This window comes from Borostomias antarcticus (assembly GCF_949987555.1).
Source record: "Borostomias antarcticus genome assembly, chromosome: 22".
In the NCBI taxonomy this organism is placed as follows: domain Eukaryota; kingdom Metazoa; phylum Chordata; class Actinopteri; order Stomiiformes; family Stomiidae; genus Borostomias; species Borostomias antarcticus.
This window is the reverse complement of record NC_140255.1, coordinates 2,301,641-2,445,819: the sequence shown is the minus strand read 5'-3', so window position 1 is coordinate 2,445,819 and position 144,179 is coordinate 2,301,641. Positions and strand designations below refer to the sequence as shown.

The window sequence follows — 144,179 nt, the reverse complement described above, 5'->3', positions numbered from 1 at the left end:
TCTTGAAAGATATGTACTGTCTCTGCTTATGGAAAAAGTTGAGCCACTTTTCTCACTTTTCAATATGCCTATAAGCAAAACCGTAGCCCAGAGGATGCAATTCTATGCATCACACACTTCATATCTAAGCATCTTGAGAACAATAAGGCCTATGCTAGAATTCTCTTTGTTGATTTTAGTTTAGCCTTCAATACAGTACAACCCCATTTGCTCCTAAAGAAGCTGAAAGAAGCGTCTATACTTTTTTAATCAAATTGATTTATTTCTTTATGTCTGAGAAGGCACAGCAAGTGTGAGTTAATGGGACGTTGTCAGAGACCAAATACTGCAGTACAGGAGTTCCGCAAGGTTGTGTTCTGTCCTCATTTCTTTTTGCACTGTACACCAGTGATTTTAAAAGTACTCATCCAACAATTATATTGTAAAATATGCTGACAAAACTACAATCCTGAGCCTCCTTGATAAAGACACAGACCCCTCTGTGTATCAAGATGAACATTCATTGAGTGGTGTGACAACCATCTCATTCTAAATGTCACCAAAACACAGGAGATGGACCCAAGACAAGTGACTGACCAGGAGGCTGTGGTCATTAAAAACAAGAAAATCACTCAGGTGACTACAAATACTACAGTAGGTGTTCAGATAGATAATTGTCTCTGCTGGAAAACACATATTGACAGATTATGTAACAAACTGCAGCAGAGGCGTTATCATCCAAGGTGACTGAGGCTACGGAGTGAGTAGACAGATCATGATGATACCGCTCAGTCCTAGAGAGCATCATCAGATATGCAATAACTGTGTGGTTTGGAAATTTAACAGTGCAACTAGAAAGTATACTAGTTAGCATGCACAACACGGCCATGACAGTTGTAGGCAGAAGAAACTGTGAGCCAATACAGAGTCTGTATGACAAAGCTGTCTTATAGATAAGGCAAATATGATCAGAGCGGACCTTCAACATCCCCTCTCTTCTAAGTACCAAACCCTTCCCTCGGGAAGATGACTGCGCATATTTATATATATATATATATATATATATATATATATATATATATATATATATATATATATATATATATATATATATATATATAATCACCTGAAGCTATCATTTGTCTCAGCCTTTATTAAACTGATAAACTCGAGTTAATAGAGTATGAGTGGACACATCAACACCTTAGCACTTGCACTTTACTGTTTAACTCTAGTGCAATTGAGCAATGTGCAACAGGGCAATGTGCAATCTAAGTGTTGACTGTTGTTTTTAGACGATGCTGCTGTCAATGACGATTGTTGTTCTCGATGGTCTGTTCCTGTTTTTGTTGTTCTGTCGTGTCCTGTGTAACGTGTTGTTTGTCAAATGCTTATAAAGCAATGCGGTGCTGTGCCAACATTACCTGCTCTGACTGTGTCATCAAGGTGAAATCCACACAACCACTCTGTTTTACAACCTTCAAACTTTTGAACCAAATAGCTGTAAACTAGTAGAAGTAATAAACTACCTATTTCACTCTTGAGTATTAGCAAAGCATGAGGGACTGGGATGCTTATTTGAGCTGGAGTATGTAATTGGGTCCTTGTCTAGAGGAGGGACAGAGTGGCTGGTAAAGTCTAATGTGCTGGCGGACGTACCTGAACTGGCTCTATTGTTTTGGGCCTGGTGAGTCATCAGTCATCATAGTCCACAATACAATCTCCAGTGCACACTGAGGGCTCCACTGTACTCCACTGAGGGCTCGGGAGATGGATGTCCCATTGTAGGGTGTATGTTACAGCACTTGTTGTGTGGTGTGACATCAGCAGCCGACATACACATACCATATGGTGGTGCAGAAATCAAATCATTCATGTGTCGTCAACAAAGCCAAGTTACATTCGCCAAGAGCCTGGTTATTATAATGTTATACGACACTGTTATTACTCAATATGATTAACTGACCATAAAAGTGAGATTCACTGATCATAAAATCCCTTTTGAGGTTTGAATGATTGGATACTGACATTTTTAGATAAGCTAGGACACCAAAAGAATACCCCTTCTTCTTGGGATTTTAGAGGTTTAAAAAAAAAAATTGTATCTAACCTTTATTTAACCAGGGAAAAGTCACACTGAGATTTACATCTCTTTTACAGGTGAGCCCTGGCCAAGAAAAGCAGCATAGTTTCATACAGATAAAACAACATTATACAAATACATCACAAGTAGAAAGTGAAAGGACATGGGTTAAAAATACAGTAAGTTAAAATATATATAAAGAGAGCAGAGAAAACCTAGACACCTTCAAATACAGTGAACCACCTAGAAACACGTACATGGAGACGAGAGCAGCTCAGAGATCTGGGTTTTAAAGGAGCTGATGTGTATTAACCATGAAGGTATAATATAAACAGTATTAACTGAGACAGCTTCAGGTCGTATTGCAAGCTGTTCCATAACGAAGGGGCAGAATAACTAAAAGCACTTTTACCGAGTTCAGTTTTTCTGTGTGGAATGTTCTATAGTACGTAGCTCAGTGAGCGTAGGCTGTAATGTCCGTGACTCTGGTGGGTGAGTAAGGTGCTTAGGTATGGTGGAAGCTGACCCAGGATCACTTTGTACAGGAAGATGTAGTGATGTCCAGCCTGCTAACTGGTACAGCGTACAGTGATGTTGTGTATTGATGTCGATTGCATAGCCAGATTCTCACAGGGTCACCACAAGTTTACGGTTAGATCCTGTGACAGTCCCTGATTTCCTGCGAGCGTCAGATGTATCAAAGCGATAGCTAAAAATTACACCTCGATGTCTGATAATTCATGCAGCTCATGTGCAGTGAAGAACCACCTTGTAAATGATGTGTTGCATCTCAAGGGCCTATTGTTTTGTTGATTTGTGTCTCTGTGTAAACTCGTCATCACTGTAAATGAGGGAAACCTCAGTGCTTCACAAATATAAATAAAGGTTTGAAATTTCAATGAAATCCTTCTAGTAAATTAAAATTCAAACTTAGGTTAGCTGGTCTGTCTGTGACGGATGTGCTGTCTTAAAACTGTCTGGTGCACCTAACTTGGTGAGGGATACAGACCTGGCCCCTCAATTAAGATGAGTATGCAAGATGGGATAGTGCTCTGGGGGGGTTGAGCTCTTTGAAAATCTGCTGATTCTATGAACTTGCCTTCACCACTCATGGGTGTCTCAAGACTACCATACATCTTCTGCAGTTTGCTGTGCGTCAGTGGAGTCCATGGGTAATAATGCCTTACATGTTTATGATCTGGAGACAAAAGTAATTTGATAACTTGTTTGGGATCAGTCCACTCACTCACCCACTGTGTACAGGTGCAGGGCCTGTGGTTTTCCTTCAGCCCAGAACCAATTACCTTCACACACACACACACACACACACACACACACACACACACACACACACACACACACACACACATAGACATACACACACACAGACACACCTCCCTAGAATTATACAGTAATTCAATGCATCACTCATGTAGACATAAAACATGGGGACTTCAGACTGTACCTTGCAACCTTGATTAAAGTGATAAATCTGGAACAGAACTTTTCCCTGCTGCTGCAGCCTCATCCAACTTTCATGAAAATGGTTAATATTTGATGAGAACTCATGTCATGTGGCTAACATGAAATCCTGGACAAAGCAACAGAGGGAATAGAACATTTTGGGTAAAATTCAGACCAACTGTCTATCTCTCTCACAGCAGATGAGTCAAACCATCTTTACTACAAGGCCATAACCATTTCCCAATGGCTAAGCACTTAGGCCAGTAACCAGAAGGTCACTGGTTTGAGTCCAGAGCCAGGTGCTAGAAAAATAGCAGGAATTCATCCAGCTATGGCAGGATCCTGAATACAGATCTCAGCTTCAGTCCTACTATTGTGCCTTTGAGCAAGGCACTTAACCCCTCAATTATCGCTCATCCATCCCGGGGTGCAGCACAGAGGCTGACCCAGCGCTTGTCTCAACTGTGTGTGTGAAGCTGTATGTTGATGAGAAGAAGATGAAGACACATTTCAGTTGTTTGTCCAACATTCTTCTTTTCCACCCATTGTTTCATTTGAACCTGCATCCCCTCCTCTTCCCCTCGTTGAGGAGAGACCAGGAGTTCTCACTAAAGGAAGCTAGTTTATTCAGGTGCAGGTGCTCAGATTCTAAAATGGAGCTTGTAAATTAGGTTTCCATCAGGCCAGCTCACTCAGGGGCAGCAGAAGAACATTACAAAATATCCCTTGATAGGTGTAAAATGTTAAATTGTTTGACTGATCGCATTTTCATCAAGCGCAGCAGGCGAAATGAGCTCAGTGGCATTCTGTATGCTGATTGAACCAATGAGCCAATACCTGAATGAGTATGCAAAGATTAGATATTTAACTTGGCAAGATCCATAATAATACACACCACATAACAGATTTTACTTGACGTTTGGGATTAGTTTATAATTTCAGCTCAACTGCAGATCATGCTTTGTGTCTGTTTCTGTTCCTTCCCAATTATACTATAATCTTAGCCGGTGCACAGTGTGCATGCATGACCACACAGACCTTCAGGGTAAGTTGAGGGTTTCCTGTGAACAGATTCAACCTTCGTGTTGGGACATGTTGTCACCTGGCCTTGTCACTGCCTCCTCTCTGAAGCTCAACTGTGAGCAAAATGTCAACAAGTCTTGGCTGGGGCTCCTCTGTCCGATTGAGCCCTGGGCCCCACTCTCTCTCATTAGAACAGATTACACCATCTTGCCCTTCTCCCCAAATTAAATAAGGAGTGTGTGATGGAGGCCTCAGTGACTGGACAGCCCTTGAAGAGGTTGGTAGTAGAGCCAGCAATGGCCTTTCAGGTGCCCGTGGCTGTTGTGAAACAATAGATTATTTGAAATTAGTCTGTCATAATGAATTAATGTATTGCTTTGAATTGCTTTGGATCATACTGCTAGTATTATGATATGCTGCCAAGCAGCAATGTACATTTCAGTAACCAATTCTTGGGTAGATGGTAATTACAGTAGTAGAAATTGTTTTTACTAAGTATCTAGCTAAGTATAAGTTATCTAGGTGTCAGGTTTTTCAACATCCCCTAACAGTTAGGGGATGTTGAAAAACCTGACACCCATATAACTTATACTTAGCTAGATACTTAGCTATAACTATTTAGTTTTAGAATAAGAAGGCATTTTTAAAGCAGTAGTGTCTGAGAGGATGTGATTTATGGGCTTATGTCAAACTGATGTCAAACTGACATAAGCCCATAAATCACATCCTCTCAGACACTACTGCTTTAAAAATGCCCTCTTATTCTAAAACTAAATAGTTACTAGGTACAGTAAATACTATATTACAATAATATAACATAATATATGTACAGTACTGTACCTAATAATTACCAGGCAAAAAAGGAAGTCAGTGTAATTCCTTACCAACATTTCATATCAAGTTTTTCTACTGTAGTTGCTGCAGACAATGTTTTGCCATTGGATTAAATAACATAGCAATCATCATAGCAGTTTTCAGATAACTCCATAGCTTGTCAGCAATCTTGTCGAACACTTTAGTTACTACTACTTGAATTTCACTTTCCATCGGCTACAAGACAAACCTCTCAATGTGCCTCCTGGAGACAAATACTGTACTTGTAACCAGGACTGTAAGGGCCTATCAAGATTCTCTAGGGTGGAACCAATTTGACTTGCAGTGAAGATCACTTTTTAGGGATAGGCTTTTGAGACATGGAATCCTCAGTGCTCAGCCATAATTTTGTTTAGTCATCCACACTCATGGATAGATATAAGGTCGTCTTGGCCCTCTGGTTTCAGCTGGCCCTTTCAGCTAATCTACTGTAATGAAGGCTGACTTCTCGAGAAAGAACAGATTCGTAGAAGCCACTCAAAAGCCTATTCAATTATATTAGAATGGGCATCTGTAACTCCTCAAGCCTCTAGCTTTGCCCATGGATATTGCAACTTAAAGCTCAATGAGATAACTTTTTTATGGTTCAATATTCACTTGCTATTAGTTTATGAATTGGCCTTAGCTCATTTTTATGAGACTGCATGAGACCCTGTGAATTTATTAATTTAGTATTTCGGTGTACTGGCTAGTACACTGGCGGGAAATCTTGTGGTGGAAACAGAAGTGACACGTTTTGCGTGTCACAATATCAGGAAAACAACAAACAATTCGCCCAGCGAAACGAAATCTACATGCACATAAAAGAAAGAAGACTGGTATTTACCTGCATTGAAACCATCCTTCCAGAAAGTAGCTACAATCTTCCAATCCAGTCTGCGCCAAGCGCGTTTGTTATAATTTTTTCCGATCATTACAGCGAGTGAGTGGGGGATTGTGGGAAGTGTGGTTCTTAAAACGCAGTGCCGATTTTATCACGACCAGAGGGGCTGCCAAAGTGCCGAGTTATCTCATGTAGCTTTAAGCTTGTGTATGCTGTTCAAGGGCGTAGGTTTGGTTTCAACATTGGTAGGGACCATATAACAGTGTAGCCTGCATACACAGTTTTTGCTGGGGACAAGAGATTAAACCCTTAAATATTTATATATTTATGAAATTGAATAAAACTAATACAATGTTCTTAATGTATCACATCCTGCCTGCTGCTGCTGCGTCCCTCCAGTCTCTCTTGACTTTTGCTGCTGCTGCGACCCTCTCTCTCTCTCTCTCCCTCTCTCTCTCTCTCTCTCTCTCTCTCTCTCTCTCTCTCTCTCCCTCTCTCTCTCTCTCTCTCTCTCTCTCTCTCTCTTGTGATGGATAATAACTGATCTAGTCAAAAAGGATTTACCAAGATTCGCTCAAACAGGTTAAGTCTGTTTTATTGAGAAAACATACGAGCGCAAGGACTTCCGGACAACGCACATGAGTGGTATCCCAAGAAGTGGCCGCAGCCTGATCTTGCGCAGCCTTATATTCAAGCAAACACAGGTACGGCGCTTTGAGGATGTGATTGGCTAACCCATTGTACGTCATATTAAATGGCAGGCGTGGTCGAGAATACAGACACGTGACATGAGAAAAGGCGGTAATTTCTTGAAGAGACAAAGGGACAAAGGATGGTTATTCTGGGTCTAGGTGTGTTGACCTCCTGGACGGCATCCTGTCATGAATTAGGTTAGCACAGCTATGTGAAAGGTCTCTCGACTGCTGCTGCGTCCCTCCACTCTCTCTCTCTCGACTGCTGCTGCGTCCCTCCACTCTCTCTCTCTCGACTGCTGCTGCGTCCCTCCACTCTCTCTCTCTCGGCTGCTGCTGCGTCCCTCCACTCTCTCTCTCTCGACTGCTGCTGCGTCCCTCCACTCTCTCTCTCTCGACTGCTGCTGCGTCCCTCCACTCTCTCTCTCTCTCGGCTGCTGCTGCGTCCCTCCACTCTCTCTCTCTCTCTCGACTGCTGCTGCGTCCCTCCACTCTCTCTCTCTCTCGACTGCTGCTGTGTCCCTCCACTCTCTCTCTCTCTCTCGACTGCTGCTGCGTCCCTCCACTCTCTCTCTCTCTCTCGACTGCTGCTGCGTCCCTCCACTCTCTCTCTCTCTCGACTGCTGCTGCGTCCCTCCACTCTCTCTCTCGGCTGCTGCTGCGTCCCTCCACTCTCTCTCTCTCTCTCGACTGCTGCTGCGTCCCTCCACTCTCTCTCTCTCGACTGCTGCTGCGTCCCTCCACTCTCTCTCTCTCGACTGCTGCTGCTGTGTCCCTCCACTCTCTCTCTCTCTGTCGGCTGCTGCTGTGTCCCTCCACTCTCTCTCTCTCTCTCGGCTGCTGCTGCGTCCCTCCACTCTCTCTCTCTCTCGGCTGCTGCTGCGTCCCTCCACTCTCTCTCTCTCTCGGCTGCTGCTGCGTCCCTCCACTCTCTCTCTCTCTCTCTCGACTGCTGCTGCGTCCCTCCACTCTCTCTCTCTCGACTGCTGCTGCTGTGTCCCTCCACTCTCTCTCTCTCTGTCGGCTGCTGCTGTGTCCCTCCACTCTCTCTCTCTCTCTCGGCTGCTGCTGTGTCCCTCCACTCTCTCTCTCTCTGTCGGCTGCTGCTGTGTCCCTCCACTCTCTCTCTCTCTGTCGGCTGCTGCTGTGTCCCTCCACTCTCTCTCTCTCTCTCGACTGCTGCTGCGTCCCTCCACTCTCTCTCTCTCTCGGCTGCTGCTGTGTCCCTCCACTCTCTCTCTCTCTCGGCTGCTGCTGTGTCCCTCCACTCTCTCTCTCTCTCTCGGCTGCTGCTGTGTCCCTCCATTCTCTCTCTCTCTCACTCGACTGCTGCTGTGTATCATACATAAAAATGATTTGATAAAAATTGAGATTTTTATTGGATTTTTACACTGACATTCAACTCATAAATTGATCTGTCCATGAGGAGAGTCACAAAATACCAGACATTTAGTAGGCAATACAAATTGTGAAAATCCACAATCCTGGATACCCAATTCGATACCATAGTTGGAAAAAATAAATCCCATGTACATCAACATACACTACTTTATTTAAAACACCCTCCGGCCAATATAGTGAGAGGAAAAGTATGAGATTCCAGTTAGTAAGTATACGTTAGCTAATAACTGTATTAGTTAGTAAAGAAAACAGGCTACACAGGGACGTGATTGGTGGAGGAAAGGGGTAGGCTAACGGTCTAATATGTTACTCCAAACATAATGCAAATTAACTCACTCAAAATGGTACGGTGAATCTGTCCTTCCAAACTATGGGAAGGCCATCTAAATTATCTAATATAACTGCACTCCAAACATAATGCAAACAAGGTTGCTTAAAAGTTGGTAGGGACAATTTGGGCCTCCCAAAATGTTGGTAAGGACATCTCCCGACTGTCCATATTTAAACCTACGCCCTTGATGTTGTTCAATGCAAAGCTAAAGATATCAAAATGTTTGAAAAGTTATGGTTATACTGAGCTGTTTGAACTGTATGAAATCATGTCAAATGTCAGAAAAGTAAATGTTGGGACAAAGTATGTGCTGGGACAAAGTCTATGAAACCCGAAGCAAGGAAGACTATTGTTATGGTAAATCAAGCACAATTGGGCCCAACAAATAGAGAATCTTGAACTTGGTGAAAATGTATTAAGGCCCTATGGTTGTTTGAAGCAAAACAATATTTGTGTGAAAGAAAGCCTCTTCCCCAGTCCTCTGTCCCAGGAGATGCTTGTCACGCTCGGATGAATATATATCGTATTACCTGAGACAAGGAGATGAGAACATCCATTAGAATGGGTCATGTCATGGGAAATGATGGAGCCAGGAAAGAGAACAGAGCGGAGGACACAAAATGGCTCATTCTCTGGCAATTATTTTCTCCACAGATTGCACTGCATGCATATCATATGAGATGAAAAGCTAGTGACCATGTTATGTTTGCATAGATGGGGATTTCAATTGCCTTGTCCCCCATTTTGTGCTAGCTGGATCCAGCCTCTCTATCCATTCTTTGCCTGAGTTAATCTGGGCCATACCTTTTTTGAAGCCAGCATCCAGCACTGCAGACATAGTGACCAGTGCCATACAGTACAGTATGTGGCATTCAGTTAAGGGTGTTGTATTGTATGCATTAAATGACAGTAGATAGGCTTAATTATAGGCTTACTGTTCTGCAGTGTGAAATGGGAGCTTTCTGTATTAAACATTGTTTCCTTTGATGTGTGCTCAAGTCAAGATTGTAGCATCTCTGGAGGGGGGCTTTGAAGGCTGTGAGAACTCAATTGTCATTGCATACAGGTATGTTTACACTCGGCACTCGCCTTCATTTCCCACACAGATCCTAAGCACTCACTATGGACTCCTAGAATAGAAAAAGTTCCTGTCTCAAGTGATAATAGTCCAAGAGAAACAAACATTTCCAGTTAATACACTCAGGATGGATTTATCTCACTCAAGTAATTTCAAACAATTCGACAAACTTTTTCCTTTTTTGTGGATACATTTCACCATTCTATCATAACTCTATAATGTGAGGTGAGTATTCATTACCTCTCCCATTCAGCTTTTCTGAAGCCCAGCCAAGATCATGTGCCACTCATTGTTTTCTTATCAGTCTCATCTCATGGACTGTAGAGGGCAATTCAAAATCCTCAATTCTTAGTACCTGTACGTTGAAAAACTGCATGGCAATAAACGGATTCTGATTCTCAATCTGATATTCACATGTGTATTTACAGAATGTAGATACAGTATGTATACTAATGAGTAATCCGTTATAAATAGTAATAATAATAATAATAGCAATAATAATAATAATAATATTATAATTATATCAGATATAAATAAGTCACAGATGAGTGAGTAATGAGATTTGGGAGAAGGGTCTGAGAGCAATGAGCAGACGGGCAATGTCCTCATTCAGGATCTGGATGGCCTGAGGGTAGAAGCTCCTCCTGAGCCTCTTAATTTAATATAGGCCATGAGTAATGAAACCTGTTACTCCCAGCATGTAAAGTGCGGGTTCACTGAAAGGGTGCGAGGGTGGGTGGGGAACAAGGTGTGAAAAATACAGCACAATATCAGTCTGGAATTTTTATTTCATTTGGCTTTCTTTTTGTTATACTGTAAGAACACCATTATTCCCAAACATGTTTATCTTCCACCTCATTTCCGCAGCTGGTCAGTTCAGCCACCCGAGTGTTGGCCCTGGCAAGTGCACTCCTTTCATCTGAGCTCCTTTATTTCCTGGTTCCTCTCTTCAAAGTGTTGCCAACTCCGGGTGGCCAAACATGCTAATGCCTCCCTCCCTAGAGTCTCTGTCCACAAGACACACGTCCTGGGAGTACTGTGGCTGAAAGCAGAAAACAATGCTCCCATTTAGCTCGGGGCCTTGCTTATTAATCATCATCCCAGACTTAGACCTCACCAAGGGTTCAATTATCTACCAGGGGGAGGATGGTGCTAGGATATGATCTGTTCATTTAGATGTTGGGATGAACAGACAGGCTTAAGAACCTAACTAATTACAACTCTACTGTTTCTTGGTTGTAGTCAATTCTGTGTTTTATTTTATTTTTCATGTACTGGCTCATGCAAATAGGTCTTGGGTCAATTAAGGGGCAATTTATACTTGTTTCCTGTGTGGGATATATTATGGTTGTCTTGACTACAGTATGATTAGGAAATGGGGGAAAAAAAATTGCATAAGACTGCTGAATTTGCAAAGAACATGTATTATGGGATTTAAATCTTGGTGTGGTTATGCTCCAGAAAGCTCACAAAGAATAGAGTATGCTTTAACATGATCAACATCTAGTATCAGATACATTAATAATATTCTGTGTGTGTGTGTGTGTGTGTGTGTGTGTGTGTGTGTGTGTGTGTGTGTGTGTGTGTGTATACAACAGTATACTGTACATGTATGTATGAATGAGCGAATGAATGAATGAATGAATGAATGAATGTATGAATGAAACTTTATTTCCCCCCCCAAAAAAAACGTCATAATGTACAAGTAAAAAACAAAGCAAAATTACCAATTAAATTAACAACAATACACACTAGTCTTTCCTTTTCCGAAAAAGAGTAGGAGCTTATCATGTCCTTCCCCTAAACTCAAAAATATATATTTACACTACCCTCTCCATAACCATCCTCATTGCAATTACATTCATAATCAGCAACATTACTCCATCAGAAATAGACAAAAAGAAAAAAAGAATCAATAAAGCCCCCCGCAGACCACATCTGCCACGACACGACACGAAATGACGTTCCAAATAAATAGCTCCCATTGTTTCCTATGGAAGCCCGTACACTGGCGGCGTGCCGACAGCTGGCAACAGCTGCCGACAAAGTCGCCCCGGGTTGATTTCGACTCGGCTCTATTTTTTGGAATGCGGCTGCCGACACATGTGGCAATCCAACGTGGATTAATGCATGTGATTTCCTGCAATGCCTGTCTATTAAATATATGTAAAAGTAAGCTAATCACTAAAAGTTAAACATTTTAGTTTTATTCCCATCTCTTCCCTTGTTGTGTCGTTTAGGCCTATTGTTTTGCTAAAATGTAGGCTAGCCTACATCTATTAGGCTAGCCTGCGACGAAAGATGGGCAGCGACTCTGCTGTCCTGACGTCAGTGGGCAGTTCATTCCACCACTGCGGGGCAAGAACAGAGAAGAGCCATGACCATGTCGATCGACCGCAGGGGCCTCGGAGTGACGGGGCAACCAGACGCCCCGAGGTAGCAGAGCGTAGCGGTCGGGAGGGGGTGTAGGGTTTGACCATGGCCTGGAGGTAGGAGGGGGCTGTTCCTTTCATTGCCCTGTAGGTTAGCGCCAGAGTTTTAAACTGGATGCATACTGCTACAGGGAGCCAGTGTAGGGAACGGAGGAGGGAAGTTGTGTGGGAGAACTTGGGGTGGTTGAAGACCAGGCGAGCAGCAGCTCCAGAGGTTTAATGGCTGACGCCGGGGCCCCAGCGAGGAGGGAGTTGCAGTAGTCCAGGCGGGAGATGAGTGTTATGAGATGAGATCAGTGAGGAAAGGGCGAATCCTCCTGATGTTGTAGAGTATGAATCTGCAGGAGCGTGTGATGGATGTGACATGTGCGGAAGACGACAGTTGGTTATCTAGGGTCACACCCAGATTCCTGGCAGTCCGAGTCGGGGTCACCACTGTGTCATCAATGGTGATGGCCAGGTACCGGTGCGGGCAGCCCTTCCCCGGGAGGAACAGCAGCTCAGTCTTGTCCAGATTGAGCTTTAGGTGATGTGTCGTCATCCACTCCGAGATGTCAGCCAAGCACCCAGCTATGCGTGTCTCCACTGCCTGGTGGTATAGGCTGGTGAGGAGGACTGCCAGGTGGTATAGGCTGGTGAGGAGGACTGCCAGGTGGTATAGGCTGGTGAGGAGGACTGCCAGGTGGTATAGGCTGGTGAGGAGAGCCAGATAGTATTAATGGGTTTCAAATGTAGTCCTAGACCTGCCATGTTCGGGACCCAACACAGGTGTTTCAAATGAATGAATTAGTTCTACTGCATAGGATTCTATGCAGTAGAGCCAATCGGATAAATTGAAACACCTGTGTTGGTCCCCAATATGGCAGGTCTAGGACTACATTTGAAACCCATGAACAGGCTGGTGAGGAGGACTGCCAGGTGGTATAGGCTTGTGAGGAGAGCCAGGTGGTATAGGCTGGTGAGGAGGACTGCCAGGTGGTATAGGCTGAAGGAGGACTGCCAGGTGGTATAGGCTGGTGAGGAGGACTGCCAGGTGGTATAGGCTGGTGAGGAGGACTGCCAGGTGGTGTAGGCTGAAGGAGGACTGCCAGGTGGTATAGGCTGAAGGAGGACTGCCAGGTGGTATAGGCTGGTGAGGAGGACTGCCAGGTGGTATAGGCTGGTGAGGAGGACTGCCAGGTGGTGTAGGCTGAAGGAGGACTGCCAGGTGGTATAGGCTGAAGGAGGACTGCCAGGTGGTATAGGCTGGTGAGGAGGACTGCCAGGTGGTATAGGCTGGTGAGGAGGACTGCCAGGTGGTATAGGCTGAAGGAGGACTGCCAGGTGGTATAGGCTGGTGAGGAGGACTGCCAGGTGGTATAGGCTGGTGAGGAGGACTGCCAGGTGGTATAGGCTGGTGAGGAGGACTGCCAGGTGGTATAGGCTGGTGAGGGGTACTGCCAGGTGGTATAGGCTGGTGAGAGGGACTGCCAGGTGGTATAGGCTGGTGAGGAGGACTGCCAGGTGGTATAGGCTGAAGGAGGACTGCTAGGTGGTATAGGCTAGTGAGGGGTACTGCCAGGTGGTATAGGCTGGTGAGGGGTACTGCCAGGTGGTATAGGCTGGTGAGGGGTACTGCCAGGTGTTATAGGCTAGTGAGGGGTACTGCCAGATGGTATAGGCTGGTGAGGGGTACTGCCAGATGGTATAGGCTGGTGAGGGGTACTGCCAGGTGGTATAGGCTGGTGAGGGGTACTGCCAGGTGGTATAGGCTGGTGAGGGGGATTGCCAGGTGGTATAGGCTGGTGAGGGGGATTGCCAGGTGGTATAGGCTGGTGAGGGGGATTCCCAGGTGGTATAGGCTGGTGAGGGGGATTGCCAGGTGGTATAGGCTGGTGAGGGGGATTGCCAGGTGGTATAGGCTGGTGAGGGGGATTCCCAGGTGGTATAGGCTGGTGAGGGGGATTGCCAGGTGGTATAGGCTGGTGAGGGGGACTGCCAGGTGGTATAGGCTGGTGAGGGGGATTGCCAGGTGGTATAGGCTGGTGAGGGGGACTGCCAGGTGGTGTAGGCTGGAGAGGAGGGCTTGGTTTGCCTACACCCATCCTGCCAGGCCAAACTGCCCTCTGGGGAGCTGAAGTATGCAGCCAGCTTGTCACAGAGAATGTAGGCATCCCTGGGTCCTCTGTTACACCCAAGTATCTGTTTTGCTCAAGGAAAAGGGACAAAACAATATCAATAGTAAATATTTAGCTTGTGTGGGAGAAAGGTTGTATGTCTTAATAAAATCAAGAATAATATGACCTGCATATAGGCTACACTGCTAAAATGTTGTAGGTATATGGCATTATGTGGCATGCTCATTGATACTTGGATATCTTATACATAGCCTAATTTGCCTACTAATTTTTTTTAAACTATGTTCTTACTGTTGCCAACTTGAAAACAAACACACCAACTGCGGTTGGTGCATATTACTAATGTCTGTTCACCAGATGTTCTTGTTAGCTACAATGTTTTTCCTATTTGAAAACAGACACTCAAACACTGCGGTTGATGCATAGCCAAACGTTAGGCTACATATTAGCCTACTAACGTCTGTTAACTATGTAGCACTAGCTACGTTATGAGTGCCAGATACAATGTTTTGCCATAAAATGTTGCCTGCTTGAAAACACACTCAAACACTGTGGTTGGTGCATAACACAACGTTACATAGCCTATACTAACGTCTGTTAACTACGTTATGTTACATAACATACATGCATAAGGTCCGTTAACTATGTTATCTAGACTAACGTTAGCACAATGTTGCGAGTGCCAGATAGGCTAGCTACAATGTTTTGCCACAATGTTGCCTAATGAAACAGACACAAAAACGGTTATGTGACTGATACAGCATCAAAGTAATTGTTTCTAAAAGATACAAAATAACTTGTAAGGCTATAGCTTAGCTACTATCACCATTATTTTATTGAAGAAATTATAAGATTAATTTACCCATTGCGAGGTTGTTGGCTATTTGTCATTGACTGATCAACTGGGATTTGTTTTGTTTTTTAAAGTGCACTCGAATGTCGCAGCCTGTGTGCGGGGCTAGCTGGACACAGCGCCGTGTGCCGTCGTACAACATCGTGGCGGATGCGGTCTACGGGGGGCTTACCAGTGTCACCTCTACAATTCCCTTCATTTCTGTATCTCACAAAAACGCTTTTGTGTGTGTCATATTTATACTCTTCTTCATCCAAACTATTCCACAAAGTCACCCCACAAATTGAAATGAACATACTTTTAAGCTTGGTGCCAGCATAACCTTGTTTAAAATGTAAATGTCCTCTAAAATTATATCTCCCTTCTCTATCTAAGAATATTCTTTGTATGTCGCCAGGAAGTAAATTATTTCTTGCTCTGTACATTACTTCAGATGTTTTAAATTTCCCCAGATCCATGAACTTTAAAGCATGTAACTTTAAAAACAATATATTAATTGTGTTCCTGATATCCAACTTAATTGATTATCTTTATTGCTCTTTTCTGCAGTATGCATAATGATTGTAAGGTGCTTTTGTAGGCGTTGCCCCATACAGTACCTCCACACAGTAATTCAGATACGGTAATAAGAGTGAACAATACAAAATGTATAATGCATTAGAATCCACAATGTGTCTTGTTCTGCCGAGAAAAGTAATACTCCTTGATAACTTTACTCGCACATATCTTATATAAGGTTTCCAGCAGATTTTGTGGTTTAATATCACACCCAGAAATGTATTTTCATATATTCTTACAATATTAACATTTCAATATTATCTATGCCAAAATACTGTTCATTTGACAGAATGTACAGGCCACTCCAAAATAGGCTCCCGGGTGTTGTGGGTATGGATCTAGTGTCTTGAACAACTACTCCATGATAAAAGTGAACTGAACACACTTACTGTACACAGTACTGACTTGCAGCATAGCAGATCTGAAGTAGCTACAGCATAGCAGATCTGAAGTAGCTACAGCATAGCAGATCTTAAGTAGCTACAGCATAGCAGATCTTAAGTATCTGCCTACAACACAGCAGATCTGTACCCCACCTGTTCACTCTGCTTCCAAGGTGTTTGGCTTCTCTCCTAGGAGACGTCGTGACTCATAAAACCCAGGGACAGCCGGTACTGCCCTGTCTCTCCCCAGGATATTACAGTATTTCATTGTCACTTACTCTAGGTGCCACACGTGCCACTCTCCTGTCCTCCTCTCTCCCACTCCGTGACATCGGGCACTTCCTTCCACACAGAGGGCTATTCCATGTGTGGCCACCCGGGCAAGGCTGATTGCCCCACCAGAGAAGAATATGAACCCATCAGTATCTTAATGGAGTGTGAGGGAGACAGATGTGCCACTCCCTCCAAACTGTTACCTACATGGTTTATTTGGGCCTCCAGTGCCACTGAACCTGGGTGAGTAATTAAGGAGTTGTGGTTGTGCAGTAAGGAGGCTGCCAATTGTCATAGAAACAGTGATCCGAGCTGTAGTTTGTGAGGGAGAGTGAGCATTGTATTACATTACTATACATTTTGACATAGTTGACATACAATCTCTAACAAAATGACATTATATTTCAATCACATTGACATGTTAATATACTGTACAGGTGCATCCCAAAACATTTGAATATTGTGAAAAAGTCCATTATTTTCCGCAATTTAATTCAAACAGTGAAACTTTCATGTATTCTAGATCCATTACACAAAGTAATATTTCAAGACATTTTTGTTTTAATCTTAATGATTGTACAGTATGTTCAGCATGTTCATTTATACACTCAATACTTGGTGGGGGGTCCTTTTGCACAAATTACTGCATCAACATGTAGTGTGGCATGGAGGCAATCAGCCTTGAAATATTTCACTGTGTGTAATGAATCTATAATATATGAAAGTTTCATATTTTGAATTAAATTAGGGAAAATAATGAACTTTCCACATTATTCAAATTTTCTGAGATGCACCTGTATATCAAAATATATATATTTATCAAAATGTCAATGTTCAAATGCTGGACTCTCAAGACATGACGCTGCCGCTAATGCAGATAATGGATCAATAGGTGCTTATAGAAAATCTCTCAAAAACACCATAAACTATCAGTTTTCAAAGACAAGAAACTCACAGAGTGGTCACTGGTGTTGATGTTCTGACATAAAAATCGCCACAAAGTATGTAGTATTTGTATTTGGTTTTATTTATAATTAAGCATAGAATTATTTTCACTTGCAGTACAAACGTTTGCAAACTTCCGCTTGAGAATCTGGGAGGTATTTGCTGAGTTTGGAGGCCATACCGTTCTTCTACCGTAAAAGAAGAAGAGCCACTTCTGGGTCACACATCTGCACAACAAGAAGTAGAGAAAGTTGAGGATTGATTTGCAGCTGGTATTTCATTGATAGTGTTAGGTAGAAGTGTTTGGTACGCAGAGGAATTTAAACATCACCAGCTTTGTTGTCAATACAAGTCAGTGGATTTAATATGATAAATAAAACCCAACATGAATCATACTTTGTGACATTTTTTATGTCAGAACATCAACGGACACCAGTGACCACTCTGAATTTCCTGTCTTTGAAAACGAGAGTTTATGGTGTTTTTGAGCGATTTTCTATACAGTATGCACCTGATGCATTGGCTGCATTAGGGCGACGTCATATCTCAAGAATGCAACATTTGTCGGAATGTTGATATGGGCCAATGTTTATGATGATATGTAATTGAAATGTAATTTAATGAAATGTATTGCTTTATAAATGTTCTTAGCCGGTAGACAAACATACTCCTGGAGCTTGCTCCATCACCTTGTTGAGAGGGGTAAGGGAAGAATTTTTACAGCTCACTTATCTGGCCCCCGGGTGATTACTGTTTTTTTGCTTCCCTCTGGAATATGTAGAGAGTGGGTCGTATGCCCACCTCCCTTGTTCTCTGTAAAGCGCATTGTGTTGCCTCTGGGTATGAAATGCGCTATACAAATAAAGCTTTGATTGATTGATTGATTGATTGATGATAAATAACCTTATAACATGGCGTATAATGCTAAATACCAAATCAGTCCTTTAAGGTCACACAGATTGTGGCAGATCATGGATTACATGGAACCCAGTGTGGTGGGTGTGGGAAAGAACTAACACTTTACCATCAAACGTGATTAGAACTGCATTGAATACAGAGTAGTCTCAAGCAATTGAAGTAGTATGGGGACATGAAGCAGTACACCAAACCAAGGGAATAATAAAAATGAAAGTCCTGCTCTGCTTCACTGATATTGGCAATTCAAATCCCCCAACTGTTGCTAAAGTTGGTGAGATTAAATGGAATCAGTGTGAGGCGTCTGCTCTCCCTGCTGTCTTTGCAATGCATAAGCTTGTGTGTGTGTGTGTGCGTGTGCGTGTGTGTGCTTGCGTGTGTGTGCATGCGCGTGTGTGTGTGTGTGTGTGTGTGTGTGTGTGTGTGTGTTTTGGATGTGATCGGCATTGTAATGCAGAAAACAAACGGAAAAGGGGGCTTTCAAAATGTATGTGTGGGTGGTAGACACTGGATGGTGGCTGTGTGGCAGGGTGAACTAAGCCGTCAGGTTTTCATGTCTCTCCTCTCCATGTGTTGGATCTCAATCTTTCCAAGCAGAAGAAAAACGGGGGACTAAAAACTGTCTCATAAATAGGCCAACAAACCGATGGGAAAATTCTTCCATGCTTGGGGGGGCTTTTACGTGACGGCAAGATTTATTCATGCTGGAGAACTTTATACGTTTGTTAGACATGTGGCAGAAATTGAAGCTAAAATTAAATAAAAATCTGTCTTTATTATAACACAGACTGGCAAACATACATCCTGTTTGGAATTCTCTGATCTAACAGAAATATTTGATAAAACAATGGCTCTATGCTTAACATTGAAGACTAAATCATGATTATTTGATATGGGATTAGGTAAAAAAACAAGGAGATACTCTAAAATGGATGTTCTCCGTTCTACGTCATGTCTTGTATTTTGTACTGCATATTTTTATACCTTTTATTCCTCAGCAGAATGTTGGAGAAACTCTACCCCATTACCAAGTGAACTAACGTGATCACAACTGCTAACAGCCATGATGCAGTATTGATTTGGGCTGGCTTGGGTAATGAAGATAGCTTAGGCCTTGATAAATGTGCAAATGATCCTGTGGATTTCTTATAGCTGCTACTCCAAAAGCCTCAGACTTACTCTATAAGCCTAACTGTGATGGTTAAGCTGTGATGGTTAACTCTTTCCAGCTGGAAATTATATAGCATTAACACTGTCTACCAAGGTGATACCATTGATACCAATCAATTTGATATGATCAGCCTCCCAGGTAGAGGGGGCTATAATCAGTGTTATTCACCCTTTTCTCTCATATTTTAAGGACTTGACGTGGCTTATCTCAGGTCTGTTCTAAAGCCCAGCCCAGAACATAATTTGTTCCTACTGATTAATATATGTGTGTGTGTGGGGGGGGGGGGGGATGTCCTTTTGCAATTGCAATGATTCTGGATTAAGGCAGACTGTGTACAGCAAGTGGTTAATTCTCTGAACTTTAGAGAAAATAAGCGAAACCTCCCCAGCTCGAAGGTTGAGAGCAGTGTGATTTCCTGTCCTCCTATAGTATGTATTTCTACATTAAGTGAAAAGCAGCTAAGGCACAGAGTAAACACAATCATTCAAATGCCTGGATGCACGGCGGCATGCGTGAGAACATGCTAATAAATCTCGTTACAAGGACAGATTGAGATTTCACATGCTCTGGAAGCAGAAGTAATGTGTTTACCCGTGATGTATGCATCAAAATTGTCACACAACGTACAGTATATATGTGTGTGTGTATGTGGTAATATTATAGTATGTACAATAAACTGTATGTGAAATTTAATCCCTTACAAGTCATTATGTGTCATTAGGCTATATGTACCGGTGAGCGAGCCAGATGTGCATGTATGGAGGACCGGGAAGACTGGAAGTGGCGATCGAGGGCCTGTCTGAGGACGACTATTTCTTTATTATCTGGGATGCCAAGGGCACCCCCATCCTAATATCATCACTATTTCTTTCTTTATTATTCTCCTCAGAACCTTGCTGGTTATATCTAGTTTGTCATTCTTTGTGCTAGAAACTTGACTATTTTTAGTGTTCATGGGTTTTATTTTATTTTTTATTTATGTTTTTATTACTAATTTTAGTCTATGGTGACTTGCAATACCTGCCATTCACCTGCAAGGCTGGAACAGCAGTGAATGCAGAAGAGCCAAAGATGCATGAGTGAGCAGAGTGCACTTCTCCACAGAGTCTGTAATGTCTCCATGGAGATATCTTAGTTTAATGTAGATGCAAAGGAATACATAATTGGATCCTTATAACATGCATTTCTGAAAAAACACTATAGCCTATACTGTACATCGATAAAGTAAGATGCCTTGCCTGTTCAAGCCCTACACCCCCTCCTGACCACTACGCTGCTACCTCGGGTTGACTTTTTGCACCGTCACTCCAAGACCCCTGCGGTTGATCAACGCGGCCACGGCTCTTCTCTGTCCTGGCCCCGCAGTGGTGGAATGAACTGCCCACTGACGTCAGGACAGCAGTCACTGCACATCTTTTGCTGCAGGCTCAAAACTCACCTCTTCAAGAAGTATTTCCAGAATCCTCCCTTTTAATCGCCTATTGTATTTTTAGTTTGCTAGTCTTGCACTTTGCCACTAGATTATCTCTTAGACACTTGTTTAGAAAGGAGATACACTTGTGAGTTCTGGTGAGTAGTAGTAGCCTACACTGACTTCATATGTTCAATGCAATTATTGTAAGTCGCTTTGGATCAAATCAAAATAAACTTTATTTGTATAGCGCATTTCATACACAGAGGCAACACAATGCGCTTTAAAGAGAGTAATGAGAGGGTGGGCCATGAGGAGGACATTTGGCTGAGGAAGGGTGGGGGGGGGGGTTCTCCAGGGCCTGCTACAGGATGGCCTGCAGGAGACAGGGGGTCCACAGGATCTGTTTAGAGTATAAGAGGGAGAGACACTAGGGAGGAGGACAGAGTTAGTGGCTGTACTGGACATCCACAGCAGACACGGGGGTATCTATCAGACTCAGGGTGGTCTGCGGGTGACAGTGGGGCATCCACTGAACCTGGTTAGAAGGTAGGAGGGAGAGAGAGAGGCACTAGGGAGAGGGGAGGCAGAAAAGGGTTAGTAGCACATAGAGCCATAAAAGCAACACAGATATTAAAGGAGTAGTAAAGGGAAAATGCATGTTTAGCCCTGTTTTATGGTTACTTATGATCATATACAATGGTTCAGATCAAAACGTTGACAAAGCTAGCATTTTCTAGAAAGTTGATAATTGCTCTACCACCGTTTTGGTCATATAATGGATGTGGATGGACATCTTGAAAAATCATTCAAAAACATGTTAAACTCTCGAAAAAATGCTAGCTTTGTCAACGTTTTGATCTGAACCATTGTATATGATCATAAGTAACCTTAAAACAGGGCTAAACATGCATTTTCCCTTACTACTCCTTTAAAACAGAACGTGCCAGTTGCAGGGCAACCTGCATCTGTATACACATCTAAATATACATACAGTGCATAACAGGATATACACCAATGTATACAGAGGATTCACAGGCAGGCTGGAGGCTGCCTTTCTGTGTCTCTAGGTCCTGGCTAGTCATTGTAGGCTAGGCTGAAAAGGTACGTCTTGAGATCTCGCTTAAAGATTTCCATTTCTTAGGTACTCTGGCAAGGTTTTCCAGAGGTTGGGGGCATAGAGACTGAAAGCTGCCTCTCCATGTCTCTTGGTCCTGGCTTTTGGAACTGTAAGGAGTTCAGTACCTGAGGACCTGAGTGGTCTGTTGGACATGTACCTGACAAGCATGTCTGAAATGTATTCAGGTGCGTGACTGTGGAGAGATTTATAGACTAAAGTCTTTTAAAGTCTATTCTAGAATTGACAGGTAACCAGTGTAGTGATTTTAAGGCTGGTGTGATGTGTGCCCTCCGTATAGTCTTAGTGAGGACTCGTGCTGCGGCATTCTGTATCATTTGTAGCTTAGAGATTGCTTTCTTTGGTAGGCCAGATAGTAGAGCATTACAGTAGTCCAGCTTGCTTGTGATGAAAGCATGCATTAGTCTTTCGGTGTCAGCCTGAGAGAGAAACGGTTGCACCTTGGCAATGTTTCTTAAGTGGTAAAAAGAAGTATTGGTAATATTCTTGATGTGGGTTTCAAAATTAAGATCTGAGTCAAGTATGACACCTAGGTTTTTAGCCTGGCATTTGGTGTCAATTGCCAGAGTTTTTAAATGTGCAGATAGTTTCTCTCTTTCAGCTTTTTCTCCAATGATCAGTACTTCTGTTTTGTCTTGGTTTAGCTGGAGGAAATTATGTGACATCCATACAGTACATTTATATCCGTAATACACTTAACAAGGCAGTCAATCGAGCTGTAGTTTCTGGGTGTTACAGAAATATAGAGTTGGGTATCATCTGCATAGCTATGGTAGCTAATGTTGTGCCTCCTGATGACACTGCCAAGGGGAAGCATGCACAGGCTGAAGAGTAGAGGTCCTAGGATGGATCCTTGGGGCACCCCACAGGTCATAGGAATCTTTCCTGAGCTAAGCCGTCAGGTTTTCATGTCTCTCCTCTCCATGTGTTGGATCTCAATCTTTCCAAGCAGAAGAAAAACGGGGGACTAAAAACTGTCTCATAAATAGGCCAACAAACCGATGGGAAAATTCTTCCATGCTTGGGGGGGCTTTTACGTGACGGCAAGATTTATTCATGCTGGAGAACTTTATACATTTGTTAGACATGTGGCAGAAATTGAAGCTAAAATTAAATAAAAATCTGTCTTTATTATAACACAGACTGGCAAACATACATCCTGTTGGAGGTGACTGAGGGCAACGAAGAAATCACGATCAGTTAGATAGGTCCTAAACCAATTTAGGACTGGACCGGAGAGGCCAACCCACTTCTCCAATCTTTTGATGAGGATTGCATGATCTACAGCAGTGGTACCGGTACCGGTCCGTGAGGCATTTGTTACCGGGCCGCACAGAAAGAATAAATAATTTATATAATTTCTGTTGTATTGATTATTAGAGTCTGAAAGGTGTTTTATTTTGAAAAACGACCTGATTTTCTCCTACGTAACATTCGCCTGTACCTCTTGACACGTCAAGACGCTTGTCTCGGACACGTGATACATTACTCATAAAGCCTGCAAACTAGCGAAAATGAGTAAAAAACAAACGTCTTTGGAGAGCTTCTTTGCAAAGGGGAAAAGGCCAATTGAGATGCCAGAAGAGGAGCCTACGACCTCTAAGAAAAAGAAAGTTTCTTTTAACAGACAATACCAGGAGTCATACTTAAAATACGGGTTTATCGCAACATATGACTCTCACGCACCAAGTCCGCTCTGCATAATATGTGGCGACAAGCTAGCAAACGAGGCAATGAAGCCTTCAAAACTGCTTCAGCACATGGAGACCAAGCACCCTGGATTAAAAAATAAGCCTTTGGAGTTTTTGGAAATACAAAAATGTGAGCAAGAAGGACAGAAGCAATTACTGAGGGCCACCACATCAACAAATGGGAGTGCACTGAGAGCATCATACTTAGTGGCTCACCGTATTGCTAAAGCTAAGAAACCATTCACTATTGGAGAAGAACTATCCTGCCTGCGGCCAAGGATATTTGGCGTGAACTTTTAGGAGAGGCTGCAGTTAAAAAGGTAGCAAAGGTGCTTCTTTCGGCAAGCACCGTCACCACGCGCATTGAGGACATAGCGGAGGACATTGAGACGCAATTGTTGGAGAGGATTAAAAAGTCACCGTGGTTCGCAATCCAGGTTGATGAGTCTATGGATATTGACAACAAGGCAATACTACTTGCTTATGTGCGATATCTTTATCAGGAGGATGTGCATGAGGATGTGTTATGTGCACTGTTGTTGCCAACGAACACCACAGCCGCAGAACTATTCAAGTCTCTGAATGATTATATGTCAGGAAAACTGAATTGGTTCTTTTGTGTCGGTGTGTGCACGGACAGAGCTGCTGCTATGACTGGACGGCTGTCTGGTTTAACTACTCGGATTAGGGAGGTTACACCTGAATGTGAGTCCACTCACTGTGTCATTCACAGGGAAATGCTGGCTAGCCGAAAAATGTCACCTGAACTTCACAGTATATTGAATGATGTTGTTAAAGTTATTAACCTCATCAAAGCACATGCGCTCAACTCCCGTCTGTTTGAGCTCAACTCCCGTCTGTTCGAGCAGCAGGAGATGGATGCAGAGCACAAACGCCTTCTCTTACACAGAAATAAGATGGCTATCCAGAGGAAGATCACTGGCCAGAGTGTTTGAGTTACGAGAGCCGCTGCAGAGATTTCTCTCGGAAAAAAACCCGCCACTGGCGGCTCATTTCAGTGACAAGGAATGGGTCGCCAAACTCGCTTACCTGTGTGACATATTCAATCTGCTCAACGAACTCAATCTTCAGGGGAACGTCACTTCAGGGGAAAAAAACAAACTGTGTTCAAGTTGGTAGATAAAGTAGCTGCATTCAAAGCCAAACTGGAATTGTGGGGGCGGCGAGTAGACAGAGGGATATTTGACATGTTTCAAACATTAGCAGGGATTTTGGAGGACACCGCACCTGGGCCAGCATTCTCCCAGCTGGTGCGTGATCACCTGTCTTTGCTTTTACAAGAGTTTGAGCGCTACTTTCCAACCACAGAAGACCCACGAACTGCGAAGGAATGGATCCGCGACCCGTTTGTGAACAAACCGGCATGTCTGTGCAACAAGAGGATCAGCTGCTGGAGATCGCAAATGACCGTGACCTTAAATGTACATTTGAGACAACAACTCTGCCGATGTTCTGGATGAAAATCAAGCCAGAATATCCTGACATCGCCACAAGAGCACTGAAAACCCTGCTATCATTTCCAACATCCTATCTTTGTGAAGCGGGCTTTTCTGCAGTGACAGCAACCAAGACAAAATTACGGAGCAGACTGGACATAAGGAACACACTGCCGGTGTCATGGTCCCATCTAGGGGTGATGGGAGACAATCTCGTTGCAGAGAAACAAGCCCAGGGCTCCCATTGATTCAGCGTTATGGTGAGTTGTATTTTTCATGCACTTAACATTCGTTTTTATGCCGGTCGTTATTTTATTTTTGCTGTATTTATCTGCCACACCTTGAAGGCCAGTCCGTGAAAATATACCTACATTAAACCGGTCCGTGGTGCAAAAAAGGTTGGGGACCCCTGATCTACAGTATCAAAGGCTGCACTCAGGTCCAGCAGGACGAGAACAGAGAGCTCTTTGGAGTCAGCATTAATTCTGAGGTAATTTACAACTTTGACTAAGTCGTCTCTGTGCTATGATGGGCGCGAAAGCCAGACTGAAAAAGGTTGAGGGTAGAACTTGTAGCTAGGAAATCATTAATATCTTTGAAAACAATCTTTTCCAGAATTTTACTCAAAAAGGGAAGGTTGGAGATTGGTCTAAAATTGCTAAGAACTGAAGTGTCCATGTTGTTTTTCTTCAGAACGGGTCTAACCAAAGCAGTTTTGAGTATTGGTGGGAAGATACCTACAGACAGGGAGTCATTAACAATGGCTAGAATGTCTTAAGACACAGAGTCAAAAATAGTTTTGAAAAAATCGGTGGGGATAGGATCCAGCAGGCATGTGGAGTATGAATGAAAATCTTACCTGGTTTAAGTTCGATTTCAAAGAACACGCGAGTGGTAGGTCAAGCTGGGTTCAAACAAGGACCAAAGTTTTTTTCTGATGTTACGATTTGCAAACCGGACTCTGAACAGGAAGTGTTTCCCTCACTCAGAGTGGTATGAATGAAACAGTGGGTGTGTCTTATAGCCGTGGAAGAGGAAGTGACGTCAATCGCTGAATCCCAAATCGCGCACTTTGGCGAAAGTGCAGAGCACTCGCGGCCTTGTGGCCTTACATGCGCGTTCCCGCTAAGTCCACAAGGGCTCAGGGTAGTCCCAAAACGGAATTGCTAGGTCCACAAGTGCGCACTTTAACCGCACTTACCAAAAGTCCGCAATGTCACGGACTTAGGAGCAGAAAATACCCACAGTGCTTGAGTGCATCCGAGTCATGATCCGAGTGCATCACACATAAATCATGACATTTGCAAATAACACAACATTTATCTTGAAATCCACATGCTGCAAACATATCCCACCCAACATAATTTTTAAATTATTATTAAATTAAAACAGAGCCGAGCGGAGAGCTGAGGGGAGCGTCAGAGCAGCCTCTGCGTCGGAGGGACGCGGCAGCCAATGAAAACGAAGTGGGAGGGGCATTGAGCTAAACTGGCTTGGGAATCGTTGGCACGCCGCTGGAAGTGCTGTCCCATTTAATTCACGGCCCTGCACCCTCTGGCCCTTCCAGCTGACGTCAATTAAGTGCTCAGGCCGCCAGTGTGAGGGACCGCAAGGGTGGTTTGCGCACTCAGATTGGGATTCAGCTAAACAGGACGAACAGGACAGGGAAGTGATGTCACACAAAAACAAATGGTAGTTTTAACAGACTGATTCTATGGGAATGGACTAAAAAGAAGTTTCACAGAAGTTGTAAACTAATAAATTGAAGAACAGTCAGGTAGGAAAACAGAAAAGAACAAATGGTGTGGGTAACACATTGGTGAGACTGAAATTTCATTAACAATCCCCCGTTTTGTGGATTAAACATCCACAACTATAATAAAAATGAAAGTCTCAACAATGTGGACAATCAAATTAAGTAATATAATAATAAAAGAATAATCCCAAATAAATTTGGTCAAACTTAATGCTACACATGTGGAAAGGAAGCAATCTATTTTTTCCACTAGGTGGAGCATAATAAAGATGCCTGAAAATTTAACAAACTCAAGATTATTTCCTCTCCACATGCAACCATGCACCAAAAATCCTTGCTTAAAAATTTGATGGAAGCAAGGTAAAAAAAATAACATGATTACTAATCTAATAAAACACATTTCACATAATCATGAGAGTGGGGAAAAAAAACCTCTGTTTCAGAGGAAAAACCCTTAAATTCAAATTAGAAAACACATGAGATTATGTCTCAAAATATTCCAAATTCAAAATGTCAATGGCACAGACTTCACTTAGGTCTCGAATTGAATGAATATCAAATTTAACTTCTTCCTTTAACAGTAATGCAGCAATGGGCATATCTGTAACAGCAGTTAAACACTTTCAAATACACTTAAGAACAACTCCAAAAAATAATAATGATCAAAATAATAACTATAAAATGATACATACATTTGAGAATATCCAAAAATTCCCCAAGCATTCCATCCATGAACAATATTTAAAATCGGAATGCCTTTGTTTGCTTCATGGAACTCTGTTAATGCAGCATGTGGCGCTTGAGTCTTTCAGACCTCCCACCCAGGGCTGGGCTAGACCCCGTTCCATCTGAAAGCTCAGCCCAGGCTACCCCAGAGTGAGAGCTCAGCCTTCTGCTTCCCGGTGTCTTCTTTTCAAAGCCCACCGATCACAGAAGCACTTCTCGCCTACTAACGCATTGGCTTTTGGCTTGTAGTGGCCTGACTGTACATTGAGCCGAGCGCGGCGGCCATCTCGTGGTCTTACTGCCATCTGCGACCCTACTGGCCGATGACCCAGTCGATAGCGATCCCGGACACCGTAGCGGTTACTGGCCGCCCAGTTCGGAACCGACGGTCTGATCTCAATTCCACATGGCTATGGATATTGGAACTTTGACCGTTTTCACCAGCCTTGCCTATTCACAGAGGTTGTCTGCCACGCCCCTCTGCTAGGTGTGGACTGTCGTCCACGTACCACACCGTACCAGCAACCCTTAACAGCAACACGGTGCTGACTAAGCGGTGCCAGGGCAGTATGTTGATTCATACTTCATCGGACATGGGGGCCTTCAGTCCTCTCCCCAGCACTATAGTTCATCTTTAACGTGTGTAGCAACTTTGCAATTCCGCCCCCGCCTGTTTCAGACTAGGTTCAGGGGTCCAACCCCCCTCCCTAATCTGAAATAAACAAACAGCATACTGAACCTACTATTGCACATATATTCCCTGTACTGGTTAGAATTATATCTAATGCAAATCTGTTTTGTAACACAACCTTTTTCATTTCCTTTATTCCTTTAGTTAAGGTTGAAATTATTTTATCTGATGCGTTCATGTGGCTTTGCAAGACAGTTGAGAGTCATGACTTCAAGCTGGATGTTATACAAGCCAGAGTTAGGAAAGAATATACCAGAAACAAATTGAAAGTTTGAGATAGCTCTACGTTGTCTAGAATTTGATTGTTGATGAATTACCTGCATTTCAGCGTGATCAATCTTCCTAATCATGGGAATTAAATGAACAAGATAACATCTACGTACACTGTTGCCATTTAAAGTTGAATAAGATGTATCCACACAGACCAAAAATACACCTCTAGGAAGGGCTCTCTGAACCTGGATATAACATCTCATAAAAAGGAGCAACACAGGAGCTAGTTCTTAGATCATTAATTTGTCCTACTCTGTGTTGTATCTGAAAATATCAATACATGCTGTAACATGTTGAAGAGGTACCACTTTGAATTGTCCAACTCATTTTTGAAGTTCAGATTCCTGAGGGTGCAATTTTGTTTGATCTTTAACGATGCAGTCGACAATTTTACATTTTAATCCAGAAATGATCATATAATCCCTCCAAGGAACTGTAGTAGATACACCTGTACAAGCTAACCTAGTACTCAGTGCATGATTGTCTACTTGGACTAATATAGCTTGAATATTGTTAACAAATTCTGGTCCGGCTATTTTAGAAAAATGCGTAACTTTGAATAGAACAAGGTGAGAGAAATTATTAGGCTTATGGTTCTCATTAACCTCTAGTGTCAACTTGTTTAGAATAGTCCGTTCTATACCTTTATAGGAGTTACTCAGTCTATCTAATCTTATATGAAAATATCAAGGATTGTGATTGAGGATTGTTTAGGAGTGGAGAAAATGTGAGTAGCTAAACCTTGCCAGTCATAATGTGACCATTCTGCTTGGGTTAAAGCAATTGGGTAAAATATGGGTGCGGAGGTACTAAGACAGGAGTAATCAAGTAAAGTTCTAAGTGATCCAGTTTGACAAAATGGCCTCAGCCAGGGTCCGGTGGTGATGCGTGCATTTTTTATGACCTCAATGCAGATTTGTTTCCTTGCATATTCCTATCAAATTGTTATATAGCAGCAGGTATGTTACTGTGAAATACGCATGGAAGTTAAAATAGTGTTCACTTCAGTTGTATGGTCCCCATTTTACTTTAAAATCAAATAAAGTAGGCTACATTTCTCAGAACATATGAGACAAACAGGTTTAGAGCTACCCGCGGTGAGAATGAATATATACTCAGTCCACTTGATGTAACGCCCTATTTTCAACATCTATTTTTCTTAATTTAGAAGAAAAAAACATGGAACATCCAGCCAGCACAAAAATCAAACACTTAAACGAAACATAGAGCACAGCCAGCACAAACATGGGTTTAACACTAAACAAAAACAGCAATCAGGATTTCGAATCCCAATGCAAGACCGACAAACCTAAGCAAACAGGACCAACAAACCCTAGGCAAACAAACAAAACTCAACAAACAAAACAAAACAAGGCCTCCTCGTGTTATTTAGCTCACAACACGGAAAAGAAAAGTACTTCATGCTACTCCATAACATGGAACCTAAACCTAAACCAAGGCTTCTTCGCGTTATCTAGCACAACACAGTAACAAGGCTTCTAGCACAGCATAGAGCATTTAACCGGCTAAGATTTGCAACATTCCAGTTTTTTAGCGAGCTCCGGAACCGCAGGGCTCCGAGAAAGCACACCACTGGCTACGATGGCCGCCCGGAGTTGAAATCCGCAAGATCGAAGTCGCCGTGGGCCCACGCTGCTCTTCCGGAGCACACTGAAAGCCGGCAGTCGTCCCAAAAAAAGAAACTTTTAGTTTTTTTCTCTGCGCCAAAATTATGAATAAAAAATCTTACTTGGTTTAAGTTAGATTTCAAAGAACACACAAGTGGTCGGTCAAGCTGGGTTTAAACAAAGACGATAGTTTTATTCTGATGTTACGATTTGCAAACCGGACTCTGAACAGGAAGTGTTTCCCTCACTCAGAATGGTATGAATGAAACAGTGGGTGTGTCTTATAGCCGTGGAAGAGGAAGTGACGTCAATCAAGACGAACAGGACGGGGAAGTGATGTCACACAACAACAAATGGTAGTTTTAACAGACTGATTCTATGGGAATGGACTAAAAAGAAGTTTCACAGAAGTTGTAAACTAATAAATTGAAGAACAGTCAGGAAGGAAAACAGAAAAGAACAAATGGTGTGGGTAACACATTGGTGCGACTGAAATTTCATTAACAGGAGAACTTGTCCACCATTGTAAACAAGCTCATATGTCCATTACATGGAGGAAGAGGTTCAGTGAGCAGGACGCATGGCCTTTCCTGGGTGATATTCCTCCTAATATTCGTAATCTTATCTCTGAAGTAAGCTGCAAATTCCTCACATGTAGGTAGAGAGCAGGTTATCTGGTGTTTTTACGGCAGGATTTATTAGGCTATCAATTGTTGAGAAGAGCGCTCTTCTCAGATATTAGACATAGAGATCACAATGGAACCAGCAGCAAGTCTGCTAGGCAAGTATGCAGATGGCCTGCATAATGCAGTTGCCCAGAAAATTATCTCTCTCGCATATGCATCCACAGTTCGGCTTATCTTGATGAACTGGAAGGTTAGGAAACACAACTGCTTTTGTTTAAATAACTGGCTGAGTGAATGTGTGAATGTTGTCAGTATGGAGGGAGCTAGCTCATATCTATCTTATGCTGACAGAGGGGAGCAGGGAATAAGGTCAGGTCATTTCTTAATACACTCCCCAAGGAAGTTCTTTATGATTGAAGCTTGTATTGTATGTATGTCCGTTTTGTATTAATGTATATGTGTACATATGTGTCTGTGCATATGTGTTGCATGTATACATGTATATAGGCCCTATATGTTGTGTACGCTTGTTTGTATACGTTGATTGTCATGTCTGAGCTACACTCCCCGTTCCCCTCCCTAATCCTGCCTTTGTTGTTGTGGTTGTTTTGTTTTGTCTTGTCTTTGTGTTGCGTGTAAAATGTTGTCTGACTGTAATACATGTTGTAATTGTATGTGGTTATATTATGTCTTCAAAAAATAAAATAAAATATAAATTAATAGAGAAGAGCACTCTTGAATTATTTTGGCTGATATCAATTTTGAGAAGTGGTCTTTCCTTGCATTTTTTATTGCCTTATTAAAGGCAGAAATATGTTCTTTGAGAATATCATGGTGGACCTGTAGCTTGGTCTTTCTCCATATACGCTCAGATCTTCTGCAGGTTCCCTTTAGTTGATTAGTTTCCTCATTCTGCCATGGAGCTTTATGGTTGGCTGTAACCCTTTTCAGTTTAATAGGTGCTACAGAATCCAAGGCTGCCCTTACTTTGCTGTTTAATGTGGTTGCTAAGTCTTCAATATTACGTGAGGGCCCCACTTCTGGAGTTGATAAATTGTTTGTGATCATTATTTCTCTTAAACTATCAGCTACTGCGGAGGTAAGATAACGTTTCTTGACAATGTGTTCAGAATTACTTTTAACTTTAGGAACCAATGCAGTGAAGAAGATACAGAAATGGTCGGAGAGAGCGAGGTCACTGATAGGAGGAGACAACCATAGTCAGGCCCTTAGTAATCACTAGATCAAGGGTGTGGCCGCGGTTGTGGGTTGGCTCAGTGTTATGTTGGGTGAAATCCATGGAGTTTAGGAGGTTGATAAAGTCCCTGGCTTTCGAGTCTGCCTCAGTATCCACGTGTATGTTGAAATCTCCACTGATAATAATCTTTTCTTTTTTTTTTTATTTAACCTTTATTTAACCAGATAAAAGCATTGAGATAAAATCTCTTTTACAATACTGACCTGGCCAAGAAGGCAGCAAAGTTTCACATAGAAAGACGCAAGGACATATAAAATACAGAGAACAACACAACTAAATATACAAAAGGCGTAGAGCACGTGGGAACAATAAGAAATGAAGGTATATTACTACATGAGCAGCTGGTGGTAAGGACTTCTGATAATTTCAGTTTAAAGCTGGCTAAAGGAATAAGTGCCATCAGTTTGAGGCTTGACTGAAGGTCATTCCAAGACCAAGGACCAGAATAAAAAAGGCTCCTTTCCCAGCCTCAGTCCGCACAGCAGGTACTTGGAACCGTATCCAGGCACTGGATCTGAGGTTGTGAGAGTCACAAACTGGTACAAAACTGGAACATATGTACCAAGGGAGCTTGCCTAAAATGGCCTTATACAATAATATAAACCAGTGTTGCATCCTTCGCATAGTAAGTGAGGGCCACCCAGTTAGACTATACAGTGTGCAATGATGAGTCCTATAAGGTGCGTTTGATATATATCTCAGTGCAGCATGGTAGTGGGGGTCAAGTTTGGCCAAAACAGTGGGACAGGCAAATCTATCGATGGTATCGCCGTAATCAAGCTGGGACAGGAATAAGCCAGAGACCAACCTTTTACGAGAAGATGTTGAAAAACAAGCTTTAAGTCTGTAAAGGAAGCCAAGAGTAAATTTCAGTTTCTTAGTTAGGGCTTCAATATGATGTTTAAAGTTTAGATTTCTGTCCAGCCAAAAGTCCAGATATTTGTATGTGCCGACAAACTCAACAGAGACACCGTCAAGGGTGTCAATAGAGAGGCAGGAGGACACAGACTTAGGAGCAAAGAGCATTGCTTTGGTTTTCATACCGTTTAAAAGCAGCTTGGAATCAAGAAGTGCATGCTGCAGTGTGATAAAATCCAATTTTAGATTGAAAAACGGCAATATCCAGAGAAGGAGCACATGAGTACACAATAGTGTCATCAGCATACATATGATAGGTTGAACATTGCATCTGATTACAAATATTGTTTACATATAATAAAAAGAGCAAGGGCCCCAAAATAGAACCCTGTGGAACTCCCTTCTCCAGGGTGACAGGGTCAGAAACAGTACTGCCCAACCTGACGTTGAGTACGGTCGGCTAAATAACTCTGAAACCAACTAATGGCATTGTGTCCGAAACAAGACACCGTCAAAACATTAGACAGAATGTGATGATCTACAGTGTCAAATGCTTTGGTTAAGTCAATAAACAGTGCAACACAAAAATATTTCCTATCCAAAGCAGCCTTAATATCATCTAGGACTTTCAGACTGGCAGTCACAGTACTGTGCTTTGATCTGAATCCAGATTGCAAAGGGTTAAGGATGTTGTGTGAATTTAGAAAAAGCTTTAGCTGAGCAGAAACTAAGGACTCAAGAATCTTTGATAACACAGAAAGATTTGAGATGGGTCGATAGTTATTCAAGTCAGTGGGATCACCAGCTTTCAAGAGGGGCAATACAAAAGCTTGCTCTCACACAACTGGTAGGGTATGAGTGGACAGGGACAGATTATAAATATCAGTAACTGGTTGTGCTATAATCTCTGCTGCAATTTTTTAAAAAGAAAGGGTCTAGGCCATCAGGCCCGGCAGACTTTTTAGGATCAATTGATTGCAAACCGTGTAAGACTTCAGAGACCGAGAAGGAAGCAAAATCAAAAACAGGGGAGGAGATCATCTCTTGACTATGACTCAGGGTACGACCATGCAGAAAATCATGACTTTGCTCATCAAAAATGTGACCAGCCTTTTTGAAATGAGCATTAAAAGCATTAGACATATCATTTTTGTCAGAAATAAAAGCATCACTGACCTTCAGTTTTTGTGGAAGACTATAAACCTTCTTGTTCTGAAGTGATTTAATTGTTTTCCAGAACTTGGAATGGTCGTTAAAACTATCAGTGGTTAAACTCGGATAGTAATCGGCTTTAGCTTTTTTAATAAGAGCTGAACATTTATTTCTGAGGACACGAAAAAGAAGCCAGTCATCAGCAGTGTTTGACTTTCTGGCTAAAGACCATTGCTTATTTCGATCATGAATAAGATTGGTTAATTCTCTAGTAAACCATGGATTGTCTCTATTCTTGACTCTAAATTTTCTAAGGGGGGCATGCTTATTAATAATCAGTAAAAAGTGATCTGTAAAGAAATGGACAGCATCATCGACAGATGGAATTAACGCTGTAAGGTGCCATTTAACTTCTGCCAGGTCATGTAGGAAAGCCTGCTCAGAAAAGTGTTTGAAGCAGCGCCTGAGCACAATAAGGCCCTTGGCTTTGGGCAACTTAGTGCTCCTAACGTAAGCAATGGTGCAGTGGTCGCTGATATCATTAGGAAAAACACCAACAGACACATATTTATGAACTGCATTTGTTAGAATGACATCTATAAGGGTATCGCTGTTGGGTTCGGCAGGGTTTATTCTAGTAGGGCTTTCAATAAGCTGAGTTAAATTCAAAGAATCACAAACCTGCTTAAATTGTGAAGATTTATCACTCAGCCAGTCCCAGTTTAAATCACCCATTAAGATGATTTCAGAAGAAAACTTAGACAGCAATTCAGTAAGGCTTGTGGTTGCATCTTTGATGGCCGAGGGAGGCCTATAACAGCCAATAACAGTGAGAGGAGCATTTGCTATAGTTATTTGGACAGCTAGAAACTCAAGTTGCCTTGGTATTGAAATCGAGTGAAGGACAGAACAGTGTAAATTCTCAGCAGTGTATATTGCAACACCACCAGCTCTGCCCTTACGGTCAGTTCTGAAAACATTATAACCATCAATGTGAATAACATTGTCAGTGACGGTCGGTTTTAACCAGGTTTCAGAAACTACTACAATATCAGGCTTAGCAACTAAAAACCAGGTCTTGAAAATATCTAATTTGGGCACTAGACTCCTAGCATTAACATGCAGAAAACCCAGCCCTTGCCTACAGCTAAACTCATACGGAGTTGGCAGAAGCTGCAAAGAAGCAGAAAAACGCTCTGGACCAGGGTTAATGTTAACATTGCCAGAGAGTAGAAGCAATAACAGTATTAACAGTCTGGAAGATGATTTTTTCACATGGGTTCTAGACGAATTGCTTTTCTGGGGGGCAGGGCCACTCCAGTCCTTCGAAATTAGCGAGTCAAGAGTCAAAAGGGCATATGGGAGAGCGCATTTTATGCCGTAGAACGTCAGCTTTTGGTAAACTCTATCCGATGGGGTCAGTGCTCCAGATGTTCCACCATCCGAATGCTCAGAGTGGACAAAGACATCACTGGTAGCCAGACCATCAGCTTTGCCCAGGTGCAGTCTGACAAATAATCCCAGAAGAAGAGCGAGCACGAGAGAAGCTTTAGGCAACATAGTGCTGCAACACACCTAGTTTAGCTCAGCTCAGCTTAACCTAGCCTAGCCAGACCAGGAAAGCCAGGGGCAGGTGGAAGCAGGCCTCAGCTACAGCAGCAGGGCAGGGCAGGTGGAGGCAGGCCTCAGCTACAGCAGCAGGGCAGGGCAGGTGGAGGCAGGCCTCAGCTACAGCAGCAGGGCAGGGCAGGGCAGGTAGAAGCAGGCCTCAGTCAGCACAGCAGAGCAGGACAGCTCCCTAGCAGTCAGGGGAAGAAATTCAGGCCATAGACCACAGAGCCAGTAGAACTCCAAAAGGTCCACAAAACGGTAAAATGAGAAAATGCCAGGATAAAATAAAGACTACTACTTACTAAAATGGATGTTAAAAGTGCTAAAAACCAACAAAAAAGACCAATCACTAACAAACATTCAGCACAGACAATGGGGATGCTGCCATCTTGGAAAAGGGGCGGGGTCAAGTTATAATTTGTATGGATGATGGACAGGAGTTCAGAAAATTCTGTAGAGAAGGCAGGGCATTGTTTGGGAGGCCTATACACGGTTACTGCCAGAACTGGGGGCTGGTATTTTAGGACAATAGCGTGGTATTCAAAAGAGGCGAAATCATCAAAGGAGATGGTCCTGCAGCTGAGGGCATCTGTAGCTATGGTGGCTGTTCCTTCACCTTTTTTCCCGCTTCTCTGATAGATTGAAAAAAGCTGTAGTTGGTAAGAGAGGCTTCGATGAGGGCTGCTGGTCCATTTACATTTAGCCAGGTTTCAGTTAGGAACATACAGTCTAATTTACGTTCACATACAGTATAAGATCATTAAGGAGAAAGGTTTTGCCTGGTAGGGACCTGACATTCAGGATCGCCATTGACATAGCTTCCGGAGAGAGGGGCTGGCTCGCCTGACTGGTAGGCCTGGATGGGATATTCACTGGAACCAATATCAGGGTTTTCATATTAGATCCAGCTGACTGTTTCCTTATGGTAATAGGGGTGCGGTGGGAGATGCGCTGAATGGCATATTCAGGTGGGCAAAGTTTGTTTATAGAAATAGAAATATAAAATCATAAAAGCGTCTGCTGAATCACTGCAATGTAATGTATGGGAAGTGACCTGGCTCAGATGGCCACAACAAGAGGGAGACACATCACGGTTTGAATATGACAAAAAATATCAATTAACCAAAAAATGGATTTAATCAAGTAAATTGGAACAACTGAAACAACTAAACTGAACCAAATAATAGAATATGATGTGGTGTGAACGTCAGTGATATCAGTGGTGCTGCATGCTGGATGTGTGAATGTACGGGTGGATGAATGTACGGGTGGATGAATGTACGGGTGGATGAATGTACGGGTGGATGAATGTCCGGGTGGATGAATGTCCGGGTGGATGGGTGTTGAAAAGTGTATCACAGGAAACTAAAGAACTACCCTAACAAAACTAGTGCCTGTAAAAGGGAACAAAAGAGGGTCAGAGTGGCAGCAAGAGCGCAGGCCCCTTCTGTGGTCCCAGGGCGTGGTCTTTGAGGAGGGCCCCCTTTGTGGTCCCGGGGCGTGGTCTTTGAGGAGGGCCCCCTTTGTGGTCCCGGGGCGTGGTCTTTGAGGAGGGCCCCCTTTGTGGTCCCAGGGCGTGGTCTTTGAGGAGGGCCCCCTTTGTAGTCCCAGGGCGTGGTCTTTGGGCCCCCTTTGTAGTCCCAGGGCGTGGTCTTTGGGCCCCCTTTGTAGTCCCAGGGCGTGGTCTTTGGGCCCCCTTTGTAGTCCCAGGGCGTGGTCTTTGGGCCCCCTTTGTAGTCCCAGGGCGTGGTCTTTGGGCCCCCTTTGTAGTCCCGGGGCGTGGTCTTTGGGGGCCCTTTGTAGTCCCAGGGCGTGGTCTTTGAGGGCCCTTTGTAGTCCCAGGGCGTGGTCTTTGAGGGCCCTTTGTAGTCCCAGGGCGTGGTCTTTGAGCCTCACCGGTGAACCGGGCCCAGGACCTGGTCTTTGAGCCTCACCGGGGAACCGGGCCCAGGACCTGGTCTCTGAGCCTCACCGGGGAACCGGGCCCAGGACCTGGTCTTTGAGCCTCACCGGGGAACCGGGCCCAGGACCTGGTTGGCTCATTACCTGCAGAGAATGAGAGGCAGACCCAGATTAGAATGGTCAATGGCAATTAAGATGATCAACACTCACCCCCAGCAACATGCCTCTAGATGGTTCCACAGGGGGTATCACAGAAGGTACTATAGTTAATCTTAGTTTGTTGTTTTGGGGCTGGGGAGAGAGGCTGGGGCAGCAGCCCACATTGCATTTTCTTCAGGAAATGTACATTCCAGTTCGCATTCATGTTGTACGGCTTCAATGTTGCAGCCTTAGATTTTCAATCTTTTACTGCTTTATCATCCTTTAGCATAATCTGAAGGTTCAGATTGATCAGGCCAGGTAACAGATTCTGTAGAGAACCATTTTCCCTGCCTCGAAAACAGCTATAGAAATACATACTCTCTTTATGTCATGTCTAAGAACTAGGCAAGGACAGTCAAGCCTAGATAACAGTTATCTCAAACTCACCCCACATCCGCCGTTGAATAATCCATGAATTCAAAAATTGGAGTGGCAATTCTAGTGCCTTTTCAGCAAGGCTCACTTACTCACACCCTTTTGCTTACAGGGGAATGAGCATAATGTAAATTGTGAAAGGGCTGGTTGTGTATTCAGTGATGTGAAATTGAAGAGCAGTGTGCAATACTACTGTAGTTCGACCTGTATCTTATTTAAAAAATAAAAAAAAAAGAAGAAAAAAAAAGAAATAGGAGCACGTGAGAAGGCAGGAAGGAAAGATGTTCACTTTTTAAATATCAAGAGGCGTCAACCCGGGGGAATCGCTGACCGACAATATTTGCAAAGTACTGTATTCAAAAGTGTTTCAGGAGAAAGACGTCTACTGTATCACTCCAGCATGTGTAGTTAATCACCATCGTGGAAGATAGTGTTGGAATGAAAGAGAATGTCACATATCAGCTTTCAGATAATCTGCAACGCATTCAAACATCATTAAAATATAACAATGTTTCATCCAGTCTCTACCTGTATGTGTGGCCAAAGGGGTTTCTATGTCTCAGGAGGTGGTCTCCTCAGACAGACCACTCAGTGATCTGCCCCTGTGAGTCGTTCAAATGTAGGCAGTACTTTGCTAAATAGATGGCAAAAAGTGATCTGTTTCAAAGGCACCAGTCTTAATATCTGGCTGCAAAACGTTAGTTTGACTTTGGTTTCTCCTCAAGAAGTACTACAATGATCCTTCCTCTTAAGCACCTATTGTATTTGAAATTGCTATTCTTGCACTTTGCCTTCAGCACTAGATTATGCTCTTAGTCACTTGTTTTAGAAAGGAGATGCACTTGTGAGTTCTGGCAAGTAGTAGTACATTGGCGTTTCCTACATTAAATGCAATTATTGTTAGTCGCTTTGGATAAAAGCGTCTGCTAAATGACTGTATTGTAATATAATGGTTTAACAGTCCAAACATAGCAGGTTGTGATGAACCAAAGTAGGCCAAGGGAGCTAAAGTTTGAGAGTGAGGAGGAGGTGAGTGCAGAATTGTTCCTGCTGTCTGCCTGCAGAGCTGCTGTACAGGGGCATGGAGAGATCTAGACAGATTGTCAGCCAGTAATTAAGAGACTCATTTGATACGATACACTCGCAGGCTGCTTTAAAGATGTCAGCACTGGCGAAAGCTGTCTCTTGTGTTTGTGGTGGGGTTGCTAATAAAATCCTGGGAAAAAGTTTACAGAGAAGAGACTTTATAGACAGTTGTTTTCTTTTTTACAGTCAGAACTTTATAATTTGGTTCTTTATCTGGCCATCCCTTAATAGATCTCATAAACTGTCAAGTTGTGTTACTCTATGTCTGGAGTTCATAGCCAGCCAATCAATAATGCAGTGCATCATGGGTAACATAACACTGTCTGACAGCTGCATGGTAGGGATTTGCACAACAGCTCAAGTAATGGAGATATGAAGTACAGAGAGAGAGGAGGAAGGGATTTATCTGGCTCCCTGCAACTCTGCGAGAGTCGATGGTGTTCTGTGGGAAAACGAGATTGAAGTTTCATAATTTTCTTCAAGTCATAAAGATGTATTCATTAACTGTTTTGAGAGTGTAAAAATCGACTAAAAACAATTATACCCTTTTTGGTGGATCCAAATTCAATACTGAATAATTGTACTGGCCTCGTATGGAACAACTAATTAAGTGTATCATTTCAAAGGTCAGCTAATGTGAATGAGTGCTGGTCATATGCTAGCGATTATCCAACACTGCAGGAAGCCTTGTTGAACAGAAAACACCCGTGGTAACATGTCAGAAAGATTGTTTCACGCTAATTGGCTGAAGTGATCTCATTGTTTTGTTGGTTTAACTTACTTAGGGGCCTTGTGTTCAGTCAGTCTAATTGGACCTTGATAGATCTTGATATAGAACCGGCTCTAGGATTCATGGGGCCCCAAGTGGGAATGGCTTTGGGGAGAAAATAATGTCCATGAAATGTTGAATTCTGGTGACGTCTTGAGAAGGTGAATCAAGGGCTTGTGTTTCTGTTATAAACAAAAAGTGCAATATATAACACTGCTGTTTTTTTTTACATAAAATCACATATGATGAACTCTTTAGTATAGAGTAATACATTTAACTAGTCACAGGGCTGGGAGGCGTTCAGAGGTTGTAAAGGGTAGTCACAGCTTTCAATTGAGGGGGGAAAAATCACCAAAATGGAGATACAAGGTCTTGACCCGACAGCAGCGATACGTAATAACCAAATAATACATTTTTAACCAGTCGGTAGCAGATGATTTGCATGTAGGCTGGTCCAGCACTGCTTCTTAAATCTGTACCAGTCCATCCAAAGAACCGAGTGAATACAGAAACACTCAATCTGCTATACAACAAATCTTCAGCACTGTTCAAAGATCCATAAAAGCAGTTAATCAGAAATCAAATAAGACACAGACACTGTGTATCCCACAGTTGATTGAATAAGGGCATTTCATACATTAAATCCAAGTGTTTACTTTCTGTCCTTTCAAATGTCATCCTGGCTAGAAAGGATTTTCCTCCCTAGAGCATGCTCCTTCACTTTCATCTTTGTTCCAGATAAAGGGAGTACCAGTATGTTCTTTGTTGAGGATGTTCATTTATTCACAAGGTTTCCCTGTGCTTTGAAATTCACAGACTATTAAAACACAATCTTCTTTTGCTTTTGATTATGTGTTACAATCAATATGTAGGTGTGTGTCCATATCCGTGTGTGTTGTGTGTGTGTTTGTTCATGGGACCTTGTGTGACAGCTGAATAGCGGTTCAAGGACAGTCTTACAGTTAGGCATGGTTCATTAAAAAAAATAAAAATAATTCTTGTCAGATATCCTTGAGTGAGTTTTGTGGAAGCAGCATCAGAACTTTGAACAGACATTCTGACAGCTGCCTCGCAACAACAAAATCATACCATTTTAATGTTAATGCACAATTATGTCATTTTGAGGAGTGAGGACTGAAGAAGACACTGGGCCTCATTCCCCAATATCTTCCTAAGTTCCGTACTTAAATTTATTTCTAAGGAAAGCTCCCGTCTGATTCATGTGACGTGTTTGTAAACTGCTGGATGAGTTCGCACCTACCTTCTCTTAATGGTGAATCCCATGGTTTCGCAAGTTGAAAGTGTGTGGCCGCTCACTCGAATTAGCATAGGTATCCCCGTATAAGGACATGCAATTACAGGGTCGTGTGCAGATGTCCCTTCTCTGAATGAATACTGGTCATCCGCGCCCTTGACTCGCCAACTTTTCGATAGCATAATGATTTAGGTGGGGTTGTGTCAGGTGCGTTGGAAAGACAGAGGACTGCAGGTCGAATCCAGCGTGGGCAATCAAAATCTGATTATAATTTAGCCAAGTATGCTTCCTATACGAGTAATTTGCCTTGGTGCATAAACATAGCAAGTCTGAACAGTGCAAAATGTCAAAGTGATAGAATACAATATACAATAGCCTATAGTCTACAGATGAAAATCTAAAGACCGGACTCCACTTGTTATATTTAGCAGCGTCAGTAAAATTCATGGGATGATATAAAAGGGCACACAGTTGGACCCGGCGCATCGGAGATATTATTGGACAGACAGCACTCTCGCTTTATAAAATAATGAAAACCATTATTATAAGATACATTATACAAATATTATAGTATTGCAATCCTATAATGTTATTCATGTAGATTTGAAGTAAATGCAATCGGAAATCATTTTAAATGAACGTCTTTTGCACAAATAGTCCGTAGCCTACTTAAAACTGCACTTCCGTGTTTGTAGATTCTGTTCTTAGTTCCCACATTGGTGAATGTCAGAATCTACTTGGAAACGGTGTAAGTAGAGTTTAAGAAGAAATGCTTTCTAAGAAATTCATAACTCCGTTGGTGAATGAGGCCCAATGCTGTCTGAGTAATGTTGAAATTGCTAAATTCTTCTGTGAATAGCGTATGTCGCTAATCATATTCCAGTAATTTCCCTTCAGGCATCTTAATTTCATTGCTCCTCTTCAACATATTGCTGAGTTAATTTCACTCAAGAATGGGTTTGTCTCTGGTTGAGTAGATACTCCTCTTAGCTCATCAGTACATGGCACTGTACCACTGTTAAGGCCTCTTGTGGATTCTGAAAGGTTAGTCACTCCGGGAATCCCTCCTACACACATACACACACACACACACACACACTGTCATAGAAATTGTAATTTCACTACCTCCCTCAACCTTTCACATAGCTGTGCTAACCTCATTTAAGACAGCTGACCTCTCCAGGAAGTCGAGACACCTAGACGTTGTCTGCCCTAGAATAACCACTTTGTTCCATTGTCCCTGCAAGATTTACCGCCTTTTCTCATATCACGTGTCTCAACTCTTGACCATTGATGATGATGTCTGCCATTTAATATGACGTGTACAGATGGGTTAGCCAATCACATCCCTGGAAGCGTCATACCTGTGTATTGCTTGAATATATGCAAGATCAGACTGCGGCACTTCTGCTGGATACCACTCACGTGCGTTATCCTGAAGTCCTTGCGCTCGTATGTTTTTCTCAATAAATCAGACTTAAAGGAGTAGTAAAGGGAAAATGCATGTTTAGCCCTGTTTTAAGGTTACTTATGATCATATACAATGGTTCAGATCAAAACGTTGACAAAACTAGCACTTTTGAGAAAGTCTGATAATTGCTCTACCATCATTTTGGTCATACAATGGATGTGGGTGGTCACCTTGAACAATCATTCAAAAAACATGTTAAACTCTCAATTTTCAAAGACCTTTTATGACCAGGAGAGAGGAGAAGAGAACAGGAGGAGAGAGCAGAGGAGATGCGGAGAGAGACATGAGAGCTACTGGAGAGGTGAAGAAGAGTTGAGTATCAGATAGATAAGACTCTGGGGCGAATTCACTAAAGGATTGCGCAGCTTTCCTGACGCAAAGCCTGTGCAAATAAGTCAAAAATTATGTTTGCTATTCACAAAGCCCTCGCAAAGGGTGAAATACGGTGTTAACTGCGTTGCGTTCGTCATTGCGTTTCTCTGCGCCGGTGTTATTAGCTCATATTTAAATTAGGTAATATGGGCGGAGAATGTTCCCCTTTCTATGCAAATGAACATTATTGCAAAACCCGCCCAATTCACAAAGATCGGCGCAAATTGCCTCACGCAGTTAAAGTGAAATTAATAGCGTTTTCAGAGACGTGGTGGTATTTAAGCGCAAGGGGTGTGTCATGGCCAGCCTTTCCGCTGATCATGGCAGCAGTGATTGTTGCGAGGCGAATTCGGCATCGCAATGCCAGGCATGTTGTTCGTGAGAGAATATTTAGAAGAAGGTCACTTTTAACCACCGCGGTAGCTGTTTGGACAACAGAGCGCGCAGCTCTTCAGCCAACTGGAGTCGCGTCTGGGGAGGCTCAGTTGACTATGCGTCTCTCCACCCGTCCCCAGCGAGTCCAAGCTCCCCCAATGAATAATACTTATTTATAATAGCCTACAAAGCATGAAACTGTGCGTATAATAGTCTATACGCGAAACTGCGGATTCCCTATAGCTGTTCATTGAACGGCTGGGGGCCGATATAGGTATAAATAAATAAAAACATAGCCTACACAATATTTTTTTTATTTGAATGGTCTTGAAAATATTTTGCTTTTGTATCATAGGTGACGGCAGGTATCATCTTCAGCCATGGATGATGACTCCCGTGCGTAATCCTTCCAACGTTGGAGAGGCGGCGTACAACCGGGCTCACATCAGGACGCGCGGTGTGATTGAGTGCACATTTGGAATCCTGAAAAGCCGTTTAGATGCCTAGATCGTACCGGTGGGGCAATGTTATACACTCCCCCAAAAGTATGCCAGATCATCGTGCTGCAACTTGCATAACATAAAATGACAATTTTTCCTTTGTTCGTCTTTTCAAATCATTCCACCTCCGTTTGCAGTCTTCCGCGTTTACACACACAAATGGCACTGACTGATTGGGAAATTAAACCCCAAATATGATTTTTTGCTGCAGTCGTGATACTTTTTGCGGAAAGCTGTGAGACATGTTTTTGAACCTCGTCCGTGAGGCCTTCAAGTTCGCTGTCTGAAAATCGTATCTTTCTTTTTCTGTCTGCCATCGTCCAATGATATGAATACGAGTTGTAGGCCTAATGCGCTGTATGCGCAGTATTTATAGTAATTTCCTATATCAGCAGCAAATTGCACTCAGCCGCAAACACCGAATGGGCGTGTTTGCGCTGGGATATTATTAGCGCAATGTCTTTAGTGAATAGGTTTTTAAAACGGAGCACATAGCTGGCGCAACTGACGCGCAATGTAATGGTGCAATTAGCGGGCGCAATTTGCTTTAGTGAATTCGCCCCACAGAGTTAACACAGTTTGTCACAGTTCAAATTTGTCACAATTTAAAAGGAGCCTGTGTCACACAAAATAAGCTCAGGGGTTAGTACATTTAAAGTAGTAAAGCTCAGATCAGGGTTAGTCAATTTTCAAAATTGAACAAAGATTACAACATACAGTGCAATCTAGCATGACTGTACCATCAATGTAAGGCCCTTATTTTTGTGTGTTGGCTGTAAGCCAGCGCACCATGAAAAGGGAATGCCAATTTCTGCCTCCGTCGGGTTGTTGACCTGCACACCATGAAAAGGGAATGCCGATTTGTGCCTCCGTCGGGTTGTTTTACCTGCAGTTCTACCACAAGAGGCAGTGGTCCCAGAACATCAAAACAAAAAGACTCCACAGATTTCCCAGGTCAGCGGTGGCCGAGTGGATAGTGCTCTGCCTAGCACCGCGAAGATTGTGAGAAAGACTAGTATTTTATATACCATTAAGATGTCTGGCTGTTGCGTCTACGGGTGTACAAATCAGTGCTCTAGTGGCAAACTATTCGTTTCAAGAGGAAACTGGCCTTTTCAGAACTGGAGTCGCCTGTGGCTACAAGCCATTAAGCGTACGGACTGGACTGAGGACATCATCAGAAATGCCCGCGTTTGCGGTGCCCATTTAATATCAGGTAAGTTATTTTGATTACCTGGTTTCACTGGAATGTCTGTTTGAAATGTAGAGTAATATCTGAAGTAAACAGTAACCCATAACCTGGCTGCACGTTAAGCTAAAGCTAAGTTCAGGAAATGAAGCCTAATGATAGCTAGCTAACTCAAGGCCCGGGGAGTCGGAGATGGCTAGCGGCTAGCAAAACCTAATGAAATGGTGAGTCCTGCTTTGCAGCTTTATGCATTTCAGATTGATCATTTTGGCAATGTGTGTGAATTTGCTGCTATGTGAGAGATAAGCTTCCCCTTATTATGGTGTCAGAACGATGGCTTATGAATGCAATACAGTAGCCCAGAGATGGTTAGCACTGGCAGGGCTATTTTCAGTTTGATGAAAGGCGTTGTGGTGTTTGAGCACGAGTTGTCGTACTCTTGTGATGGATTTCGTTTTGGTGTGGAATTATAGTTGTTTACGTTTTGATAGGAACAATTAAACAGTAAAACATTAAGGACTATACAATACAAACAAACAGACTGTACAGTACAATGAAGCGACAAAGGATCAGACAAGGACTATGAAAGACAGACAGACAGGTGTATACAGACAGGGCAGCAATAAGACTGCTAATGCTGACAGACCTGGTTGTTAATGAGCCAGGCATTAAGGTTGTGTGTGAAGGAGCTGTATGTGGTGCTCTGTCTTATGTGTAGTGGGAGAGTATTCAGATCTTATGTGTAGTGGGAGAGTATTCAGATCTTATGTGTAGTGGGAGAGTATTCAGATCTTATGTGTAGTGGGAGAGTATTCAGATCTTATGTGTAGTGGGAGAGTATTCCAAGTCTTAGGAGCTGTAACAGAGAAGGATAACTCACTAAACTTGCTTCTCCTGCCTGGGACCACTAGATCCCTGTGAACTGTTTCTCTGGTGAGTCGATCACGGGTAGTTTTCTGTGTTATGGAAATGCTCAATGGGGGAGTTGCAAGGCCATTAAGAATTGTATAGGTTAAGCAGCTGTTATGGTATTTGGTGAGACTATCCCAACTCAGAAGGTGGTATTTGGACAGTATGTTGCAGATGTGGTCGTGTCTGGGCTTGATATCCAGCACCTTGATAGCCTGCTTATAGACAGACTGTAAGGGCTTCAGGGATGTGTTGTGAGTTTGAGACCATGTGGTTAGACAGTAAGTGATGTGAGGGAGGATCATTGCATGGAAATACAATTTAGCAGCTTCGGTTGTGAGGTTATTGCGTATATATCTGAAATTGTGTAGACTGAACTTGACCTTTGACAATACGTACTTTACTTGTTTTTTGTCTGTGAATTCTGAATCTAGAAAGATCCCAAGATATTTGTAGTTGGGGAACACCTGAAGCTGTTCACCAGATACATAAGCAGGATGCTTAGTTGTAGTGCTCGCCCTCTTTGAGAAGAACATGCAGACAGTTTTTTTTACGTTAAGATGTAGACCAGAATCTGACAGCCACTTAGTGACATGGACCATCTCTTCAGTGAGTTTCTATGCAGCCTGTTTGCTGTTTTTGGAGTGTACATAACTGACTGTGTCGTCACCGTACATCTGTATGTCCGCCCCGATACATACTGACGGTAGATCATTGATGTACATACTGAAAAGAAGAGGACCCAGCACGGAGCCCTGTGGTACACCGACACTGTAATTGAGGGTGGGGGATGAAACACCATTGATCCGTACACATTGCGTTCTATTGTCAAGGTAGGATTTGAACCAGCATAAGGTGCTGGGAGAGAAATTAAATTTGGCCAATTTCATGATTAATATGGAATGATCTACTGTGTCGAAGGTTTTCTTTAGGTCTACGAATACTGCTCCCACTACTCTAATTTATCTCTTGTCTAATTTGGCTTTCACATGCTCTGTAAGGAAGCAGTTGGCAGTTGCAGTAGAGTGCTGGGCTCTAAAGCCAAACTGCATGGGATGGAGTCTGAAGGGGCTGCTGTTGAGGTGAGCAATAAGTTGTTAAGCTACACACCTCTCGGCTACCTTGGCGAAGATGGGGAGGATGCCGATTGGCCTGTAGTTATTTACATGCGTTCTATCACCTGCCTTAAAAATGGGTGTGATTATAGCAGGCTTCCAAACCCTTGGGAAAGTGAGGTTCATATGCATTTGCTCTTCTGAGTTGTCACCAGATTTCCCTGCCAGCAACTTAAAGGAGTAGTAAAGGGAAAATGCATGTTTAGCCCTGTTTTAAGGTTACTTATGATCATATACAATGGTTCAGATCAAAACGTTGACAAAGCTAGCATTTTCGAGAAAGTTGATAATTGCTCTACCACCGTTTTGGTCATACAATGGATGTGGGTGGGCACCTTGAAAAATCATTCAAAAACATGTTAAACTCTCGATTTCAAAGACAAGAAGCTCACCGAGGGGGTAATTGGTGTCCGTTGGTGTGGGATACCCTGACATGGTCCGCTTGGGGCCCTAATTCTTGTCATTTCTTCAGCGATGAACCCTGGCTATCATTTTATGAATTGTGTTTATTAATAAAGATTGTTGTTTTGTACTACCTCCTGTCCCGTGGTCATTCAAAGGTTCTGACATTAACCTTAAAGCAGTTCTTCCTGCTACCCTATACCCACATTTATTACACTACTCTGGATTGATTGACAGTCTGGAACGATTTCCATTTCCTATTCTTTATGATAGCCGGGTTAATCAGTTTACTTATGTGATTGGTCGCGAAGTCTAACGGTGAAATGTCACCTTTATTGACAGATGTAACTTGGTTAGTTTGTCCGTAGTCCCGCGGCGTCCTCCTGTAGTCTGCTTTCTGGCGTTGGTCACACCGGCCCGCGCTCTTTCGTCGTCCCCGGCCAGGGCACCTGTCAGCACCGCTGTTGAGTAGCCTGGACTGGAAAGGGCAGCAGGGGCATACCCGCCCGGATCCTCCTGAATGATAGTGGTGTTGCGTGTAACGTTGGCTGGGACCGCGCCGAGTGAAGATCTCCGCGGCCGTGGAACGCTGCCACCATCCCTGCCCGCAGAGCCCTTTGATACTGCTGTCAGCCCTCCTGGATTGGGCTCAGTAGCCGATCCTGCGCGGCGGTCGAGTAGCAGACAGGACCAGCTTCAAGGTTAGTTTGGTGTACATAATCGGGGCCTGGAACATCACTGAAAAAGGTATTTACCTGAAAGGTAATGGTGTTGCGCCTAGTTGGTATCGCGCTTGTTGTAGATCCATTTCCCACTTCTGTGTCATGCGGGCCGCGATTTAGATTGATGTCTCCACTCAATAAGTGTAATAAAAGTGTGATAACTAGAATGTCACTTCGCTGGAGCTTGGAAGTAGTTCTGTTGTGTTTCTTAATCCGGTTATACAAACATGGATAGATGAACGTGAGAGGCACGGCATGACTCCCGTAGCCCAATTGTTTGTTTGTTTGTTTGGAACGTAGGCGGAAAAGATCAGTCGCGTAACTCTGTCGTTTATCACTAAAGTCATTGTATAAAAGATCATCGTCATTGTTTAAAATTAGCTCCATGTCAATCGGTTTAAAAACACTTAAAAGCAGAGTATAAATCAAGAAAGCTTCGACTTCGCCTGTCCCACCTGCCGCCATACTGATTGATACTCTGGTTTATATTGTAGCCTATTATTTAGCGAGCACAACTTGCCACTATAATGGTACGGTCCCACATGGGTAACACTTAATAATACAGCCCGTGTCTTACCAGTGTCTTACCAGTGTCTTACCAGCATCTTACTGTGTAAAGCTCTTTAGTTACATGTTCTTACAAGTAGGTATGGGGTACAGCCCATGTCTTACCAGTGTCTTACCAGCAGCTTACCAGCATCTTACCAGCGGAGCGGGACATGTTATGTAGTGCACCGGAGCGTAGCTATTTGTACTGTACTGGTAAGACACTGGTAAGACGCTAGTAAGACACTGGTAACACACTAGTAAGACACTAGTAAGACATTGGTAAGACACTAGTAAGACACTGGTAAGGCACTGGTAAGACGCTGGTAACACACTAGTAAGACACTAGTAAGACACTGGTAAGATGCTGGTAAGGCACTAGTAAGACACTAGTAAGACACTGGTAAGACACTGGTAAGACACTAGTAAGACACTAGTAAGACACTCGTAAGACACTAGTAAGACACTGGTAAGACGCTGGTAACACACTAGTAAGACACTAGTAAGACATTGGTAAGACACTGGTTAGACACTGGTAACACACTAGTAAGACACTAGTAAGACACTGGTAACACACTAGTAAGACACTAGTAAGACGCTGGTAAGACCAGCTCTGTGGCCTAGTGGTAGAGTGTCCGCCCAGAGACTGTGAGGTTGTGGGTTCGATCCCCGGCCGAATCATACCAAAGACTATAAAAATGGGACCCATTGCCTCCCTGCTTGGCACTCAGCATCAAGGGTTGGAATTGGGGGGCTACATCACCAAATGATTCCCGAGCGCGGCACCGCTGCTGCTCACCGCTCCCCCAGGGGATGGGTCAAATGCGGAGAACAAATTTCACACTCAGGTGTGTGACAATCAGTGGATTTTACTGACGCTGGTAAGACGCTGGTAAGACACTGGTAACACACAGGCTGTTTTATAAAGCGTTACCGTGAAATTAATATTTGCCAGGCTAATGACCATCGCTTGCCGAGGCGAAATTTGCATCAAAGTTCACCAAACCTGAACTCCACATGAAGAAACGATGCCAATTTATTTCACCACCAGAAGTAAATGTTTTCTTCACCTCTTCCGTCGCATAGAATGGAAGTAAATGGGAGGTGAATATTAATTTTGCCCATGTGTGACCGTACCATTATGCTGTCAACTGGTCATGTGCTGATTTATCGCGACACTACAGATTGGCTAATCATCACAACCAAGCGAAGCATCTTGTAGTGTGTACAACCAAGCGAAGAATCTTGTAGTGTGTGAGCCCCCGCAGTTGACGCATTGTGTAGTGTGCACTTTGCTGTGAGACCAAAAAACTCCAGGCAGAACGGTCGTTTAATGTGAAAGGTTCAGCAATACTACAGTACAACTTTGAAAGTGGTGTAGTGTATAGCCGGCTTAAGTGACCCCTGGTATGTCTGTCTGTGTGTGTGTATGTTTGTGTGTGCGTGTGTGCATGTGTGTGTGTAGGCCTCTTTGTGTTTGTGTGTGTGTTTGTGCAGCCAGATTAATGACATCGAGAGACACGGTAGCCCGCTTTCCAGCATATGCTAAAGACTGATGTTGACTCGTTGATTTGCCTTGCATGCTGAGTGACTTCAAACCCTAATCCGTGCGCTGCAGTCCCAGCTGAGCAGGCAGATATTGACTGGGAAACGTCCACAGTGAGCAGTCATTCAGCTCTCTCCATCCTCGCTTGTCTCTGCACACACAATGATTTTGTGTTGCTTTACTGCACAGAGAAGTGTGGCTTATCTTAATAGGGCTGCACAGGAATGCTAGAGCTTTTTAATGTGTGGTTATACCCAATATAATACTGTAGCACATTGTTGGGATTTTTCACAAAGTGGTTACTTCCTGACTTCATTGGGAGATGAATGTATTTTAATTGAACAACCTTGCAGCTTTATTCACACCGCAAATTTCGATTAGGACTTCGATGGAAACCAGCTCTGGTGTTGCTGGGAAAGGTGTTGTTATAGGAAAGGTGTTGTTATAGGAAAGGTGTTGTTATAGGAAAGGTGTTGTTATAGGAAAGAAGCCACGTTCAAAGAATTAACAAAGCTCTTTATTTCGGTTGAAATTATGACAAATATCTCAAACTGTTACCACATGTATCAAAAGGGCAGAAAACAGGACCTTGATCATAACACTACTGTTGAATGGATCTTCCATATTCCTCATGAATACCTTTAGATTAAAATGCTTCAAAATCTATTCCAAAAATAATGATCAGGTAACCAGATCAGATGAATGCAACATTTAGTAAGAAGTAACTCTGGTTTCACTTTTTGGCAAAGGGGGACTTGTGTGAGCAACTAATAGGCGACATGTCATGTGACATTAGTCACCCCATGTTGATGAATTGGCGTGCACGCTCTTTCCGGCTCCTCTCATGTAAACAGTTGATTGCCTTTTTCACATCTTGCCAAGTTGCCTAATTAAAGTTGAAAGCCCTGACAGCTAGAGAGGCAAGGCAGACACGTTTTCTACAGTACAAAAGCCGTTTCCTCAGCTGGCCACAGTAACAAATTAGGTGCCATTAGGGCCATTAGGTGAAATATGGGTACATGGTGAGAAAACTATAGTGAGGTTCTGAAAATAGACAAGGAAGGCAAGATATATATATAGACATTGTGGTAAATTATTCAGGCCGCTACTTCAGTGATGACGTTTTCACTAATGGCCGCCGAGACTGATGTGGACTTGTTGAGGTAGTCATGCCTTAACATGTCTGAAACAGTGGCGCTCATTACCCCTTCTACAGAGAAGCCTGATCCCTAGGAATGATCACACACACTCTCTCTCTCTCTCTCTCTCTCTCTCTCTCTCTCTCTCTCTCACACACACACACACACATTATCCCCTTCCAACATAAATGCTCTATCAGAGGCTCTGATCTGAGAGCCCTAGTGAGGCATACAGGAGAAATTATTATGTGATGCAAGAATGGGATTTTCAGGTGCATGCCAAGTATTCTGTCCTTTTTTTTCATTTTTCATTTTTCAAAATTTTCATCAAAGTAGGGGATGTGGAGACGAGCTTTGGAACTAGCTTTGGATGTACATGCTGATCAACTGCACTGTCACATATGGCTCCCTGCATGGCATCTGTCTCTGTGACACATCTCATAATGCATGACAATTGCTTGAAATGTGTGGCATTGTGTGCTCTACTGTTGGCCAATACACAGGGACACTGCACATTTCACTTACAGTGTAGTGAGAGCCAATTTGACACGAGACCCAAGCTCTGTTGAGGGTATTATTGTTGGCTGATGGGCAGAGCCTATAATTGGCTGATGGGCGGAGCCAGCTCTTTCGCAAATGTACTGTTCTCCCATTCTCTGGACATTGTTAACCACGCATGCGCTGACTGCTGACTCCTAGTCTTTATCACGAGCCGGAACCTCCATATTGGTCTGATGTAATGTGGTGGGGAAATACTATTGACTCCAATTTTTAAAAGTTTAAAACATAATTTCTTCCACCTTCTTTCTTCATAGAATCAGGAGCTTGCTCAATTTCTACTATCATAGGCTGGGGGAGCATTGTTCCTCTCCGTCTTTTATACTTTTTATCTCATCTCTCTCTCTCCTCCCATCACGTCGTACTTTACAATTTCAACCAATCAAAGTAAACACTCCTCCCTCTTTCACCCCCATCAGTCAATCACATGCTCATTGTTACAAAGTCATCCTCACATCTCACAAAATCTCTCTAGTATTCGTGTGCATTCTTGTGCTTTCCACAAACTGTGAAGAGGAAGTGGCAAACGGGCAGTGTCCGTATATTTTGATTCAGTTATCCCCGGATTATTTAGGGCGGTTATTTAGGGCGGCTGTAGCTCAGTTGGTAGAGCGGGTCGTTCAATGATCGAAGGGTTAGTGGTTCGAATCCCAGCTCTGACTGTCCACATGTTGAAGTGTCCTTGAGCAAGACACCTAACCCCAAATTGCTCCCAATGAGCAGGTTAGCACCTTGCATGGCAGCTACCGCCATTGGTGTGTGAGTGTGTGTGTGAATGGGTGAATTAGAGGCCATTGTAAAGCGCTTTGAGTGCCGCTAAGGTGGAAAAGCGCTATATAAGTGCAGTCCATTTATCATTTATATCTATATAGCATGTATATAATTCATCCACCTTCTCTTTCTATTCTGTAGATTGTGTAATTTTTTTATTAAGTAATTTGTAAATTGTGTCTTTGAAACTTACTGTATCTGTAATTGAGCACATCACGGAGCAGGCAAAAACATTTCACTATGATAGTACACTGAACGTTTACATGTGACAAATACAGATCTGTCTATGTGTATGTCTATAGGTATGTAACTGTTATTATTTCTATGCAGATTTACATGTGCTTAATTCCAAGGATGGTTACAACCACTGGCCAGTCCTGAGAGCACCTGCAAAATTACGACATATTTCTACTTTTCTACTCTACTTTTATCGAGCTTGATCGATCGTCTCGTTGAGAGAGGTCAGGTAAGAATTTTTACAGCTCACTTTTCTGGCCCCCGGGTGAAACTGTTTTTTTGCTTCCCTCTGGAATATGTAGGGGTGGGACCTATGCCCACCCTCCCATTGCTCTCTGTAAACTGCATTGTGTTGCCTCTGTGTATGAAATGCGCTATACAAATAAAGTTTGATTTGATTTGATACTTTTACTGTGTGTTTGTGAGTTTAATAAAGCATTTAGAAGAAGTTTGAGTTTTGAGTTGTGTATTACCCAATACGGTTTTGTGCTACGTTTGCAGTCACTTGGATATGACTCTACCTGCAGGTGGATCACCGACTTCCTGTCCGTCAGGAAACAGCGTGTGAAACCGTGCAAGCACGTCTCTGACTCCAGGACCATCAGCACATGCTCCCCCCAAGGCATGTTCTTTCACCCTCATGAACACGAACAGCTGCACCTTCAGCCACCAGTCTGTCAAGCTCCTGAAGTTTGAGGATCATTAGATGAGTCTGCCTACTGGTGGGAGATAGACCAGCTGCTGTCCTGGTGCAGCCAAAGCAATCAGGAGCTCAACTCTCTCAAGACAGTGGAGAAATAAACCAACCCCCCCCCCCCTCCTCCTCAATCACTGTGAATGACACCCCAGTGGCCACTGTTGACTCCTTCCGCTTCCTGGGCACCACCATCTCCCGGGAGCTCAAGTGGGAGCTGAACATCTCCATTGGGACAGGGTCCACATGCCACAAAAACAGCTTCGTTCCCACGTCTATCAGACTGACTAACAAGGGTCATGCCCCCGCCCCCCACGATGTCTCCCCCCCCCCCCCACCTCGAATCTATACCCTTTGCACCACTTGCGCTCGACCTCTGATTGTTCCACATACCTCAACGGCACACACAGTGGCGTCATTTCAGCAAAAGACAAGGTATGGCAGAATGGGGATGGTGGTGAAAGGGGGGTGTCCCCCCTTGAAAAAAAAAAGTAGAATCAATTGTGCAATAGTCAGTTTTGGTGCCTATTGCACTGATGTCTCGCTTGCTCTTGCTGTGCTCTCTCAGTTGGCTCTGCATATTCTTCCAGCAGGAAAACCCCTTCTCCATAATTATTATCACCTGTCTCTGGTGCCCTTTGACTAAAAAATGTCCTAATGTCCACTTTCCTTTTCTTCCCTGCTGGCAGCATGTTTGAGTTAAGTCCCCTAGTAGCCTAAAGGTGAGACGACTGACAATATCAAAACATGCTTGCGCAAACACACATATCTTAGGCTACTCACACAAGTTAGTGGGGGGGGGGGTCATTGATTGAAGTGATTGAGAATAGAGGCGACATGGTTGACATAGACACATTAGATGTAAATTAGTGATTGATTACCCATTAACGTTAGTTAGCTAGCTCGATTCGCGCTTGACGTTTAGTCTGGTTTTTCACTAAAATAAAACGTGTCCTTACACACTGAAATAACACAACATGACATGGAATTGTTCATGTTACATTTGAATTTGAATCAACTCACCTGATTTAATGAGAATGACAGACAAACACTAACGTGGATTTGTAGTTATGTTGTGAGGTCGGACTGACTAACTATTCTATTCACGCACGACTCACCCACTATGCTAATGAGTCAGTTGGAGGTCACAAGCTGCGGTGCAAACAAAGTGCTTCTTTATACATTCATTCATGCCCGTATGTGTAGAGTGGAGAAAATCCCCTAAAATTACAAAACATATTTCAGATTAAAAATTACTATTTTTCTAGAAGTCAAGGTATGGCGAATGCCATAGCTTGCCATACCTAAACGACGCCCCTGGACACACACATTGCACACATATAAAACATTGCTCATCTATCACACCACACTCTGCACATACACTCACCACACACTATTCTGAGTCATTTGCATTGTGCCTTTCTTTTTCTTTTTATTGGTTATATTGTATTGTGTATTTGCACTCCATTTTGTATATGCACTGTTTTTTGTATTGCATTTGCACTGTCATGTCTTTGCACTGTTCTGTCCTGTCCTGCACCCTGTCCTCTGTCATTTTCATCAGCGTATTCCATTACCCTAGTCAAATTCCTAGTATGTGTAAACCATGTACACAGTGAAATAAACATATCTTGAATCTTGAAATCCTGAGAGTGCTGCAAATCTAAAGGTACAGGCAGCCCTGCATGCTGTGTGTGTCCTGTTGTCTGGCAGTTAGTTGTGGTCATTCATTTGAGCCAGTGTAGCGCTGTGGCCCTCCTGGGAATGGAAAGACGAAGATCCATGAAAAGACTCGAAGATCTGTGGTGCTCAAATAGAAGCAAATGTGTAGAGAGAACTTATAGAATCCTGCTAGGATTGGAAATGTTCTCAACAAAGATGGAACATTGACGAACTGGAGAGAATTCAACAACAGAAATGAGCAAAGACAGTTGCCAGGTCACAGGTGTGATCATTTTCTGGGCTTGGATGTGTGTTACTGCGCTAGGTGGATGGAATGAGGACTGGGGCGTTGGTCGTGCTGTTTGAGTGGATCTGGGCTGACAGATAGGGGGGTTATCCCATCCCAGAGTCATGGTGACATTCTGACGGCCTGTCCACAGAGACACTGGAGGGTCTGCGTGTGATGGCCCTACTCAGCCCAGGCAACGAACTACATACCATGGTTAGACAGAACCACCAGAATGACAGTTCCTGTCAGCCCTCTGATCTGGGAGACCAAATACTCAATTCCTTACTCAAATCAGAGCTCACTGTTGACCTCTCACCTCACCTCTCTCTGGGAAAAGCATGTCCAACATTACTTTGAATATGGACTGAACAAAAGCTCTGGCACTGGGTTCGATATTATCATTAATGAAAGCCAGCTGCATCCCCCATTCCTGATGAATGTAGATCGCACCAATCGGTGCAGTTGATCATTCCATCCTCAAGACGTTGCCTGTGTCATTCCAGCACTGTGGCAGGAAGTTAGTTTGAGTATTCCAATTGTATTGTAATAATAACCAACCTAAGCAATGAGGTTACAGCTCTGCTGTCTCAAAGACCAAAATCTAATGATTCCAGTGGCTTCAGGCATTTGACTCCATTGAGGAAACAATCAGAAGCTTGATGCTCAGTAACTTTAATTTATCTAATGGGAATTTATCTCCATCCATTTGTAGAACCTAATTATTGGGTGCTGAATCTTTTTAAGCTTTGAAAACTGTTTTGTATGAAATGTTCCAACCAACATATACCATCATAACTGACGCATTTCATATTCCGTCTAAATAAATAAAACATACTCTTGTCAGCCATTAGCTATTGACCGTTTTCCATGTTTTAAAAAATATTTGCATATACAATGCAATTCAAAAGTTTTTGAGTGAAAAGGTCTATTCACTTATGAGAAATTAGTTGATCAAACTTGAGTTTAAATGCATGTGAGATATGCATCATTATGTTGAGAGGCAGTTCATTATTTATTTCAGAACCAAGAGAGAGCAGTCATCCATGGTAAGCCCTGAGGCGACTTGTGATTACAATATTAAGGAGGATGCATTCAACTGCCAATATTTCATTGTCATGGGAACACAGTGACACAGTAAGCAGATGCTAGTGCTGGGATGGCTTAATTACCACTGGGAGATCAAATGGCTGAAAATACATCAGGCCACTTTTGACACTAACAAGGCAGACTTCTGTGCTCCTAAAAGCTTGCAAGAGGGAGATGGGTGTTTATGCTCAGTCACATACACTGACTAAGAGCCCTTTCTCATCGGTGGATCTATGATGACCCCAGGAGAATCTGGAGGGGGTGTCTGATGAAGTCAGCGCACCTGGGATAGCGTTTGTCCGGTTATCACTCCCTCCCTCCCTCCGTTGAATGTTCACCTGCATTTCTCTGTTGGCACCACAAGAGGCAGTAGTCCTAGCACACCAAAATAAAGAAGGACAGCAAAATCAACCCACTGATCTCCACTGCACAAGTAGAGTAGCGGTGAAAGCATAGGACTCCCACACGGGAGATCGGGGTTCAAGCCTCCAGGGGGGATGACTTTATGTGACTATACCCCAAACCTCCACATGTTCATCCTTTCACTCCGACCTTTACCCCTTGCCTTATAGGTCAGATCCTGTCCCAACCCCAACCCTTATTCTAACCCCAACCCACACTCCTTCCCTTATAGGTCAGATCCTATCCCAACCCCAACCCTTATTCTAACCCCAACCCACACTAGGGACTGGAAGAAGGACACTTAAACCAACCTGCCAATCTCCTCTGCACAAGTAGAGTAGTGGTGAAAGCATTGGACTCCCACCCGGGAGACCGGGGTTCAAGACCCGGTGGAGATGACTTTATGTTATCATCAGTGTAACGGCTTTAGCCTCTGACCGCTACCATTAATGTTATGGAAGCTGCTGCTAGTTGTTGTGAGCTCATGAGCTAACTGGCTATCTCATTCTTATTGTGCTGGATTATTATTGGAAGCATTGGAACTGATGTGTCCAGGCGACAAGACCTATTTTAATCTATCAGATATTATTTAATGTAATTTCAATTCACAGCTATTTCAGTGGCATGACTAGCTTCCGTCCTACCAGTCCTGAACAGAAACAAGCCAGCCACGCACATAAGCCAGGCTGGACCTGGCCTGGTTCATCACAGGTGTGTTGTGTTGATAATGATATCCCACTGCGTTGTTATGGAAATTATTTCACAGTATTTGGCTCTATTTTACTGATATACAGTCACATAAAAAGAGACAGACAGCACAGATCAAATCAAAATGTATTTGTATAGCGCATTTCATACACAAAGGCAACACACTGTGCTTACAGAGAGCAATGGGAGGGTGGACATAGGTCCCACCCCTACATATTCCAGGGGGAAGCAAAAAAACAGTTTCACCCAGGGACCAGAAAAGTGAGCTGTAAAAATTCTTCCCTGACCCCTCTCAACGAGACGATCAATCAAGCTGCTGGAAAATGTTAGTCTATTGGCTAAGAACATTTACAGAGCAGTAAACATGGGCTAAAGACTTCATAGGAGTCATGACTATCAGTAGAGTATACAAATAGTTACAGAGATTTTGCCTACAAAAATGTTGACAGCTGTGTACTTATTGTATTGAGAATTGCATCCTGAGTGGATACCAGTGATTCTATAGTAGGTTTGCAATGATGGGCCTGTTTCTGAAGCTCTGTTAGACTTAGTGTAAAGGGTGAAATTATTTAATATATTGTCTGGGCACCACTTTGGGGTATGTATTCAAATGATTTGACTACATACCCCAAAGTTAAATATATTGCTTCATCATCATGCATGCATGCAAGGAGTCGACTAACAGACTAAGTGTTAATAAGTGTAATATGTGAAGTGAAGATGATGCCACGTGATTTTACTGGTGTCAGAGTAAGGATCCATGGCAGCATGTACTAACCCTGACAGCCTGTAAGCTAATTATGCCTCCTATTGTGGGAACTGAGAGGGAGCTCAACACAATCATTAATTTATGAATCCCAGCATTCTCAGCAAATTAAATGCATCAAAACAAAATATTTTTATGAGGGGTGAAGGGGATATTGATTAAAACATTGTTTTGTTGCTTTCTCATCGCTCATCTCTGTGGAGAAAACTCCCATCTTAGGAAGACTTTATTAGAGAGAGAGAGGGGGAGAGAGAGAAAGAGAATAGGAGAATGATTTCACTGTTAGGGTTAGGAGATGGTGGAGGTTGGACCCAGAATGCAGACAGCGTTGGATTGAGCGTTGAGTTTTATTCTCAAAAAAGGGCTAAAGAATAAACAGGATCAAAATGGGGCAGCACACACTAACATAGACAACGAACCGACAGAGAACAAAGGAAACAGGAGGGCATATATACTCTGGGATAACAATCAAGGAACAACATACAGGTGTGCAACAAGACATAATGAGACAGGTGCAGACAATCACCCAGACAAGGGCCGTGTCCGAATTGCATACTACCTGCTACATAGTAGGCACTATATAGTATGCATACTGCATACTATATAGTACCTACTGTTCCACAAAACGCGTGTAGTATGCGAGAAAATACAGCATGCTACTCGAGTCATCCAGCGGAAGTGACGGGATACGATACTGTTTACTCCCGCGAAGCTGTGGTACAATTATCCGTGTTTTCTGTGATCATGTTGTGTATTATCCACAAAAATTTAGCCTTTTCCTGGCATGGGATGTGCGGCTGCTGCTGCCGCCAGGAGAAGACGTGTTAACGCTGCAAGGAGAAGAGCCGTCATGAGATCTTCTCCACATGCTTGTAGTTGAGGTAAATATTGAACGTTAGCTTGCTAGCTACGCTAGTTAGCTAGGTTAGTTGATCGCCCCGCATGTGCTGGCTTGGGGCTAGCTATACTGTTACATTTGTTCCAGGGATGTTATATTAAATAGATTCTGAGAGGCAGGTAAGCAAAACAATAAAACTCAACTCATTTTAAAGAGGTGGGTAAACTGAGTTTACCTGGGTTTACTCATCACTACACGCCTGCTTTGTAATGTTACATTTTAGCTCTACAGATAATGACATCTATCTATTATCATATTGTAAAGACAAGTATATGCCATACGCACAAATGAGTTAAAGTTTGCCCTAATAATATCCCCCCTGTAGGCTCACATGGAAGACAGAGGTCCTCACCAAGTCAACCTCCACGTCCCTGCTGAGGACCTATTTTGACGGCTGGACACAAGGAGGGACTTCAGATTGTCAAAATCGACACAGAGGAACCTTGGTGATGGTCAGGAGGATGGGGCAAGACCATGGAGGTGCTAATAATAGCAATAACAATAATAATATTAATTGCATTTAGAGCTTTTCTCAGTACTCACCCTTTACAATGGTCTTGTCATTCACACACAGGTGCTAGTCTTTGGAGGTAACATTACATCAGTCATTTAGCAGACACTTTTGTCCAGCATTACCTTAGTCATTTATTTAGCAGACACTTTTGTGTGTCTGCTAAGCGACTTACAGTAGGCCTAATTGCATTTAACCATTTAAAGGTTGAAGACCTTGATGGTGGCCATGGTCCTGCTGCTGCAGATCATCCCAACCCTGGAGATGGCCTCAGAAAGTGTCTCGCAGCGGCAGCATCAGCACCAGCACAAGCTGCCTGGATCCCAGCTCTTGGTGAGCACAACTACCCCCATCCTGCCATAAGTAGTCAGTCTATCAGTTCATGAGTGTGCTTTGCCTTGTTCCTTATAGACAGCCTTGAGGCTTTAAACACCGATCAGTTGGTTATAGGCAGCCTTGAGGCATTTGTTTAAATGTATTTGTATTTAAATTTATGTGTAACACTGTACATAGTAATCAGTTTAAGTATTTTAGGGGGAGACAACAGATCAGCGTTCTCCTGTCAGTACCTTTTGCAAGGAAAGCTAATGATCTGACCAAATATAAACAAGTCAAAAGTATATTTGAAGACCATTGTGTAATAAAAATATCCAAGAAATGTTTATGGTTGTGTTTCTTCCATTATACATGTAAAGGTTACTTCTTGATGTATTAACATTTCAACAAAGTGTAATATCTACACATCAGACACATTGTCTTGATATGTGTACAGGTCATGTACAGTAACTTGGAAGGTCTTAACACAACACGCAGAGCGCTTTGGACATGTAACTCCCTTATCAAGTAGTCGTTAGTCAGACACATTAAACAGTGATGCTTTCATAACCGTCTCTGAATAATTCCAATGAAGCATTGTGAACCAACATGTGTGTTCCGTCTTTTATGCCTAATTGCAAACTACAATGTCCATTAGGAATGTTCTTTTACTCTAATGCCTGGTTTTAGGTATAGTGACATTTGTTCTTTGACTGGGAATACATTACAAGGAATGACACACAAACACCAATTTAATTCAAGAAAATACATTTAATAAAAAATAACAAAAACAATAATGGAACAAGATAAAACTTTTTTTTTTGACTGAGGCTTCTAGAAGCAACATCAGCCGGTCCTCCCTCTCCTTAAACAACCCCCTTTCCTCCCTCCACTCAGCCTTCATCTCTGCCTTCTCTCTCCCCCATTCAACATCAGCCGGTCCTCCCTCTGGAGGACGGCCAACTCTTCTCTGTTTACGGGGAAGAGAAACCACGCTGAAAGGCTTGAAGTTAACTAACGTATGCATTGTTGTTCAGAAGCAATCCAGCGGTCTGTTTACTTTGAATATTGATTTATGTAGGACCTACATCTTAGAAGCTGGGCTGCAGGGGACGACGGAGACAGCCTGGATAAAGCACACAGAGAACCTTGTAGCCATGTACAAGGTGATTTTGATCTACAGGCTACATGATAGCAAATATATTGATAGGGACTCACAGTTTGTATGACACTAGAAAACTGTTATCTAACCTCATAGGACCTAAAGAGCCCCAGAACTGGGGTCAGCACAGAGGGAGGGGAGGCCACAGCCGCTTCGTGGAAGTGGTACGGGGTCTTGGAAGAGGCGATGGGGGCCACCCATGCAGCCGTCCTCCAGAGGATCATCGTCCCTGGTGTGGTCGTTGGTCCCTGTAATACATCCAGAAGTATTATGGGACAATGAATACTAATATATTGATATATGAACAGTTGAACTCGTTTAAATCACGGAATGAACAGACAATTGTTTAAACAACTTCAAGTAACGTTAGGCTCGGTGGCTTAGGTAAGCCATTTAACAACTCATCACAATTTCGACATTTCTTATACATTTCTTAAGCAATCATGGTCATATTACATGGAAATGTTACTCTGTTTGTCTTGATTCTAGCTATAATAACATTTAAGCTATGACATTAATACGTTTTGAGCAAGAGCCGTCTGAACACCTGTAACGTTAGTAGCCTATTAACGTTAGCTGGGCTAGCTAGCTAACGTAACGTCCACCAGAGATCAATGCAAGCAGCTAGCTATCATGACGTTCTTTTTCGAAATGTCATTTCTACCCCACCTATATACACAAAACTGCATTTGTAGCTCTGTGTCGTTATAACTAAGATATCTGTCCGGAAAAATAATTTTTCCATCGACAAATTAAGTCAATACTTACATTTGAAAACTCCCGCTGCGGTCCCGGAGATCTCTTCGTTCGCCATCTTTTTTTATTTTTCTCACAGCCCAGTGACGTATCACCTCTCGACTTCCGGAACAGTATGCTCTGGACTATGCTACATTTACGCCCATTTTTTCGCCGATTTCGCCTACTATATAGTACCTACTATATAGTAGGCGAAATACAGTATGCACAGTTTTGATGCAGCATGCTGCATCTCGCCTACTATATAGCAAGTAGTATGCAATTCGGACACGGCCAAGGACAAGGAGGGATCCCAACAAGACACCAACACAAGGACAGAGGAACTAGGACACAAGTAAAAAAGAAAAAGTAAAAAAAATGATTTATGCATGTTTTCTTATCTGATGTCCACACAAAAGGTTCAACACTGTCCCCAATCAACCAGAAACTATATAGGATGCATCACAGTGCATATACAGAAATATATTTTTAATGCTATTGGCATTTGGTGAAGAGAAAAGGGGTGAATCTCATACATATTGCAACAGAAAATCTGACGTGTATTAATCGAATAGCTCAAACTCAAACTGCTTGGAACCCTGGAGAACAGTCTACAGCCCTGTAGAGAACAGTAGAACCCTGGAGAGGACAGTCTACAACCCTGGAGAACAGTCTACAGCCCTGTAGAGAACAGTAGAACCCTGGAGAACAGTCTACAGCCCTGTAGAGAACAGTAGAACCCTGGAGAACAGTCTACAGCCCTGTAGAGAACAGTAGAACCCTGGAGAACAGTCTACAGCCCTGTAGAGAACAGTAGAACCCTGGAGAACAGTCTACAGCCCTGTAGAGAACAGTAGAACCCTGGAGAGGACAGTCTGAGACGTAGAACCGTCCATAGCAGAGCAGCCAGGTGCTAGAGGGTCCACTTCAGATACCTGTGGGAGAAAATCACACAGGCGTGTGCGCGCGCACACACACACACACACACGATTAGAGGGTCCACTTCAGGAGAGAAGAGTACATGAGCAGGATGATAATAATAATAATAATAATAATAATAATAATAATAACAATAATAATAACTTGCATTCATCATCATCTTCATCATCACATGCCACCTGATGTGAATTTGCACACCCTGATCCGTTACAGCTGCTACATGCAACAGAACACATTTGACTCACCGTCAGCTTCTAGAGCAGAGATTGTGTCAGCAGGAGAGAATGATTGGCTGTACTTGTACAATGGGAAGCCTGGGGGAGGGACTTGACAGTCCCTCCCCAGATACAAGCGCTTTTGTGAGAAGGTGGCTACCAGCACTTCTCATGTACAGCCACAGAGTCTACCACCAACGTCAGCAGCAGCAAAGTACCAGAGTCTCCGTGTTTACTACCAGGTGCAACAGTGGAAGGGACCTGTAGATGAACTCCTGCCACAAGAATGGGGGTGGAAAGAGAATGATGGGAGGCTTGTCCCTGTCCAGACGGACTTACCACCAGCTCCACAAGAACTTCTTAAGATCATCAGATGCACCTGCAAGACAGACTGCAGCAGCCTGAGTGCACATGCAAGAAACATGGCCTTGAGTGTTCTGTTGCATGTAGCAGCTGTAAAGGATCAGGGTGTGCAAATTCACATCAGGCGGCATGTGATGAAGATGATGATGAATGCAAGTTATTATTATTGTTATTATTATTATTATTATTATTATCATCCTGCTCATGTACTCTTCTCTCCTGAAGTGGACCCTCTAATCGTGTGTGTGTGTGTGTGTGTGTGTGTGTGTGTGTGTGTGTGTGTTGTCATAGAAATTGTAGTTTCACCACCTCACCACCTCCCTCAACCTTTCACATAGCTGTGCTAATCTAAATTATGACAGGATGACCTCCAGGAGGTCAACACACCTAGACGTTGTCTGCTCCAGAATAACCATCCTTTGTCCAATTGTCCCTGCAAGAATTACCGCCTTTTCTCATGTCACGTGTCTGTATTCTCGACCACTGTTGATGATGCCTGCCATTTAATATGACGTGTACAATGGGTTAGCCAATCACATCCCTGGAAGCGTCATACCTGTGTTGCTTTGAATATAAGGCCGCGCAAGACCAGACTGCGGCACTTCTGTTGGATGAACCACTCATGTGCGTTGTCCTGAAGTCCTTGCGCTCGTATGTTTTCTCAATAAACCAGACTTAACCTCTTTGAGCGAATCTTGGCAAATCCTTTTTGACTAGATCAGTTAAAAATCTTCTAAAGTGTGTGTGTGTGTGTTTGTGTGTGTGTGTGTGTGTGTGTGTGTGTGTGTGTGTGCGGGCGCGCGCGCGCGCATTTGATTTGATTTTCTCCCACAGGTATCTGAAGTGGACCCTCTAGCACCTGGCTGCTCTGCTATGGACGGTTCTACGTCTTAGACTGTCCTCTCCAGGGTTCTACTGTTTTCTACAGGGCTGTAGACTGTTCTCCAGGGTTCTACTGTTCTCTACAGGGCTGTAGACTGTTCTCCAGGGTTCTACTGTTCTCTACAGGGCTGTAGACTGTTCTCCAGGGTTCTACTGTTCTCTACAGGGCTGTAGACTGTTCTCCGGGGTTGTAGACTGTCCTCTCCAGGGTTCTACTGTTCTCTACAGGGCTGTAGACTGTTCTCCAGGGTTCTAAGCAGTTTGAGTTTGAGCTATTTGATTAATACACGTCGGATTTTCTGTTGCAATATGTATGAGATTCACCCCTTTTCTCTTCACCAAATGCCAATAGCATTAAAAATATATTTCTGTATATGCACTGTGATGCATCCTATATAGTTTCTGGTTGATTGAGGACAATGTTGAACCTTTTGTGTGGACATCAGATAAGAAAACATGCATAAATAATTTTTTTACATAGGCGAAAATTGGAAATTGTGATATTTGTCACATACCTTTATCAGCATTTTTCATTACTTTCCACCACTGGGATTTTGGGGGACTACTACTACTACTACTGTTATAAAGAACATGTATACGAGACTAAAACAGTTGAAATAATTTCTGTAGCAATTTTTTCCATATTGACCCCTTTTGTCTCATAAAATGCCTGGACTATAGTGTGGGACTAGTGAGGGACAGGTGTCTAGAGCTGGGGCTGGGAGGACACAAACCAACATAGAAGACAAGACAACGAACACAAGACCAAACACACAAGGAGGCCGAACAAAACCTAGTGACCATGTGACCAACGTGTACAAAAGTCTCTGGGGGTAGTGCAGGGGCAGTCACTGGGAGGGGAGGTGCTCAGGGTCCAGGAGGGTCCAGGGGGTCCAGGAGCTCAGGGTCAGGAATCCAGGCCTAGAACAGGGGGTGTGCAGGGCGAACCAGGGGTCCGGACTGGGAGCGAGTAGAGTGGACCAGGAGTCCGGGGCAGGGGTGAGCAGGGCGAACCAGGGGTCTGGGGCAGGGGCGAAGGTCCAGACCGGGAGCAGGGGGCGAGCCGGGGCGGACCCGGCCCGAACAATAACATTGACCTTTAATATTGTGTCCTGAAATTCACCTTTAACTCTGTTTGTGAGCTTTCTGTAGCCTGTAGGAGATAGGCAGAGTCCTTGAGAAAGATCATCGAGTTTGATACAAGCAGTTGATATAAGAGGTGAGTGGATAATATTTGGACTGATCAGATTTAGCTATAGGTTTAGCTATAGGTGTTCTTTGCTTTTGTGGTAGGTAGAGTTTATAAAGATTGAATTATCTGACCTAGAATAAGACTAGATTTTTAAGTTATAAACAATGATTCATTACTGCCCTGCCATACAAATACTTAGAGGGACATAACACTTTATATAAATATTCTACGAACATCACAAATGCACATGATTTTTCTTTCACGTACACTGTCATTTTCACTTCCTCTTAAACAGTGTGCTGTGAAGAATAGTTTTTCAGTGTTGAATGAGAACATATTCATTGTTACAACCATAACAATCCGGTTGCGTAGCAACCCCACTACAAAGAGTGGCCAAGGTGTGCAAGCCAGTCTGGCTAACGAAACATGATTACACCTGAAATGTCCCCACACACACACCCACACACACACACACACATACACACCTCCACCTCCACTCCCCTGTGGCATGGGGTCAGAAAGGTGGGGGCCCCGAGACCTGTGGCTCGTTACATCCATCCTACTCCAGCCCACTAACATATCTCATCTCCGCTAATGAATTATTGATAGGGCTAGTCATCTCTCAGAGGTAAAAGAGCAGCTGAGCGGACCCCTCAAAGTCAAATGTCCTTCTCAAAATGAACCGATTTTCAAAAACCTCTTGACTCAATGTTCCATAAATAAAGGGAAGCGGTAATGATGTGAAAATGAGAACAGGTTTGTCATGCTTGTTAAAATTCACCCTGTTCCACACAATCCAGTGTGTTCCACCTGTGCTGCTTTCCACATCAAACAGAATCTATTCTTTGGAATATAGATGATTGGAACACAGTTATGGACCCAGGCCTTGAGTCTCTGCGATTTTACATGCATAGCAACAAATTATCAACAGGCTGTGATTACCTGAATGTGCCAATTACTGTGTTTCTGGGCTGAAAAAAATCTGTCCTGTTGAAGGTCTAACCGAAACGTTGGCAGATTAAAAGCAGAGAAAAAGTGTGTGCGGGAGTATTTCATTCTTCACCTGGGCTGAGGTCAGCTACAGCGCAGCACATCAAGGCCAAACTTGAGAGAGCGAAGCTTTTGAAGAACAAACCAAACATTTCTCACTGTGTGTAAGTACATTGACAGAGACCATGAGTTATTCACGTCTTTCACAATAGGTCTTCGAAGCACCATGATGAAAATCACAATGTAGTGTTGTAATGTTAATCACTACATAATATTCTAACATAATCCCCCCCATGCACATGATTAAGGTGGACCTCTGTCTGTGTGTACGACTTGTCCAGTGGTGGTGTGGACGACACAGCCCATGTTAGAGGAGGTCCGTGGCTAAACGATGTGTCCCGTTGATTAACATCAAGTTCCCATGAGGAGAGAGGAAATCATGGTGGCGTGTTGGTTGAGTAGCACAGCTAAGCTTTCTGTTTCTGTCTCTCTTCCTCGCTGTGTCTCTCTCTCTCTCTCTCTCTCGCGCATTCAAGTTTCTCTCTCCTCCCTCAGTCTCCCATATGGGCCTACACTGACAGCACATGACATTTCCTTCATACTACCCACACCATACAGCACATGCTGTTGAGCTTGTCCAATATTTAGATACAATAAAAGTCTGTATGAACCAAAAGCCATCACTATATACAGTATAAAGATACTTGGATACCTGGATGGCATGAGATCATGCAGATCAGATAACTGAAGCCTGCCTTGATGTGGAATGGCCGAGGGGGGTCACATGGCTGTGTGTTGTGTCTTGGATGCAGCCGCTGGTGTTTTCAAGAATCTGCTCACGTTGTGCTGATTAAGCAAGCATATATAAATTGTCCAATAAATGTCACAAGGAGTCGGACATATGGCTGATTCTAAAGAGAACCCATGCAGGGTGATCTTTGAGATGTAGCCAGTGAACAGCTCCTTCTGGGCCTGTGCGGACTACACAAATTCAGGCCGATTTTGGGCCGATTTTTGTCGCAGACAAAGTGTCCAGCGTCGGGCCCGATTTTGAACGTCGGGAAGCACGAGAAGCCGTGTAGGGTCACATGATGGAAGATTTGCGATTTTTTCCTGCCTAATTTTACGCCATGAAAACACTTTTAAGGCAACCCCGACAGAAGGGCATTACAATAATCCAATTGGGACGTCACATTGAATGAATAAGAATCTCAGCATCTTCAAATGACAAGAGTGATCTAATCTTGGCGATTCTCCTGAGATGAAAGAAGGCTATTTTTGTCACCTCCTTGATATGGGAATCAAATACAAGAGTTTTAACTCTGTACCTGTGTAGCCGGAATGAACCGGCAGCGCTGTGTTCTGGTGCGCTAAACAGGACACTGGTCACTGCTTGACTTTTCTCTTTTTATTCAGGTCTCTGCATCTGTAATGTGGCAGCATACAAGACAGCTGGGCGTCACTCACAACGCTGTCACACTCAAACAGACCTACGTGCAGTAGGAAAAGAGCGCCAGATTTAGCTAGCTAGCAACGACTTTCAACATGCGAACTCAGTCAAACTCGGCCAAAACAACAAAAACATTGCATCCAATACGTCTCACCAGCAAAATAAAACCCCAATGGCCCCTCACATCCTCTCCATACAGATACATCATTCAACAATCATTCGAACTTCACTCATCTCTAACCGCAGCACACAACGTGACTCACCTCCTCCATGATCAGAACAGCACTGACCAAAACTACGCGAGGCCGGGATTACATTGCGGCGAGATGGCAAAAGAAGCGTTCATTTCAAAATAAAAGTAGGAATGTAGAATAACAAAATAAAACGCAGGATTTTGGATAAATAACTCACTCTATCAAGAAATCAACCATTATGGTTAAAAATAATACTTAGTAATAGTGAACTGGAGAAAGTGATTTTTGTCCTTGCTACACCTGCACTGAATGACAGGTGGATCATTCAGATGGTTCAGTCTTGCTGGACCGATTACCATCAACTCAGTCTTGGCTGAGTTTAACAGCAGGAAGTTAGCTGACAGCCAGATCTTCACAGCAGCCAGGCAGGCCTTAAGCCTAGCTACATCTGAATCATTTCCTGATGTAATAGCCGCTTACAATTGTAGGTCATCGGCATAACAATGAAAAGCAAGCCCAAAAGAACCCATGATCTGGCCCAATAGTGTCAGGTGCCGTGAAAACAGCAGAGGGCCCAGAACGGACCCCCATACCTGACTTCCTTGGAATGACGAAACGATTTACTGCAGTAGCCTACGGCGCGGACAAGACAGAGAATAATTTAAATATGACCGTTATATATTGTCAAAAGTAACGTTATTAGTAAGACCTATGTAATTACCTCGTTGGTGGCGATCGTTCCGTCTTCAAAACACCCGGCTCAGGTAGCTAAGGTTTACGACAGTGCACGGGGAGGCTCATGGGAAATGTGGTCTTTTTGGGCGGAAAACACTTCCGCTTCCCGAAACTCCTCGTATGGCCTTTAAGTTCTGTTCTTAAATTTCTTCCTAAGAACGTTTCTAAGAAAAGCTCCTGTCTGATTCACGACGTGTTCGTAAACCGCTGGGAGAGTTCTCACCTGCCTTCTCTTAATGGAGAATCTCATGGTTTCTCAAGTTCAAAGCTCGTGGCCGCTCACATGAATTAGCATAGGTAAACCCCTCGCCAGACCCATATAAGGATATGCAACTAGGGTCGTGTGCAGATGTCACTTCTCTACTGGTCATCCGTGCCCTTGACTCGGCAGCTTTTTGATAGCATAATGGTTTAGGTGAGGTTGTGTCAGGTGTGTTAGCAAGTCAGAGAACAGCATGTCGAAACCAGCGTGGGCAATCAAAATCTGATTTTAATTCAGCCAAGTAGGCCTCCTACTATGAGGAATTTGCATTGGTGCATAAACATAGCGAGGCAGAACAGTGCAAAAGTCAACGTGATAGAATACAACATACAATAGGCTACAGTCTACAAAAACGTAGGCTATTAAATAGCCTACACAGCTAGCAGTTGACAAAAGAGGTACCCTACAGTACTTGTCTAGATATAGAAATGGTCCTTATTGTGTCATTTGTAAATTGAGCATTGGAGTTTGTCTGTAATGACCATAACCTTGGAGCCGGCAGCAACATTTCACTGTGACTGGACATTAGGCTGCATGTGACAAATAAAGGAATCGTGAATGTTTATCTTGAGGAGAGATATGCAGGCTACTGGAGGTGGGCCTGGTGCCTTATGGCACCAACGCGCTGGTCGAACTCGGACAACGGTGGGCACGCTGCTCGCTCGAAATACAATACACAGCGTATTGCTATTGCTTTTTTGACATGAGGTTTTGCACACCTCTCGAAATACAATACGGTTGTATTGTTTTTATTTTGGCACAAATATTCTGGCCGGAATTGAATTGTATTTATTATGACATGTGTATTGTATTTCAATATCGTGTATTGTATTTCAATGTGCGTATTGTATTTAATTTTGGCACATATATATGGGGGTGATTTGTGCCAAAATGAAATACAAATGGACTACACTTATATAGCGCTTTTCCACCTTAGCGGCACTCAAAGCATTTTCAATGGCCTCTCATTCACCCATTCACACACCAATGGCGGTAGCTGCCATGCAAGTTGCTAACCTGCTCATTGGGAGCAATTTTTTGGGGTTAGGTGTCTTGCTCAAGGACACTTCGACATGTGGACAGTCAGAGCTGGGATTCAAACCACTAACCCTTCAATCATTGAACGACCCGCTCTACCAACTGAGCTACAGCCGTACAGTGTTCGTATATTCTGTTCTTAGCTGAGAACAAATCCCAGATGAGAAACCATTGGTGAATGCCACAATTTTCTTAGAAACGGCATAAGTACAGTTTAAGAAGAAATGCTTCTTAAGAACTTCTTTACTTCGTTGGTGAATGAGGCCCATTGTTATGTTGGACATGTTGAGATTGTTGTTCGGACAAGATTTCAACCACTGAAACACCTGACCTGAGATACTATACATGTTCCTAAGCCTATCCAGCAGTAAACAGTGGTCCACTGTATTGAAAGCAGTGCTTAGGTCCAGCAATAAAATAACAGAAGTGAGTCAACAGCCAGTAACAAGCCATTCACCACCTTTGTGAGTGGTGTGATAATTATGACAAATTATTGTAGGATAATAAATGGGACTTATGGGTTCTTGTTTGTAGAGGGCAGACTAGACAGTTGGTTCAAAACAAGCCATGCAATTAGTGAATAACATTTTAGTCTGGCGCATGACAATAATAAATACTCTTTTAAGGCAATTCCCAATTAGAATGGTGCCTAAAAAGTGTATATAGACATTGAAAGATGACGTTTTTCTCATTATCAGAGTTTGACCTTTTACAACTGGCTTTCACTGTACTCTCCGTCAATCCTGACAGCCCAGGCACATTCACATGGCGTCAAATGTCACTCTATTTTAAAAAATGTGCTATTATACAGGGTGGCACCATAGGGAAGCACTGTACGAGGCAGTGACATTTCAGTTTGGGTTCTCTTTCAGCAGTCACACCAGACCTCCTGGAAAAGGACTCACTCCTGGCTCTTTAGACGGCCAAGCATCAGTCCTCGCCTGTTATTTCAGCTGAAGCACAGTGGAATATACATGTACTGGGGCAAAATAATGAGATACTGGGGCAAGAATGAGATTCCATAGACAGCAACACAGCCTGCCTGAGAAATTAGGAGGATGTATTGTGTCAATGTGATTGGGAACATTTCTATTTTTCTATATTTGGATATATAGCTGACAGTTGTGGTCGAAAGAAATTTGAAGTCTGTCCATATTATTTACTTTCTTCATTTTTTGGGACTGGGTAAAATCTAGTACTAGAGGGAAAGGAATAGATTATACCATAACACTAACTCTTTTCTAAGATAGGTACTTATTCATAGGTACTATTTAATAGACAGTACATTGAATAGTAAAGACATGGTGTGCTCCAGCAGCCCAATGTTGTCAACATCTTCCAAGGGAGAAGATGGATTTAGTTATTGATTCTCTTGATTCTGAATTCCAGTGATTAAAACACATGGAATTAATCATACAGGAAAATGTCAAACAAACACAAATGTCTGTCAAAGTGGTTTACAAATGATACGCTAACCAATAGATAGTCAGAGATGTCTCTACCAGCTTTCTTTTGAACCTTTTGCTGCACCAGTTACTCTGCAATTACCTCAATTATTACCATAAGAAGTTAAATAATTTTGTCTTTTATCTTAAGCATAATAACTTCATTCAAACCTGTTCTCTATTCTAACTACTTGTACACCTTCACATGCAAACTTATATGTAAATGACTTAAGTAATATAATAACTAGTTTTCATTCAGTTAACACACATTTGTTGTGCCTCCTGTTCTGAGGGGCATTGCTATAGCCAATAGCAAAAGGAGTAGGTTCACCAATGTCATTAAGGCTTAAGCCATAGTTTTATTATTGCATGCACACTGTACTGGATCAGATAAAAAGGTAACATACACATATATCTACAACATGTTCCTGTTGATTGACAATAGCTATGACAAATGGGATATTTAATCATGTAGGCTATGATCTTGTACAGTTTAGCAGTAAATAAAATTATTTCATTCAACTTCAATTTAAAGGTAACCTATTACAAGTTAATATAGTATTGGCCAATATTCGCCTTGTTGACTGACCATGTAGAGCAAGCATAGGAGCTCCTGTGCAGAGTGGAGACAGAGTGGGCCAAGGTTGGCCTTCTTTTGTAATGCCAAGAAAACCGAGGTAATTACCTACAATATCCTCCCTCTATCCATCCACCGCTAACAACAACCGGAGGCATTGTTCAGAGGGAAGTCAATGACTTCAAATACCTGGGCTCATGGTTCCACTTGTCCGAGCAAGACCTTAAAGTGAGGAAGGCCCTTGCGTGAAAGGCCCTGAACAGCTTGGCCAGTGTGTGGAATTCCAACCTCTCCCGACGAATCAAACTTAGCTTCTTCTATGCGACGGTAGAGTCCATTCTCCTATGACTGTGAATGCTAAACCCTGAAGCCCATCCTGCAGAAGTCCCTAGATGGTTGCTACACCAGAACTGCATTTAGTACTTAACATCAACAGGAGCGAGCATGCTACCAACAAGCATCTGTATGGGGGGTCACCAAGGGTGAATGAGAAAATAACAGCCAGGAGAATGAGGATGGCAGGTCACTGCCAGAGACACCAGGAGCTGCCAGCCCTCAAACTGCTGCTGTGGGAGCCAACATACAGGCATCAATCACGAGGGGATCCCACACTAACATACGTGGACGTACTCAAGAAAGATGCGGAAAGTACAGGTGAGCGAGCCAGATGTATGGAAGATGGTGAGGATCCTGGAAGCGCCGATGGAAGGCTTGTTCAAGGATGACCTAGAGAGAGACTGCCATCATGTCACCAGGCTCACTTCACCAGGCTTTCCAACCATGCCTTAGACCAACCTTAGACCAGATTTAAAATGCAAAGCAAATGGCTACAGACTAGTTCAAACAAATGCAAATGCAGCAGGATATTTCTGAATGCTTAGTTAAATTTTTTTTGTCAGATGGGGGTTGGTATAATTGTAAAGAGTGCTGCTATGACATCAGAACAGGAAGCAAATCTCAATGGCTTTTTGAATCACATGTCTTCTAAATTTGGCTGCCCACAAAAAAACTGTCTTCTTATTTGCCAGTTTGTGTGTTAGTAGGCCCATCAGAGACCCAAATGTATGTGCACAAGTACTGAAAACGTTTTCATAATAGTGGAGCTTTAAGACAGTGATGCAGACATTTGATACTATGACTTTGTTTCTAGGCCACATAATAGTCTCACATTGCAGCCTATGCCAATGATGCCAATTATATTTACAGTGACAGCAAAACATCCTATTAGAGGCTTCAAAGCACCATGAACCCAAAACATCCTACCCAAAAATCAACCCACATTTTGAATTGACAGTCATACCCACTGTTAGAGATATATTGTGCATTCGCAGCCAATTTCCTAAAAAGCAGGAAAAATACCAAACTTTGTACAGCAGATGTCATATCTAGTTAAATGCGAGTGGTGGCCTGAGCCAAGGAGACAGTACAATGAATAGATAGCATTAACACTATTCAAAACATCTATTGGTGTCAGCACTTTTGGGTTTTGGGTTCATATAGATACAATGTGAGACAGCCCTAGGAGCTTTTCCACTGAAGAGCGGTGATTATAGCCTCCAGTTAGAGCATGAAGAGGGACGCCCCTCTGTTGGGCTGCCAGACCAGACCAGACCGGACCGGACCGGACCAGACCAGACCAGACCAGACCAGACCAGACCAGACTAGACCACACCAGACCAGACCAGACCAGACCAGACCAGACCAGACCACCCAGACCAGACCAGACCAGACCAGACCAGACTAGACTAGACTAGACTAGACTAGACTAGACTAGACCAGACCAGACCAGACCAGACCAGACCAGACCAGACCAGACTAGACCAGACCAGACCAGACCAGACCAGACTAGACTAGACTAGACCAGACCAGACCAGACCAGACCAGGACCAGACCAGACCAGACCAGACACAGACCAGACCAGACCAGGCCGGACCGGTCCGGACCGGACCGGACCGGACCGGACCAGACCAGACCAGACCAGACCAGACCAGACCTGACCTGACCAGACCAGACCAGACCAGACCAGACCACCCAGACCAGACCAGACCAGACAAGGCCAGACCAGACCAGACCAGACCAGACCAGACCAGACCAGACCAGACCAGACCAGACCAGACCAGGACCAGACCAGACCAGAACAGACCAGACCACCCAGACCAGACCAGACCCAGACCAGGACCAGACCAGACCAGACCAGAACAGACCAGACCACCCAGACCAGACCAGACCAGACAAGACCAGACCAGACCAGACCAGACCAGACCAGACCAGACCACCCAGACCAGACCAGACCCAGACCCAGACCAGACCAGACCAGACCAGACCAGACCAGACCAGACCAGACCCAGACCAGACCAGACCAGACCAGACCAGACCAGGCCAGACCAGACCAGACCAGACCGGACCGGACCGGACCGGACCGGACCAGACCAGACCAGACCAGACCAGACCAGACCAGACCAGGCCAGACCAGACCAGACCAGACCAGACCAGACCAGACTAGACAAGGCCAGACCAGACCAGACCAGACCAGACCAGACCACCCAGACCAGACCAGACCAGACAAGGCCAGACCAGACCAGACCAGACCAGACCAGACCAGACCAGACCAGACCAGACCAGACCAGACCAGACCAGACCAGACCAGACAGGGAAACACATCCTGTTCATCTGTCCCTATGTTGATGCATTGCCTCACTGCAGGCACAATCCTCTCTCTTTTCACCCAAGCGTTTTTATCACCTTGATGTTTCATTATTCACTGTGCCCCAATGCCAGTTGTTACGTAAAGACCAAATTGTGAGTCTTTGTTTGCTTTTGTACTGTATATAGGCGCTCCAGAATTTTGAATAGTTTCCTGGTGTAGAATTCTGTTTTCGTGTCTCTGACTGACAAATCCATAAGGGCTTATCAATGAATCCCCTGGCCTTTCAATTCTGGTTGAAAATGATTCAGCTGTCAATAGGAATGGCCTAAGATCCAAGTAGAGTCGCCTAGGGGCAGATCCATCAAGGTCTATTGGCACGGTGATTCCATTCCCACCCACCCCTGCTCCAGGCTCGAGGGCTGACTGCACACACAGCAGCCATTAGCTGGGAGAGAAATGAATGAATGGCCTTTTGTGTTTCTGCATAGCATCTGGGTACACTAGAGCAAGCCCTGAGAATGGCACGAAACCATTTACATTTACAACACACAGGGTGGGGTTTGAAGGCATTATCATTGTCCATTTTGTGAGTAGGAAAGCTTCAGATGTTATGCCAAATATCACATGGAAAACTGTGATATTGTGTTGGTCAGATGGTGAATGGCTGTAGCCTACACCCACAACTCACAAGGGCAAGAAAATGATTCTCATTTGTTGATTAACATGTCAGTTCACAAATTCACATTTTTAAGATGTTCACAAATTCACATTTTTATGAAAATTAATTCAAATGAGTGAGGAAAATTGTTCCTTTTCATAGTTCATGTTTATCAGTTTATTATTGTTACTATTATTATTGTAGCCTATTGCACACAACAAGAACACCAAAAACATGTTCTCATCTGCAGGCAAAATCAAGCAAGAACTACAGTTTGCCTAATTCATTAGAATTGTGGATGTTGTTTAGAAGGGTATTATGTCGCTAGGGTCCCATTAATGGAACTGGAGCTCCCTAGACAGGACACACACATTTACTTTTTACCAACACTTGCACACCCTAGACATGTTTGCACAATGTAGGCATGCATGCTAAGGAACATACAGCTATACTCTTGTACATTTGTATTTCTGTAGTGTATAATATTATTGTACATTTGTTTTCTAGTCTGTGTTACTTTGTTGTCTTTTGACACTGTAACAGTGCAATTTCCCCCTGGGGATCAATAAAGCATGACTACTACTACTAGCCTACTGCTACTGGTGTTGCACTGAGCACCATAACCTTGAAAGACCTTCATTAGTAACACTGTGTGAAAACTGAGTGAAAACTGTCCACCTCCACAAAGCCGTGCAGCTATCGCCCCCTGTTGATCATATTATGTAAAAGCAATCATAGTTCTGTAACTTTCCAATTAGTAAAGTAGGCTATTATTGCATAGCATTATCGCATGTTTTCATATCCTTATTTCTCAACTTTGAGTATAAAACAGCCACAGACATAGCCTATGTGTTTTGAAGAGGCCAGTGTAATTTTGTATAGAGAATTAATAGGCTATTTTGGACTGGATTGTGTTCTGTAGAAAACGTACAATATTAACTTAATGCATAGGCTATTTGTTTGAGTGGTTACCGGGTGATTTATTGTTCTAAAATAATTAATTAACCTTTGACTCCAGAATGGGCGTAGAATAGGGGGACGCTGGGGACATGTCCCCATCAATATTATTCAGAGACTGCTGAATTGTCCCCAGCAATAATTTGGTACGGTACATAAACGCTTAACAGATCTCAGATCAGAACTAGCCCAATATCGCTAATAGGATTGGTTTGTTTCTCACCTGCGTGAGAGGCTGGCTGAATGCCTATCTAGTTGAATTTGGTTCAGAGCCTCCGTCAACAGTTCTGTGCACATAAATAGGAAAATAGGGAAAATCCCCGCGTCTTGTATTGATTCAGTATTGAAAGTGCATTTTATTATTATTATTATATATTATTTATATTATTATTTATTATTTTTCAATAGCCCACGGGACAATCACGTATTAACGGCAACGACTTGCATTGCAAACGTGGCAAGATTTGAGCCATAAACGAGGCTCACTCACCCACTGAATTGCATAAAGTTAGTAAACAAAACAGACATGTAATGTTTAGGTCAATTAGTTTTTATTTACCCCATCAATTAGTATGCAGTTGAGCATCCATTCCTAAAAGTCGCGACTTTTATTTCGAAATGTGTTGTGACTCCGCCCCCTTGAGCCTTGTTCGCTTGTGCGCTTCCGTCACTTTACTCCTCGTTCACTCTTTTCTTTTTTAAACATGTCTCTGGAGGTGGAATCGGCAGAGTAAGTACCATAGGCGATTGCATTTTTTCCCATATATGTGAATTGTAGTGTAATGTATGTGATTATTATGGTTCATATCCATGTTTATTCCATCTTTGCTCTGACTGAGGCCTACCTCATCCTGGAGCGTGAGCCATGCTAGCTTGCTAGCTAACGTTAGCTTACTGACTAGCTAGAGAGCTAACTGGGTTGGGATCTGATACAAAGCTAGCTAGCACTAGTAAGTTAACCTGTAAGCTAGCTTGGCCGGGTAACGTTAGCTGGAGCTAACAACATATCCACTATGTTTGCATAGCAGTAGCTTTAACTTTAGTTAGCATCAGCTGGCTAACGTTAGTAGTCTCACATGTTTGCAGAACTAATCACATTAGCTAAGGAATAATCGAATAAAACAAAGCTGTTAGCTGAAAGCTGTTAGTTAATGTTATAGCTTACTAAGAAGATAACGTTTAAAACCCCTTAATCGATATTAGGTTGTAACTAGCTAGTGCTAACAATGCTAACGTACGTTAATATGTTGTACAATACGTATGTACAATATTATATGTATGGGGGCTGTACCTAGGGTTTGAGAAAGGGTCTGGGGAGGTTGGGATGAGGGTATAGGAATGAGGGTATAGAGGGATGAGGGTATAGGGATGAGGGTATAGGAATGAGGGTATAGAGGGATGAGGGTATAGGAATGAGGGTATAGAGGGATGAGGGTATAGGGATGAGGGTATAGGAATGAGGGTATAGAGGGATGAGGGTATAGGAATGAGGGTATAGGGATGTGGGTATAGGGATGTGGGTATAGGGATGTGGGTATAGGGATGAGGGTATTGGGATGAGGGTATAGGAATGAGGGTATAGGGATGAGGGTATAGGGATGTGGGTATAGGGATGAGGGTATAGGGATGAGGGTATAGGGATGAGGGTATAGGGATGAGGGTATAGGGATGTGGGTATAGGGATGAGGGTATAGGGATGAGGGTATAGGGATGAGGGTATAGGGATGTGGGTATAGGGATGTGGGTATAGGGATGAGGGTATAGGGATGAGGGTATAGGGATGAGGGTATAGAGGGATGTGGGTATAGGGATGTGGGTATAGGGATGTGGGTATAGGGATGAGGGTATTGGGATGAGGGTATAGGAATGAGGGTATAGGGATGAGGGTATAGGGATGAGGGTATAGGGATGAGGGTATAGGGATGTGGGTATAGGGATGAGGGTATAGGGATGAGGGTATAGGGATGAGGGTATAGGGATGTGGGTATAGGGATGAGGGTATAGGGATGAGGGTATAGAGGGATGTGGGTATAGGGATGTGGGTATAGGGATGAGGGTATAGGGATGAGGGTATAGGGATGAGGGTATAGGAATGAGGGTATAGGAATGAGGGTATAGGGATGTGGGTATAGGGATGTGGGTATAGGGATGTGGGTATAGGGATGAGGGTATAGAGGGATGAGGGTAGAGGGATGTGGGTATAGGGATGTGGGTATAGAGGGATGAGGGTAGAGGGATGTGGGTATAGGGATGTGGGTATAGAGGGATGAGGGTATAGGAATGAGGGTATAGGGATGAGGGTATAGGGATGAGGGTATAGGGATGAGGGTATAGGGATGTGGGTATAGGAATGAGGGAAATCTTTGCTACATAACTTTTTTGTATTCCTTCTACAGCATGTATGTAACTTTCCCACTGTGTACTATTTGCCCCACTATTTTAAGACTATATTTATTTGCCCAGGGACTGCGGGTGGAAATTAGCTGTCTAGCTATAACCTTGTACAGTGCATCTCTCCCTATACTATAGGGCAAATGTCTACTGTACCTTGTCCCTGTCTTAAAAATAAATAAAATCAATCAATCAAACAAAATATTCAACATACCCATTTCTCTCCCAGTGTCATTCGTCTGATAATGCAGTACCTGAAAGAGAACAATCTACACCGGACTTTAGCCACTCTTCAGGAGGAAACCACGGTTTCTTTGAACACCGTGGACAGTATTGAGAGTTTTGTGGCGGACATCAACAGTGGCCATTGGGACACCGTGCTCCAGGCCATCCAGTCACTCAAGCTCCCAGACAAGACCTTGATAGATCTCTATGAACAGGTTTGTTGTGTGTATCCGTCTGGCCTTTTTCATTCATACCATCTTTGTCTGTTTTGTGGTTATTTTTAATCTTGGGATTGAATCTGCACTTTGATTGCAATGTCAATTTGTCCCGTATACACATGTAGTCTTCATGGCCCAGTTCCTAACAGCTGTCTGTGTTTCTCTAGGTGGTGTTGGAGCTTATTGAACTGAGAGAGCTGGGTGCTGCCAGGTCATTGCTCAGGCAAACAGACCCCATGATCATGCTGAAGCAGACCCAGCCAGAGAGGTACATTCACCTGGAGAACCTGCTGGCACGCTCCTACTTTGACCCCAGAGAGGTGAGTCATCTCCAGGGAGCGGGGGATGGAGTTGTCTTTTCGTCTGTATTATGCTCAGTAAATTATGTAGAATATCGCAATATGTATTTTAACGTATCGCAGTGTATCTTGATGCATATCGTGGCCCGTTTATCGTGATCTGTACCGTATCGTGAGGTCCTTGCCGATACCCAGCCCCACCCTACTATACATACAAACACATAACATGCATCACACGGTTACAGCACAAATGTAGTTTCTGTTCTCGTTTTGTTTAACTATGCGTACGCTTCCACCACGCGTCTCCTGCGTTCCTTTGGAGCGTCGGCTGCGGCTTGCAGGTCCTCAGAAATTAACTCGCAAAATACGAAACGGCGAGTGTAGCGCAGGCTTTAGTGTGACTGCTCAGTGCACCTCGTGTTCTCAGTGTCCCTTCTGTTCTCCGTCTGTGTCCAGGCCTATCCAGATGGCAGCAGTAAAGAGAAGCGTCGCGTGGCCATCGCCCAGGCGCTGGCGGGGGAGGTCAGCGTGGTGCCGCCCTCTCGTCTCATGGCTCTGCTGGGACAGGTGGGCATCATGACAGCTGGGCATAACTATGCTATCCTGCAGAAACGAATTTCAATATCATCGGAACCAGATGTCCTGAGATGCTGATCGCCTCTGACAAGCTACTCACTTTTTCGCTAGTCTGGGGTCCTGTCCTAGTCTGGGGTCCTGTCCTAGTCTGGGGTCCTGTCCTAGTCTGGGGTCCTGTCCTAGTCTGGGGTCCTGTCCTAGTCTGGGGTCCTGTCCTAGTCTGGGGTCCTGTCCTAGTCTGGGGTCCTGTCCTAGTCTGGGGTCCTGTCCTAGTCTGGGGTCCTGTCCCGAATGTTATCAGTTGACTCCATAATTCAGTCCGTGGAATGGTGGATAATAATGATATTGGGTGGAACGGTTTGAAGGATGGCTTGCCATTGCCTGGCTATCGTTGATGAACCTGTAGTGAAACAGTGCTCGGTCTCCTACCGTTTGATTTCTCCTCGTCTCTCCCAGTCCCTGAAGTGGCAGCAGCACCAGGGACTCCTCCCTCCTGGGATGACCATCGACTTGTTCAGGGGCAAGGCTGCTGTGAAGGACGTGGAGGAGGAGCGCTTCCCCACACAGCTCACCAGACATATTAAGGTAAGCCACGTTGGCTCACTGCAGTAGTTTGTGTATGCGGGTGTCTTTGATGGTGGCTCGTGGTTGAGTTAATTCAACGGGATAAGCTTGGGGATATGAAGTGTGGATGGCATTGAACTTTATGATACCGCACCCCCTCCCCCTCAGTTTGGACAGAAGTCCCACGTGGAGTGTTCCCGCTTCTCGCCTGACGGTCAGTACCTGGTCACGGGATCAGTGGATGGTTTCATCGAGGTCTGGAACTTCACCACTGGCAAAATCAGAAAGGTTTGGATTTCAATAAGAAAGACTGGAGTTCAATTCGTAGAAATAAAGCACAGTGGAGGATTGGCCAAATCTTTACTTTTGACCGGATTCCATTGTGTTAGAAAAAGCATTATTACAATATCACTGCACTGCTGCGGTTATATTTATTTAATAAGTGTACATTTGTTTCTATCACCATGCTTCCATGTCTGTGACAGGATCTCAAGTATCAGGCGCAGGATAACTTCATGATGATGGATGACGCAGTACTCTGCATGTGCTTCAGCAGGGACACGGAAATGCTCGCTACAGGCGCCCAAGATGGCAAGATCAAGGCATGTACCTTATAAACCGGTAGTAATGGCCATTTCTCCCATGTTGTGTCAGCATGGCGTGAGATCTGATGTCCCTCCTTGTGTCTGCTGACAGGTTTGGAAGATCCAGAGTGGCCAGTGCCTCAGGCGGTTTGAGCGCGCCCACAGCAAAGGTGTCACCTGCCTCAGCTTCTGTAAGGACAGCAGTCAGCTGCTCAGTGCCTCTTTCGACCAGACCATCAGGTGACCTGGCCAATCAATCTCTCTCTCTCTCTCTCATTTCTCACACACGCCCCATGTCACGTTTCTCTGCAGAAATAAGCAAGGAAGTGTTGTCTTTTCTGCAGGGTCCACGGACTGAAGTCTGGGAAGTCGCTGAAGGAGTTCCGCGGCCACTCTTCTTTCGTCAACGAAGCCACGTTCACGCCCGACGGACACCACATCGTCAGCGCCTCCTCTGACGGCACAGTGAAGGTAGAGGATCACCAAAACGCCTTCTACTATTTAAAAAGGGTGGACGTTTGTAATTATATCACTCACCACCTATTCTCATTAGTGTTTTGGGTTTTTTTTGGCAGGGGGGGGGGGGGTTGGTCAGTGTGTAACCTGTGCTTAAATCTTCTCTATTAGGTTTGGAACATGAAGACCACAGAGTGTACCAGCACGTTCAAGTCCCTGGGGACCTCCGCCGGTACCGACATCACCGTCAACAACGTCATCCTGCTCCCCAAGAACCCCGAGCACTTTGTGGTTTGCAACCGCTCCAACACCGTGGTCATCATGAACATGCAGGGCCAGGTCAGGACCCTCAGGCCTCACATCCCCTTGCAACCGTGCTGATCAGTATACCAATGTTTTGTCATTTACAAAAGAAATGTAACCGTAAACATGAGTGTATATGTTACATTATTGCCCACTCGTCATTATCAGCGAGTCCCTTGGGTCCTCAGCATGTGCTGCGTCTGTGTGGGTGTACAGATGTGTGACCTTGCTTCTCCTGTCTGTTCAGATTGTGAGGAGCTTCAGCTCTGGTAAGAGGGAGGGAGGTGACTTTGTGTGCTGTACCCTGTCCCCCCGCGGAGAGTGGATCTACTGTGTGGGGGAGGACTTTGTGCTCTACTGCTTCAGCACGGTCACCGGCAAGCTGGAGAGAACCCTGACGGTATGTCCGGCCCCCTCACACACAAAACACAACCCACACTGTTGTCAACCAGTAGGAAACCCTTGTGTGTTTGTCGGATCGTATTTTTTATAGTATCGGTGTCTGATTACTGCGTCCGTTTCCGTCCCCAGGTCCATGAGAAGGACGTGATCGGGATCGCCCACCACCCTCATCAGAATCTGATAGCCACGTACAGTGAAGACGGCCTACTCAAACTCTGGAAGCCCTGAGCGGCGCCTCGGCTGTTCATACTGTTCCTTCCATGCCGTACTGCTCTGCATCCCCAACACAACATTCTGTCTGTCATGGCCGAAGCCACCACATGTTGGGGAGGATGCATAAGCATATGACATTTGTTTTTTTTATCCAAACCTTTTTGTAAATATATTTTTATGAGCATTTTTCCCCCATAAACATCTGGTTGAATACTTTGTTACCTTGTGTGTCAGTTTTGTTTATTTTGTGGCAAGAAATATAAGGGCTGTGTCTTAAAGATCCCTCATGTTGATTTTTTCTTTTCTTCCTGTATCTCCTAATATGATATTCCTGCTCGTGTGTGTGTTCCTATGCCTATGAAAAGCATGGCTTACTGTAACCTCAGTTAACCTGGACTGGATCTACACATTTCACATGTAATATTTCTCATCTGGGCCATTAAAAGAATATTTGACCAGGTGCATATTGTACAGTACTTTTAATCTCATGCTAGACAATCATTATGCTAAACACTTAAAAAAAAATTATATGGATACAAAAGGGTTTTAAATTACACTACTTTAAACATGACAATGTTTATGATAAAGGCAGTTAGCCTATTTTATGTAATCTGAATTACAGAATTTAAAAAATGTTATTCTACAAACTCCATTGGTTTACAATCTCAGAAATACCCATGCTATGCGATACGATTTTTGTGCTGAACCACTAACCGGTCACCTTCTAAGGGGTACTGGGAGGAAATGAGTGGATGATGGTTGATTGCTTGCAGAGCAGTTGAGTGGGAGCCTTCATTGGTCTCGAATAGTTCCTTGTTTACTGGGGATGTCTAAAGGAACAGTTATGGCACGAGCCCTGCATTTCATCCTAATGTTACATTTCCATAATGAAGTATTTGGTCGCGTGTCTTCTAAAGATGGCAAAACAACAACAGTGATATCGACTACCGAATTGGTTACATTTTTGACTGAAGCTCAAAACCGCAATTCCACAACTTCAGCAACTCTGATCAACTCAACCTTCAGTAAAGCTGTTGATGCACCAACTGCGAAGTTGACGACAACCGCAAAACCCGCAGTGACCAAACCACCCAAAACCACTGTTCGGTTTGATACTGAAGATTTAAATGAAGGTATCGACAGAAAAGTTGAAAGAAGAGTTTGGTACAAAGGGGAAGAGGGACCACTGGAATTAGGTGAGCTTCACTGCACTGTTTGATCCCTCGTGTTTTGAAGAACTATACAAATACTATAACTTTTAGAAATAGGCCTATAAAATGATTGATTCTGCTTCGAAATAAATGTCTACACGTGTTCACAAACAGCTGGAAAAGCTCCCGATTTTTTATTTGGTGCATCTTCCTATTGTGGATAGACTATGGCTGTACAAAAATGCATTTGAGTGACAGCGACATCTGGACAAACGTAATATTAGACCATGCATAATTGATTGGGAATGGCCTCTGATAGTTGCGTCGGAACTGGGTCCAGGGGGTGTGTTGGGCCGTGGGTGGGTTACGGGAGACCGGGGGCTATTGTAATAATTTTTGGTTTTGATGTCATTACTCAAAAACCTCTTGAACTATTTGGATATAATTTGTATGCAGGTAAGTTGTATCTGTGTTCTACCTGTTAACAGTCAACAAATGTTTTTTACAAGCAATGCTAGAGTCACAATATTGATTGAAAATACTAGCCCTAACCAAGTCAAATGTTACATTTGCCCCCACGTCCAGGGGCGATTGTAACAGCATATGGGGGCTATTACAACTCTTTCCTACACTGCCTACACTGTAAAATGTGTCAAAAAGAATTTGGGTAACACTTTACATTAAGTGTGCATTAACTATTATGTAGGCTAACTACGATGTAACTACTATGTATACCATGTAAATACTATAGTTTAATTACACTACAAGTCTTACTTTCTGACTTACAGTAGCCTATAGTGTAGTTACACTATAGTATTTTCATAATTACTAGTAAATACTATGTAATAAATGCATTTACTACTATGTAGTTACATAGTAGTTAATGCACACTTAATGTGAAGTGTTTCCAGAATTTGTATATAAACATTTAAACTGAACACAACACTTTTCTGACTATTTAGAAAAAAAATCTATTTTGATGCCACACATGACATAAGCTAGCTAACAGCGTTACAATTGCCCCCAACTGTACCACCCATGACACAAGCTACCCTGGTAGCTACAGTAGAAACGACGGAGCTAACAAAAATATCAAATGTCAACAGACAACAGAATAGTCATCAAAACTAGACAGATTTAAATTCATAGCTATTAAAGGTTAAGACACTGAGGAAAATACTGTAGTTGAAAATATTTACTTTCATACCTCAAAAATGAATCTTGGCAGAAAAACATTGCTTAGTATGAGATATCAATTTGTCCTTTGGCAGGCAGAGAGGGATCATCACAGAGCATGTGCAGAATGAGTTTCATGGTTCTATCTCATTCATGATTGGTGTAATTTGAGATGTTACAATTGCCCCTTGTTACAATTGCCCCCGGTCTCCCCTACTCTCAAGTGGAGATGGAAACCAGCTCTGTCCCAAATATGTAGTTACATTATAAAGGACAGTCTGAATAAGACTTAAAGCTTAAGAAATATTGTGTTCATCTCAATTAATAAAATGGTTTGCCTTTTATATAGCCCAGAGGTCCACCAGGATGGCTACGGTAGTAAAGACGCCCAAAAAGGTATGGAAGAAATCGAAAGTCCCTAAGAAAGCCAAAGTCGTCCCTAAGAAACCGAAAGTCACCGTTAAGAAAGACAAAGTCGTCCCTAAGAAAGCCAAGGTTGTTATAAAGAGCAAATCCAAAGTCCGGGCGAAGCCTTCGTTGCCTGTGAAGCCAGTTGCACGTATGTATGGGGAGAGGTCCCCTGGTTATACAGCATGAGCACGGAGATCACCCATTGGTGAGAGTTCCTAATGGGTGAGGCATACTGTATAGCACTGTCATAGAAGTGTCACACCTTGTTTTTCTGATCCTGATGAGATTTTGCAGCATTTCCTTACTGTGCAGTTAACTGCACTTTCAAGTAAGAGCTCTGCAAAGCAGCTTTCAGATTGTATGGTTTTGCAGTTAATGACATTGTCACTGCTGGGGAGCATTCTAGATGTTCTGATAGCAGAGGCATTCTCCCAGGGAACATTCTAGATGTTCTGATAGCAGAGGCATTCTCCCGGGGAACATTCTAGATGCTCTGATAGCAGAGGCATTCTCCCGGGGAACATTCTAGATGTTCTGATAGCAGAGGCATTCTCCCGGGGAACATTCTAGATGTTCTGATAGCAGAGGCATTCTCCCGGGGAACATTCTAGATGTTCTGATAGCAGAGGCATTCTCCCGGGGAACATTCTAGATGTTCTGATAGCAGAGGCATTCTCCCGGGGAACATTCTAGATGTTCTGATAGCAGAGGCATTCTCCCGGGGAACATTCTAGATGTTCTGATAGCAGAGGCATTCTCCCGGGGAACACAGTTCAAATGGTTGCTACGGTGCTTCATGTGCTAAATCAGCACTCTGCACTCTGTCCTGCCACCCATCCTCCTTGGAGCCTCTCTCTCACTCTCTCTCTCACTCTCTCTCTCTCTCTCTCTCTCTCTCTCTCTCTCTCCCTCACTCTCTCTCACTCTCACTCTCCCTCTCTCTCTATCTCTCTCTCTCCCCCTCTCCCTCTCTCCATATACACTCATGTGGTTATCCATGCTTGTCTTTCCTGCTCAGTTTTGGGTTGGCTCCAATTTGGGTGCTTGTTGCTGCTTCATGGTGGAAGCCTCTGTCTCTTCAGGGAACATCTCCAGCCTCCACCTTCCGACCGACCCCGACCCGTCTCCAGGTCTGGGGGCCCCTGTTCTGAAATGAGATGAGAGAGGGAAGAGAACTGAACATGAGGGGAACAGATGGGAGGGCGCTCGTGGAGTTGGAGCTTTGCCAAGAAGGCAGTGTGTATATAAGACCCTGTATGGAGGTGACTGGAGGCGTCCCTCAGGTCCACAGGAATGAGCTAGTTTCCTTACTTTCACCAGCAGAAAATGTCTAATCAGTTTTTGTCTGCCAATAAGGTTTTCAGCAGCATTCAGGTGAAATGATAAGTAATCTAAAAGACAAGTGAGTAAAGAATCATCCAAGCATTGCCTTTATCTCTCTTTGACACCACTTCTGCAATGAGATCAGGGAGATAATTTGGCAGGATCACCAGCAGTTATATGAACAAAACACAAACAACCGCCTGAGTCACAGCGAAGTTGGTGGAGATCCCGCAGACCTCAAAGGCAAAAGGGTATTGAGGTTTTAAAGACAGGGCATTCCTAAGAACCAGAGGCTTGGCCAGAGGAGCTAGTGAACCAGGCTGAACTATTCACACAATGAGAGTCTGTCTGCTCCTTGAAGCATAGTAAAAAGCAGAGAAAGTTTGGGGACGCCCCCTACCCCTCTCTCTTGCTTCTTTTTGGAGGCTCTCGTCACCATATCTCACATGCTTTATAAAGAATTGCACTGGTGCTCAACCCTTCTAGTTAACAGGAGCTGGAATTCTAGTGGGACTCGGGGAGATTGAGTTTTATGTCTGTGTCCTTTTTGTGTTTGTGACCTTGTTAACCTTCTTCGTCTCCCAGAATGCCCTCCTCTGGGCCTGGAGTCTCTGAGGGTGAAGGACAGTCAGCTACGAGCCTCCTCCTACCAGCGCAGAGGGCTGGGCCCACACCGCGGCCGACTCAACATCCAGGTCAGCCGCTGCTCTGAGGAAAGCATGTGGAGAAAAGCGGACGCTACTCTGTAAAACAGACAAAAAAAGTATGTTTGTATGCATTTGTGTGTGTGTGTGTGTGTGTGTGTGTGTGTGTGTGTGTGTGTGTGTGTGTGTGTGTGTGTGTGTGTGTGTGTGTGTAGTCTGGCATTACCGACGGGGACATTTACGACGGAGCATGGTGTGCCCAGTATGAGGATAAGAAGCAGTGGCTGGAGATCGATGCTAAAAGAGCAACGCGGTTCACCGGGGTCATCCTCCAGGGACGCAACTCTATCTGGAGGTCAGCCACGGTCACATCCGGGGTCAATATGGAATCCCATCCTGACTTGACAGTTGTTTGAACGTTGTTCCTCTTGTTTCCGTCAGCTGGGACTGGGTTCACACCTACAAGGTGCAGTTCAGCAACGACACGCTGGTCTGGAAGCCCTGTATGAATGGAACACAAGAGGCTGTAAGTTTGCTAGGATGCTATTACAGCCGTACTTCTATATGTTTTTCCTCCATCGCGATCCACACTTTGTAATGACCAATGAGATATTAACTACTGTACTCTGACATAATTCTACCAATGATATTCCACTGCCCTTAGTTTATGAAGTCATGGGTTGAGTCATGTTGCTGGCTGCTGTTGTTGGGCTGTGTCAGTGGCCAATGATGACTCCTCTATGCCAGCAGTGCCAGCACACAGGCCAGCTTTCCCATTGAAATATAATGGTAGCTCGCACCACATAGTTACTAGTTTGTGCCATTAGGTGGATAAGTTTAACCCTGGATATTCATATAAGTGTGTGTGTGGGTAGTCAGCGTGACACTTCACAGAATTTATAGTGATGATTTGACATCATTTTTATACTAAAACTAACTAACTTACTATGCACACAAAAAGCTATTAAACATGTGCAGTTTTGTCTGATCCCATGCTGTGTGTATGTATCCTCTAGATGTTTGAGGGGAATCAGGATCCAGACACCTCAGTTCTGGCCCTCTTTAACGAGTCGTCTACAGTAGCACGCTACATCCGTATCAATCCCCAGACCTGGTATGAGAATGGTACGGTCTGTCTGAGAGCAGAGGTGCTGGGCTGCGCCCTCCCAGGTAAGGTTATCTATCCACATATTCGATTATTACTGTGCTATACTGTACATGGCAGTTCGTAGTCCATTTGGTTCTGTCTTTCTGCATCTCTGAAGCAATAACGTCACAGTTTTTTACTATAAATGTAATGTAATGTAATAAAACCAGACAACGTTTGGTGATAACAATGTAGCTTACTTTGTAGCTCAAAATGTCGTCTAAACAATTCTGGTTGTCAAATCTTACAGCGTTGTGTCGGTTTTAGAATTTGCTTATTGAATCTCCCAAATGGGCTGTATTAATGCCATCATATGTACAGTAACGGTTACAGTCATATATACATATATATACAGTAACGGTTACAGTCATGGACATTATGACTGGAATTCTCACACAATGACGCTGCATCGCCAAGCAACATTTTCAGCGAGACACTTCACAGAATTCATAGTGATGATTTGATGTCATTTTTTACAAGTAAATATGCACATAAAAAGCTGAAAATATGAAGGTAGACTCTCTATGATATGCAATTGTAGGAGAGTCAGTTACTTTTCCATTGCAGCTTAAAATATCGCTAGTACAAGGCAGAAATCAGTCTTGTTGCAGCATAGCTTGGTGTTAATACAGCCCATCTCAAGGGTTGGCGTTAATAGATGCCCCTACGCTAGTAATCTCACCAAAATGTTCAAGCGTCTACTTAAAATCTGTTTTACACCAAAAGTTTTTAGTCTGTCTAAAATCTTAACCAACACCTTTCCCAATAGTTTCACTCTTTTCCAATAGTTTCACTCTTTTCCAATAGTTTCACTCTTTTTCAATAGTTTCTCTTTTCACTCTCTGTGTTCATTCTCCGTTTCCCATCCTGTCTTGTAGATCCCAACGTCTACTCATGGCAGACGGAACAAGGCACCCAGGACAAGCTGGACTTCAGACACCGCAATTACAAGGAGATGAGGAAGGTAAAGGAATGCAAAGACTTTTTTTTTGCTATTTCAAGTCTCTCCTTCTCTACTCTGGTATGTGACTGTGAACCTGGAAGGCGCAGGGCTTTGTGGCCAGAGATCAGACTGACCTCAAGGACAAATATTATGTGATATTTTCTCTCTCGCTCTTCCTCTCCTCACCATGCTGCCACTACTACTCTGTGGGAAGCCAGTGAACACACACACACACCCACACACACACACACACACACACACACACACACACGCCACACTGTGTAAACTTCTCCAGGAGTATCATTCCATAGGGTTACAGTTCAATGTAGTACAGTATGTCCCAGTTTGTACGATAGTAATACCAGTCGCAAATCACAGTAGAAATGTAAAATGTTAGCAGTAAGATCCACTGCATGTTGCTTTATTTGATCATATTACCGTCTTGGACCTAAACAGTACAGGGCTAGAGTACGCGTCCTAACACCTGGTAATGCAACGTACACAAGAGTCCCCTTCCCCAAAGGTGTGAGATACTAACCTCACCGTTCCTCTTTCCCCAGCTGATGAAGTCAGTGACCGAGGCGTGTCCAGACATCACCCGTATCTACAGCATAGGGAAGAGCCACATGGGCCTCAAGCTCTACGTCATGGAGATCTCTGACAACCCTGGCAAGCATGAGCTAGGTGAGTGAGTACCCAGCTATATCGTACTTCCCTCCAACTGATGATGGCGGATGGCTAGACGTTGAAGCAGGTGGTCCGCTCATGAGTAATCACACCATATTCATCAGGTGAGTCATTTTATTCAATTCAATTCAATTCAATAACCTTTATTTAAACTGGAAGGACACTGAGGTTGCCCTCATTTACAGTGACGACGGGTAATGAGGCTGTAACAGTTGTACTCCGCGTCAGTGGTATGCCTGCTACTGTACAGTACTGAGTATTCTCTGTGTACACAAGGCTACTCTCAGAAGCAGTCCCTGCTCATTTGCACTGAAATGTTGTCGTTTGACCCCCTTGACCACACTCAACCCCCCCAGTCAACTCTGGCAGCCTCTAACCGCTCCCTAAAGCCAAAACACACAACAGAGGTGCAGCCAGGAATGCCATAGAGGGAGAAGTGTTCTTAGGCTGTGCACTGGAATGCAGGGAGAACTCCGATCACATGGATGGCAACACTAGGGAGTTTTGGACTGTTTAATAAGGCAATAATGTTGATGAGAATATTTTATTGAGATGTGACAAATGGTTGCCAAGGATTTGTCTGACAGCTTTGATCTTCTTTTCTCTGTCAACTTGACCCAATTTTCTTTAGTAAAACTTCAAAGTTCTCCCACAGAGAGGGTAAGGTAGTCAATGAATTATGTAGAATTCCACTGAGTCAATACTCAAATGATTTCATATTCCACTGAGTCAATACTCAAATCATTTCATATTCCACTGAGTCAATACTCAAATCATTTCATATTCCACTGAGTCAATACTCAAATCATTTCATATTCCACTGAGTCAATACTCAAATCATTTCATATTCCACTGAGTCAATACTCAAATCATTTCATATTGCCGCCACTGTTTACAGTAGGGACATATGCTGAGGGGATTGAAAGTTATTCCCTAATTTATTCCTTTCTTTCTTTCTTTCTTTCTTTCTTTCTTTCTTTCTTTCTTTCTTTCTTTCTTTCTTTCTTTCTTTCTTTCTTACTATCAAACAAGGACAAGATGGAGACAATGGATAGAGCCAAATCCATCCAAACCAAATTGGAATGGTTCAATAATGTTGTATCTGATGCTCTTTCCTTTTGGAGCTATCTAAGATTACTGGTTTAAAACACGTGTGTGCCAAACTGGAGAGGAGAGATTGGGGGGGGGGGGGCGGGGGGGGTCAGGTTAATTAGTTAAATTATAGGTCAGTTAAATGTTGATCTCTGAACTCACAGGAGCCCTTTGAGCATGGCTACAAGAACTGCTTGTGCTCCCTTTGGCTTCCAAAACATAGGCTAGCCTTCAAGTAACAAAAAAGAGCCATATAAACATGTAGAATGAATTGCTTGACTATGCGCAGGGTTGATGAGTTAACCTAGTGGAATGATCCCAGCAGTAGAGCTCAGACACATGTACACTGCATCTGCCTTTTTGTGTCGCACTTTCGTGTCATCTCTTTAAAATGTTCCCCCTGAGGATGAAGTGCTAGGGAGGAAGTGCTAGATTTCAGAACTATCTGCCACTTTAGATGAGGGCAAACCAAGCACCATGCAAGAGTACTTTGTGGCAGTGGGAGACTCAAACATGGAACCTTTGTCTTTTTAATCAAGTTTTGTGGTTATTGTTCATCCCCGGAACCTTGTTTTTCTTTGCTTTTGTGCCTGTATTTTGTATTAATGCCCACAGCAGTGTCCTTGGCCGACCTGCAATATATGTGTTTGTCGCCCTCTGCAGGCGAGCCAGAGTTCCGCTACGTGGCTGGAATGCATGGCAACGAGGTCCTGGGGAGAGAGCTGCTGCTCAACCTGATGGACTACATGTGCCAGCAGTACAAACAAGGCAACCAGCGCATCGTCCGTCTGGTGAAGGAGACTCGTATCCACCTGCTGCCCTCCATGAACCCCGACGGGTACGAAAGGGCCTTCAAAAAGGTGAGGAGCCGTCGTGTTATATTCAATGCAGCTTGGCCTGGTGTCAAATCAACTGTTGTCTGAATCAGAAAAGACACATTCAACTTGATAAATAAATAAAATAAAAAGTACAGTTTTTGATTTTTGTTCACTTGAAATTTAATTGACAACAGCCGTGAATATAACCATGTTATAACTCAGACTCAGAATCATGATTCATCATTTTAACCAAGGGGAGTAGCCTGTTTACCTGTCACCTTCTCCTCCCCCTTTCCTGTTCTTTAGGGTTCAGAGTTGGCAGGGTGGGAGCTTGGTCGCTATAGCTACCAGGGGATCGACATGAACCACAACTTTGCCGACCTGAACACAGTCATGTGGGACGCCATGGAGCTGGAGGTGGATAAATCCAAGCTAATCAACCACTACTTCCCCATTCCAGAGTTCTACACCTCAGATCAGGCGTTTGTGAGTACACGATGTTTGTATTCATACAGTATATTTTGCTTAAAGGTACCCAATGTAGTTTTTGACCACTAGTATGCGCTCTAGAGCAAATTTGAGAAGGTGGTCCCCGAAAATCGCGTACTACGTCATAGCGTCAATACGCGGAGCACATAATAGTGACGTTTCAGACATCTTTGTTGTTTTCAAAACATTAGCTAAATATCATTTTGCAAAGAAATTACAAGGTAGGAAAGACATTCAAGTGATTCAACATGTTTATTAGACTACAAGGAACCATATAATCGAGGAATTTCGAAAATAAACAAAGAATGGATTGTTTTGATTCACGTTTCGTTGGGTACCTTTAAACAGAGTCTATGTCCCTTTATCCAACATTGACTTATCTCCTTCCGTCTTGTGTCAGGTGGCCTCTGAGACTCGCGCTGTGATCAACTGGATGCAGAACATTCCGTTCGTACTGAGTGCAAACCTCCATGGGGGGGAACTGGTGGTCACCTACCCATTTGACATGACCCGCGACTGGGCTCCTCGCGAGCAAACCCCTACTCCTGACGACAGTTTCTTCCGCTGGCTAGCCACGGCCTACGCCAGCACCAACCACGTGATGTCGAACCCGGACCGCCGGCCCTGTCACAATGTAGACTTCCTTCGCCACAACAACATCATCAACGGGGCCAACTGGCACACCGTACCAGGAAGTAAGAAGGCACCTTTACGGTTTGAGAATGTGGTGTTGCCGTTTCCAGTTGCCAGGGAGATATACGGGCCGAGCACACATCTTTTAAAGAGGGTTACCATGGAGCTAACACTTAAATTCTACATTGTAGAATTGATACATCATACCGATGATGGACATTTCTGTGTAATTTATCACCTATTATCTGTGGTGTCCCTCACCTGTATTCCTCAGGTATGAATGACTTCAGCTACCTGCACACCAACTGTTTCGACGTGACAGTGGAGCTGTCTTGTGATAAGTTCCCTCACGCCAGCGAACTGCCCATGGAGTGGGAGAACAACAAGGAATCCCTGCTGGTCTATATGGAACAGGTCTGTCTGTGGGCCGGTTCTATATGGAACAGGTCTGTCTGTGGGCCGGTTCTATATGGAACAGGTCTGTCTGTGGGCCGGTTCTATCAGAAACATAGAGAAAATCACCATAACCATGTGAAAGTGCTAGTGGATGAGATTGACTTTTGTATGGCAGGTCCACAGAGGACTGAAGGGTGTGATACGAGACAAGGACACAGAGGCTGGCATAGCGGATGCCATCATCAAAGTGGATGACATTGACCATCACATTCGATCAGGTAGACCGTTACCCGTCAGATCGTATACATCTCATTTTCTATTAGTGTGTTGTAACTGTATGAGGGAAAGGACATCGGAAAATAACTACTACTTTTTACTTAGCCTTACATCATTTTCCTATCATTAATGCATCATTGTGTGTGTGACAATTTTGTTCTTCTGCATTAGTGCTTTAACATGTGATTCAGTGTAGATATATAGGCAAAAAATATGTGCAAGGTTTTCCTCACAGCATTGTTTAGTTCACACTTTCCTACTTGTCTTTGGCTCCGCCCCGCCATAGTTGCTGACGGCGATTACTGGCGCCTGCTGAACCCAGGTGACTATGAGGTGACAGTGAACGCTGAGGGCTACTACCCCTCCACACGTACCTGCCGCGTGGAGTACGAACACTACCCCACCATCTGTGACTTCCGCCTCACCAAGACCCCCAAACAGAGGCTGCGAGAGATCCTGGCTAAGAGGGACAAGATCCCCAAAGACCTGCAACTGAGACTTCGCCAACTCCGACTGCGTAAACTTAGGGCCAGCACCAAGGCCATCAACCGCACACGTGCAGACGCCTCCAGGAAGTCCAGGAGCTCATGATGCAGAGTCTGACGTTCCGTGAACCAATCACAGTGCTCTCTTTAATTGAGGGGCTGTTGTATTTCATAGCCTCTTGAGAGGCTACTTCCAGGCTCTCCTAGTCTGGAACGGTTCTGTTCATATACTGTCATCATATACTGTCATCAGTTCTGTTCATATACTGTCATTAGCCTATATAAGTTATATGACTTCTTATATTTGTGTTTGTTTGTTTGGTATACTTTTGTACATGTCAAAATGCTGGCATTTCGATGTTCTTGCAAGTCAAGATACATGTGTTAAAATCGATGCTAAATAAAAGCAGAGCCTATAAAACCATAATGCAGGTCTTGTTGAGTTTTTCAATTTTCCAGGAGAGGCTCAATAGTACATAGTGGTATGCAGCTGCATTATTCAACAGCTGGAATGTATTGCAGTTGTGATTGCCCATTGACTCGTGATGTCTTAAACCATTCCACTAGATTATATTGTCCCAATCTCTAACCTTACCAGTAGAGTTGGCAGTCAGATTCAATTCAGCTAGTTTATAACATTTCAACACACCTGACTCTTAACTAAATAGTAAAAGACACATTATAATAGAACATGGTGCAATATTTTCACGTGTTTATTGGTGCTTTGTCCATAGCATAGCATACAGTTGCATGCCTATAAAAACATACTGTACAGTTGCATGCCTTTCACAGGCCTTACGGTGTTGTGCAATATATGCTCCCTGATATTCTTATTCTCCACAGTATATGTGGAGTGAGTATCCTAGTGGTGAAATATAAAATGATTTTGTAGTGAGAGCATTATTTGATAGAGGAAATAGGCTACCCCTGAAATCTTACATAAAGATGTTATAATAGAGTATCAATTATTCTCCCAATATTCTTATATGTGGTGGTGTAGGCTAATAAATATAAAATGATTCTGTTATTTGATGGATACTGGTCTATCGTATCCTGGAATCTTACGTAAAGATGTTATCAAATTACGATCCCCATATCCACAGAAGCCTACTTACCCTTGTTTTTAATTGAAAGAAAGAAAGAAAGAAAGAAAGAAAGAAAGAAAGAAAGAAAGAAAGAAAGAAAGAAAGAAAGAAAGAAAGAAAGAAAGAAAGAAAGAAAGAAGTCATACTGTTAGAGTTGATATACACGCACGCATCTCGATGGGGAGCACAAATCAACACAACACCGGAATCAAAACACTGACGTCATATTTCCGCGACACGTTCGTTGACCAGATGGAGGTGAACATATAACAGTACAAACTAGGTACCTAAATTAGTACAATTTCAAATAATTTCCATGATTTTGAAGTGCAACCAAACGGATCGCTTCATTTTAGATTATTTAATTGGGGTGAAGATAATTCATTGCGTTTTACCCGAAGTACACAGCACTAAAGTGACATGCTGGGGAGCCAAGTTACCAAGCACACTAGCACTAGCCTAGCATGCTACTTGATCTAGCTTGCTAGCCATTCTTGCTTCCCCATGAGATTGGTAGCTAGCTTACTAGTGACAAACTATCTGCTGGGTTCTAGAAAGCCTTGTTGTCTTAGTTGGTTGCAGATGTAATTAATCCCATGTGCAGAGGTGATGTTGCCCTTTACTTTTCATTCATAACCCAAATGTCTTCTCTTGCAGATGAGATACTATGTTGTGGCAGAAGACAGCCGCTGTCGTGAGACCTGGCTCACTGTGTACCCTTCACCCAATCTGCCACCTGTCACTGGATCCTCCTGTCCGCAGGATCTGCTATGCGCCATTCGCCTACAACCAGAATACACACCACGACCCTGTCGGTCTTCCAGCTCCCACATTGACCAACATCTGTTCTAGTTCATCTAGTTCATCTGTTCATCTGTTCTCAAGGTTGGGCTCGCAGCCTCACAGACCAGCATCGACGACCGGCGGTGCTGGTTGGTATGAGAGCATCGCAGACTCCACCCCTGTGCATTTGACAGAGCAGTTCTTGATAACTGTCCATCAGACCACAGGTTTACCATGGTGGGCCAGTATCCTAGGTACCACGCTGGCCCTCCGCACCGTTATCACACTACCTCTGGGAGCCTACCAAATGGTCATCATCTCAAAGGTCTGTGTTGCATCAAGGTTTGAGCATCTTTTTGTTGTTGTCCATGGTAGCGTCACTGTGCTCTGCTGTGCTTCACGACAGGTGTAGCAATCTGATTAACTAGGAACTGTGGTAGCCTATATTATTTGAGTGTCATGCACACGTTAATATGATTAGATATGTACCGTACTTATATGGAGAACATCTTGCCCATGTCACAGGCTGTGTAACTTTATCATTTAACCATGGATAGACCTAGACATATCCTCTCTGCTTATGTGTCCACCAGAGGGTGTGTGTGAGACAGTTGAAATGGCACTTCTCTGGTCCATGTCTGTTAGACATCCCAGAGAGAGCAAGCTGTTTACACACTTTAATCTGTGGAACTAGGAGAGCCAGCAGATGCCTTGCTGTAGAAACATCTAGAGCGTATTACCATATTAAGCATTCTTTTCCACTCCCACGGCCTTGGCAGTTGGATGTTTTTCTTCCCTCTGTTTATTCCCCCAGCTACCTCCTCTTTCTCCTCCTCTTCTTCCCTTCCCCAGCGAAGCGCTCTCCCCCGCTGGTAGAGCAAGGTTCAGATCACTCCCACTTTCCCACACGCTTGATGTAATAAAGCTGAAGTCATTAAAAAGACATACACACGCACAGGTCAAATTGAATTAGACATATCCAACTGCACACACAAACGCGACCAGAAACGACAAGTTTCGAATGCACAGATTGTAACACAAATTACACTCGTAGCCGATAGCCTTCGATGGAAACATCCGGCATCCCTGGATAATAACATTAGGATAACATCTGGAATGCTAGAAGACTCCCAACTTAATCAGCATGAGAAAACTGTGTCCTGCTTTGCTATGTGGATGAAACTCAACATGACCGCTCTCCCCCAGGGACAATCTTTTGAGAACTCTATTTGGCAAACGAGCCATCCGACCAAATGTTGTTTAATAACTCAGCGAGCGTACTCCCTCATGACTGGCTGCCCCCCACAGCGTATCTACTTCCCTGACCTTTTACGGCCATGTCTAGTTTTGGGTTACTAAATGTTTAAGAACTGTTGGCTGCACTTCAAAAGGAGCCGGTGCTAAAACAACGTCATCCATTACTTTGCTCCCCCCCCCCCCCCCGCTTGCCTCTAGCTAGGTCGAAGCCATCCAAGTGGAGGTAGCAGAGCTGGCTAAGAGGTTACACTACGAGGTCTCGGTGCGGGCCAAGGAGCGGGGCTGGTCGGAGAGAGACTGCCGGTAGGAAGTTGACCTTTAACCCTGCCGTTTCTCCTGGAGTGCAGGCGATGGGAGCTTGGCGCCAAACAGCATTGAAACTGTATTTACGGACATATTTACTCTGAATGCCACTCAACGTATAGACTCGACGCTGTGGTTTCCCCCTGTGTGTCCCTCAGGTATCAGTTCAAGAAGAACCTCAGGAGGATTGTGTCCGAGCTGCACGTGAGGGACAACTGCCATCCTTTCAAGGCCAGCGTGCTGGTGTGGGTGCAGCTGCCCATGTGGGTGTGCCTGTCTCTGGCCCTCCGCACCCTGAGCCTGGGGACCTCTGAGGCTTCCTTAGGTAGAACACCACATCTTTCTCTACTGAACTATGTTGGTTTATTTGGATCCACATTCATTGCTACAAAAAGTACTCTGGGGTCCACGTAGAACACAATATCGTAGATGCTTCATAAACCCAGAATACTTATTATTTATAACATCTTAATGGCGGGCCTATTTGTCTTTCAGCATTGCAGTCGGAGCTGGCAGTAGGGGGCGCTCTGTGGTTTCCGGACCTTACGTTGCCAGACTCCACATGGATCATGCCCGTCTCCCTGGGCCTCATCAACCTGTTCATAGTGGAGGTGAGAGCCTGGCCCCGTCCTAACACCGCCACAATGCAAGGCCCCTATCAGCCAGACAATAGGGCACTAGTTCACCTGAGAACTTTGATCCACCCACTACACAGACCGTTAAATAGGGTTGCCAAGTTCGCACCCGAACCGTGCTAGGTTTTCTTTTGTCTGTCTCTAGAAAGCTGTAATGCTATTTAGTTTCCTTAAAGACACAGCGACCCATGAAAGTGTTCTGGATCTGTTCCCTGGAGAAAGGCTTGTGCTCATGTTGCTTTCTCCTCTTGTCAGATCTTTGCTCTGCGGAGAATAGGAGCAACCACGTTTCAGAAGTATGTGACCAACTTCATCAGAGGGATCTCTCTGGTGATGATACCCATAGCTGCCACGGTACCCTCAGTAAGTGCCTCCACTGTGTGTGTGCGTGTGTGTGTGTGTGCGTGTGTGTGTGCGTGTGTGTGTGCGTGTGTGTGTGTGTGTGCGTGCGTGTGTGTGTGTGTGTGTGTGTGCGTGCGTTTGTGTGTGCGTGCGTGCGTGCGTTTGTGTGCGCGTTCGTGTGTGTCTGTGTGTGTGCGTGTGTGTGTGCGTGCGTGTGTGTGCGTGCGTTTGTGTGCGCCCGTGCGTGTGCGCGTACGTGTGTGCATGAGTGGGACACTGTGGCTCTGTCTCTAGCACACCACATGCCACTACACCAAAGGGTTATTAGACAGCTATTAAACACACCACTATACACCATAGGGTTATTAGACAGCTATTAAACACACCTCTATACACCATAGGGTTATTAGACAGCTATTAAACACACTACTATACACCATAGGGTTATTAGACAGCTATTAAACACACCACTATACACCATAGGGTTATTAGACAGCTATTAAACACCTCTATACACCATAGGGTTATTAGACGGCTATTAAACACACCTCTATACACCATAGGGTTATTAGACAGCTATTAAACACACTACTATACACCATAGGGTTATTAGACAGCTATTAAACACACCACTATACACCATAGGGTTATTAGACAGCTATTAAACACACTACTATACACCATAGGGTTATTAGACAGCTATTAAACACCTCTATACACCATAGGGTTATTAGACAGCTATTAAACACACCACTATACACCATAGCCTTAAATGACATGTTATTACACAGATATTTAACACACCACTGTATAGACAGGCCTTAAATGACATGCTATTATACAACTATTAAACACACCACTTTACACCATAACCTTAGATTACATTTTATTACAGTCGCTGCGGTTCTGCGGGCCGCTCATCACATGCTGTTTACACTCGGCCTGAAACAAAGGACTTGTCTGTTTCCCACCCGTTTCCTCTGTGCCCAGGCAGACACCCTCTCTCCTGCGTGTCCACCCCCCCATCACGTCACATAAGGGAGAGGGGCGAGGTGTAACTCTATTGGAAGCCCACTTAAACGGTGATTGTTGAAATCCACTGAGGATGTTTTTTCTCCAGGTCCAGTCATACAGTAGTTTCTGTCGTGCACGGAGCACTTCATCCTTATCTGGACCAGAGATACACACATACAAACATGCACACACATATCTTCAGACATAAACACACAAGCATGTGCATGTCACTAACACGCGGACACACAACAGACATGCATGCCCTTCAATCCAGTACACTCTTTTGCCCAGACCCCGTTTGCTCTCTTGTCTAGCCCTTTTTCTCTTCATCTCCTTTCACAGATGCAGTGATGCGAGCGTGCGCGCACACACACACGCACACACACACACACACACACACACACACACACACACACACACACACACACACACACACACGCACACACACACACACACACACACACACACACACACACACACACGCGCACACACACGCACACACACACACACACACACACACACACACACACACACACACACACACACACACACACCTCATCTACCTTTGAAAGTCCTCTCTCCCCCATCTCTTCACTCCTCAATCTAGACTTGTCAACCTGCTTTGATTTGATATCTTGAGCGTAATGTTGCGTCTTCCTCAGGGTAGTGCTGGTGTAAACAGACTGGTCATGTGATACTAGCCACGTGAAACACTCAAGAAACAGAGACCAGGGTATTCATGCCCATTCACATACATGGACATGTCCTAGGAAACGGATCTATTTTTAGACTGGATTCAGAAATCCCACTCTGGGCCTATAACACACTCTCTACGAGCTGTATCTCACCATGTTGATGTTATGTGTATGAATGGGAAGGTCGAACCTTTCTGACTAGCCTGGGACAGATTTCCAGAGCTCGCGCTTGCGAGCAGCGTGGGTCAAAAAAAAACACGCACCAACTCCAAGATCAGTTTATTGTCATGTAAACAATTTACACGACTAGACGGAGACGATGGAGACGACGTTAGACAGGGGTGCAGGACAGCACGGTACAAAGACAGGACAGTGCAAATACAAAATACTGTATAACCCAGGGTTCAATTGGGCCGGGGCTATCGGGGGCGTAGGTGCCAAAACATAATCATCCAGAGCTCAACGCCGGCACATCTAGCATCAACATTTCCTTTATTTAAAAAAAAAATTCTCTGTCTTTATTGTTAAAAGAATGCAGCCATTTCATGTTCACCATTAAAATGAATCACAATTTATTTTAGTTACTGTTTTTTCAAGTTTAAAATGGATCCTCATTTTCACTGGCCTACTCTTCACTTTCGCTCCGCTAGTCAGTCAGTCAGTAGTCAGTAGAAGTGCTGTACGCTCATGGCCTAGGATAGGGAGCCCTCAGATCACGTCATGAGTGAGTAGGCTAGACCTTGGACTTCATCTCATATTCCCATTCAACAATGTCGTCTCTAACAACACAGAGATTTTAGTTTGCCAGGAATCACTGGCAAACTATCCAGTTAGCTAACATTACTAGCCAGCTAGATATAGGGCCTACATTAGCTAAATCAAGCCGCCTAACATGGCAAGCTATCACATCAGCCACGCTAGCTAGGTACATTAACTAGGTAGTTTACCGTTAGTAAAATGGCTCAATTATTCTGTTTTGCTCCTACTCAGGAAATGCAGAAATGAATGATTTCCTTTAATTTCTTAAGTTACATTATTTTAAAAGTTAAAACAGAAATGAGACATGGTGGAGTTAAAATGAGAAAACTTTAAGATACATAAGGAATGTAGCCTAGAAGTTATTATTTTATCTAGTTAAATTAGCTTTAGTTAATCTGATCATAGCTTAATCTATCATAGGCTGAGTTTGATAAACTGTTTGAGTCACCGAACCCAGCAGAGCAATGCAGCGCAGGGTGGAACAGCACAGCATAGGGTTGACAAGCAAAGTGTTCCAAGTGTATTTCATCAAGAATACTTTCATTTCAAAGATAAGAGATTATTAAAGGCTTGATATTTGCTATTAATGAAGAAGTATAGCCTAGGCGTCACCATCACTGCTGCCAATGCCTGCACCCTTGCTACCACAGGGCCCCCCACATAACAAATCCCAATTTAACCCCTGAGTAGAACCAAAAAAGAAATAGTACAAATGCAAAGTACACAATACAGGAGTGTGGTGAGCGTATACAGTGTGTGTGCAGATATGTAGTACAGTCAGCGGTCGTGTTCAAGTGGTGCAAAGGAAATACAGTCAGTCCTTGTTTTAGTGGCGCGAGTTCTTGGCCCTGATGGACCGCAGCCTCCTGCCGGAGGGGAGTGATTGAAAGGTGTTGTGACCAGGGTGGGAGCGGTCACCCGCTATTTTTCTCTCCTTTTTCCGGGCCCTGGAGGGGATGGCAGTTTACAACCGATCACCCTTTCAGCAAAGCGGACCATGCCTTCCACCTGCGGGGCGTTTGCCTGGCGTTTGACGGCTCTCTGACTTTGTCCTTTCTCTCCTGTGTCCCCCCTCTCCTCCTCACGGCTCCTCCTCAGTCCATGGCTCTGTACTGGCTGGGCTCCAGCTGCGTGGGACTGGCCCACAACCTCCTGCTGCGCTCTCCTCGTTTCCGGGGCCTGTGTCGAATCCCTTCGTCGCGCTCCGACTCCGCCACGCCATACCGGGACATCGCCGCTGCGTTTGTGGCCAAGTACTTGAAGTGAAGCGTGGTTGGTGTGTGGGTTGGATCTGGAAGTAGAGCCATGTTCCTCAAGGCCCTGGAACCTTCCAGCCCAGGACCAAACACGCCTCATTCAGTTCAGCACATCTAGACCAGAGTGTTTGCGGATGTGTTGGTTATTGTCCACCTTAGTGTGCATGATCCCAGGCTAGGAAACCAAGCCAAAATGGCAATCTCTCCATGTTGAATGCAGTTGCATGTAGAGTTGATGTAGTGGGATGTTGTTAAGTGCACGGGCCTCATCAACTCCCTGTTTCATCAAGGTCGAGAGAGGCTGTGTTTTGTCTACTGTATGTTCACAGTGGAACTTTCTGGACCGGCTGTGGCAGTGTAGGTCAAGAGGATCTGCTTGTGGATTGGGCTTTCCTGATGAAAGCCTGGATACTTTGACTAGAAATGTTCATTTCACAAGGGAACATGCAAATACTATATACTGTACTGGATGTAACAGCTCAAATCTCGACAGTACCTTGTTATTAGTAATGGGTATTGATTAGTCACAAACTAACACAAACATGTTTATGAAGTAAATGTGGAAAATAGATTCATTTTTATATTATCTGTGAAGTGCATGAAATGTTTTTCACAATGTGAAGTAATGCAAATGTGCTCTTGTGGAAATGTGTCTGAAATTACATTAAATTATGGTATCTACTGACGAGTTTGCTTATATGAATTCGCAAAATGATCTACAGGAGTAACAAGAGTTAGTAAGGTTAATATTCATTTGTATGAACATAATTAAATGTAGGAAAATTCCATTTAAGGAAAGTTAGGCTACCATCATTACGCACGGTCGGATACATCGACTAGCTTTTAGCTCCAGCAGGAGGGAATTTGGAGGCGTGGTCACACTTCAACAAAACCTCTTCTAAGATTTCTAAAGCGCTTCACATTGTTTGAGACGGTCAAAGTAATACAGTCGTCATTGGAACTCGGCAAGATGTTGGTGCTTTACGCGGTGGTCGTGTCATTGTCACTTGTGTCTGCATCTGCGGCTGACCGTGTTGCGCGCAGCTGTGGCACTTGCGAGCCCAGTCTGTGCGACCCTCTCCCCGCAGAGGGCTGTAAGGCCGGCCCGGTGCTGGACTCCTGCGGGTGCTGCTCGCTGTGCGCCGTGGGAGAGGCGGAGGCCTGCGGGGGGCGCGGAACCGCAGCCAAACGGTGTGCGTCTGGACTGGAGTGCGTCAAAAACGACAAGAACAAGAAGACCAAACTCGGCATTTGCGCCTGCAAGACCAACTACGAAGTGTGTGGTAGTGATGGAGTGACCTATAAGAATGGATGCGACTTGAAAGCTGCTAGTGTGAAAGCTGTGAGCGAGGAGAAGCCTGAAATAAAGGTCCAGAATAAAGGAAAATGCGCTACAGGTGAGGACTAAATCAAGTGGACAGCAGCTGTCTAGACATGAACCGTCCAGAATAGTGAGAGTAGGGCCAGACGCACTTGTCAACGAACCGCCAACGAACACCGCACTACACGACTTGCCTAAGTGAAAAAATAACGGTCTTGACTGTTATTATAATACTGTTATTATATAGGAGAAACTAGCGGCTTTGTAAGTTACCATTGAGATAGCATCTACACACCTGACGTTTTATCAAATTGATCACAATTTAGCTTCCTTGTTTCTACAGCCAAGGTGTTTATTTAATCCTGGAGTATGAATGTAATGAAAAATGTTTTTTTGTTTCAATTTACTCAAAACACTTGCAGCCATGCCGTGCAGAATGTAATAATTTCTTTGTAATAGTGCACTTTGATAACGGCAAACATTAAGCAGGCAGAATACTACACGGAGTAGCCTACTTTTGTTTTACATTGCATAATCAGTTTGGACAATTAATAGCAATAGATTGTTGTACATCATTGTCAACATATGCTGTATGGCATAGGCTACAGTATGAGTACAAGTGTACAAGGAGTGCTATCGGAAAAATGTGTGTTCAAGGGCGTAGCAGTGGAAGACCCCCGCCCCCCCCCCAACTCCTCCAAAACAACCAGTCCTAAAGCAGCTCTATCCTCTGGAACAGCCAGTGGAAGCCATTGTCTCTTCACTGGGTGGCACCTTCTCCATATCCCCTGAACAGACATGTCTAAAATTCCAGCCCAGGGGGGGATTTGACATTTTGTAAAGCAGTCGGGGCCCTCCGTCAAACAGCGGGGCCTCGCACACACACACAGACCCGTACAGTTGTTTTAGAGCAAAGCCAGTTTAGTGTTTAGTTCAGTGAACCTTCACATGATTAATTATAGCTGCATGCCAGGTCTGGATCAGACCAGAGAATAGGACTTGGGACCAGTGTGTGGGGAGGGGGGGTCTCACTGGTGGACAGAGAAGGTCACATCACGGGGAAAGCCCCGGCCTCCTGCTAGTTTGCCTGTATCCGACAAGGCAGGCTCAGAGGTCACACCACATTCTGACCCAGCAGGCTCTTGGAGAACACCGTTGGGTTCAAGTTCAAGGTCAACCTTTGCCTCATCACTCAGCATTCCTGTGTTTTTTCCATTCAGGGTTCATCTGCTAGGGATAGTGTTTCAGACGGGAAGTGAGGGTTGGTGTTGGAGTTTGTTTATCAACTGTGTGGTAACAGATTACACTGGGAGTAACTCAACAGGAATCAGACCCTTAATCATTTCCAACTCAACTCCCTACGTACATGTAATTGTGACATGTAAAAAATAATTTGAATTTCCATTCCTGCATGATATTCACTGAACAGTATAGTAGCAAATGGACAGTTCATGTTTTGAAAGTAATGTATAGTATTATAAGACCCACAGATTGGTATTAATAACATCCAGAATTTGAATGTAATTTCACAACTCTTTTCCCATGACCTGTAAAAACACCAGACATTCGGTTTCAGTTAAGCTGACAAGCCTTTGGGAGTTTTTTTTCTCCAGATTTAATACCGTTTGAATAATATGTGCAAACCCATACAAAGTTATAATGTCATTATCAGAAAACGCAATATCAAGATCAGGAATGGCAGTTGGTCATGGTTTAACCCAACAGATTTCCTAGTTATGAGCTGACAACAGCCTGACATATTAAACAGCCTGTTTATTTCACCAAATCTAAATCAGGAATTTCCCTTTCAAACCATCCAACCACTGTCTGAAGTGAAGCCCTTTGTTTACAGAAGCTCACATGAATTCCTCTCTGACTTCTTAATTAGGTTGAGAAAGCACATACAATATTGTCAATCAACACACATCTGCCAGGTATGAATTCCTGTGTTGACATTTTCCGACCTGTACGAGCTAGCTCTGGAACATTCCACCCTCAGGTGAGGATGAGCTTCTACAGGTTGATTGGGAGACTAGACTGCAGCTCATTAAAATCCTCTCAGCCTCCTTCTTCATCCTTCTTGTTTCGCTCTTCTTCATAGGACCTGTCATCGTGACGGCTCCCGGCGAAGTCTACAATGTCACTGGTTCTCAGGTGTACCTGAGCTGCGAGGCCATTGGAATCCCCACCCCCGTGGTGACCTGGAAGAAGGTACTGATCTGTAGGGCGACACCATGGCAGTAGTAGGAACAAATCAGAGAACATTCTTTGAGATGGAGGTTTTGCTACCTGCCTGGCCTTGTCCAAAATAATTTGCCCAATGAGTCCCACTGAACACAACCATGGTCCTTTGGCCAAGTTCAAAGCCTGACTGAACGTTCCTGGCTTGTGAGAACAGTCTTTGCCGTAGATGACAGATTCTCTGATGCCACACACGTTCTCTGGAGAAATGTTGTTATATATTACACTGGAAGCTTTGGTATTCTAGTTTGTGGGCTCAGTTCAGAGCGTTAGCTTTAGGAATTTCAGACATCCGACAGTACATACAGTGAGTTGTTTTTTCATGGCTAGTCACCCATATTTCCTCTTCCACTGATTGTGATTCTGTACACAGTCTGGAAGAGGATGTGAAGACGGCTATTGTATCTGACACAATAACATGACATTGCAGGAAATACTCAATCACACATGGTATTCCAAGGCTTCATACTTAATGCCTGGCAATGTTGTCTGTAACATTCTTCAAGATAAACAGGATGTCAGAGAATCCACAGAGGCTTCAAAATATATCCAAAAGGGAAGAGGAAGCAATGAAGATCAACAGGGCCAAGGATAGTCAGGATGTTTGATGTCAATGAGAAGAATTCCCCTTTTCTGGAGACGGCATGAGTTCAAATGCTCGCGAAGACGCAGTTAGAGGCTCAGGTTTCCCTGCCTTGAGAGAGTCTGTTTGTAAGCAATATTTAACTGATTAATTGAACCCAAAACACCCCCTCGCTGAATGCTGTTTTGTTGGAACGCAGTATATTTGCCCAGACCTGAGAGAATTTACCTACAGGGCTCTGTGTGGATCCCTGGAAGAGATGGAAGAGGCGTAAAGATTCAGTCACGCAACTGAAACGGGAGAACATTAGGAAAATGAGATTAGGGGCTAACCAGGCAACCGCATTCCACATTCATTGTGGAGGGGCCAGCCTGTAATGTTTTAATCGCAGGAGCTGACATGTTGAGAGGCTGTAAGGTTGATGGTGACTGTGATGAATCCCTCCAGCAACTCAAACAGTGAGCCAACTATGTGTCCTGGGCCTCCCAGAGAACAGCTCTCAGCTTGCTTCACAAAGACGAGGGGAGGAGAGTGAGGGAGGGGGGGTGAGGGGGGTGAGGGGGCAGAGTAGACTAGGAGGGGGGTGAGGGGGTAGAGTAGACTAGGAGGGGGGTGAGGGGGGGTGAGGGGGCAGAGTAGACTAGGAGGGGGGTGAGGGGGGGTGAGGGGGCAGAGTAGACTAGGAGGGGGGTGAGGGGGCAGAGTAGACTAGGAGGGGGGTGAGGGGGGGTGAGGGGGCAGAGTAGACTAGGAGGGGGGTGAGGGGGCAGAGTAGACTAGGAGGGGGGTGAGGGGGGGTGAGGGGGCAGAGTAGACTAGGAGGGGGGTGAGGGGGGGTGAGGGGGCAGAGTAGACTAGGAGGGGGGTGAGGGGGGGTGAGGGGGCAGAGTAGACTAGGAGGGGGGTGAGGGGGGGTGAGGGGGCAGAGTAGACTAGGAGGGGGGTGAGGGGGGGTGAGGGGGCAGAGTAGACTAGGAGGGGGGTGAGGGGGCAGAGTAGACTAGGAGGGGGGTGAGGGGGGGTGAGGGGGCAGAGTAGACTAGGAGGGGAGTGAGGGGGCAGAGTAGACTAGGAGGGGGGTGAGGGGGGGTGAGGGGGCAGAGTAGACTAGGAGGGGGGTGAGGGGGGGTGAGGGGGCAGAGTAGACTAGGAGGGGGGTGAGGGGGGGTGAGGGGGCAGAGTAGACTAGGAGGGGGGTGAGGGGGGGTGAGGGGGCAGAGTAGACTAGGAGGGGGGTGAGGGGGGGTGAGGGGGCAGAGTAGACTGTGAGGGGGGGTGAGGGGGCAGAGTAGACTAGGAGGGGGGTGAGGGGGCAGAGTAGACTAGGAGGGGGGTGAGGGGGGGTGAGGGGGCAGAGTAGACTAGGAGGGGGGTGAGGGGGGGTGAGGGGGCAGAGTAGACTAGGAGGGGGGTGAGGGGGCAGAGTAGACTAGGGGGGGGGGTGAGGGGGCAGAGTAGACTAGGAGGGGGGTGAGGGGGGGTGAGGGGGCAGAGTAGACTAGGAGGGGGGTGAGGGGGGGTGAGGGGGCAGAGTAGACTAGGAGGGGGGTGAGGGGGGTGAGGGGGCAGAGTAGACTAGGAGGGGGCTGAGGGGGGGTGAGGGGGCAGAGTAGACTAGGAGGGGGCTGAGGGGGGGTGAGGGGGCAGAGTAGACTAGGAGGGGGGTGAGGGGGCAGAGTAGACTAGGAGGGGGGTGAGGGGGCAGAGTAGACTAGGAGGGGGGTGAGGGGGGGTGAGGGGGCAGAGTAGACTAGGAGGGGGGTGAGGGGGGGTGAGGGGGCAGAGTAGACTAGGAGGGGGGTGAGGGGGGGTGAGGGGGCAGAGTAGACTAGGAGGGGGTGAGGGGGGGTGAGGGGGGGTGAGGGGGCAGAGTAGACTAGGAGGGGGGTGAGGGGGGGTGAGGGGGCAGAGTAGACTAGGAGGGGGGTGAGGGGGGGTGAGGGGGCAGAGTAGACTAGGAGGGGGGTGAGGGGGGGTGAGGGGGCAGAGTAGACTAGGAGGTGAATGCCAGTGGGAGGGGGTGGGGTGGGGGGGGACTGAAGGGTGAATGAAAGTGGGAGGTGGTGTTGGACATACTATACATTAACAGACTGTTGATAGAGGCTGAGAAAGAGTAGCAGTAACTCATTCCTTTTAAATGTGACCTTTCCTGTCATAAAGTAAAATGTAGCATACTAGGAGTCTACCCACAACTGCCATAACACTTCTGTAGAGCTAGTTGTCAACCTACTCAAGATTCAAGATTAACAATGAAGTACCCGTAATCTTAAATCTTGTGTAGGTTGATAAGTAGCTAGAACATTTGGCTTGGGCTTTCACCCATGCTGCAACGGTAATACAGAAGGTCAGACAGCACTTTGAGATGAGACGGATGGATGAGACGGATGGATGAGACGGATGGATGACACCCAATAGGTCATGTCATGGATGAGACGGATGGATGACACCCAGTAGGTCATGTCATGGATGAGACGGATGGATGACACCCAATAGGTCATGTCATGTGTATCGTCCCATCTTTCCATCTCAGAGTCTTTCTTTGGCCCCTCGATTCCCCTCATGTCACTGTGTCTCTTTTCTCAGCTTGAATCTTGTGTTTTCACGGCTCACAGAGTTAATTCATGATCTTCGGTTACTGCAAGACGATGTGATCTTAGATTATTTGAAATAACATTGCACAATTTGTTCAAACATGATTCAGCCTGCGGCCTCTTAAATACAAGGCCTCAGTGTATCTTTTACACTGTACACAGTTTAACAGTTTAGTTAAACACATTTACAATTCTATATACTTTACTTCACTTAAAACATTTGTGTATTATATTGTAATATATAATATATAATAATATAATATTATTGTATTCAGTTATGTATATATTACTGAATATATTAATTTGTTTGTGGTTTCACTTCACTAGATAACTAGCGGCAAGGGGAAGACAGAGCTGCTTCCGGGGGACAGAGACAACCTGGCGATTCAGACCCGTGGGGGGCCGGAGAAGCATGAGGTCACCGGCTGGGTACTGGTGAGTAGAGTGAGACCCCCCCCCCCCCCACACACACACACACACACACACACACACACACAAACATACACAGACACACTTGAATTCTAAGTAAGCAAAGCAGTACAAACAATTATTTTTGGCGGAAAAGCCGTGCGTGATTTTTGCGTCACACTTTGGTCGTTCTACTTCACTGGATGTTGCTTCAGGTGCATTCCAACGTTATGCATTGACATGACTGACCTCCTCCTCCTGACCACCCACAGGGAGTTACACTCAACCCCATCCCACTGCTACAGTCAATGAAAAGTAAACATTGGTCTTCTGGCCTCTGGTTATCTAATTTTAACAGGCTGCTGTGTTTTCTTCCCTGGCCATTTTCTGTGATAGATTGTATTTGTGAAAATCCAAATATCTCCACAGGTGCAAGTCAGTACAGCAACAGTCAAACAACCATAAATAATCTTGAACGCCTCTTCATGCTTGACCATAACTCATAACAGTTTTATTGGAATGGGGGAGTTGTACACAATAATGTTCGTCTTGTGCTTGCTTGTTTATCACAAATCAAACAACTGAACTCTTCAGATAATGTAACCCCACCAATTTGACCAATTTCACCTTGGGTAGGATTAATTCAGTAAAACAAAATAAAAACAAAAGGATAACCATCGCCACCATACTGTTTCAGATCTCGCCGCTCACCAAGGAGGAGGAGGGCTTGTACGAGTGCCATGCTGTGAACTCCAAAGGAGAGGCCTCGGCCACGGGCAGCATTCATGTTGTGGAGTCCATCGATGATATCCCTATCAAGAAAGGTACCGCCCCCCGCCCACCCCCCCCAAAAAAAAACTCTGACATAAGCTGAAGCATAACGTGTAAGCTTATAGCACCATAAGGCATATATATCCTTTGAAAGTTGGGTTTATCTATATCTGTTAGGATTAGAATGTTGCTTTTGTGTGCATGTGCTCTCCCTCTATGGACTTAGGACTATAGAATCCCTCTGTCTGGCGGTGGAGTCAGTCTTGTCCCAGCTTGTTTGAGAGCGCCTGGCTGCTTGGCATCACCTGGGCCTCTCCGGAGGTGGAGATGGTTGCTGGTGTTCCCAATGCAAGCACTGACACATGCACAACCTTTAAAGCTTAGCTCCAGGCTGAACAACCTAGACACTGGAAAGAGAATGACTGTACATCATCAAATAATAAATGTTTACCTCACTTTAGGCAACTCCCCATGCATGCCATTTCTAAGCCACCTGCATTTCCTGGATACGCTCTCCGTCTTGCAAAATCCTATCTAGAGACTATCTATCTACAGACTTCTCGTGTTCTGCAATGGAATTTGGAATGGAGTGAGGTGCTGTTTATGCTTTTAACATTCTGTTTCTGTCCTTTCAGTCGCCAAGGACGATGAGCTGTGAGCGGCATGGCGTTTTCTGTGGTAGCTCCTGGCAGGATCAGGAGAGGATCTAACTGCCCTGACACCAGCAGGCTACAACCAACACTGACCAAAGAGGAGGACCAGTGCCAACATTCAATCCCGCACTATGCAGATTTGTTTACCAGATATCACCCCCCCCCAAAAAAAAAAAAAAAAACTTGCATTTTTCACATTTGCAACTTGTATTGCTGTCAGCTTCACACACAACTTGTCATTTATATCAAAACATTAATTCCTTTTTACAGATTACTGCAATCACTTAGCAAATGCGTCAAATGATTATTGCACATTTGGTTAATCAAACTTATCAAAGTATTTAATATTTCTGCCTCACCTGTGTTCCTCTTCCAAAAACGACTCTTTTGTGTGAATCAATCTTTCTCTTTAAAATGTGCTATTCAGATAAGTAGCTGCCTGGTTGCTAAAACATTTAAAACATACTAGCAACTTAAAAGTCCCCTATTATGAAAAACTAACTTTTCAGTGCTTCTGCAAATACATTTAGTTCTCTGGTGTTCAGCAAAAATATTCAGACATGTTTTTGGGGACCAGGGACCTATATTAACTTGTTGAAAAGGAGTATAATAGGGGACCTTTAATTTAAAAAAAGTTAAGTAGTTTGTTGGCTAAAGCGGAAACAGCTAGAAAGAAAACACACAACAACATACTGCTTGAACAGAACATACTCTATCCTCTGTGATTTTAAATGTATACAATATCTTTCCATTATTCTTTCCCTTATATTGGGTTTGACAAGCTCCACAGATATGCCTTTACAAAAGCTGTTGTGGTGAGAGATTGAGATTGACATGCAGGGAAACAAAACACATATAATCCCAATGCTCGTGTACCATGGGTTTAGTAACCAAACAAGAGTGTTGCATATCAGAGGTACTGTAAGACATGTATTGAGCAACACAGTGGATAGAAAATAGGAGGATTTGTGTTGGAATGTAGTAAGATACACTATCGGTGCTATTGCTCAACTCCTGTGACTGAGTAGAGGGTCATTATATATGGCTTCCGTTCAATAGACCATCAGGCTTTACTTTGACCAAATATTGTTTTTCATTCATAAGCTGTATGTTATTGTTGTATTCACTTTGGAAGAGAGGATTACTAATACTATTGATGTTACTATGATGTGACTTGTGTCACTCATGAATAAAATGTGTGGTGTTGGTATGATAATACTGAATGGCTGAATGCTTGCTTGAAAACAGAAATTGATAATGCCTTATATCTCTGGCCTTGGTTTTTCACATCTGCACAGAGGTAACTAGCCTCAAATCAGGTCAACTCATAATGAAAAGAATACTACTTGACACCCTGTTAAAAAAAAAAGGGTTCATTTATTTTTTCTAGTTTTACAAAAACTGTGAAAGATGATCGATTCTATTACAATGATACAAGACAAAAAAGAAAAAGAAACCAACAGTTGTCAAAATAAGCAAAACTGTAGTTTCATTTTAGATCAGTCTCATGCACTCACTCCCTCTATTCTCACCTTCCGTCTCTGTGCAGAGATGAGCTAATGTCTTTGACATTCCCAAAACACAATAGGGTTGCTGTTGACCGTGTGGGTGGCAGGGTGGCAGGGTGGGTGGCAGGGTGGCTGGGGGTTCAGCACCGTTCCTAACTGGTCATCATCCGAGGGGCGATACTCATGGACATGAGCTCCTGGAAGAGCAGTTTGCAGGCATAGGGCAGCCGCACCAGAGAGATCTGGAAAACAATGAGCGAGGAGAGGGTTTAACAGACACACACACACACGCGCACACACGCGCACACACACATACACACAGCACACACCCACGTTATGTTCATCACAGAGAGAAGAACCCACATGAAGACCTGATATCTGGACCCGTAGATGATGGACAGAGCTGATGCCGTGTACCTGCGTTTTGTTGCGGCAGCCCCTGCACTCATACGTGTGTGTGCGGGTGTTGGCGATGGCCATGAGCCCACAGAGGTTGCAGACGTGGACCTGGTAGGGGTCGGACGCCTCGAAGAGCCTCTCACGCAGGAACTGAGCGGCACCGTGGGCGATCTGACAATCACGCTCCATCTCTCCGAACCGAAGGCCGCCATCGCTGAGGACCAGAGGGAAATCAAGGAGCAGCGCTTAGGTGTGCTTGAAGACCCGCAATGATACCTTAGAAAGTCACCTATCCCCGAATGCACATACATACACTCACCTCATTAAGGGTGACAAAACACCACACAAGCACATTCCAAATTACCACTAACCTCTGAAAGCTCTCAAACCTGATCAAATCCCGTTGCAAAAACACCCAGCTGTCACTCTGGTTCAAACCCAGTGTACTGACAGTACAGTCTCCGTTGTCTCTCACCGTGATCTGCCCTCCATGGGCTGTCTGTTGAGGATCTGGACCGGCCCACGGGCCCTGGAGTGGATCTTGTCGTCCACCATGTGCTTCAGACGCTGGTAGTATGTGGGTCCGATGAAGATCTGTGAGGTGAGCTTGCGGCCAGTGAAACCATTGTACAGCACCTGAAGACGAGGGACTCGCTATTTACATCTGAGGACAACTGGTTCAGCTTGGCTTTAAATAATAATTGATTGAATGATTGGATTTTTCATGTGTATTTTCTGTGCAGACTTATCATGAAGCTTTTTAAACATGCCAGATCATTTGAATGCATTCGCTGTTCTACTGGGATGTGCAGTCGGCTCACTTTAGACATGTAGGTATTCTAAGTCGCTTTGGATAAAAGCATCTGCTTAATGACTAAGATGTGAAATGAGCAGGACTTCCTGTCTGGGAGCTGACGGTGAGCGGACTGGCAGGTCGACGTACTGGTAAATGGACTGCGCTTTTATCCAAAGCGCTTTACAATCAAGGCCTCTCATTCACCCATTCACACACCGATGGCGGCAGCTGCCATGCAAGGTGCTAGCCTGCTCATTGGGAGCGATTTGGGGTTCAGCCCGAACTAAAAGGTTCTGACCTCGTTTCCTCGCAGGTGATATCCGTACTCCGACAGCAGGCTGGAGACCTTCTGCACGTTCACCGCATCGTTGAACGGCGTGGCGTCACCGATCTCGCCTTTGTTTGCAGAAACCTGGAGGGACAGAGAGCGGTTTTCAGTTTCAGAGACGGACGCTCCACCGACAGCCATTTACAACGGTTTTTATTTTTTTATATTACTGAAAGAACTCCACCTGAGTAATCAAAATTCAAATCTGCTGACTGAAAGGTTCTAGTTGGAACAAAAAACAAGTGTGAGAGAGGGATAGACAGGATGACGGTACCTTGCCCTGCAGACACTCGATTAAATGTCCGACTGTCATACGAGAAGGGATAGCGTGGGGGTTGATGATGATGTCTGGGGTGATACCCTCACATGTGAAGGGCATGTCCTGGGGAGAGACGGGACAATACACTCACTCACATAAAAGGCTTTGTGATGGTTCACTCTAAAAGTGCTTTCTGAGGCATATTGTATTTCTGGAACCCGATATGTGTAATACAGCAACTTCTATTTACTTCCATCTCATGAGCGACATACTGCATGCATATTCCTTCTGGGTTGTTATTGACATTGGACTTCCTTTGGTTTTACTTGTGCTTAGGTCTAGAGTAAACATGATTTGTCCCTGGGCCGATGACTCGACCCCATGTTAAATATCTCCTGGCTCAGATGCTGTAGTCGACTTGATTTGAGATTCTTCTCATGCTCAGACAGAGACTGTACAGACTTGAGTGCATATTGACTGAAATCAGGGTCTTTCCTTGCTCACACAGGGACTGTATGGACAGAGGGTGAAAAGGATTCTGCCGTGGTGAGAAACATCCAGTAGGACTTATTTGAGTGGGTTGATGCTCTACCTCCTGTCTGTACTGGATGCCACAGGTACCCTTCTGTCCGTGTCGACTGGCAAACTTGTCTCCGATCTGAGGGATACGGACCGAGCGAACCTGCGGAAAACAGATCACACCAGGTTACACTACAGGGTACAGAGATGCCTTATGGCTCCAGGGTTGGAGAACAGAAATATGCTGTCAGAGTAGGGCTGTCAGAGTAGGGCTGTCAGAGTAGGTCATCCATCTGTCAATCTGTCAACGACTGACGATGAGTGAACACTTGGCATGTCTCTTCACCCGGAGGCTGACTGAGCAGCTTCTGAGGAGAGAATGCCGCCTGAAAGGTTCGTGTCATGGCGTATCCCAACCTGTCCATGCTGTGTGTGTTATACCTGCCGGAACTTTCCCTGGCAACTGGGGAAAAGAACCTGTCAGCAAGGCTTGTTTGTTACCCCTTAAATACCTTTAGGTCATTTGCTGGGTGGTTATCAAAATAAAAACAGGAAAGGATGTGTGTGTGTGTGTGTGTGTGTGTGTGTGTGTGTGTGTGTGTGTGTGTGTGTGTGTGTGTGTGTGTGTGTGTGTGTGGGAGGGAAGGGGGTGGGGGATTGGCTGGATTTTGGGTGAAGTCCAATGATGTTTGTCTCTTTTATTTCATCGCTATTAAGTGAAGACGGTCGGAATGAGACAAAAACACAACACAAACTATTCCCTTCTACCAAACAGAATCCTAGACCAGGCTTGTCGGAGCACCACGTACCCTGATCTTGCAGAACTTGTATCCCTCCTGATTGAGCGTGACCATGACCTGGTCCACGATGCCCGTCTCGCTGGTTCTCAGGAAGGTGCTGCAGTCCCTCTTGGTGTAGCGCCGGTTGGTGCTGTCCAGCTCGTCGTCGTTCTCCGGCAGCGTCACCGTCTTGCCGATGATGACGTCCTCGCCGGAGACGCGCACGCCGGGGGCGATCAGCCCGTCGTCGTCCAGCTTGTCGTAGATGGCGTGCCTCATACCTGAAACGGGAGGGGGAGGGGGTGGTACTCCGGCACCACAGAGCCACAGGCAGGTCCCTCATTCACCATTACCTGGATCTGAATGACAACTGCATGGGATTCAAAGTTGAAGCACAGACCGGATTTGATCCTTAGCGATTGCTACGTAAACAAAAGGCGTGAAAGTGAGTTTGGGACGGAGTAGCGGTCTGCTGAGAGAGGGAGAGTAGGCTCAGCGCTGGAGAGGGAGAGTAGGCTCAGCGCTGGAGAGGGAGAGTAGGCTCAGCGCTGGAGAGGGAGAGTAGGCTCAGCGCTGGAGGGTTTACTGACCCCTCTTTATCTCTGGAGATGCTAGGACCTACCCTGGCAGGTTTCACGGGTGGGCTTCTCGAAGATCTCCTCCTGATCAAAGCCTTTCTTCGACTCCTGCTCTTTGTAGGACCGGTAGAACACAGATCTGGAAGATAAGACAGACTTAAATACCACCATGATCTACACAAGGCAATTTGGGAGTCTTCACAGGGATAAAAAATCGCCTTACACATGCACACACGCACACGCGCACGCACGCACACACACACGCACACACACACGCACACACGCACACACGCACGCACGCACGCACACACACACACACACACACACACACGCACGCACGCACGTACACACACACACACACACACGCACACGCGCACACACACACACACACACACACACACACACACACACACACACCTGAAGAATCCACGGTCCACAGCAGATCTGTTCATGATGACAGAATCTTCCTGGTTGTATCCAGTGTATGACGCGATGGCCACGATAGAGTTGATGCCTAAAGTGGGTCGGAAGAGGACATATTAGTGAACCAGAACTGAAATGGCAGAAATGCTATCCTCACAACAGATTGCCTAATATTGCCCTTAGTGCATGGATAAAGAACATGTTTCCCCTAGAATTTTTTTCAGGCCTGGTGGTACGCACCCGGGGGGTCGGGCGGGGGGGGGGGGGGGGGCGGGGGGGGGGGGTCAAGTGGGCGGTCTGGGTGTCCTCCCCCAGGAACTTTTCAGCACTTCATTTCCTGCATTCTACTGAATTTCAATGCCTCAATTTGTGCTGGATTAGCTTGTCTGCTGCTATCTTAGCTAGCCATCTAGTTAGCCACCTTGAATGCCAATACCGTTTATAACTCTGTCCACATAGTTACTAGTACATCAGAAGACAGACTCAAAACTGGGGTTACTGGCTACATTAAGCTACTTAGCCACAGAGTTTTCCAGTATGTCCCACCAGTCTCATAATGAACCAAAACCATTTTTAGTTCATCACTCCCGGTCAGAAAATGTTTGCTATGTTAAACTCCATTGACTAAAATGTTAGCAATCTAAAAGCTATTTTGGTATTAAAAGAATTGGGGCGGGGGGGGGGGGGGGGCTCGTTGGCGTTTTTAAGGGAATTATCTGGGAAACACAGTCTTACAGTACATTTCATTGTACTCGGATCTTGTACATATGAGAAATCAACGTGAGCTTGGAGCGATCCATCACAGAGTGACCCATCTATCAGTACACGGTCTGACCTGCGGGCAGCTCTCGGAAGCGGAGGTACTCCATGGAGCGGGTGGTCACCAGGGGCTTCTGGGGGTAGTAGAGCACGTGGGCCAGGGTGTCCATCCGCACGTGGAAGTTGGTGATGTACACCCCCATAGCTTGTTTACCCATAGCAGACTGGTACGTGTTTCTGGGAGACTACACAGTGGCGTGGACAGAAAGGTTCATTTCCCATTCGCTCTAGATTTCAATCACACCATGATTTAAGACTTCTATTAACAATGATGGCTGTGGGGAGGGGCGTCGGCTAACCCCCTCTGTAGACTGGCTTCTATATTCCAACATGTCCTACCTGGTTGTGATCAGGGAAGGGTATGATGGAGGCGCAGACCCCGAGGATCATGGAGGGGTGAATCTCACAGTGGGTGTATGTGGAGCAGTAGGCCACGCCCTTCTCCTGGAGGTCGTCAGGGGTCATGGCCAGCATCACGGTCTCCTCCTCCAGGGTGTCGATGTACTCCACCACCCCGCTGGCCACCAGGTCCTGCCAGCTGTGGAGGGGACGACGAGGACAATCCTGCCGTCAACCTCCACCTCGTTCAATACAACGCACCGCTGGTCTCTGAGAGGGACCGTCTCCGGTCCGAGACGCAACGCACCTGTAGTTGTTGTACTCGCGCTCCTTCAGCTGGTCGATGTGTCTCCTCTTCAGCAGAAGCTTCTGTTTCTCCACGATCAGCAGCGGCCGACAGATCCGGCCTGCGTCTGTGTAGATCCTGATCTCCCGTTCCCGGATGTCCCTGATCATGGACACCTGGGAGACATCGCTCGGTCAGCAGGGCTGCCGTGTCGTCGTACCCGACTGGACTTTTTAAAGCCGGGAATCTGCCCTGCCGCACAATGACGCTATTTTCAATGTTCTTCTTTTACCTCAGACACAATGATGTCCATCTGCCTCCTCAGCTTCCTCAGCGTGTTCATCAGCTGTTCAGGGTCCTTGTGGATGCCGACCCAGCAACCGTTCACAAAAATCTTTGTGGCACTGTTTGGGGCAAGGAAAACCATGAAAACAATCACATGAAAAAATACCTACCTACCTTCCTACCCATAAGGCCATGAACTACAGAATATATTTACAGACAAGGGTCTTTCGGTATAGAATGATACAGTGCTGCCACCTGGTGGACAAGGCGAGTAATACTCACTCCGCAATGGCAGCTGGTGAAATCTCCTCCAGATTCTCCATGCTCCACTCCTCTAAGAACTCCAGGATGGGTGAAGGCTGGGAGCCCACGGAGATGTAGGCCATGAGGGCCAGGTTCTTCACCAGACCCACCGCGTGACCCTGGGAGGAGAGGACACACACGGGACCTGTGACCTGGAGAAGAGCGCTATACAACCAACCTCACTTCCAATGATATAGTATCTCTCTACCATCTATACAATAACCACCGATCAAATGACAGATCACAACCGCATCTACGTGGCCGAGCCGCCAGAGGGCGCTGCGGGGACGTGTTAGGGCAGGGCGCACGGCGGGGACGTGTTAGGGCAGGGCGCGCGGGGACGTGTTAGGGCAGGGCGCACGGGGACGTGTTAGGGCAGGGCGCACGGGGACGTGTTAGGGCAGGGCGCGTGGGGACGTGTTAGGGCAGGGCGCGCGGGGACGTGTTAGGGCGGGGCGCACGGGGACGTGTTAGGGCGGGGCGCACGGGGACGTGTTAGGGCAGGGCGCACGGGGACGTGTTAGGGCGGGGCGCACGGGGACGTGTTAGGGCGGGGCGCACGGGGACGTGTTAGGGCAGGGCGCACGGGGACGTGTTAGGGCAGGGCGCACGGGGACGTGTTAGGGCAGGGCGCGCGGGGACGTGTTAGGGCAGGGCGCACGGGGACGTGTTAGGGCAGGGCGCACGGGGACGTGTTAGGGCAGGGCGCGCGGGGACGTGTTAGGGCAGGGCGCACGGGGACGTGTTAGGGCAGGGCGCACGGGGACGTGTTAGGGCAGGACGCTGCGGGGACGTGTTAGGGCAGGGCGCGCGGGGACGTGTTAGGGCGGGGCGCACGGGGACGTGTTAGGGCGGGGCGCACGACGGGAAAGAGAGATATAGATCGCTACATAAAATTGGGATGGGCGCGTTCGTTTCGGTTTATGGTGTACGTACGCCAAAGGTGATGATTTGGAAGGTGGATTTTAACTGATTCGGTCGATTTATCTGCCTCTGGGGTTATGAGTAACGCTTTCTATACATAGTGCAGCTGTATAGGTCACGGATTTCATTACTGATGAATGGATGGACAGATAGAACGTGCAGAATAACCATACTGGGCATATAATGGTAGATAGATTGATTAATAGACAGAGGCACTTAGCATAAATCTTAAAGCTAAATCTCATCTACAGTCAGGTGAATAGGGAAGGTGGAAGCTAAGCTAGCTAGCTATAGAGCTTGAACATAGGGCTATGTTCCATTGTTAGCAATGCTACAGAGCATTATAACACAGGCACCTGTACTAGTTAGGCCTAATTCATCAGTGGCCCATCGACCATGAACACGGGTGACGGGTGGTAGTTTGTACTATACCTCGGGGGTCTCAGCCGGACACACCATTCCCCACAGGGTGTTGTGGAGCTGCCTGGGCTTGGCCAGCTTGCCGTCGCGACCGATTGGGGAGTTGACACGGCGGAGATGGGACAGGGTGGAGGCGAAGGTCAAGCGGTTCAACACCTGTGGATGGACAACAAAACATGAAGCACTTTGGAACGGCAACATTTGCCTCAGTGCGCTAACTAGGAGCGTCGATAACACACTGGGGACAGGATTGAATTTAGAATGAAGATAACCAATTTCAGTGAAAGCATTTAGACTGTGGTTCTCCCACGTCTCCTCACCTGAGACACCCCGGCCCTGGCCTGGTGGGCCTTCTTCACATCCCCCCAGTTCCCTGTGGCCAGTGAGTACTTCAGGCCATCGGAAATGATGCGCGTCTTGATGGCCAAGTCCAGGTTGAAGTCCTTCCCTCTGTCGATGAACTTCTGGGCGTAGATTCTGATCTCCTTCAGCAGGTTCTTGAACATTCTGTCGATTTTTTGCAGATCTTGATTAGTTCCCGCATCCTGAACCTACAGTAATTTGTTCGTATGACACCTATTGACTGACTGAGTTGTATTTTTACCCTCTGAACAGGAAAGCCAGCAGCGGCCCGGCCAAGTCCAATCTCTTGTTACCGTAGTGATCTCTGTCATCCAGCTCTCTTCTGCCCAAAGCTGCCAACAGGAGCCTGTGGACCATGTACCTGCAGACAGACACACACTCATACATCACTAGAAATCCAACCACTGTCTCTATTAAACTCAGCTCAAACTGTTAAAACATGGAGACAAAAACAAGACAGCATCCATGCAACTTACCCTAAGAAGTAGGCTTTTTTGGTCTCGCAGAAGTCGCTGACCCCCACATGAGGCAGCACCTCCTTCTGCAGCACCTCCTTGGCGTACTTGATCCTCCTCTCCTTGGTGACGCCGGGCTTTGCACCTCTGGAGCCGATAAAGTTGAGAGCCACGTTCTGCTCCTGGATCACGAAGGCCTCGTCCAGAGAAGGCTTTACCTGTAGGCAGAGGGAGGAGCCATGAATGACAGGACTAGCAAAATTCTAGTGGGAGTGCTATTCAATACGACAAAGACTTCATTGTCAAGGTATGGCTTTTAAAGCAGTCTATGGCCGTGGTGACATTAAACTGTATCACCCTTTTGCAATTGAGATCAATGGGGAGTGGCCACAATGTCATACGAAACGGACCAACGTCTTTTTATTGTGTGAGCGGAGTGTTTTGTGGTTAGAGCTCCGGGCACCTCAAGTGGTAAAACGGTTAGATTTTTTTGTCCGGGGCACTTTAAGGTAGCCTGGCTTCATCATCCCGATCACGTGATCTCACATTCTGTTTCTCTCCGCAGATCAGTCTGGTCACACTCCAATTCCACTGAGTTCCACCCAGCAGATATTTGCAGTGCCAATCACAACCGTTTATCTAATATGGGGTGGATTGGATACAACGACTCTACCCTTTTAATACAAAGATACGATGACTAACCCACATTTGTTGGACTGATTGGTTATAGGTCTATCCAATAGCGTCCAGAGGCATTTTGGTCTGAGACCATTGATAACACCCCTTGGAAATCGAAAATAAACTGCTCCAGACCCTGCACATTTTTGCAAATTGGGTCTGGCAAAGCCAGGCCAACTTAAAGGTGCTATAAATAACATTTTATGTACTAGACAAATCATTTAAATAAAAAAAAAAGGCTCAGGAGCCAATAGTATTACAACTCCTGGTCGTTCCCGAGACAAATCCTACTGCATGGTACCAATGTCGTAATACCATCTGCTCACCAGCCTTGTGAGAGGTGGAACCCAAACCTCACACATCCCAGACAGAGAAAACACAACATTTTTTAAATGATGAGTTCATAATCTATAGCGAGCAATTTTTTATTCCTTTCTAAAAGCTCTGTGAATGTTTTTTTTTAATGATTTGTCTACATAAAATGTTATCTATATCACCTCTAATTATGGCAACAAAAAGACATGGCTGCCGGACATAGTGTCACCACAGCCTAAGGCTATTTCTTTACCATCTCCATCATCTCAGGGTCGTCAAAGTCATAGATGATGTGTTCCAAGATGTCTCTGTCAGACACGAAGCCCAGGGCACGGAACACGATGATGATAGGCACTTCCTGTCTGATGTAGGGCAAGGTGGAAACGATCCTCTGACCAATAGCACTCTTCTTCACCCCCTGGGAGACACAATGAAACAAGGAAACATACCAAGAAAAGGTGAATACGACAAAGCTGGAAAGTAGGGCTGGAGATAAGACGTGCCATGTCCAGGTAATGGTATGGGTAACAACGGACTATAAGGTGTGAGTGGTCATGTCTCACCTGTCCTCCCCTAGCCATCATGCTGACCCAGATGGAGCTGGTGGGGCGGGAGGAGTTCTCCAAGCAGGAGCGGCACTCCCCTGTGTAGGCATACTTGGAGTCCTTCTTGGCAAAGACGTAAACCGTGTTGGTGGCCATCTTCTCCTGGGCGATCAGAACCTGCAAGCCCCCAAAAAGGATAAACGGTAAATGGAGTGCACATATATAGCACTTTTATCCAAAGCGCTTTACAACAGCCTCTCGTTCACTCATTCATTCACCCAGCTGCCATGCAAGGTGCTAGCCTGCTCATTGGGAGCAACGCTGACGGGAGGAGCTGGAATCGAACCGGGAACCTTCTGATTCCCGGACGGCTACTCTACCTGCTGCGCTACTGCCGCCGCACAATGGATGGTTCTAGATGAGTAATAAGACCCCTAAAAGAGCCCGACAGGGCGTTCAGAACCCCAAAGCAAAGACCGGCTGGGCAAACATGATCTTGATTATTACTCGGCTACTTACCAATGACATTAATAGGCCTACACTTTTTTATTACGCTAGCGAAATGGTTCCGTGTGCATGGGCGTTTTCAGAGGTTCACATACAACAGACAAAACCGTGATTAACTGTTTAGAATGTTCAGCTACTTTCAGACAACTTTCAACTGATGCCCATAGACATATAGTGTGTTGACCTTAGCAGCGGACAATATTGCTCGGTTGCCACTGACGTCGGTCAATTATCTAGAAATAATTGACTGGTAGAATGTGCTATTGTCCAATCAGAATCGAGTATTCGAGAGAGCCTTGTAATTAATCCATCCATCCATCCATCTTCATCCGCTTATCTGGGGTCGGGTCATGGAGGCAGCAGCTCCAGCAGGGGGCCCCAGACATCCCTTTCCCTAGCAGCATCAACCAGCTCTGCCTGGGGAATCTTTAGCCGCTCACAGGCCAGTGTGGAGATGTAATCCCGCCACCTAGTCCTGGGTCTACCCCGCGGCCTCCTCCCAGCCGGACACGCCTGGAACACCTCCCTAGGGAGGCGTCCAGGAGGCATCCTCACTAGATGCCCGAACCACCTCAACTGGCTCCTTTCGACGCAAAGGAGCAGCGGCTCTACTCCGAGTCTCTCCCGGATGACTGAACTTCTCACCCGATCTCTCAGGGAGACCCCAGCCACCCTCCGGAGAAAACTCATTTCGGCCGCTTGTATCCGTGATCTCCTTGTAATTAATAAATAAATAAATATTATACTCCATCAGACCTGGGTCAAAAATCGTTTTCATTTCAATTACTTGTGCTGGACTGGACCTGTGCTGGACTGATCTTTCCTGACACAATAAAACCAATGGGCTGTTCCCAAAAATACAAACCGATTCAAGCTTACTGTAAAGTAATCGATCAAAAGATTCCAAAGAGTATTTTGACCTGGATGTAAATACACCATCCTCCCACAAACTCTGGTACCTTCTCGGAGCCGTTGATGATGAAGTAGCCCCCAGGGTCCAGCGGACACTCGTTGAGCTCACAGAGATCACGGTCGGTCAGACCGCTGAGCAGGCAGTAGGTGGAGCGGAGCATGATGGGGATCTTGCCGATGAACGTCTTCTGGTGCTGCGTCTGCAGCTGGTCCTCGCCCTCCTTGATGATGGTCTTGGTGATGTCCACATACAGGGGGGCGCAGTATCTAGACGGGGAGCGGGGCAGCAGAGTCACAAGTCAACGTTAGCATACTGGTCATATTGTTTGTATTTGCACCGTGGTCACCTGATAGGATTTCGAAATAATCGTTGAGAGATGAAGAAGTCGATAAGAGATGAAGGAGTGCAGATGGACTGCCTTACGTGAGGTTTCGGAGTCTGGCTTCATTGGGCATCATAGGCGAGGGCGCTCCATCCCTCTCCCAGTGAGTGGGTTTGGACAGGTAGATCTGCTCAAACTTTAGCAGGTAACGTGGCTGCGGAGAGGCACAGAATGGCTTGATCAGTAAAACTACGAATGTTTTTTTCCCTGTAGTGGGAAGACCCTACAGACCCTGCAGCATGCCAAAGAGGTCGTCTAATGGATAGATATCACAGCATCTATAGAAGCCAATGTAAAGAAGCAAATATGTGCTGAAGCGTTTCACTCACTGGTTCCTCCACCTCCCCCGAGGTGTGCTGCGCCTCGGCCTGCAGGTCGATGGGCGGGGCGTCCTCCACGATCCTCTGCACCGACATCTGGATGAACTCATCAAAGGAGTCCAGCTGCTGACGCACGAGGCCCTTCTCATCAAAATAGGAGCTGGGGGTGGGGGTGCATTACATACATGTCAGACGCGTGCGCTGGACATTCATTTGCAAACAAGCTGTAGCTGTAAATGTTTAGTGTAGAATTATTAAATACCTGATGACAATCCAACAAGCTTCCTGCCACAAATCTGGTGTGATTTCATCCTCATCCTCATCATATTGGATATCTAGAGAACATCACAAAAGCAACGTGTCTTACATTCCATGAATCAAACATGTTGTTGCTGATATTAAGATTAATTCACAGACAATAAACAGATCAATAAACAGGTTCAAATCTACATTTCACATTTAAGGAATATGGGTTGACAGGTATGGAGAATAACATCAGGTAACTCTAGCTAGCTAACTAACATCATCGTATTATATGAGTAACGTTAGGTTTCATACATTTAAGGAATATGGGTTGACAGGTATGGAGAATAACATCAGGTATTGTATAAATGTATGAGTAACGTTAGGTAGTAGCTAGTTAGGTACAGGCATGAGACTATATACTACTACACTACAGCAGGTAAACCAGGAAGATAGCCAATCAGCCACTGTGGAATAAAGTGATCCAGTGGTAGATACTCTTTCTTTTGAATCTTGAATAAAGTGATCCAGTGGTAGATACTCTTTCTTTTTCATCTTGAATAAAGTGATCCAGTGGTAGATACTCTTTCTTTTTCATCTTGAATAAAGTGATCCAGTGGTAGATACTCTTTCTTTTTCATCTTGAACTGTAGCTATCTAGATGTATGTAGTTATGTAGCTATCTAGATGTATGTAGTTATGTAGTTATGTAGTTATGTAGCTATCTAGATGTATGTAGTTATGTAGTTATCTAGATGTATGTAGTTATGTAGTTATCTAGATGTATGTAGTTATGTATCTATCTAGATGTATGTAGTTATGTATCGATCTAGATGTATGTAGTTATGTATCGATCTAGATGTATGTAGTTATGTAACTATCTATCTAAACAGCCACCTCTTGATGCGCTGGGGCGCCATTAGCAGCTCCTAGACTAACTAGCGGTTCAGGCTCAGCTAGGTCACTAAATACAACATTATTCATAAACGGGTCAGCTTCCAACTCACCCTCGTCTTGGTCATACATGCTCGCACCTTGGTCGTGTTCTTATTCCCCTAAGTATGGATCAGAGATGGTTAATAGTGTGCTCAACTATCTCTAACGTTGTCTAACTGCTCGCTAGCATGCTAATGTTAGCATGATGGACACAAAAAGCTCGGCTCATTCTTTGAACGTCATTTCCTGTACGTTTATGTTTTGGTTGTGCAATTTAATTCAAAATAAATAGTATACAGTGCTGCCGTTATAATACATTCCCAAATATTATACATATTTATATATTTATTAAAACTGCCAAATTAGATGCTCTATTTCAATAGTAAATGATTAATCAAATTATAAATACATGTACGTGAACACACTTTACAGCGTCATATCCGGTCAGGATATCAACCTCTATGAACACATCCATGAATTCGACACACATGTGCACCTATTGAAGGTTAATTATTTTATCTACCGCTTTATCCGTAAAGATGTATCGATTGTTACAATTCCCGCTACGGGTGCTTTCCTCCAAATGTCACCTGTCCTTTCCCAACTTATCTGTGAAGAGGAGAATCAAATGCAATCCAATCCTGCATGTCTCCGTGTTGGGAGATCAGATTGGTCATGAACTTTCTCACATAACTGATCACACACGGGCACATTGTCGACTCTACGGCACCGGGAGAACAGCATCAGGTGAAACTAAAGAGCAGTTAACAAGTAACAGAATCCAAAGTACTTACACCTCCATAGAGCCTGAGAAGGAGGAGGAATTTGTTTTCCTGGACAACACGGAACCAAAAGAAGATACCCAGGAGGACAACACGGAACCAAAAGAAGATACCCAGGAGGACAAACTCTGCCTGCAGATGCTTACTGCTCACATGACTCCTAAAGAAGAGATTATATCAGTGAGGTCAGGTGCTGATAAACAGCAGAGGTCCCTTGAGCAACAGCTGCGGACACTGCAATCTGGGACTAAAGAGGACGTGAAGTCAGACTCCCTCATTGAGTTCCATGATATTGGATTTCCCCTTGAGGAAAAAGGCAATAAGAAGAAACCAAAAGGGCAGCAGAAAATATACGGTTCCCCAGATGTGGAGGAACCCATCAGTGACACCAGCTGTTCAGGGTGTGGAGCTATCATGCATTGCACTGACCCAGATGTGGCAGGCTACTTACCAAGCGAGAAGTACAAACTCCTCCTGGAAGAGGACCAATTGAAAAAGGCTATTTGCCAACGTTGCTTCCTACTTACACATCACCAAAAGGCATTGACTGTGAAGATGTCAAAGGAGGAATATCGGAAAATTGTACATAGGGTAAAATCCCAGAAAGCATTGGTAATGTTGATCGTAGATCTCCTGGATATCCCAGACTCCATAGTGCCTGACCTGTTGGACCTTGTTGGGAAGAACAAACACATTGTGGTTCTGGGAAATAAAATTGACTTGCTTCCTCGAGACTCAGACAACTACTTAACACGGATTAAGCGGCAGCTTTCCCAGTATTGCACAGATGCTGGGATTGGAGACAACACAAAAGACATCCACCTCATCAGTGCCAAAACGGGATACGGAATAGAAAATCTAATTTCCAGCCTACAAAGGTCATGGAAGTACAAGGGAGATGTCTATCTGGTGGGAACTGCCAATGCAGGAAAGTCAACTCTGTTCAACACGTTACTGGAGTCGGACTACTGCAAATCCAAAGCATCCGATGTGATCCACAAAGCCACCATATCACCATGGCCTGGTAAGATGAACGTAGAGAGAGAGTACTACCCACCCAACCGGCTGTTGATGAAGCCTAAATGGCCAAGTTGTACCACAAGACATCCCTTATGTCCCACTGTTACATTAGAGTAGAATGTACCAAATGTCTTTGTTCTGCAATGCAATTCACAGGAACGACGCTGAACTTGTTGAAGTTCCCCATCATCAACCCAACTCCGTACCGCATGTTCAAGCGGTCAGAGAGACTCAAGCTCACCTCGCAACAGACAGAGAAGGACTTTTCTCCACAGGAGCTGAAGAGACTGGAACAGTTCAGCAAACAGGGCTACCTAGTTGGTAAGAAGTTGGTATGATGGACATATACAGTAGGCCTATATAATACACAAGTGAGAACTACCACTACATCTTTGTGTTTAAAAAAAATCCATAATGATCCTTTAAATCACGCACTGATGTTTTTTGGCTAAAGCTAATGTTATTCAAGTCATATATTTCAAGCCAAGAAAAGTAGATGTATTGTTTATTAGGATCTCCATTAGTTGCTGCCAAGGTGACCGCTGATCTAACTGGGATCCACAAAAACATATCAAACACAGTTGTCAACTGGAATATGTACTGGAATTGCTTTATTTATGCACAGTTCTAGCACTGGCTTTCTTTAATGCCATGATTTGATGACCTGGTCTAGGTCACATCGGCAGAACCTTCCGGGCCCCAGCTGAGCATGACACAGGCTTGGTGGAGTTTGATGCTGACAGTTTGGCCTATGGTGAAGGTATGAGCGAAGAGGAGGAAAGTGTCCGAGTGCCTTCTAACCACTCAGCTGAGATGGAATTCACCCACAACGAACTCAAAGATGCCCACTGGCTCCATGACACCCCTGGCATCATGAAAGACCATGATGTGAGATGACATCTTTCTACTTCTTCTCAATCCCTGTAATGGCTATTACGTTAAACATAATTGTAATACTTACTATGTATTTATATACCACCTTTCCAGATGCTCGAAGCACTGTTAGAGAGAAGCGTTGGGGGTACCTCGTCTACAATCAGTGTGTAGCACCATCAGGGTGATGGTCGGCTTCCAGTGTGAACAGGGAGGGCCAGCTCTAGTCCTGACTAGAGTGCTACTAAATTAGGGCTTCAGTGGGCAAAATGTTGTGACCTAGTCTAGCGCATGCAGCCCTATTCAACCAGCCGTGTGGTATTCTTGTCTTGCCAGATATAATAATCCATGTTTAACCATTCAACTTTCTCACTAGAAAAGAAAAAGAAACAACAATCCCAACCAAACTAGATTGTTATAATTGTCACAAATAGAACTTGAAAAGTTGCTCAGAGAGCACAGACTTCCGCCTATGAATGCATTTGGTGGCTCTGTGCAAGCAGGACATATTTAGTATTGCTTAGGGGTGGGAAGACACCTCACAATTCGATTCCGCTACAGAGGGCACCGATGCAAATCCAAAATGATTATGGATTGTAAAAGGATTCTCGGTCCTGCCTAGTCACATGCAACCCAGGGAACAGCACTCTGCCCCCTCTCTTGTGCAGTTGACTGTGCCGAGTTGATTCACCAATTTTTTGTTTCACCATCATGCGACAACGAATTTAAGATTACAGTGCGGGACTTTTTTTTTTAATGTAAGCCTGGTCTAAAAAATGCACGCTGTCGCTGGGGAGGAGGTAATGAAAATGTACACCAAGGGCATTTGTATTACAAATAGTTTTGTCCCACTACACAGCAAGCAGTGCATACTGTAATACAGAAGGTGGGATGAGGCTGATATTGATCTGTAGCTTTGAGTTGAAGGTTTGGTTGAGCTGAGTTGGATTAAAATACTGCATCATGTGTACTGTGACCCTCGTTTCTCTTCAGCTAAAGTCTATTGTCATGTTTTTGTTTCCATAGGAACTTAGAATAGAGGAATAACATGAATGGTGTACCGTGAGCCTCGTGAGACCATCCTGAGTTCAAATGAACTTGCTAGATCAGCATGGCCTCACGGGGCTAGCGTACTGTAGGCCTAGCTGTTTACCTGCACTCTGTGGCCTAATTAATGACGCATTAAGTTTCCATTCTGACCTAGGAGTGTTATTTGTTATTGTACGGCAGATACAAGCAGTGACTTTGCATGCTCCGAGGCAGAATGGAGCACCTTTGTTTCTTGACAACTCCATTTTAAAGTAGCAGAATGCTGCAGTATATTTAAGTACATTTTAAGATGTATTCATTTCCTGTTAATAGTTTGTATTGCTTTTATATAAGGGATTTTTTTTACAAGAATGTCTCAACCCAAGGTAGAACATGCACGTATTAAGCTTTGTTTTTTTAATTAATTTCAGCATATAGAGTTCCTTCTCTTGTCATTCACGTCCCCACCCCTCTTTTGTTCTCTCACACACAAATATCAGGTCCTTACTCTGCTGACAGAGCAGGAAGTGAAGTTGCTGGTGCCCACACACGCCATCATACCAAGGACGTTTGTACTCAAGCCAGGAATGGTTCTCTTTCTGGGAGCCTTGGGTCGAATTGACTATCTTCAGGTGACTGCATCCTTTACTTGTCCAGTGTTCATGAGACAGTGCTAAACGTCCATTAAAACTGTTGGAAGTTTTCAATTTTTGCAGGTTTTATCACGGGTTGTTCTCATTCTGACCAACTGAAATGTATTGTGAACTTTCCCAGGGGGAGAAGTCTTGCTGGTTCTCGGTCATTGCCTCCAACAAGGTCCCAGTGCACATAACCAGCCTGGACAAGGCTGACAGCATCTACCAGAAGCATGCTGGTCACACCTTGCTTGGGGTAAGTAGATTGTAATGATGTAATTTAATATACACAGTTCTTTCACATTTTTAACCAAACCCCTATTTGTGCTGTTGGGAATTTCCTAGATTCAAGTAATTTGATGTTTCAGAATCAAAAAGGGCAAACAACAATGGTCTTTTGATGGGTTTTAATAAGCAATGTGTACACAAAGAACCTGACTCCTGCCTACATACCTGTAGTTCTACCAAAGCATCAAGGTCCCTTGTCCCCCTTTATAGACATAATATGAGATAAGTCCACCCAGGAGAAGAATGCCTCTGCCCTTTCACCACCAGCCCCAATACATACTGTACGAGACCATTAGCCATACTGGCATCTTTTGGAGTAACTTTTCTGGACAGTGTTTTCATCTGGGTCCAACTACGAGACTTTCTCCATGGCAGAAATTAATTGTAAGATTCAAACTATACCCCTCAGTGCTACACACAGCCAAGGCCCATCAGGGATACTAAGATGTGTTAAGTGTAGAGTTCTTCTGTGTGCACAGGTCCCAATGGGGGGAGAAGAGCGCATGAAGACGTTCCCCCCTCTAGTCTCTCAAGAGTTTGAGCTTACGGGCCAGGGCTATGACAAAGCCATTGCTGACATCAAGATGTCCTCTGCCGGTAACTAACTCCACACACCTCAAACTTGTTGTAAATTGTGTCATGGATATATTGTTACTTGTTCTGTAATCTAGTAGAAAATAATCTCGTATCTATTAGTTTAAAAAGTTGAGCTTTTGCATTTTTTCTTGCCAATTTTAATATGTCTAGTTAAAATAGTTGTCATATTCGATTAACAGTGAATTAATTTGTCTAAAACCATTTCTCCTGTTATGTACACACTTGCACACATGCAACAAGTTAAAAGTCAAAGTGCATTAAGGCTCAAGATGACTTCTTATTTTGATCCCAGGTTGGGTGGCAGTGACGGGAGTGGAGGGGAACACGCTTGTACTGCGGGTTCACGCCCCAGAGGGGTGTGGCCTGTCTCTGAGGAGCCCTCCTCTACTACCCCATATTGTTACTGTCAAGGGGGAACGCATCAGGAAGTCCCTTGCCTACAAGCCCAGGAGATCCCCTGCTCTGCTGGACACCAGCATCTCGTACAAAGGAGCAGAGAGGCTAAAGGGGAAGCAGAGAAAATGAAATGGATCTGTGTCTGTTTTTAGTTTAACATTTACTGGTTTTCACTCCTTGCTACAGTAGTCAATTGTTGCGATTTAAATGTGTAAAGCTGAATAAGTATCAATGCTGATTTATTGAAGAGTTAAATATTATTTTATATACCTTTTGTACACAAGATATAGTTTACATTTCTGTCAACATAACCAGTATACTCCCTGACAAACAGCTCATTAAAATCAGCCTCAAGTCTATTCATTGTAAGGATGTGTAAGATGTTCTGTAAGCCTACTATTTCAGAAGAACCTAAACTAGAGCAGATTGAAAGGACACATGGCTTTTTTTGGACTGTTAGCCCATTTTTATTTCAAAATGTACAGAGTAGGAAAAAGGTAGAAGACAGGACATTAACCTGTGAAACTGCACAAAATTGTTAAGAGGCACATTTCATAAATTCTTGGGGTCATATCTAATAACTCCCCACTTTGATGACGGTTAGTCCATTTTTTGAAGATGGCAATCTTTTAATAAAAAGAGTAGATAATTCTTCACTATTTTCAAAAAGCAAGATAAGAGAACGGTTACAAAAGCTGTGAAATAAACATGAAATAAAAGCCATACTGTTATAAGTAAACAAAGAAAATGTGTAGATAATTTACATGGGCATACAAAGTGTACATTTACAGTGATAAGGGACCTAGCGTTCTACTCTGTATAACTGCATTTTAAACATGGGTTCTACAGTCTAGTGCACCATTTTTTGCAGGATAGCTGTGGTCTAATTTATTTCAAAAAGTCAGGAAACGCTAAACATGAACAAATCTAACTTTGGCATCACACCCAGACAATATTGCACTGAATTTATTAACAAAGTACGTGTGTTGTTTCTGTATTATCAATTCTGCCGGGGCTAGCAACCAACTGGAAGGAAGAAGCATTTCTCTACAGTATGATGAGCTTACTGTAGGCTGAAGTTGTGTAGTGGTGTATTTAGGTTGTGTTCTTGGGATATTTTCAGTCTGCTTCACTCATAGCATTTCACTTTTCAATCAATCCTGCAGTTCGTACATAAACCGTACCTCAAACACACCAGAACACACTAGACCTATTGTATAGCCAATGGGATGGCCTTTGCAATTAGCCTAAACATACAATACATCTCAGGAATGATCAGAGGCACACGATTCAGTCTAATTCAATAAATGGAATCATAGAGTTCTTGCAGTCTAAACTAAATATGCTATCGTTTATATATGTATATGCCTACAGTGTTATGATACACATGTTCAACATCAAAACAAAAGAAACATTACAGGATGATTGTCAAAGGCACTGGAGTAAAGGGACACACGCCTGGCAGCACCGGCATGCCAAACATACAAAATAATCTTTGGACTTCATCAAATCAAACACAAAATGACATTTCTAATAATAATGCATTTTACCATCGAGGCTACTTTTTATTTCATCATAAGCAGTCTGTCTCCACCTGTGGCTTTCTTGTTTTGAATCTTGTTGCTCTCATGGTCTATGTTAACAGATGGGTGGGTTTAATATGGGTTAGTTTTACTTGTCCATTGGATAGACTGGTCATCCATGCACTGAACCAAATGATACAATGACTATCAGAAAAAAATCTGAAGTTCACAGAAAAAAAGAGTGGCCTACTGTCTCTGATGTGGAACACTTTGAACATGCACCCTCTATCCCCCCCTCCATGCACCCTCTATCCCCCCCTCCATGCACCCTCTATCCCCCCCTCCATGCACCCTCTATCCCCCCCTCCATGCACCCTCTATCCCCCCCTCCATGCACCCTCTATCCCCCCCTCCATGCACCCTCTATCCCCCCCTCCATGCACCCTCTATCCCCCCCTCCATGCACCCTCTATCCCCCCCTCCATGCACCCTCTATCCCCCCCTCCATGCACCCTCTATCCCCCCCTCCATGCACCCTCTATCCCCCCCTCCATTGAAAAGTATAGGCTGCTTCACTGGAGTGGACTGACACAAAAGGATCGAGAGGCCTATTATTTTCTGAGCCTATTTGGGCACGGACCTCCTGGGTTCTCTAATCACGACTCACTGCGGGAACGGAGGGGTTGCTTTGGTTCCTCTTTGAATAAGTGTTACACTTCCTTTCACAATGGATTTACTATGGTTGCTCTTCAACAGAGATGACAGATTAAACAACGGTGTGCTGAAGGAGGGAGGAATCATCTCTTGGGCGTGTTCTAAATGTACTGTACAAAACCTGTTTCCATTTCTGACTTCAAGTTAATGTCAACCACTACCTCAAATATACATTTATATTTTAGTTAACACACCAGACCCTATGAGATGTCAGTGTGTTGGATACTACAATCAAATTAATGTCATATGTTAGTACTTGCTGAGTGTCTGAGCATCTCATAAGATTATACTCTGATCATAAGAGACTGTGACCACTCACAGTTGTCAAATTTACACATCCTTAAAAATATATAATTTTATGTCCACTATATGCACAGTAGCTATAATGCATGTACAGTAGCTCTACCAATATAAATCAAATTACCACACAGACCTTATAATCATCCCAAATCTACTATAACAATACATTCTCAGAGTAGGCACACCATAGACTAGGCATTTTTTCACTGTGAGCAAACATTTAAAAGTGACAGCATCTATAAAACCGTGCTTGTTCAGACATGGGTAGACTGCTCACACAAAAAAATATTTTATAGGTGTAATTATATTGGAAAAAAGAGCAATGTGTAATTATATTGGGGGAAAATGTGAAGAAAAAAAACAAAAAACAAAACAACAAGCAAAAACAACAACAAAAAACTACGCACCTGAAAAATGGGCACTCACTGGTTTGCCTCGGATGCATTGTCCAAATAATACACGTTCACCAGGTGGCGATTCAGGTGGCGCCGATACTCCACCTCCAAAGGGAAGGTGCGGTCACAGAAGATGCACATGTGACTCTTGAGTTCGGTTGGTGTTGGTATCTCATCCGTGGGAGTTTCGGGGTCTGTCAGCTTTCCTGCTCCATCCGAGGATGCCTGCAGCCCATTGAGGCCAGAGTCATCACTGCCCTCTGAGGCGGCGTCACTGATGTCACTTCCTCCATCATGGCTGTGGATGCCCTCATCCTCCTCTGTGTCAGTGGGCTTGTCCCGGGGCCCTGGAAGCTCCAGGGAGGGTGACGTCGGTTTTGCCTGTGGTCGTCTGAAAGTTGGAGAGCTGCCTCCTTCTGTGGGAGATGGGGTTTCGTTACCACAGGTACTGGATATTCCAGCAGTCTCCCCAGTTTTGTCAGAAACCTCTGCCTTCTCTATCCTTGAAGGGGTCTCCTTAGCTGTGGGGGCCTCCTGCTCAGCGAGGTTGAGCTGTTTATCTGTAGTACTCTCCTCACTGTTTGCCGTCAGGATGGCCAGAAGTCTGCTGAATCTCTTCGGTTCAGAAGACTGCTGAATCTCTGTACTGCTACGAAGAGAACAGGAATTCTCAGCCATGGGACACTTGTTGTTCTCAAGGGTGACTACTATCTCTTTCTTGTTTGTCTTTTTGGTCTTCTTTAATTTGATGACAGCAGGCAAGTCTGTCATCTCGTTTGCCTGGCCTTCCTTCACTGACACTGGGCCAGGCTCAGTGTTCTTGGGAACTCTTTGAGGGTTGCTGGGTTTTGATTGTTGCTTATCTGCAGTCTTGACTTTCAACCGTTTGCCCTTGTTGTTGGTGCAGGGCTGCTGAGGAGATGCCTTTGTTGATAAGTCCAAAGCCTCTGTTGCTTTTCTCTTCGTTGCCCTTGCCTTGGTCTTGGCTCCCTGATTTTTCACTGGAACTTCTTTACTTTCTGGGGCTTCACTGACAATCTTTTCAGCCACTTCCGCCATTTTGGAACATCCATTCTTCTCAGACTCAGAATTCTTGCTCTCCTTACCCTCCATTTCAACACTGAGTTTCTTTGGCTGTCCTTCTTTCTCCCTCTCAACTCCGTCCACATCTTCAGTCTTCTCTTTCTGTGGATTCTTTTCCATTCTGTCATTCTCCAGTCTGTCTTCATCACATCTCTCTTTCACCATAATGTCCATTTCCAAACTTGCTTTTTTAACCTTTTCCTTGGTTCCCTTTAATTCTATCTTGTCCCGCGCACTTGTTTTGTCTATCTTCTGTCTTTTGTGAGATTTTTTGATGCCATCTGCACTTTCAACTGCAGCCACGGTCTTTGCCAAACTTTGCTTTATCTTCATGTTCATCTTTGTGTTCTCACTGTCCTTCTCTGTCTTCTTCTGTTTGGGTGTTACCTTTTTCTCTACCTTATCCTTTGCTTTTCTGGGTTTCTCTTTGTTGGGGGCCGCTTCACATTTTTTGTTTGTCTTGTCAACTGTTCCACTTTTAACCACTTCAACAGGATTTGCCTTGCTGATCTTGGTGGAGAGATTGATGGGACTTGACTGTTTCTCAGTATCCGATAACTCTGGTTCCTCTTGCTCATCTTGATCCTCCTCTATTCCTGACAAATTCAACTTTTCAAGCTCATCTGATTCAAGCTTCTTGGCGCGAAGCTTGACCTTGGACACATCCATGTTAACATTGTTACAGCCTGGGTGTCTGGATTTTATATGATACTGCAGATTACACTTCTTGGAAGCCGCATACTTGCAGACAGGGCAGAGGAATTGACGCGGGTTGAGGTGGAGCTCAACATGCTTTTTGAAGTTGCTGCGGTCAGCAGTCTTGTACTGGCAGTAGGGGCAGGCCAGAGGTTTGGGGCCATTGTGGACTTGTCTGGCATGGCGAGTCACCTCATGTTGATTGGCAGCCAGGTAACTGCAGCTGTCACATTTGAAAGGCCTTTCACCTGTACCGAGAAACAATATGGATTATAATCAAATAGCAAGGAATTTGTCTAATTATCTAAAACATCAGTTGGGGAGGAGGGAGGCAGGAATTTCAAACATTTCATGCAGGGAAGATGAAGCAAAATACATCGAAACAAGCATTTACCACAGGTCAAGACAGTAAGCAACTCACAGCACTTATTGCAAACATCTTTACCATACTTATCCAAAACCATCTGCTCCAGTGAATGCAACAAGGGAGAAAAGGTTCACTGTGAGACATAGGCTATACTAAAACAGACTTAATCCATCAACTAAAGGGCTAAAATATCTGCTCCTTGCTAGAAAGACATACAGCCAGGGCTTCTTTGTCCTCAATGGTCTGATGTTCCATAATATTTTTTCCCAGAAAGATAGAGCTTTATTGATCCGAGAGGAAAATTACATAGATAAATATAGATAAGACATGCCAAGCCTCTACAAACGACTGAAACATACCTGAATGTGTTCTCATATGTCTAGTTAGATGGGTCTTCTGAGAACTCGAGTACTCGCACTGTGAACACTGAAAAGGCCTCTCTCCTGAAATAAAAGAACAAAACATATAGCTATACAGTCAAAAACAAGATAGACCTTTGGTAGAACAATGCGGTAAAATAGAACTCTACACAGTGCAGAGCGGTTCTGTGCCTACTGCATGCATGTTCTGTGTGAAAGGGTACAGGTGGACATACCTGTGTGTGTGCGGATGTGCTGCACATAGTTGTTCTTCCGGTCTGAGAAGTAGCAGCAATGGCTGCAGGTGAAGAGTTTGCTGGGAAAGTGGTTCCTCAAGTGCTTCCTCCAGTGGTACTGACTTACAGTGGTGTATGTGCATATGACACACTTGTACACCCTGTGGTTGTCACCCTCCTTGCTGTGATGCTTGAGGTGGGCAATGTAATGGTCATAACGGTTAGTGTTGTAGCCACAGCGCTCACATCGGATAACCCCTTTGATGTCTCCGCCGTCCACTGCTGGCTCAAACTCTAATCCTGGCGACGCCTCGTCTGCCTCCATCGTATCCCCGCCTTCCACACGCCTCACCACTACCATCTTATTGGCACTGTGGATGCGGATGTGCTGCACAAACTCCTCCTCACACTTGGCTTGGTAATTGCAAGCCTTGCAGTGGAAGGGCTTCTTCTTCTTCACCGACTTCACACCCATGGCCTGGTTGCTTTTGCGCTTGCCCAGTGTTGTGGGACTAGAAGGCTGCTGGATGGCAGGTTTGGACAGGTCCTCTATAACTCCCTCATCTTCTACTTCTTGTTCTTCTCCTTCTGAATCCTCCTCCTCAATTTCATCAACGCTCTTTTCAACCTGGGACACAGCAGCCAGTGGGGACTCAGGGTAATCTATGATGCAAATTTCCCTGTGATTTTCATAACTGTATCGGATGACACTTTCATCTTCACTGTCAGAGTAGCTGCTGGAACCCACAGTCTTCAGCTCCATCATTTCTTTCTCCTCCGCCATGTTTTCACAGCCATTAACCTCAGAGGTGACAGCCACATTGGCCAGCATAACCAGCTGAGGGGCTGGAAGTTCATTGGCGGGAAGTTCTGTCATCCCTTGGGAATCCTCCTCCACTGGGATGCCAACGGTGGGCGAGAACATTCCCATTCCCATTAGATAAACTGTCTGAGCAGCCATGTTGGGTGGGGTGTGTCTGTGTTGGAAGAGAACAGAACCACAGGTCATTTTCATTATTCTGATGCAGACATAGTTTCAATGAGTTTTAGAACAAAATTGTTTTGTGACTGCCAATTTGGAACGCTGAAAGTTCCAAAACTGCCATTTTCAAGATTCTAAGATAAGACTCAGGAAGAGACAGAAGTTCTAAAACTGGTGTCTTGCTGCAGCATCATCAAACCCCCATTTATGTATATGTTACGGTATGAAAATTTCATATCACGATTATATTGGCCAAAATTACCGCGGTTATCGGTATTACGCTTTTTTTTTATATGCTGAAAATTTTCTAAAAGTACTGATAACCACTCTGGAATCATTTCAACAACATTTATTATAAAAACCACAAATAACATAGGGAAAGCCAGGCCTCTCAATGGTTTGAAAGGGCATCATGTCCTTTGCTATGTAATATGGAAGGGCTGCAGTGGGGTCTTTGGCATTTTTGGATGTGGGTGCGTAAGCAGCCTGTTTTTTAAACGCTTGCTTGTGTGTCTGTGTCACTAGATGAGGACAGACCAGCAGTAGCTTCACTGTATTTTGTATCTTGTATCTATCTTGTATCACTGGGTTTGCCTACACTCCTGTCACTTTGTGTGTGTGTGTGTGTGTGTGTGTTTCGGCGTTGACGCCCCATCCCCATGTGCAACTACTGTATGACAATAAAAGTTGTTTGTTGTTTTTGCCTGACGCCCACTCTGTAAACAAGGGAAAAACAAATGTCTTTACTGTTATTATTGGTATTTTTACTTATCATTATTATTCTCTCACTCAATCACTCACTCTCTCTGGGATTCTTTTGTGTCTATTTACCATCCGCTTTGAATTCAAACTATTGTGTAAACCGTTCTGGTTTGTGGAATTTATACTTCTGTCTGTGAGTCGGCAGGCGGAGTAACACTCAGTCTGATCCGTCTAGAGCCAGCCTGGAGCCAGCGCTGGTCAATGTCAACAAAGTGCGAGCACGAGTGACAGAAACATAGGTCCCCAAACCAGAACGGATTACACAATAGTTTGAATTCAAAACGGATGGTAAATAGACACAAAAGGATCCCCAAGATACTTTGCTCATAATAAATTTGTTTTTGGGGGCGCTTTGGGGGTGTTTTTGGGACAGGCTAACGTGACTTCATTGTGTTGCACTAGCATTAGCCACCTGTGGAAATTGGAACGACCCAAAGCTATCTACAGCATTGAATTAACTGAAAATGATCTCCATCAGTCAAAAACATCATAGGTAAATCGAAAATGAGGACTAGTTCAAAAATGAATGTGAAACTCAAAGGCGGAGGCATAGCCTAGATTAGTAAAACAACATGTAACGTAAATGTTTAAAAAAAAAAAAAGGTTACAATCAAAGCTTCAGTTTACGTTATTGACAACACAAACTGTTAGCAAGTTAGACAGATAAATCATGACATCTCCCCCATTCTAAAGTCCCCACGCATTGAGCAAAAGGTTAACTAGCCAAAGTTACCTTGCAATCGCCGGAAAGCAAATTCCTAGCAGGTTGTTAGAGTGCGGTTTCTGATCCTGGATAAGCAGGGTGGTGGTCACGAAGATGACTCATGAGGACGTGCTGCTCCCTTTCACAGCTACTTTATTTTTTTTAATTTTCTGCAGACAGGGCTACCTCAATCAAGTTTCCCTCAGCATTCTTCAAATAACCAAAATAGGACCAAACTTCAGATCCTCTTGAAAGGCTGAAAAATCTCTCCACTAGTCCACCTTCTGCCATTCCAGTTGCATGCTGCTCCTGCGCACTGCTGCCTATGAGAGTTGTGAAAGTTTCATTTTCTCTGAAGTTGAAACTGGGAATGATGTCGGACTGTATGTCTATAGTATTTACCGTGGTTATTAAAAGCGCGGTGTTTCAACACAGTTTTAAAGCAATACATCGCGATATTTGGACATTGGATGTCAAACATTGGATGTCAAACATGTCTGGTGCCAATTCTCCAATTAGATTTACTAAAAGTAAGCTGAATCGTCCAAACAGTCTACTCAGAAAGATAATACATTGACATTTATTACCTTTTAAAACTTGCGCCCTCGGGACGCAGCATTCAGTCGAAGTGCGCATGCGCAACGTTGTGCTTAAACAACACAGTAGTAGCTAACTATTCCGGCATCTTTTGACCACTAGTATGCGCTCTAGAGCAAATTTGAGAAGGTGGCCCGCGAAAATCGCATACTACGTCATTGTGTCAATACGCGGAGCACATAATAGTGACGTTTCACACATCTTTGTTGTTTTCAAAACATTAGCGAAATATCATTTTGCGAAGAAATTAAAAGGTAGGAACGACATTCAAGTGATTCAACATGTTTATTAGACTACAAGGAACCATATAATCGAGGAATTTCGAAAATAAACAAAGAACGGATTGTTTTGATTCACGTTTCGTTGAGTACCTTTAATTTTTAAACGGTAATACTAACCTAACCGTCTGGAATTTTTACGGTGGTTTATTGTGAAACCGGTAACCATTTCATGTACAACCTTTTTACTTTTACATTATTTTCTGGAAACTAGCATCGACCACAAGTGAAATGTCTGGCAAAATACTGTAACATTCTCCCAAACATATAGGCCTAGGCCCAAATCAAAACTGACAATATTACATTGTATGGCAATGTCAATGCCCCTCTCGATAAAGGTCTCATGGAATTCGGCCTACATGGTAATTTGAGAAGAACACAAAATGCATTGAGCAGTATTAGGGTCAATGACGTATGTCATTGAGTGTAATGCCGCCGAGTGTTTCTGCAAAAAATGTGTTATTCAAAATAAAATAGTCTTTTTTTCAGGGTGGTTATATTTATGCCAGTCTACGCATGGATATATATACACTTGTGAGTATGAAAAAAATATTACATTTTTCGAGCGGGTAGTCAGCGTTGTACTGAATGACCTTTACGTCATTGACCCCAGTACGATACAAGTAGTGGAAATGACATCAGACTGGAGGTATCAAAACACAAAACATGTTTTAAAATACGATTTTAGCTACGCAAAACTTAAAAAAGTCACTCCACCTAACGAGCGTATTGTTCCATTACTTGTGTGCCTTACTTCATGGAACAAACTTACTTTGACCAGATTGCATAGGCTCTGTGCACCAGCTTCACTACTTCCTGAAAGTCACTTGGCATCTTTATTTCCTGTCCAATATGATTGGATTAAGTGATTAATCAGGTGTGCGCTGGGTCTGCAAACACACCTGATTAATCACTTAATCCAATCATATAGGACAGGAAATAAAGATGCCAAGTGACTTTCAGGAAGTAGTGAAGCTGGTGCACAGAGCCTATTAGACCAACGCTGGCCTCTGTGCTCGCTTGCATGCCACGAAATGTCTGTGCGGCCATTTTGAAAACAGCACCACAACTTGTTCATTTTGAAAACAGCACCACAACTTGTTCGACAGCGCCCAACTCGGGACGAGCTGAGTTGCGAATCACACAAGCGACCAAAGGATATTCACATTACTACTCGCTAAGTCAAAAAACACAGAAGGTGTACAAGATGAAATATCCTAATCGTTAATGCAACGTTATAAATAGGACAGACATCTGTCAAAGCAGAGTAAAACTACAAGAGGCATTGACCTTGCTGAAAACTTTTATGTCAACTTATCATTAAAGTGATGTGTTCGGGTTTTCACCAATTTAGCAAGAGAAAAGATATATATTCTATTCGTCAGATCAACTTATAACAAAAGTTGAGGGAAAGCAAGTGTAAATTAAGCGCGTAGAATACTGGGGGAAATCGCCTCAACGTCATGGACGAGGATGTAAATCTTTACTGATGTTTACGTTACTTAAATTCTCTGTAATGTATCTATCTGAAGTTATACTACATTATTACCGCTAGACTAACTAAAGGTTTGAGCTTGTCACGAGTTTGGACTGAAGAACCCGTCGCTGTCCAGCTGGAGGAGGCCGTGGTCCTCAGCATTGCGACTAAAGTTCACTCACAAAACCTATTTTCCGGAAGCACAAAACGGAAAACACAGCTGTATCACTTTAATCATCTTGTAACCTGTCGAAATATGTCAATATCGACCGAATTTGGTCGGTTATGTGTGTGTGCGTTTGGTTAAAACGCGTTTCAACTCGCCGTGGTCCTGAATCTCCGTGCTGAAGCTGGACAGCGCCTTTCCTTTCACTACTAACACTACACCCTCTGCCCAGACCGCCTCCATTTTCCAAACTCTTCAAAAGTTCATTTCTTACGTAAATTCGAACAATACGTTACGGGACTTGAATTCACTTCGTTTAATTCAACTTACCCTCAATGGTTATCCACGAAGTGTCGTTACTAGGTCAAGATTTTTCGAAATACAACCCTAAACTGTTGAGGGAAGAAGTTTCGGTGCATTCCTCTACATGCGCTGTGTTCACTGGGCTGTGACGTCAGCGGGAGCTGCCCCGGGCCGTCCTCCTCCACTCAGCACAACATGGGGGATTTACATCTTTATTTTACAATTGTTTGGTTGATTGTTTGACAGTGGTATTTTGCATCTAAACCAGTTCCTGTGATTCCTAAAGATTTTGCTATCATAAAAATTAAAAAAAAATCCTATTTTGAGGCAATCCCAGACGGTGCGCCGTCAGCGTTTAGCCTACAGGGAAATACATGTGTGGGATACCAGACAGATAGTATTTCATTTATTTGTAGGCTATATCCTATAATAAGTATAGCTTTTTAAGTGTAGCCTACAACCATTCATTCTGTATTAATATACCCATCTGTTTTGGGATTGCTCATATAGCCATGTCTTCTGGTCTGGCATGAAGAATGTTATTCGAGAGAATTCTGATTCAGATAAGTTATGTTACGCCCTTGTACATGTACAGTTGGGGCAGTAAAGTTCTTGGGTTCCAGCTCCAGAAACAGATAACAGTAAAGAAGCAGGCTATAATACAGCTTAAAAATAATAAAAACAGTAGCTACAAAAACGGTGTGTGGGAGGGTGTATGAAGGCCACAGTCTGAGGGAGCCGGTGTGTGTGACATGCAGGCAAACAACAGACCGCCCATTGTTCAGGAGTCTTGCCAAGATGTCTTGCCTGATGAAAAATAAATGTTACAGCCTACATTTATCTTAAAAATAGAACATGTTGGCTACTTGTGACTACTAGTGTTTTGAAATATGCCAACTGCGCATGCGTCGAGATGAGTTTGAACCAGTTTCGCATGTGATTTCACCGGTTACCACAAACCGTATTTTAAACGACTTTTCAACTGAAAAATGCTCAATGAAAAATGTAACTGTTAAAGTAATTCTGGCTATAGGATTACAGCCAACCAGCAGCACATGACACACACACAAACAAACAGTGAAATTAACACTAACAGTTTCTACTGGGACAAAAAACACCATGTGACACAGGCTACAATCTATTTTTTATTTCTTTGACCAAATATGGAACCAACACACATGTATGCACAACAGCAAACACACACTTAGGCATGTGATGTGGCCTCAGTTCACATCCAGACAGACTCTAACAGAGAAGGGGCATATAACAGGGCAGAACGGGCCAGGAAGTAATCCGTATCAGTGAAAGAGGACCGAGGATCTATAATGGTGTGTGTGTGTGTGCGCACGCTCCTGGGTGTGGCCTAGAATGACCACCCCCAAAAAAGGTCCTTGAGAAAGGATGAGAAACATGAAAAAATATTTGCCCTTAAATAAAATAAAAAAGCATTCATCTGTTGGGGCTGTGGTCAAAGCTACCCTCACCAGACCTCCCAGGAGCCTGCTGGAGGTGGTC

General features: G+C 44.3%; 7 protein-coding genes and 1 long non-coding RNA gene across 8 annotated transcripts; 6 read left to right on the top strand and 2 right to left on the bottom strand.

The window, feature by feature from the left end:
• The first annotated feature begins 59,512 nt into the window (after positions 1–59,512).
• LOC311323565 lies at positions 59,513–60,465 on the top strand. Its single transcript, XR_014630964.1, has 3 exons — positions 59,513–59,598; positions 59,941–60,095; positions 60,333–60,465. It is a non-coding gene; the product is annotated as an uncharacterized lncRNA (long non-coding RNA).
• A 17,052-nt stretch (positions 60,466–77,517) lies between these two features.
• LOC311324101 (WD40 repeat-containing protein SMU1) lies at positions 77,518–83,514 on the top strand. The gene is made up of 12 exons (XM_084456495.1): positions 77,518–77,612; positions 79,503–79,713; positions 79,884–80,036; positions 80,472–80,582; positions 81,048–81,176; positions 81,324–81,443; positions 81,641–81,757; positions 81,852–81,979; positions 82,084–82,210; positions 82,367–82,534; positions 82,746–82,898; positions 83,030–83,514. The coding sequence occupies exons 1-12, from the start codon at positions 77,587–77,589 to the stop codon at positions 83,126–83,128; spliced, it is 1,542 nt and encodes a 513-aa protein (XP_084312621.1). The 5' UTR covers positions 77,518–77,586; the 3' UTR covers positions 83,129–83,514.
• Positions 83,480–94,890, top strand: cpxm1b (carboxypeptidase X (M14 family), member 1b; the record flags this gene model as incomplete). The annotated part of the gene is made up of 14 exons (XM_084456561.1): positions 83,480–83,489; positions 84,115–84,309; positions 87,760–87,869; positions 88,034–88,173; positions 88,260–88,344; positions 88,835–88,988; positions 89,844–89,929; positions 90,469–90,592; positions 92,351–92,547; positions 92,812–92,991; positions 93,395–93,689; positions 93,902–94,041; positions 94,199–94,301; positions 94,586–94,890. The coding sequence occupies 14 exons, from the start codon at positions 83,480–83,482 to the stop codon at positions 94,888–94,890; spliced, it is 2,124 nt and encodes a 707-aa protein (XP_084312687.1).
• Positions 94,891–96,893: 2,003 nt separating this feature from the next.
• On the top strand, positions 96,894–103,165 carry cox18 (cytochrome c oxidase assembly factor COX18). The gene is made up of 6 exons (XM_084456720.1): positions 96,894–96,977; positions 98,112–98,212; positions 98,371–98,537; positions 98,708–98,823; positions 99,103–99,210; positions 102,756–103,165. Exons 1-6 carry the CDS (start codon positions 96,960–96,962, stop codon positions 102,921–102,923), a joined length of 678 nt encoding a protein of 225 aa, XP_084312846.1. The 5' UTR covers positions 96,894–96,959; the 3' UTR covers positions 102,924–103,165.
• Positions 103,166–103,852: 687 nt separating this feature from the next.
• On the top strand, positions 103,853–111,680 carry igfbp7 (insulin-like growth factor binding protein 7). Its single transcript, XM_084456642.1, has 5 exons — positions 103,853–104,310; positions 106,336–106,445; positions 109,977–110,084; positions 110,755–110,881; positions 111,464–111,680. The coding sequence occupies exons 1-5, from the start codon at positions 103,884–103,886 to the stop codon at positions 111,484–111,486; spliced, it is 795 nt and encodes a 264-aa protein (XP_084312768.1). The 5' UTR covers positions 103,853–103,883; the 3' UTR covers positions 111,487–111,680.
• Positions 111,681–112,858: 1,178 nt separating this feature from the next.
• On the bottom strand, positions 112,859–126,312 carry polr2b (RNA polymerase II subunit B). Its single transcript, XM_084455932.1, has 25 exons — positions 126,175–126,312; positions 125,187–125,259; positions 124,934–125,084; positions 124,646–124,758; positions 124,269–124,488; positions 122,821–122,979; positions 122,511–122,675; positions 121,286–121,482; positions 121,051–121,170; positions 120,767–120,953; positions 120,459–120,602; positions 119,082–119,221; positions 118,807–118,918; positions 118,536–118,690; positions 118,229–118,427; positions 117,906–118,074; positions 117,065–117,161; positions 116,692–116,786; positions 116,100–116,350; positions 115,364–115,453; positions 114,787–114,894; positions 114,483–114,596; positions 113,864–114,024; positions 113,407–113,602; positions 112,859–113,231 (listed from the first exon to the last, which is right to left on the bottom strand). Exons 1-25 carry the CDS (start codon positions 126,191–126,193, stop codon positions 113,142–113,144), a joined length of 3,525 nt encoding a protein of 1,174 aa, XP_084312058.1. The 5' UTR covers positions 126,194–126,312; the 3' UTR covers positions 112,859–113,141.
• A 273-nt stretch (positions 126,313–126,585) lies between these two features.
• noa1 (nitric oxide associated 1) lies at positions 126,586–133,505 on the top strand. The gene is made up of 7 exons (XM_084455831.1): positions 126,586–127,909; positions 128,062–128,226; positions 128,579–128,793; positions 130,308–130,439; positions 130,582–130,698; positions 131,210–131,327; positions 131,620–133,505. The coding sequence occupies exons 1-7, from the start codon at positions 126,643–126,645 to the stop codon at positions 131,850–131,852; spliced, it is 2,247 nt and encodes a 748-aa protein (XP_084311957.1). The 5' UTR covers positions 126,586–126,642; the 3' UTR covers positions 131,853–133,505.
• A 312-nt stretch (positions 133,506–133,817) lies between these two features.
• rest (RE1-silencing transcription factor) lies at positions 133,818–142,803 on the bottom strand. Its single transcript, XM_084456517.1, has 4 exons — positions 142,692–142,803; positions 137,397–138,373; positions 137,161–137,244; positions 133,818–136,682 (listed from the first exon to the last, which is right to left on the bottom strand). Exons 2-4 carry the CDS (start codon positions 138,355–138,357, stop codon positions 134,683–134,685), a joined length of 3,045 nt encoding a protein of 1,014 aa, XP_084312643.1. The 5' UTR covers positions 138,358–138,373; positions 142,692–142,803; the 3' UTR covers positions 133,818–134,682.
• Positions 142,804–144,179: the final 1,376 nt, after the last annotated feature.

Coding starts and splice junctions, on each gene's coding strand:
- LOC311324101 (XM_084456495.1), top strand. CDS start 77,587: ATGTCTCTGGAGGTGGAATCGGCAGA. Junction 77,613..79,502: donor CTGGAGGTGGAATCGGCAGA/GTAAGTACCATA, acceptor TTTCTCTCCCAG/TGTCATTCGTCTGATAATGC. Junction 81,758..81,851: donor CCCAAGATGGCAAGATCAAG/GCATGTACCTTA, acceptor GTCTGCTGACAG/GTTTGGAAGATCCAGAGTGG.
- cox18 (XM_084456720.1), top strand. Junction 98,538..98,707: donor GACCTCTGAGGCTTCCTTAG/GTAGAACACCAC, acceptor TTTGTCTTTCAG/CATTGCAGTCGGAGCTGGCA. Junction 98,824..99,102: donor TCAACCTGTTCATAGTGGAG/GTGAGAGCCTGG, acceptor TCCTCTTGTCAG/ATCTTTGCTCTGCGGAGAAT.
- igfbp7 (XM_084456642.1), top strand. CDS start 103,884: ATGTTGGTGCTTTACGCGGTGGTCGTGTCATTGTCACTTGTGTCTGCA. Junction 110,085..110,754: donor AGGTCACCGGCTGGGTACTG/GTGAGTAGAGTG, acceptor ATACTGTTTCAG/ATCTCGCCGCTCACCAAGGA. Junction 110,882..111,463: donor TGATATCCCTATCAAGAAAG/GTACCGCCCCCC, acceptor CTGTCCTTTCAG/TCGCCAAGGACGATGAGCTG.
- polr2b (XM_084455932.1), bottom strand. Junction 125,085..125,186: donor GCTTGTTGGATTGTCATCAG/GTATTTAATAAT, acceptor CCCCACCCCCAG/CTCCTATTTTGATGAGAAGG. Junction 116,787..117,064: donor GTGGACCGTGGATTCTTCAG/GTGTGTGTGTGT, acceptor CTTATCTTCCAG/ATCTGTGTTCTACCGGTCCT.
- noa1 (XM_084455831.1), top strand. CDS start 126,643: ATGTATCGATTGTTACAATTCCCGCTACGGGTGCTTTCCTCCAAATGT. Junction 127,910..128,061: donor CACCATATCACCATGGCCTG/GTAAGATGAACG, acceptor TGCAATTCACAG/GAACGACGCTGAACTTGTTG. Junction 130,699..131,209: donor CTGGTCACACCTTGCTTGGG/GTAAGTAGATTG, acceptor CTGTGTGCACAG/GTCCCAATGGGGGGAGAAGA.
- rest (XM_084456517.1), bottom strand. CDS start 138,357: ATGGCTGCTCAGACAGTTTATCTAATGGGAATGGGAATGTTCTCGCCC. Junction 137,245..137,396: donor GCACATCCGCACACACACAG/GTATGTCCACCT, acceptor CTTTTATTTCAG/GAGAGAGGCCTTTTCAGTGT. Junction 136,683..137,160: donor ACATATGAGAACACATTCAG/GTATGTTTCAGT, acceptor TTCTCGGTACAG/GTGAAAGGCCTTTCAAATGT.